General features: G+C 42.7%; 7 protein-coding genes and 1 long non-coding RNA gene across 16 annotated transcripts in view; 7 read left to right on the top strand and 1 right to left on the bottom strand.

Annotated features, from left to right (window-relative positions):
• The first annotated feature begins 26,767 nt into the window (after nt 1-26,767).
• On the top strand, nt 26,768-72,801 carry peak1 (pseudopodium-enriched atypical kinase 1). The gene is made up of 5 exons (XM_076089469.1): nt 26,768-26,843; nt 47,509-50,974; nt 58,487-58,728; nt 64,964-65,787; nt 68,772-72,801. Exons 2-5 carry the CDS (start codon nt 47,631-47,633, stop codon nt 70,098-70,100), a joined length of 5,739 nt encoding a protein of 1,912 aa, XP_075945584.1. The 5' UTR covers nt 26,768-26,843; nt 47,509-47,630; the 3' UTR covers nt 70,101-72,801.
• LOC142947711 (uncharacterized) lies at nt 66,942-93,342 on the bottom strand. 6 transcript variants are annotated; one of them, XR_012953405.1, is made up of 7 exons: nt 92,993-93,339; nt 92,513-92,633; nt 92,103-92,277; nt 86,467-89,945; nt 85,873-86,338; nt 84,834-84,944; nt 66,942-68,960 (listed from the first exon to the last, which is right to left on the bottom strand). It is a non-coding gene; the product is annotated as an uncharacterized LOC142947711 (long non-coding RNA). The 6 variants fall into 6 exon arrangements; XR_012953402.1 differs by having other exon boundaries at nt 84,834-86,338; nt 92,993-93,342; XR_012953403.1 differs by lacking the exon at nt 66,942-68,960 and having other exon boundaries at nt 80,110-84,944; nt 92,993-93,338.
• On the top strand, nt 75,078-95,156 carry syt12 (synaptotagmin XII). 2 transcript variants are annotated; one of them, XM_076089472.1, is made up of 8 exons: nt 75,078-75,156; nt 83,985-84,045; nt 84,796-84,989; nt 85,890-86,294; nt 89,748-89,963; nt 91,510-91,630; nt 92,115-92,248; nt 93,029-95,156. In XM_076089472.1, exons 2-8 carry the CDS (start codon nt 84,000-84,002, stop codon nt 93,200-93,202), a joined length of 1,290 nt encoding a protein of 429 aa, XP_075945587.1. In that variant the 5' UTR covers nt 75,078-75,156; nt 83,985-83,999; the 3' UTR covers nt 93,203-95,156. The 2 variants fall into 2 exon arrangements, with proteins under 2 accessions (XP_075945587.1, XP_075945588.1); XM_076089473.1 differs by lacking the exon at nt 75,078-75,156 and adding an exon at nt 79,135-79,576.
• An 889-nt stretch (nt 95,157-96,045) lies between these two features.
• cat (catalase) lies at nt 96,046-105,745 on the top strand. 2 transcript variants are annotated; one of them, XM_076089471.1, is made up of 13 exons: nt 96,046-96,205; nt 96,953-97,124; nt 97,617-97,727; nt 97,970-98,100; nt 98,354-98,458; nt 98,620-98,745; nt 98,845-99,036; nt 99,403-99,555; nt 99,840-99,978; nt 100,146-100,276; nt 101,548-101,655; nt 102,687-102,770; nt 104,475-105,745. In XM_076089471.1, exons 1-13 carry the CDS (start codon nt 96,140-96,142, stop codon nt 104,538-104,540), a joined length of 1,584 nt encoding a protein of 527 aa, XP_075945586.1. In that variant the 5' UTR covers nt 96,046-96,139; the 3' UTR covers nt 104,541-105,745. The 2 variants fall into 2 exon arrangements, with proteins under 2 accessions (XP_075945586.1, XP_075945585.1); XM_076089470.1 differs by having other exon boundaries at nt 102,687-102,785.
• A 3,992-nt stretch (nt 105,746-109,737) lies between these two features.
• Nucleotides 109,738-112,701, top strand: LOC142947710 (interferon-induced transmembrane protein 3-like). Its single transcript, XM_076089474.1, has 2 exons — nt 109,738-111,538; nt 112,103-112,701. Exons 1-2 carry the CDS (start codon nt 111,137-111,139, stop codon nt 112,298-112,300), a joined length of 600 nt encoding a protein of 199 aa, XP_075945589.1. The 5' UTR covers nt 109,738-111,136; the 3' UTR covers nt 112,301-112,701.
• Nucleotides 112,702-114,661: 1,960 nt separating this feature from the next.
• LOC142948100 (interferon-induced transmembrane protein 1-like) lies at nt 114,662-116,792 on the top strand. The gene is made up of 2 exons (XM_076089983.1): nt 114,662-115,053; nt 115,444-116,792. Exons 1-2 carry the CDS (start codon nt 114,817-114,819, stop codon nt 115,648-115,650), a joined length of 444 nt encoding a protein of 147 aa, XP_075946098.1. The 5' UTR covers nt 114,662-114,816; the 3' UTR covers nt 115,651-116,792.
• A 6,486-nt stretch (nt 116,793-123,278) lies between these two features.
• LOC142947705 (catalase-like) lies at nt 123,279-132,177 on the top strand. 2 transcript variants are annotated; one of them, XM_076089468.1, is made up of 12 exons: nt 123,279-123,345; nt 123,838-123,948; nt 124,191-124,321; nt 124,575-124,679; nt 124,841-124,966; nt 125,066-125,257; nt 125,624-125,776; nt 126,061-126,199; nt 126,367-126,497; nt 127,769-127,876; nt 129,155-129,238; nt 130,916-132,177. In XM_076089468.1, exons 1-12 carry the CDS (start codon nt 123,288-123,290, stop codon nt 130,979-130,981), a joined length of 1,404 nt encoding a protein of 467 aa, XP_075945583.1. In that variant the 5' UTR covers nt 123,279-123,287; the 3' UTR covers nt 130,982-132,177. The 2 variants fall into 2 exon arrangements, with proteins under 2 accessions (XP_075945583.1, XP_075945582.1); XM_076089467.1 differs by having other exon boundaries at nt 129,155-129,253.
• A 9,210-nt stretch (nt 132,178-141,387) lies between these two features.
• LOC142947922 (dispanin subfamily A member 2b-like) overlaps nt 141,388-143,611 on the top strand; it is a 3,011-nt gene continuing 787 nt past the window's right edge. Inside the window, exons 1-2 of the mRNA XM_076089794.1 lie at nt 141,388-141,753; nt 141,862-142,015. Of these exons, the coding sequence (XP_075945909.1) occupies nt 141,698-141,753; nt 141,862-142,015 (210 nt within the window). The 5' untranslated portion in view covers nt 141,388-141,697. The remainder of the gene's footprint in view (nt 141,754-141,861; nt 142,016-143,611) is intronic.

The following is a 143,611-nucleotide window of genomic DNA, read 5'->3' as shown; positions in this document are numbered from 1 at the left end:
GGTGCCGGCAGGCCACCGAGCTTTACAGCTCAGTTTTGTTTTAATTAAGATGATCGAGCAGCTTTCTCTCCAGGGTCCACCGCACCTCCATCTCACTGCCGTTAACCCCGCCACTGCCATCACCCACCACGGTCACCTTTTCTTTCTCCAGGCATGGAATACAGCAGCCTTGTGTCGGTTCCCTCTGCTGCTCACTGATGTGCAGTCTCAGTTGTACTCCCAACGTGGATTTATTTTCGTAACATCTAAACAAGTAGTTGGGACATTTAGTACATACAGTATATGTGAATGATAAATTGTTCTGTGCAACTCTTGATTCATGTGATAATGTAAATTCACAAAAGAGTCAGTTTGTCATTTCTAACAAAAACACCGATCATTTTTAATTAGCCTGTATCTGTGACTTCTCAGGAGCCCACCCGGAGCTCTTGATGGGGACATTAAGCTGACATCTGCCCTCTCGCCTCCCTTCTGCAGGAAAGTTGTCTGCAGCCTTAAGATGCCCCGTGGCTTTGTCTGAGTCGGCGAGTTCTGGTGCTCTCAGGCCCACGACACTCAACACAACAGGGAGCCGCGCAGCGTGGCAGGTAAGCGGAGTAGAACAATTCTGTTTCCTGTTGTTATCTGCTGGAGGGCTGCACAGTTTATCACATCTAAGTTGGTGCTTTAATTCACACCGTCATGCTGTCTTTTTGGACATGGCGTCGTTCTGTCGGTTTTGAGTTTGCAGGGAGATCTGTTGCGTTAAACTGAGCTCTTCTAATTTATCTCTGAGCTACTGCACATCAAAAAGAAATGACAAAGACTGTTTTACACGATGTTTTATGTGCTGTGGGAGTTTCCCCCCTTTCTTCTTCTTTAAGAGTTTGGGTTGGGTTGGGAACCGTTGCTGTTGTGGGCCTGTAAAGCCCACCGAGACGTGAGTAATACTGGTTTGTACAAATAAAGTGCCGCACAAGTATACAACCACCTACAACATCACCACAACAAGGCAAATAACTGGCATTCTTGACTAAAAACTTAAACTTACTTTTCACAGACGGGCTGGTTTTGTCGTGTTAATAATTCTGACTTCCTTTCCATAATATTTGAAGTAGTCTGTTATACACAGGGTAAGTCCTCCTTGTACATGCTGCTTAGTCTGATGTTTGCTACGTCTTTGACTTTCTGTAACCACGCTGTTCTCACGCTTTGGCACAGAGGAACAACTACAAAGCAGTCCAACTTTTCACGCTGCTCAACAACCTCATCCTGTTAACTTGGCTCTTGTGGGGGCGGATGTGTGTCTGTCTGTAACATAGTGTAGGTCAATCCAGAACACATTTGTATATGAGTAAAGTGTCCCTGTTTCAGCTCGTACTGAGACGCCTAGTTCCCACTACACGACTTCAGCCCTGATTGTTCCGCTCGTGGACGGTGTTCAGAGCTCTTAAACAAAAGCACGCCGATGCATCACAGACACATTCCAGCTATCTAGCATGCAAAATATCTGGACCTGTCGGGGAGACTCTCTGGGAGCTTCAGCCAATGACGGTGCAAGACACGGGTTGAGAGGAAACTCTGGAAACTGTTTGCTGTGTGTGCTGTGTGTTGCATTTGGAGGAAAACGGATAAATAGTACGGACGTGTGGAAACTGTTCTGTGAACACGTATGCCGACGACAACACGCATTACTGCGAGCGTGGTGTTGCATCATTTACTGCTTCTCTTTTTAGTAGACGCTCATCCCTCTCATGCTGGGAAGTGATTTCATCCCTTCTGACTTCACGACCAAGGTATTTCAAAATTGTAGTTTCATATCGCCAACAAAGCTCAGCAGCTATTTCTGGCCGTGTTTTGTTTTTGTTCTGTTTTGGCAGTTATTACCACATCTCCTTTGATGGCTGAGACTTCTGCGTTGTCTCTGTAAGTCCCTCTGCGTTTAATGCCAACACGGCTGTGATCGCTGTTCTATTTCACATCGACGATACATATTCCCCATTCCTTTTTGTCCTCCTCCCCCCCTGGCACAATTGATTTGTTGTTGTGTCTTGCAAACATACCGAACTCATGTTGCTACAAGAAGTTTTGGCTGAATTGTTTTTTTTTGGGTACAGAGGATGTTGAGCATACAGTGTGCACTTATAGCACTGAAAGGAGTCCACATTTAGGGTATCGGGATGCTGCGATCCAGCTATTCTGGCCACGTCACATGCACTGTGAGGTCTGTCATGATTCCAAGGCCTAATTAGAGCCTCAGCAAAATCCCACATTTGTATTTCGATGGACTTTGAAAAGGCTTGAGCGTAATTGGACTCGCGAGTTCTTTGGCCGCCACACACGGCTCTGTGTTCACAGGCTCCCACCAACAGACCCCAAGGAGTCTCATGGAGGATCTTTGGGGGTGAGATGATTTGAGCGGGTTGTTTCTTGGCATAATTATCCTCTAAATGCTGATTCACCGATAGTGAGGTCATTAACTTCAATGTGTTCAAGAGGATGCAAGAATGTTGCGTCCACATCTCCTCTGGGGAACTTAATTAGTGAGTTTGGAGACGGGGGGGGGGGGGGGGGGGGGTCTCCTGGGTAATAATTACCCATGAATATGATAGCAGCAGCGGTAAAGTCTGAGCTGTATTACAGTTGTCATTAAAAGCCAACATGTGTTCTGTATTTATTGACACTTTATAGGAGAGATTTCTTGGAAGAATGAATCCTCCATCTAAGGATTAACATGCAAGGAAGACTTCATGAGTTTGTTTTGCATTCAGTCGGTGTATCTTCAACTCTTAATAATAATAATAATAATACATTTTATTTATATAGCGCTTTAAAAGGCACTCAAAGACACTTTACATGTTAAAAACAGAAACAATAGAAGCATTTATAATAAGAACAAAATATACGACATAACAGTAAGAAAAAAATAAATAAAATAAAATAAACATGAAAAGAAAGAAAGAAAACATACATGACTGACTTTAGAGGTTAAAAGCAGATTTGAATAGGTGAGTTTTAAGTGCAGTTTTGAAAGTGGCAAGTGACGAAGAATGTCTGAGGTGTTGGGGCAGGGAGTTCCAGAGGGAGGGGGCAGCAACGGAGAAGGCCCTGTCCCCCCAGGTCCGATGCTTGGACAGAGTAGGGGGGGTAAGGAGGTTGGCGTCAGCAGATCTGAGGTTGCGGTTGGGAATGTGATGGTACAGGAGGTCCGAAAGGTATGAAGGGGCAAGGTTGTGGAGGGCTTTGTAGGTGATGAGGAGGAGCTTGAACTGGATTCTTTGCTGTATGGGGAGCCAGTGGAGGTTTTGAAGGACTGGGGTGATGTGGTCTCTGGTGCGGGAGTGGGTGAGCAGACGGGCAGCTGAGTTCTGGATGTATTGTAGTTTATTGATGATTTTGGTGGGTGAGCCGTACAGGATGCTTCATCAGTATGTGTAGAAATGTAATATGTGTAGATATGTAATATGAATTTGGCTAGTGAAGGGAATGCCAGTGGATTGCTGGTGTCATAGCCCAACCCAATAAGCACATATGTTTGTATATGACCGAATAAGACTGAACCAGTAGGATTGTTGTATTGAACACCTGATGAAGTAGATTCCTTTGACCTTATTTATCCATGATTTTGCAATAATTTAATATCTTTATTTTTGAAAATGTAGATTTTAATGGACATTTGATACCACAAATACCAGATTTTACTCCTTTTTGTCACATCTTTTGATTCATTGATTGGGGTCAGGACAAAATGAGTATTTGAACAAATATAACATCATTTTATTTTACCTTTTAATACAAAGACAGTGTATCAGACTTCTTATGTTCAGTCTAGAGGCCTGTGGCTTTGCTACAGAATCCCAGTGTAGCGCTAAAGTCCCTGTGGAGTTTCTGACCACTCTGTCAGTCTGTGTGTAGACTGGCTGTATATATATATATGTATAGATCCATCAAGATTACACACTGTTGACTCATGGAAGCTCTTTAAGTTACTCTGCTTATTGATCGCTGTGATTGTCCCTGATAAATGGGTTGGGATGTGCCCGGTTCTTTTTGCCTCGAGAGCTAACCACTTCAACAACGCTCACACAAAGTGCCCTCGCTATCTCTCTCCGACAGCAAACAATGTCGAGTTTTCCCATTAGGACCTCATTGATAAGTTTTAAATCAATCTAAGCCATAGAAGGTATCTAACTTCCAGGAAATGTAGAGTGAAAGTGGAATACAAAAGATGGATGTCAGATAGTTGCTCTGTCCTTGAAGCCCATCACGTCAATGGAGCCAAGGTCAGTGGAGATGAATAAAGGAGTGGGTGTGAAACATGTATTCCCATCACACTCGCTCTCTCAAGGCCCCACTAAGTAGACTGTGGAAACCAGCAGCTGTTGCAGTTCCCATCAGAGCACCTCGGAGAGCGAGAGTGGAATCCACTGAGGGAGTCGACCAAGTCTGAAACATCGATATGAAATGATTTATAGGAGGAACCTCTGCGTCACCAGCACAAATCCACATGACATGCATCTACATGATGTAAGTAGTTAATCCATTACAAGTAGATCTGGTTATGAAAAAAACAATATATCACTCACACCAACGGAAAACACATGAAATAAGCAGACACATCTCTTTTCATTTGTTGGCACCTGGTACATTCCTTTAATAAATAAACATTTTATTTTAAAGAAAATATGTCTGTATCCTATATCCCAAGAACGGTGACCACACGTTTAAATGAATCTCTTGCTTTCTCTTTCCATCACCTGCTGACGGATCAAAGGTCGAGTAGTAAAATTACGTCAGATTGACATCCTTAACCTTTCGGGTCCAGTGGGAGCCTCGGTGGATTTAGGTTCCCTATTCAAACTAACTGGTTTGAGAGGGGTGGTCTCCACCAAGCTGTGACCCCCCCGCTCCGCCCACGCTGTTTGCTCTAGTTATCCCGGGCCTGTTTCCACTTAGTTATGGCAGGAATGTGCCTTTGCATGAGAAGAGGTCATCCCTCCTCATGGCTGCCACGGATCTTCCTCAGAGAGATGGACATGCTTTCCCACGCATGCAACCCTCCCATTCATCAATGTGGAGCGTTGATATTCATCATGCAGGGAGCTTCACTTAGCTTTACCCAGACTTTGTAGAGGAAGTCTGTGTTAGCTTGTTCTTCGAAGCTTTACTTAGTCTGGTTTCTAATTTCCTCCATAATGCCACCCAACCACCCCGGGTGTATTGCAATGCAACCACAACAATGCCTTTTAAGCTGCTTTCCCACATGCTTCCTAACCCATGAACGCAGTGGCAATTTTCTGTCTCTCTCCCATCTTGTGGGATTAGAGGCTGGAGTGGCTTTCCTGTGTAAGACGCTCTGAGTAATTAGCCGAAGACATTCAGTGTAAATCTTTCATCATCGGCCCCAGTGGGAACAAAAGCAGCCGCAGTCAGTAAAGCATGCAGCGGTCAATTAAATTTTTGATTGTGTGTGTGTGTGTGTGTGTCAGTTCACATTGATGTTATCCCGATACAGGAATATTCCTCATGATGTATCCAATAATAGCCTCGGGATGGAGCGGGTTAGTCATTTTTCCATGTGCATAAGGAGGCAATTTAGTATTCTCTTTAAAATGTTACCTTGGTTACCCGATGTTTCTGTTTCCAGCGCTGACTAACGCTGCTCGTCTGGAAGAGAACTGAAGTCAAAGTCTATTAATCACTGTAATGATAACAAGCAGCTTCAGCCTGATCTAGTTTCTTCACCCGCTGACACGTGGTCTGTGTCTCAGATCTATCGCTCACCGGTCAACTTGGTCTGAGCCGAGCCCTTCAGTCTGACCACATATTGTTTCACTGTTTAGTCAACCTCATCCTGCCTGGCTCTTCAAAACAAGCTGAAGTTTCAGCTGTTTAGCCCCCCCCCCACTGTGTGCTTTCTGCTTTGAAGATGGAATGAGGAATTAGATTTCTTGCTTTGGAGTTGATTAAAGTTCAAATGCAACATTCCTAGAAGATGACTGTTTTCCTATAGACTGATGCCTCTGGCTTTCCTATGGAGCAGCACTGTGCCTTTGCTTTATGTCAGCGGTGCAGTCACAGCTCTGTCTCTACGCTCACCAGACCACCGAAGCATCAACTTGTTTTGCAGCTGCACAAGCACATTGAGGGTGTCTGATAGAAGAGCATTTGACTATAGTATAATTAGCATATAGCTTTTGTTGATTTAGAACTCATGAAGGCTGCACAATATTTCACTCTGTTTTGAGAATCTTGTAACATGAGGGCTTTTTGTTTCATGTTTTTAAAAAACGGCCTTAATAATGGTCAACTTAAGTTGCAAATCTGATTTCTGCCTTAGCTCATTTCCGACTGTTCAGACGTGTTGAGATATACGCCTGGATAACACAATATGTTGAATTCAAACTATTATTTCTGTCTTATGCCCGGGGGCCCTTTGAAACTCATATTTTTCAATTTGAGTATCGCCAATAAAAGTGTTTAGAAACTTTGAAAAACAACTGTGAAAGTTTTGCCACCCCCAGTTTGCCTTGTGCACTCTTCAAAGTATTCCTTCCGGCCATTCTTTAAAGTTGATGAGCAGACAGATTGGCGGGGTCGTCTCTTTACCTCAGGACACAAACTAATACATGACTGATGTCGATCAGTATTGGAGGTGATGTGATGAAGACGTGGTAGAACATCGCCTGCAAGGCATTTATCATCCTGTCAATTTTGAAGGGATGTAGCTGCTATTAGAATAACTTTATTATGAGTGGAAGTAGAACCTCGGCTCACATTACGCCGCACCAGATTTCTTGACGTCCTATTGAATGCGACGGCTGAAAGTGTCTAATCTTGTTTTACCGGAAGGAGGTTTGGAGGGGCTAGGAGCTCTGTAAAGATTAGTGCACGGCGATATGATGTGAACTACGCATTGGATTGTCAGAAAGAGGGACGGCTCGCTTCAAGAACGGCCTCCTCCTCTTCACAGCCTTCAGATTTATCGTGTCATCCCTCTCTCACAATTTTATTAAACCCTCAGCGTCTGAAAACACCAGTTCAGACCGGTGTCACCACGACCGTCGTTATCTGGGTGGATGTTATGAGAGAGGAGACTTGTGTTTTTCTGCTCCATATGTAATCTTGCCTTGTTGTGACTCCCCCCCCCCCCCCCGCTGCATGTTCCTCCAGCTGTGTTTACACGCCAGCTCTCTGCAACTAGAAGGCCGGGCTGAATGCCTTCCTCTGTACCGGACTGCTGACACCTGACAGGACTTAACATCATTCATGTTTGTCTTTACTCGTTACATAATACACGTTGCATGCTAGTTTTCATAAAAACACTTTAAAATGTTTTTTTATTCTTCTTAATTCTGTTTGTTTGATGCTTATTCCAATCTTAATGTCTTGCTTCCTCATCTTATCTTCTTGAGCTGCATACTAATGCTGCATAGTTTGAACTTCAAAATTCAGAATAATCTTTGAGAAGGTCAGATGGTGAAATCTGTCCGAAAGACCTTACATATTCAAATGAACTTCACTCTCACTAAAAGGTTTAGCTTCTATGGAATTTAAATGAGAAGGAATGGTTACCCAATAATCTTGAAGGGCCAGTCTAATATTTGGTGTCATTAGCTAGACACCAAATATTAGCTGAGATAGATATACCTCATTATTTGGTAAACTCAGCTGGACATTAATATATTACTCTCCTCAGAAATATTCAGATTAGGTCAATTCTGCCCCCAAAATTACGTTTGGTCGGGACAGAAAGATGGGAGCGGCTCTAAAGGAACCTCTTAATGCTGACCCTCTACTTCCCACACAAACCTATTTCCCTCAATGGCAAATAATCCACACCACATGCATTATGGATGAGTAGGAAAATTGAGCCTCTGAGCTAAGAGGTAATCTTTCATCTGTGGTGTACGGGCACATTCGGTACCCTGGATCTATGAGAGTCCACTTCTGGGTCCTAACCCCCGCACTCCTGCTGTGTTATTGATCATTTGCACAATGTGCAATCTGTATGCACGCAGTGCACTCCACCGAGGGCCCGGGAATGAGAGGTTCTGGCTCCCCAGGTGATGTCAGAATAATCACCTTCTTTTACATATTGTTGAGTCTGAAAATATCCCGTGTACAAATACACAACGAGTAAATGTTGTGCTCACTTATATCTACAGTCCTTGATGGCGAAGTCAATCCTTGGATTTGAAAAATGTAAGTTAGACTGAATACAAACAAGTTTATTTCTATTTGCATTTCAGCACTCTGGTTCACTTAATGGAACGTTGGAGTTGCAGCAATCAGTTACTGACGGTGATTAGTTCAAATTAAACTTGACAAAGATTTGTGCACATTTGTAATGCAACAATAGATAACGCATGAATATAGTTCCATAACAATAGTTTAAGTGGTTATTTGGTTACTTTGTACCCACTTGTGTTACAGAGTAGCAGTTGACAGTTAGTGGTGTTTGAATGTTAATGTGATGTACAGTGTATCACTAAATTGGCGCTGCAGCATAGGCGGAGCCAGTTGAACGCAGTATTTGTTTAGTCTGGCTGAAAGAACGGCCACAAAAATATCACCACATGTAAATTCTATTCATCAATCATATTTTCATATTGCCATTTAGTTTGAGCAATCATGACATGACTGCCTATTTTCATAATAAAGATGGACAGCACTGAAAAATGAGTGTGTTTCCAACAAAGGCAGAAACCAGATGGGGAGCTGAAGTGGTAATGTCATCCAGATGTGAACACTGGAGCTGTGTCACCGAGAGAGAAGGAGAGATGATTAAGACGGAGTGACTACCCTGGTGTGCCTTCTTTGTTTCTGTTCTCCTACCACGGGGATGACCTCATACCATCGGGCTCACTAGGTTTAAAGCTCTGGGTGTAAAATAGTGGGATTATATCGGTCACTTAGAAGAGCATTTTCTGCTGCCAAAGAGATCACATACAGAACTTATTGTTAGGCTTAGGCTTAGGCTTAGTCTGCGTAAAAATACAACCTCTTTATTTCCCAACATGTACGATGCAGTGATCATTTGGGTTGAAATGCAAACTGATGGCATGAAGTAAGTTTAAATTTCAGCCACATTTAGTTTAAAATGGAGACCTTTCATTTCAGGGCCAGTAATTGCAGAAGTCTGTGATGTTGGCGTGTTTAAGCGAATAGAAGGCAGACTAAAAATATTTAGGAGAATATGAAATGTATTTTTAACTTGTGTCAGTCGGTGACCACCAACAATGAAAGAGGCTGCAGCACAGAATCACATGTCCCTGAGGAGCCTTGAGAGAAAGGGATGAGGACTGATCTGTGACAAATGTTATGTAAACTGCTATAAAAACTAAGATTAGGTTTGTTTCCTTCCAGCGTCGCAAGACAGCTTTCTGTCCATGGATGGATGGTCTGTCCCTTTTCTTTGGACACATTGTGTGCTACTCGTCTGCCAGGAGGCCCACAGAGCCAAACGTGTCTTCAGAAGCCAAATGGCCAAAATGAATGAGATTTTAAGTCGCTTGGCAGTGGACGAGGAAAAATGGAAACTATTTCAGGAGAGAAAAGTGGGACAGGGTTAGAAAAAATAAATAGAATATTTCTTTCAATACCTCATCAAGGTGAAAAAGAAACTTGGTGAAAAGTTTGATGAATCCCAGATGAATTATTCTATCCACTGCAGAGTGTTTGTTGTTGTGTTAAGGCCGTGCAGAAGAGTGCACATGGTTTTACTAGAAACGTGAGAGCAGATACAAAGCTGTTTAACAAGGAGAATTATTACAATGATCAGCTATGACATACTCTATTTATATTATACAGTTCAAACCAGCCAAGTCCAACATGAACTGCTTTTGATTGAGATAACTAGTGTTCCTGTCCTGTTTACCAAACCTCAGAGAACATGTTTATATCTTCATTATATCTTCTTTCTGATTGGATTTTGGATTATTGCAGAAAATAAGCTCCAGGGCAAACAGACCTTTTTAATACATGTTTTGTTCAGCAACATAATCTTCACAAATAAATAAAAGATAATAAAATTATCTAATTCTGCAATCGGCAAATAAACGAACTACACCACGGTAGCACGACGTCGCCACTGAGCTAAAGACGGACTCGTGTTGATGCGTGTTTACGTTTCAGCCTTTTTTAAGACACGTACTAGCTTCAAAATGAAGGAGGGGGTTATTTACTGATAATGCTACAGTAACACTGTACATTGTCCTGCTCATGGAAGTTCAATCGGTTCAAGGATCATTGGCTGTAGTTTGCAGCAGCAGCCTCCTTGGCAGCCATCTTTATCTACTGTTACACAGAATCACAAAGCATGGCTTGCTAAGAAGACTTTCTTTCCCTTAATTCTGTCGCCATTATTGTGTCGACACTAAACATTCAGTCTATACCTGTAACTCACCTGGCGAGCCATAAAAGCACTCCCAAACTTTAGTCTAATCCCTGTTCTAGAAAGAGGAGCCACATTCCAGATGATGTTGGTCACATGTCACATGGAGCTCATCGTGACATTTCAAAGGGTAGAATTCCCACAAATCCAGAGCCACGATGTTATGAATCCACAAACCCTGTCGGGTCGCAACGTGATACGGCTCTCAGGGCCTCCGTGGCTCTGGCTGCGCTGTGGCGTCCTGTTGCTGCATGTCGCTCACGAGCTCAGCTGTTGATGGAATGCGAGGTTGGTCGAGTCGAAATGCTCCTCGGCAGACTGGCACAGTTGTGCAAGCAGTGGAGTTCACCGCTTCATGCCAGAGCAAAGCAACACAGCGTGTCCGCAGAGGCTCTCACGAGTTCCCCAAAACACGACTCGCACAAAGTTTTGGTAACGGGTCCACGTATAAACTGTTCTGAATCTTGGTGTCATGATTCAACTAACTGCGTTAACTTGGAAGCGTCTTTCCGTCTTCTTCCTGTGTGAGATTAATGTGTAATTAACTGGTTCAATGTGTCTTGAAATTGATAAGAGCATATTGAAAATGTTTTTTTGCTGTCTCAATGCCTGACATTCATGAAGCAAACGCACACATAAAATCATGTAAAAGTATCTGGCAGCATCTTCCTTTGCAAACTCGTCTTTAGCGAGCCCCTTTATACAAAAACACGTTTCATTTTCCACGCTGCCCTTTTTAAAATTGTATATACAGATCAAATCCCGCTTTCATGGAGATCCACAGTGGAGCCGCCAGTGACTCCCCTCATTATTTGGTACTCGGTGAATATTACGAATTACACTTCAAAGGCCTAATTTGGGCCCGGCCTCCTATAAATAGAGGCGAGTGACACGGGGCTGTACAGCGCAGCGGGGATTGCCTTCGCTCTCTGTTCTAATGACTTCATTTCTATGCATCGGGAGCAGCGCTGATGGATTTTTGATGTCTCGCTGCGCTTTTTGGTGACTCAGCCATCCCATCGATAACGCTCACACGAGGGTTTGAAGTGTTCTGCTTGAGGACGGCCATGTGACGTTTAATAACTATTCAGAAAGTGACATAATGACTTTGACATGCGGTCCCACCATTGACGGTCCCGCTCCCACTTATGGAACCAGTATCTCTCACTGTTTTAGTGTCAAAGCAGACCCAGCTGTCTCAGACGTTTTTCAGAAATGTTTTATGTTTTTTATTGAGCTTCAGATTTAGACCTGAGAACTCATCACTTACAACTACATCTATTGTTTTCTATGTAAAGTCATGGTGGCAGGTTGCCATGCATTGGCGCTTCATGATTGTGAAAAAGACGAATTTTCAAACATTTGCCCCCAAAATCCCAGATCAGAGAGAGAGAATCATGCTTGCTTACGGAGCCTGGAAAATGTCTTCATTGCCTGTTTTTTAAATGATGTGTGCACCATACCACTGTACATCAGCACACATCCAGCAGTCTTTAGTGGAAACACATGGCAGAGAGAGCCTATTCTTTCCCACTTTCTTTCATTCTTTTTATTCCCCCAACGTCTTTGTATCTCCACTTTTTGTCTCGGCCTCTTTTCTGTCTCCCTCTTGTGTGTCTCTGTCTCTCAGAGGGTGCTTCACAGGTTCTTATCACGTATTTAGTCTGAGACGGGCCCTCAGAGACCTGCTGCAATCAGCCCGGAGCAGGAAGCCAACATGAGCAGACTATGAAGAGGGCATTATTCTGTACTGCTCTGACAATCACGACCCTCTTCTGTCTCTCCCGTCGGTCCTCCCTTCACCTCTGCCAGTTGTTGTTGATAGGAACTCATAGTGTTTTTGTTCTGGGTATCCATTTCTCTTTAAAATGTGCCCTTGTCATGAAAGTCGATCCAGAGAGAGTATTCAGCTCCAGTGAATGCCGTGCCAGAGATTTCTTTGACATGTTAAAAGCTTGCAGAGGAACAGAGTGTTCAGCTAATGTGCAAAAATGAGAAATTCCGGGGCAAGTGGGAGAGTCTTCAGATAACGGCGGCTGTTATATTGAACATAAGGAGGACGTGGTGCAGAGATTAGACGTTTGGAATGAGGTGATCTCTCAAAGCAAGTATGTGTAGATATGTCTGTGGTGTTGGAAGTTTTACATACTTTAATCGTGTTTTTTTTGTGATTATGATGAAACCATAGTATCTAATATGTCACTGAGAGCTGAATGTATTTTCCTGTAATTTATTTCACTGAAAAGTACCATATACGTCCGGATTATATGGCAAAGGGAAAGCTGTACGTGACATATTCAGATTCACACACTTTACTAATGAAGCTGTATATAAACATGCAGTTTAGTGCTTTTTGCAGAAATGTTGTTGTTTTTTCTCCCAGAAAACCAAAATGTGTATTGTGTGTATAACTGTCTGTGTATGATACTTGATATTATGAAGCACAAACGTGTGATATTCATGTCGTCTCTATAGATTTACAGTGTTTTTTGTTTTGTGGTACAAAGTGCATGAGCCGACACTACACTTCTCTCATATTTCCCCACACTGTCCATAGTGTCATTAACTATTTCTACAAACCCATTGGCATTCAGCGAGTCAAGATCCAATATTTATAATTAGGATACAAAAATAATAATTACCACATAGTGAAAACAATACTGTTGTGACAAACAGTCATAGCAGCTGCAAGTCGAAAAAAAGACGAGATAGTGAGAAATTAAATTATTTATACATAGGAGTTACTTTTAAACCGTGTCTGATGAATTAAGGTGTGAAGTGATGCATTGTGATGTATGACATCAACATTTACTGGTCTGAAGAGGATAACTGCTGACAGGTTATTGGGCCGGTCGACAGTATCGAGCTGTGTTAAATCAGCCTTTACAAGTTGTTAACAGACATCAGAACACATCTGGATGTGTATGCAGGAATCCTAACTGGAGCATGGCAACGACTGATAATGACAGCGCATGGCTGATGCTGCTGTTCTGTGGGTAGAATCCGTTACAATGCTCATGGATTTCTCCTGTATGACCGTAAGTCTGCACATATATTTAGAACGAATCTATAAACTGAGGTTGGTTTTGATCTAACTGAATGATAGCAGATTACTGGTGTCTTGTCATTTCGACGTGTCGAGGTGCCCTCTGACACACTGGAAGAAACATTACCCAGATGCTGTATGAAGCTCTCGATCTCACTGACATCCAATAGATATTACTCACCATGTCTTAGCAGGAAGATCAGCATTTCTTTGTTTGCTTGTTGTGCTTGTAATATGACTGACTGTCTGTCTGCCTCGGCCCCAAGAGGTTTGCTCAGCTGTGTGACGAGGTGACAAAGAAGAAAGCTGGCTGACGAGCACAAACTAAAATACAGCACAGATTTTCATTTTCCCTCAATTGTAGCCTCTAATGAGGCTCAGCTGTTTTCACTATGAAATGTTGATTCTGTTGACGAGCTACAGGTGTGATGCGTCTGATTTACTCTTAATTAGTTCCTGTGGCCCAATGAGGCACGGGTGACATTATGTGTAGCGCATGGTTCCTCAGGTAACTCTTCCTTAGTACTCTCCTACTACTGTTGATGTGCACTTAGCTATATTGCTTGCCGCCTTATCTCCTCATGTTATTTTCGCATCCTAATTTAAATGACGATAAATCAAGAAGATGACGGCCGAACTGTAACTCTTGTCCGTAGTGACATGCTCAAGGACAAGTCATCATTAGACATAAGGGCAAATATAAGATTAACATCACAATTACAAAACATATAACAAGACAAAAAGCAAAAAAACAAATAAACACATTCACGAATACAACTTACTTCCCATAAGTCTTGGTCTTCCTGTATCATAAAATATAATTCCATTACATTAATATAATCTATGTAAAGTCCTGATTTCCTGTTACTTTTCCTCGTAGATTCAATCAAACCTCTAACAGATATAAATACATTTTTTAAAAGCCTTTTATATTTTGCCGCCCTTCTGCAGTTGTAGGGAAGGCGTTCCAAACGGCTTTGAAATCTTTCGATAAGATTTCGTTGCAGCAACCGCTCTCCTGGAGGGTTTATTTTTAGGTTATTCAAATGCATACAGTAGATAAGGAAGAAACAGAAGGCATGAATGGAGGGATGCAAGTCATGAATAATATTTCATCAAATATTGAAAACTTCAATTGAATATTGCAAACTCTTAAAACTCTCCTCCCTCGACCCTGATCTCTTTAAACTTTGCTCCTTCTGTCACAGCGAGCCGTACGATGGTAATTAGTTAACAGGTTTTTGAGTCGTTCCAAACGTGTACATACTTAAACTATGACTCATTATGTTATGGTCACAGAATGACGTTGCACCATTTCATTACTCTCCCAACGTTCTGTTCTCCACTCGGGTGAGGCCGTCAAACATCCCTCTCTCCTGACTATTCCATGCTCTTCCTCTGGGTGAGTGAAATGCATCGCGGCTGATCTAATGCTGGCCTTCACCCTTAAAGTGGGAGAGACTCTGCCATTTTTGTCACAGTAACTCTTTAATAGGATCAAATGGCCCTGTTTGATATTCATTTTAAATCGTGGACATGCTCTTGAGAAGCAAAAAGCACCGTGTCATGTAGAATCTAATTACCTGGTAAATGATGTAATATAATATCAATAATTACATTGATATGATATTGCTTCTCCTTCTAGTTCAGGAGAAGAAAAATGAATCACACTCCCACGTATGTGCCTCATCAGCAGATACTTCCTCGCATGAGACCTGAGTGGTTTTAGATTAGCCGGTTATTGCAGTCGCCATGTTCCAGACAATAAACAGCAGACGCAAATGAGAAACACAATGAGGCTGTGCATTGTAATTCCACTTTACAGCCGATGTTATGATTACATCACGGTCTCAGCTGGAGGCAAAGCCAAGGAGAGACTGGAGACCAACAGGAACGACCTCAGAGTAGTGGGCTGAAGTTACACATCAAACATGTCATCTTGCTGTGCTGTTAGGTGCCAGAATCGATATTCCAGACATTCAAGATCATAAACTCTGATTCTAGGCTCTAGCCAGCTACAGTATTGGCAATGCTTTTCAGAGATTGAGAGAAAATGTTGCTCATAGTTTAGCTAAGCCTTTTGCTTAGAGTACCTCCTCAGCTGTCACACAGAAGGCTAGGCTAGCGGACAGCTGGCTACGTAGCTGGATTGCTAATTCCGCCATGCGTTCATGCAAATGGCATGTATCGTGTATTGCTTTTACACTGCAAGTGAACTTTCTATTCAACAGCGTGAAAGCTGAGTGCCTTGGAGGTGTTTTGCCATCGCCTTAAGGAACGTGAGAGTGTTCACGCTCACCTCTGAAGTCCTTCTGGACAGGCGAACAGAGGCGCAGTCTATCACTGAGTCAAAGCCCGTCCAAGTGTCACTCTAGAATCCTATCCTGGAACGCATTTCATCATTCTCCCCGTCGGCTTTTAAAACAAGTCATCCACTGAGTGAACTGCATCTCGTCACTTTGTCATGCTGATGTACAGTACGCGGGCACTAGACGGTGGGGTTTGCATGGCGACAACCTTTTAGCTTGATTGCAGGACCCTAAGCTCTAAAGCCCATGCTCACCACTCGGAGGACATAAGGTCCGGTGCGCATCTCATTTCTTAACTGTCTAAAAGCGTCCACGCACACTTGTCAAGCACCACATTGTTGTAGCCCAACCCGGCCGGTGGGCTTTAAACCATTGTGCTGTACTTCCACAGCATATATAGGCACATGGAACTGTCCAGCCACTGTGGAGCCTGTGATAGTGGGCAGGGATATACACACTGGTTCATCACAGGGAGCTGGTTACAGATAATAGGGTTGCTATCGGGAGAACATTTCTTCATGATACACTACGGGCCATTATCATTTGTATATTGCTTCTCTAAAATGATATTTCAGGTTTCACTTTGATTGTTCCCTGATTTTGACATAGACATGGGATTCTTCTCAGTCGGAGATGTCAACTGCCTCAAAGTTTCAATACATAAATCTGAGAAAAAAAAGCTTTAATTTCATAAAAGGACCAGCAGAAATCGATTTACCTTGGAACAATTTCCGACAGTTTCTCAGTTCCACCGGCGTTAATTGCGGCGCTCAGATACTCCAGCGCTGCACACAGAGGGTAAACACAATCCAGTGCTTTGCCATTATCACTTTGAGTCACCCGGCTCCCCCGAGCTCAACCTCGCTGACGCTGAAGCCCTTTCATATGCTTTGATCCTTTTAATAATTATTTGCCACGCCGCTGAAGAAGGAGGGCAGATTAAAAATGCTCTGCACTGATAGTCGCATGGAGAAAGAGGGTGACAGTAAGACTGGGAACAGTTTGTGGAGTGGGAGTTTTCCACAACCCCAGACATTTCCACTGAATATATATATTCAAATAAAAAGAGAATATTAACAAGGCTTCATCTGAAACTGTATGTGCCAAAGGACAACATTCCTGCTCTGGATAAACAATATTTTAATTTGAATTGTATTTTTGCCTGCACTCATGAAAATAAAGTGTGTTACTAATATTAGAAATCAACATTCACTGTCACCCTCCACACAATCTATTTTCTTCTATTTCTGACATCTTTTTGATGAATTCTGAGTGTCTTATCTCATCCCTGCCGTCCTTTGCTGTTGGAAAGCGTTTCCTTCCTGGACTGACTCCTTATCTAGAGAGGCTGTGGATGGGCTCAGAACAACATCCCTACTGGTCCGCTGGCAAGGTCGGAACAGGAAAGCATTGGCTGGGGGGGGGAAAGCGAGCCAAAGAGCTCCACTGGGGTCGGAGACGGATTACTATGACATTCTTCCAGTTCTCCATAGATACTGGAGCTCATACTGGCCTCTTGTTGCCCACTGGCTTCGTGATCAGAAAGCTGAAAGGTCTCCACGTTTCCACTTAGAATCAAAAAGTTAGTTGTTTGCAGGAATTGCTCGGAAGAACGTTGAGTATAGCAAAGCGCTTTACCGTCACTCATACTTGAAGGTACTCCTCTCCACTCAGATAGTCAGCATCCCAAAGATCATCCTAACCACCAATGTAGTTTTGACTGACAGGATTACAATGCAGGACACAGCAACGGCATCTTACATCTTTGTTGTGCAATTTCAGCTGAGCTGGGATTCATAACTGTATCTACAAATCAATTTCAGAAATGGACAAAAATACAGACTCAATGAGGATTTGTTGTTGTGTGTCGAGAGGTTATGGTGCAGCTTTAGAGAGAGCCAACGTTGCTGCTATACGGTCTAGTTCTCTCTTAGCTCCTGAGTCACTGACATCTTTGATCGATAGCTTATTTTTAGATGAAGTTGTTAAGATAGACGTTTATGACCCCAGAGCTCAATAAGGAAATTGATTTATTGAGGTTCTTGGTAAATCTGCATTGGGAAAGAACAATGGGTCCAGACTTGCATGCCTCATCCACTCATCCACGACTGGGGCTAAGTTGATAGCAGGGCCGTCCTTCAATCAGAGGGTCGGCGGTTCGATCCCCGGCTCCGGCTCTGCTAGTCGCATGTCGATGTGTCCTTGAGCAAGGCACTTAACCCCAAAATTGCTCCCGTAGCTGTGCCTACGGTGTAGAAATGTGATAGAATCTGAATTGTAAGTCGCTTTGGATAAAAGCGTCTGCTAAAATGACTGTAATGTAATTCATCAAACCAACAAAAAAAACCATTCAAAGAATCCAAACACTATATTTGGGGCGACTGTGGCTAAGTGGATAGCAGGGCCGTCCTTCAATCAGAGGGTCGGCCCCCGGCTCCGGCTCTGCTAGTCGCATGTCGATGTGTCCTTGAGCAAGACACTTAACCCCAAAATTGCCTACGGTGTAGAAATGTGATAGAATCTGAATAGTAAGTCGCTTTGGATAAAAGTGTCTGCTAAATGACTGTAATGTAAATGACTGTAATATCTCTGCAGACACGACATGTAAAAGGAAGTCATTACAGTGACGGAGTCCTCCCGCCTGCAGGTAGGGCAGCCTGATAGTGAAGGACAGAGGGACGGATGATGCTGTGATTGTCCCCGTCGCTCCGAGGTGAGGGATTAAAAACGGGAGCGAGGGATGGTCTCAGACTTCCCGTTAAACGGAGAGATGGATGAGGATGATGATGATAATGGGGGGAGGTGTGTGCGTGTGAATGCACACGTGACAGCGATATTTATGCGAGGAGCAACGCCTCACGTGCAAACACACACACGGCTCACAGATGAAAGGCGGTAAACCTTAATGGCAGGTTGGCCATATGTAATGTCGAACTACAGGCACGCATCCTGGAAGTCATCTGACATTAGTGTGGTCACACACTGTTGGTTACACCTGACTCATGGGAGCTAAACCTGCCCTGATGAAATGGGAATAAATCTGGATGTGAATCACTTCTGGCATCTTTCCATTTTGTTATTGCTTTGCTTAATCTATGAAATCTATAAAACACACAGTAACCTTTAAAAACATTTCCTGTCATGAGCCATTGTAGTATTGTGATCTTTCATAATATAATGCATTGTAGGTCATTGTTAAATGCCCTTAATGAGTATTATGTGTATGTATGAGTGCAACGTCTTGCAGTGTTGAGTATAGAATTCATCCCTGAGCAAAATGCAGTGTCAGCACTGTGTCCCACAGTCCCGTGGATCAGTTGTATGTTTAATCTGATCCCTGAGATGGAGGAGCAAAAAGCCTTTCTGTGTTATTTCATTCCATCTCCCAGGAAACGCCTGCTCGCATCAGCTATCTTTTTTTTTTTTTTGTGAGGCCATTCAGATGGCTAATTACTGTCAACTTTCTGGCTTGACTCCATCCCCCCCCCCCCCCCCCCACGTTATTGTTATTCTACTGGCGTCCGATCCCTGACTTCCTTCTCCCTGTTCTTCACACTATCATCTCAGAAACCAAGGGTCTACGAATCCTCCTTTTCTTCTATATCAGTTTGTCATATTCATTCATTGCATGATGAATCACACGCCGAGTGCATATTTCATTGATAACTTAATCCTCACGCACATGTTAGCCGCTGATAAACAATGCAGTTCTGCTGTTTAAATAACTCCCTCGCAGCATTCTTCTCTCTTTACAGCCAAAGCCCTTGTGGGTCCTTGGACTAATTCCACACCAGGTGCCCTGTTTTCCTCCTGAATCCGGCACCTCACTGTCGAAGACATATGGCCCAGATGTCGGCACAGATGATGGGCCCACGTAGACCTCACCGCATCAGCTGCCAACTGCACTGACATCTGCATGCACAGTACCTTTTGTTGTCGATAGGAAATGACCTCTTAAAGCTGATTTAGTAGCGCTCTGCCACCGAGACTAAACACTGGAAAAAGCTGGTCGTCATCAGCTCTCTCCATCCTCGGCGTGAGACATGCTGCATTGAAGCTTTGAGTGAGAATGCCTTTCGATTTGTTTTGGTTGCTAAACAGTCACTCATAACTCCCTCCCTAATTTTAACAAATGTCTTGAAAGTCGTGCAAGAGTGAGTGGCTGGAAACTAAGCGTCATACATGTGGAAACTCTGATGGGTTTGTTTAGGTTGGGATGTTTTAGGCTCATGATCTGCACGCACGGAGGCGACCATATTGAAGATATCGCGTCCTCTTGAAGATGTTTGAGTTGACAGGAAACACGACAGCAACTGTACTTTATCTGATCTTTTTGTTTAGTTGTCTCGAGGTTTAAAAAAATACAAAGAGAAACATAAGAAATATGTTTTCCTTGCTGAGAAAGCATCTTGTCTTCACTCTCTACTTAGTTGTTGCACCAAAGCTCTCTTAGACCAAAGCAATTGATTTGATAATCACTCTTCTTCTCCTAGAAATTAAGTTTCTAATGAAAGCTTGTGTTTATGACAGCCATGCAGTAAGTGGATCCTGTGACGCGAATGCAAAGAGATAACTTCGATTTGAACTTGAAATAAAAACATGGCTGTCTTGAATCTTTGAACGTTTTTCTCGGTAGAGCACTTAAGCTCTTAGCTTGTCAAAGTAGGAAAAAAACAATTGATGACACAGTCCCAGTATTATTCTTTAATAGTTGTCTGAAACCTTAGACACAGCTGCAGCCCAACCTCTGAGCTGTGAGCATTAACCAAGGACATGTGAACTGATAAATCAAAGGAAGTCTTCTTCTTACTTGTGTTTTTCTCTCTTTATCTCCCAGTGAACAGCCCTAAGAAGCTCTATCTAGTTCTACAGCCAGGTCCAAGGACGCTTTATTTGGCAAACCCCTCCCTTCTGGATATTGACCTGCTTCATGCCTTGTGCTTTAGTAGTTGTTGTTTAGGGAGAGGAGGGCCACTCTCTCTGTCTAGACTCTCACTTTTACAAACCATTAGGCCTCTGAAACATCTACTAGATTTGCACTAAGCAGACCGGAGGTCCTCATCTATGTGAGGCTGACAGCTGCCTGCAGAGTGAACCGTTAAGAGGCATCATGAAACCGATCAGTCTCTCTGGGAATTCAGCTCAAACTCATTCTCTCATTTCTCCCCTTTTTCTCTCACCATGAGAAGTTGTTAATGGGCCGGCATGAGGTTGACTGAACACAATTACTGCAGCTGAGGAGAGGGGGAAAGGCCGGCTCTGTCTCTTTTCTGCTGCTCGTCATCTTTTGTGACTCGAGGTTTTTCTCTTTCCTTTGCCCTCTTTTCTTTAAAAGTAAGAAGCTGAGTATTTCACACTGTTTTTTCCTACCTACTCCTCCCTCCCTCTCTCTCCTGTCTCTCATTCATGCACCAGCTGCATATCGACTACGTTGGTCATGTGCCCCCCCCCCCCCCCCCCCCCATGTCTGCCTGGCCACTGATCGGACACGCACAGTAGCAAGTAGTAAGCCACGTTTCCTCTTTTGTTTCCTCCTCTCCTCCCTCCTCTTCCTGTTCTTTCGAGGCTCCGACAACTGTTGCTGCCTCCTCAGTGTGGCGGAGGCTTTGCTAGCATACGGACGGGCTCAGAGACGCAGATGGACAGGACGACCACACAGGATTTAGGAGATCCACAGAGGAAAGGTTGTGCACGGGGACAGATTAGATGAGAAGCGGAGGAGAGGTAGATGCATTGTTCTTATCATCCCCCCCCGTCTCTTGTGTCAAGTGTTCAGAGACGGGACTGTCAGCGCTGAAGGGACGTCCTCTAATTAAACAGGATGCGTGACTCTGGACAAGCTGGCTCACATGTTAATGAGGCCTCTCTATGCACCGGAGTAGCTGCTGCTTCTCAGTCCCAGTTCAACGATGGGAGTGTGCCACCACTCAGCAACGCTAGTGTCCGTGCTTCTTCACACTTTTTATTTGTTTATGTTGTGTTGCCCTGTTAAGTTGTATACTTGTATACCATATTGTAGCGTGCTGTGCTCCTTTTTTTCCTCGTCCTTGTGAATATTGCATTTGAGCGGAAGCAGCTTAAAAAAAGACGAAAGATACAAACGAGAAGGTTTATCTGCTTACAGGAACCGTTGTTTGCACCCTGCATCTCTTCTCTGCGTTTTCAACCCAATCCTTTTACCGTCTGCGTAGAAACTGCAGCCATAATAAAATGATTTCTGTAATAGTGGAACCTGACAGTGAAAGAGACAGAAAAGCACACTGAGATTGAGATGGGGGATGATTTCTCATTTGCTCGAATGTGAAGGAAAAAAGTCCACGCTCAGCAGTGTTTGAAGTGCAGTCAAGTTATTTCATCCGTGACTATTTTAGCTTCTTGGATAATCCCACCCCTCCTCCAACACGTTTCTTTCTCACCAGCTTTCAGCAGGAAGACACAACACACACGTCTGCGTGGTTGCTGATGCTTTTAGACCAGAGAGGGCGCGTTCGTTGCTTGTTTTCAATCCAGTCCCCGTTTGTCTCGCTGCAGGGTGGAAGTTGCGAGTCAACAGACTCCTGATTTAAATCCATTCATGTGTCACTGGGCTCTGGATTTGCGTCAAGTGTGATTCAACCTGAACTCATTCGGCTGACTCTGCAAGTGAATTAAAAGCACGCTGCTAAACCTAAAAGTCTCCCTTTCAAAGCCACTCCCCCTAGAACACATGAACCTGCACTGTTTGAGGTTGCTGAGAGCTAACTTCTCACTCTAATTAGCACATGCTGCCATGTTGATATTTTACCTGTGTGAGTATGAACTATTCAAATTGATATGTTTTATGGCCCAGCTCTAGCTGTCGGGATGTAATGAGAATTTCAACAAATATAACAATAAATGCTTCTAAAATAAGTTTAACTTTAAGCCAGAGCGAGAGCTTCTTCCAGGTTTGTCTTGCGAGGTGTTGATTGACATGTGTCCACTCCTTCTTATTCAGTTACTTCACCCTCTGACTAAATGAATTGACGAGGTAATGAACCGTTTGTAATCCATCCGCTGCAGAAACTACAGCTGCCACTGAACAGCCGTCTTCATTTGAATCAAAATAAATGCATGATTCATGCTGCAGATTTACTGTAGAATAAATGTGATTCTGCAAATTTGGTTTAATTCTGGTTTCTCACAAGTAGAGTTTTTTTTTTTTACTTGCCCTCTCTACCCTCTACCTCTCCGCTCTATGGTATCTGTCCCTTAAATGAAGAGTCACAGCGGTAGTTGTCACTGTGGAGCCCCTCTCACCTGTCACTGGAAACACGGAGTAGTTTGGAGATTGGATTTTGGAGACAAGGACAAGGTAGAACAGAGTGACAGGAAGCAGTAGTAAAGATGAGGAGCACCGTGAGCACTGATCACAGCTCAGAGTGACATTCTCCTGGTCTGCGCGGCGTCGACTCGGCCACAAAGCTCCGGCTTTAACTGATGTTTGTCTGTGTTCCTCCACTGAGCCCCGTTGTTGTGTAAAAGCTTCCTGTGTGTCTCTGCGCTCAACCACAGACTTATGCGATATCCAACACACCATATTTAAGAAAAACACAGGCCGTGCATCTCAAGACAGACTTGGATTGCAATCCCCTCGAATTCATTGGAGGATGACGCCGAGAACTGGTGAGAAAAATATCACTTTAGTACGTGCTGTTTGGTAAACTGTTCTGAACTAAACAGGAATTGTATTTGCGTTGTATCGTGCGGTACAGCTGAAATGCCATTAAGACAGACGGAACATGTGTCATGATGCTTTGAAGATAACAACACATGCAATCGTTGCTGAGCTTAGTGAGCGTGGTCGCCTGGTGTGTTGTGCTTTGACAGCCTCGCGTGTGATTGATGGAGTCATAATACCTTAATTCTGATGTTATGCACACTATACCTTAAATTACTTAATAGTATGGTGTGCACAAAACACAGATATTCATTTTGATTCCTGTGTTTGTGTTTCTGCTCTGGGTTTATTTTTATTCTACCTGTCCTTTGCTTGTCTGAGTGGCTCCTCTGTAAGCGCTATTAGCTCCGCCTCTCTGCAGCCGGCGTTAATGACAGTAAGTCAGCAAATGATGCTCTCACAATGTGGCCGTGGACCGGGGGAAGGTGAAGGTGATCTGGGAGTGGAATGAAAACCCTTTGTGTGTAGATGCCAGCACATCAGTGCTAATTACTCTCCTATTGGATCAAACAAAGAGCATATGGACATTAGCAGGCACACACACACATGAACAGACATTTAGCTCAAGATAAAGTTAACCGGTATTCCCACAGGGAAATATTCACTAACTTTTTTCATCTGGTTCAAAAATGATTGAACATCTTTTGGCACTTTTAATCAGCAATTTGTCCAAAAGTTCCTGTGATGCTGTGATTCAGCAGCGACACCAAAGACAAGTTAAACAAACACTCGGTCTCAGTCGTAAAAGCAGCAAGAAGGTTGAATCACATAGATATTTAACAAAGCTTACAGACATTTCTTCTTCCTTCACTGAATTCAATTAAAAGCCTGTTTACCGCTGAGTGTGCCAGTCAAACGTTCAGACTGTTATTGAGGTGGCGAAGCAGCAGCACACACCGGTGTGCCCGTAAGTGCACCTCTCAGAGGAGACAAGCGACGACTGTGCTGGAGCCGTGAGCCCTGTGGAGCCTACAGGTAGCAGATGGACTCCTGCAACCAGCTGTTGTTAACCAGGAGGGAGGGGTTGTGGTCAATGAAGTTCACAGAGGCAGGGACAGGCACGTGCAAACGACCACGCTTTGATTTAACGTCTGCTGAAGTGTGCGAGACGAACGGCGTCGGGCTGATACTGCAGCAGCCTCTGAGGAGACATGCCACAAACTAAAAGTTTAAACATCCCGCTTATGACCGCAAGGCTGTCAGCATCAAAGCTTGAAATGTAGGCAGAGGAAATGAACAAACAACAACTGGTATTCAGCGTTTTTTGTATTGTCCACTGAGCCCCTTAATTAGGAACCGCCCCCGCTGACCTGCTTGGGTCAACTGGAGTTGGTTTTATTGGGCAACCTGCAGGTGTGTATCGCTCTTTGAGTGTCTTATATATAATTTAACAGAGCACAGGGTGTATAATCCTGCTCCTAATCTTCAGTTTAAGAAACACTTTTCTGTTGTAAAAATGAGTCCTAACTGTCTATTAGCTGTTTATTACTCAGCCAGCATGATAACTCATGGAGGACCTCCAGCCCCACACTGAGTCCTCCTTGTGTTGTCTCATGCATGACTGTTAAAACATTGTACTCATTAAGTTAATTGCCGTCGTATGGGCCGATCGCTCATATTCTAAACAAACTCCAATTATGCTGGTGAGACAAAAAATAATGATATGATATATGAATGATGGTCAGAGTATAGTATCCGAACTGTGAAGAAAAGTATTTTTCCCTCTCACTGAGAGTTGAGCAGGCTGAACCATTGTTGGCTTGTGGCCTGAAAGTTGTCAGAAATGTTCATTAGATGTCATCAAAGCTCTGGGCCGGGGGCTGTTACGCTCTGCATGTAAATGAAGGTTGCATAAGAGGCTGACGGGATCATCACATCAAGTCGTTATTCCGATGTAATTGGGCCATAATTGTTTGTGCAGGAAGTTAACTGAGCATGGGCAGACTACTGAACCTTTGACTCTGCACGCCAGTTGTTCCTCAAACATACATAAACAACAACCGCACATAAACCATGGAGATTTGAAGCTTATAATGAAAAGCAAAAAGTAGGTGCGTTACTCAGAAATGTCCACAATCAGGAATGTTTTTAAAGCCTTACACGAGAGTGAGTAAAGAGGAAGCTTACTCACAAATGAATAACATGTTTGAAACCCAGATTGCATTTAATCCTAATATCTGTTCCCCAGTGGACAACAACATTTTCATCACTGCAGAACTTCCAAGGATTTTCTCTCCACATTCCCTTTTTTTTTTACAGATAATTTTTCCATTCTAAAGCAAATCAGCAGGCTAATAAAAAAAAAAAAAAAAAAACTCAAGGCTACTGAGATCACTGTGTCTATTTGTATCCCCCATCAAGATGCTCCGTCCTCGGATGAATTAATGCAGAACGCTTTTTAAGATAGAATCCCTGACAGGGTGTGTGTGTGTGTGTGTGTGTGTGTGTGTGTGTGTGTGGGGGGGGGGGGGGGGGTCACGTTAGTTTCTGAAGTTTTCCTCGGTTGCATGGCAACACTCACAGAGCCAGCTATTTTGTCTTCAAACACATCAAATGGTTCCAAAGGAGGATTCAGTAGGGAAGTGAGGGGAATATGTCCTCCCTTCACAGCATTAATCCACCAACTGGATTAGAAGAACCGTTACTGTCCAGTTTATTTTCAGCACACGGGACACCAGGACGAGATGGATGCGGGCATGCCTTTCAGTAGAGCGTTCTGTACATGTTTAAGAATGTAGAACACGACACATGGTGACCAGAGAATTATGCCTGAATGTGTTTTCCTGCATGTTGGTGGAAAACGTGTCTTCGCTGAATAGACGTCTCGGTGTCACTTCAGTTTCTGACGCAACGTCACTCAGCTGCTGACATAGATGCCTTTAAATCGGCATCAAATCAGGTTTATTGTGATTAAACATCGATAAAGCAGTAACGCATGTATAAATGAATATGTGGGAAGTATCTTTTGTCCAGTCGTGTTAGACTAAAAATGAACAAGAGCAATAAACAAATGATATTTAATCCTTCCTGATGACTTTCAGGCACTTTATTATCTTGTTGCATCCATCTCACGTTGTGTACGATGCAGATAAAAAATGACTTCATATGCATCAATTTGTGTCCACTGCTCTATTGGCCTCTAACATGATGAAGAGTTCTCTTTTGCTAAATGTACCAATAAATGTGACGTACCGCCGGGCCAGAACAATGACTTCCTGTAAAAACGAGCCAAGATGTTAAAAGAACTAACCGAGTGCTCTCTCTTCTTCTTCTCTCCCCGTCCCTCCTCGTTCATCTTCATCTCTCTTGTCTGTTTCTGTCTCTCCGGCATCTGTAGCTTCCTGAAGTAGGCGCTCTCTGCTTCACCAACCGGGACTCCATGGCTGCCAGTGCTGCCCCTTGATTCTCTGCACTGTGAGTTCACTCTTCGTGTGTGTGTGTGTGTGTCTGTCTGTCTGTTTGTCCATCTGTGTTTTTCTCAAGTCTTTTCTTGGTCTACGCAGCATGTCGACTTGAATTAATGACACACCAAACCCTTGAATTGCGAAGATACATTTTTTACGACAAAAACAACCTGTTTGCATGAAGCCAGTGTTCTCAACTTGTGTCAATTACAAACACTGCAGTTTTCTTATTTTAAAACACCTTACACAATCCATATTTGATGTAATAAATAATAGAAGTATAACAGCTGGTTCAGTATTTTTTAAATGGATTCTTAATGTCCTGAGTAGCAGATGAGATGCGCTACAGCTGACTCTTGTAGCGGAACATTGGGAGAATATTACATGGTGATATTAAGCGTGGGTATTGGACTGTTGTGCCAGTGCTTCATGGTAGGAGAACACAAAAACAACACAATTACACAAGGATATGTTCTTTTCATTTATTTTGAAAAGACAGTCAAAGACAGACAAAGTCCTCTTGCTGAGGACTGAGATAGCGTTTTGTCCACTAACGACTTTAGTGAACTATTTTCGTGATAACAATGGGTCGGTCCCATTTCAATCACTTAATTAAACAATGGCAACACACTCGTCCTAAACGCGTCTCTCCCTTGTTGCTGTAGCTGACTGTGAATCCTCAGACTGGCCTTTCCACCGCCGGCGTTTCATCTGTGGTCGCCATAGTGTGACTGCCTCGCACGCCAATCCGCTTGTTGTGCTGACCTCGGCATATGTCGCTCGCGGTGTACGGCTCAAGGTTTCTGGGCGGAAATTGCGCGCTTGTGAAATGTGGTTTCACACGACGTTCGTCAGTATCCGGTGTATTCTGCGTGCACCTGACAAACAGGGATACTTGGATTCATGTCGATTAGTTAGAACAATGTTTTGGATAAGTGCACACTGAAGGTCAGAGGTCAGTGAAAAATTGCGTGTTCTAAACATCTACGTATACCTATTAGTGAAGCATGTAATGTGTTTATATATATCTTTATTTTCCATTTTTAAAGCAGTATTAGTTGATTTTTGGGGCATGTTTTTTCATTATGACCAACCCCTTTCACATTACACACAGTCATTTGATCCATTGTCACTATGGAAATATTGATTTCCATTATTTGACATTGTTTCGTTAAATGGTAAAGTACAAACTTTTTTGAACTTGTGAGGGTTGTGTTGACGACTTACCTTCGCTAACATTGCCGTGCACTTATTATCTCGCTAATGATCTCTGTTTCCATACGTCTCAGTGCCAGCTGGGTAAAAAGCAGCCATCTGTGTTGTGTCTCTGCAGGTTTGGGTCCTGCTCTGTGTGCATGTGCTCTGTGTCCACAGATCCCACCACAGATGTTGCTTTGTGTGTGTGTGTGTGTGTGTGCGTGTGTGTGTGAGAGAGATACAGTAAATGCTGCACTTGACCTTTTACAAAGGGACACCAGACAACTATTTTCTTTTTAGTTTTACTGTAACATTTGCTTTTCTTTGCTGCTTTGTATTGAGACCCTGAAGATACGCACACACACACACACACACACACACACACACACACACACACACACACACACACACACACACATAAAGAAATTACATGATATATATATATATTTTTTTTTTGTAATATAAATCCGAGGACTTTATTTGGACCAATGCATAGCACAGGGTTGCCAAATGCTACAAGGGAAATAAAGTCTTTATCGTAGTTTTAAGGAAGTTTTGGTTCTTCCAATTCGGCAATTTTGCAGAAGAAATTGCAAACTTATGATAATTCCTGAGACCGCTTGGAGGATCTGATGATTGCACATGTGTCCATTGCGATGTAGATGCTGAAACAACATATTTTTCATCTCTCCTCCATGTCAAGAAAAAAAAAAAAGAAGTACATGTAGTAAGCAGCAAAACACTGGCTGGCAGCAAAACTCCCCCTCACATCTAGGAAGTGTGTGGAATCATATTTTTGAAATGTCTCTCTTTTTTTTTGTAATGAGACCCGTCAGGCTCGATTTCACACACATGCAGCAGCTTAAATGGTTCGGGGCTGGTTGGAGGAAGCGAGGACGATGAAATGCTTGTTGAGGCATTTCAGAGGCGCTGGACCTGTTAGCGTTCTTTACAACGTCCATGTTGCTCATTCAGAGCTTCTGACCCACAGGCAGCTGCTCGCCTTCTTCTCCTTGTGCATTTCACCTGCAAGTATCGGTGCTGTGGGATGGCATTATCTCTCTCTCTGTCTCCCCCCCCCCGTTGGTTTGCTTTGCACTTGGCAGTGGAGAGCAGGGAGGTGTTGTGTTCAATGTAATTGGATGATGCGGCCGCTGCTTTTCCAAACTGTTGATGCCAGCAGCTGTTTTCTTGGCCCACACCTCTCACCATCTTCCTCAATGCCACTAAGAGAAATCATTTCTCCAAAAGGGAATGTGTCCGTGCAAAACAAAACTAGTTGCTAGAAAACACTGCAAACAACGATGGACTGGTCAGGGATTTGTTGGGATTGCATGGATTTGTTGACTTTGTTTCTCTGGCTACCTGGATGCTACCTCTCCTCTTGTGTGACCCTTCCTAAAATGTCTTCCACGTGTTTGGCAGGAATAAAGCCTGCTCCACACAGCTGTTAATCTCTTTCTGGAGTCCATCATTTCTCAACTTGGAAGCTCTACTGTCAACTTTCAAGACACAATTGATGCCAACTTCTGAAAGTTAATATTTGATATCAAACTGGAACTCATGAAGGAGTACAATGATTTCATTATCTCTTTTGCTGAACTTTTTTTTTCTTTTCTGTATCAAAGATGCATTTTGGAAGAGAACCCCCGATTTCATATAACGCAAAAAGACAGCTGTGAATGTTTTCCAAAGTGGCGCCAGAGTTTTGGATTAGCGTAGCCGTCCTCCGGAGAGCACAGTTAGCAGCCAGAGAAACAGACAAAGCCACGGCTGAAACATCAGAGAAATAATACAGTCAGACTAACAGAAGAAAAGCAAGAGAATTTCTACATTCACAAATACACGGTTTCTTGGTGGTAATTGGTAACTGTTATCAAATGTGACCCCCCCCCCCCCTCTCTCTCTTTGAAGAAAGTAGGACAAGTTTCTCCAGCAGCTTAGGTTTTGTCTTGGGGCTGTTTCTGTCTTTTGTAGTTTCTCATGCATGCACTGCGGAAAGTCGAATTAAGGCCTGGATAGTCAGAGTAATAGGTTTTTTTGTCTGCATTTTGCATTTAAATAAAATCTATTCTCGATCAAGAAGAGGACACTTACTGTCCTAGTTTTCCTGCGATTCAACATGTTCGAGTCATTAAACCATTTTTTACGTCAGCAGACTTGTGAGTTTCTCTCATAAATCTCTTTCTCACTTGTTTTTAGATCTTGAAAAGATGAAAGAGGTTGAGGACGGAGCTAACAAAATGATGGGAAAGCTTTGATACATCAATAAAAGTATACTTGTTGACAGGAAGGAAAGACGGCCTCTGCTAGCACAGGCTAGCGCTCGCAGTCTAAGTGTGTGTAAGTGTGATATTACAGGCCTGAAGCCCAACTTATTTTCTGTGATTCCAGCTGATTGCTGGTTCCCCCCCCCCCCCCCCCCCCACTGGCACGACAGGAATACCCAGCTCTGTACCCTGGATGTTTGATGTTTTTGCTGGTGCCACACAAGCCTCTGCTCTGTGGGAAACAGAGGGGATGGCAGTGGGTCGAAGACCTCTCGTGAGCTCTCCATAGTCGTCTCCTGGCTAATCCCCGCGTCACTTTTTACACCAGAGCCTGGAGAGAGGTGGCTGAAAGTGAGAGAGCGAGAGTGAATGAACGTGTGTATGTGTGTGTGTGTGTGTGTGTGTGTGTGTGTGTGTGTGTGTGGCGGGGCGGGTGAGAGACAGAAAACCGTACGGGAGAGAAACAAATCTCATGGTGACATGCTTGTTATTTATAGCCCCACAGCCGGATCGGGCATTAATATAGAGCTGCTACAGTTGTGCAGCAGCAGCTTCAGCTCCTATGTGTAGATGATATATGTGCATTTCGTCCTTTTTCCCATGACCAGCACATGTTTCCAATGCCTTGTATTCTTCCTTTGGGGATCTACCATAACAAGCACATGACTTTGGACAGTCGAGAAGCTTTCCCTGAACACAAATAGCTTTTTCTTTTTTCTTTTTTTAAGCTAGAAGGATCAGAGGCAGGTCTCCAGGCTGTGACGATATCATGTTGCACATTTTGACTGCTCCAGTGACGAGGACTCTGTCAACACTGAGGCAGCAGGCACTGTGGTGTCCGTGCAGTACAAGGAACACTTTGTTCCTGTTCAGAGTGAATGTGATCAGGTAGAAGTTATGCGCACATAAATGTGTGTAAGCGGGCGGGTAGCTCGACAAAAGCAGCCTTGTGCTTCTTTTCAAAGGAACATCTTTAATGACATAGGTTATTGCCAATAATTTAAATAAATATCTAATCATTTCACATTAAATTGGGATTTTTTTTGGGATGTTGTTAGTCAGGCAAGTAGAAATATCTCTTAACTTGTCCCTTAAAATTACTATCAGTCTTTATACGTATAACAAGGTCTAAAATGATGCTCTGCTCTAAATTGAACTCCAACAGCAGTTTAATGAGGTGGAGTTACTGCCCAATACCTATTGTATTACAAACAGTCATTTGGAATACAGTTACAGTACAGTGTATCGTGTGGGCACCACATAGTATACATGCTGGTCCAGCTTTCCTCAAACTCCCTTTGTCCTTTCTGTTCTAAAAAAAGATGCTACATCTAACACCTTTAAAACACACTGCTAAATGTTCTCAGCAGAGGTGTTATGATACCCAACAACTTTACTAATATTACATAATTCATTTCACTTTGAGAAGGCATCAAACACTCCAAATGGCCGATATTTATTTTGGGAATTCAACTTTTTTTTTTGTGTGTGTGTGTGTGTGTGTGTGTCTACAATGCCCTCCCACACATCTGGCCGTGTCTGCTCTGCCACTTTGCTGCTGTTGGTCTCCCCAGAGACCTGCACTGGCTCTTTCCCAGGCCCGACTGCAGCAACTCTCCCAGAGCGTGCACAACACCAAACTCTGCGCTGGAATGTTGTTGCTTTCGGGTTTTTGTTTTTCTCTCCTTTTAGTTTTGCTCTCCCTCACTCTCTATTTGTCAGTGAGTTTCTTCTACTGACTCTCTCTCTCTCTCTCTCTCTCTCTCTCTCTCTCTCTCTCTCTCTCTCTCTCTCTCTCTCTCTCTCTCTCTCTCTCTCTCTCTGCCTCTCTCCATCTTACCTAATGGACCCAGTTGGTGCTTTGAGCCATGCCTGCCCATCGAGTGTAATTGCAAACCCATCATTTTATATTATATTGCGTTCTTCATGCATCTTCTTTGCATGAAATATGTTCAGAGACTGCATATTGAGTCTTCAAGCTGTAGAGAGGTAGATAACCTCAAAAGATTTTTAGCACAATCGGTCTTACTGGCAATTTTCACCCTGACGGGGAGATGTCAGCTTCTTATTATGAAGCGTTTAGCTTAAAGGTTAAAAATCAATGAGGAAAAGGAGACGTCCTACATTCCAGATACACCTGTTCCTACTCGTACAGCTGCGTTTTGATCGCAAATGCAACTGGAAACTTGATATTTACAGCTAAATAATCACATTTGTCCAAGACAATCAAGAGCTTAAAGTTGAGCTCTCCATCAGCTATCTTAAAAACAAACTGCATCTTACCATCTAGTGGAACAAGCGAGACTGACAGTTGGAACTACCAACGGCTAATGACTGAACCTTACTACTCCAGTGAGGACATTGTTTTGACAGATATCTGCTGTTGCATTGGCTGTCAGGGAGGTGAGCTTATATTGAGGTCGTCTGGTTGTCACATTACTCATCGCCGCCTGCCAGCACTACTACTGAGAGGACTTGTACAGTCCGTGTTTTTAGTTTGTTTACTCTGGCATAACTTGAGGCTTGAAGGAACTGAAGAGCAGGCCTCGTAAATGTGTGCTCTCATCGCTGGCAACTGATTTTGCCCATCCTTATGGATTCATTTGGCAGAGGAAATACAAATAAAGAAACAAAGAAGACTTCACATGACACACTGCAAGTATTCTTTCTGCAGTAGATGGTACATCTTTAGCAGCAATATATTTCACCTGTTTAAGGAATACAGCCAGGCGGCAACCTCTGAGGAGTGAAGTGTTTTTAACTTGCATTCTGTCTGCTGGCCAGCAGGGGGCGACTCCTCTGGTTACAAAAAGAAGTGTGATTGTATAGAAGTCTATGAGAAAATAACCCTTCTTCTCACTTGATTTATTCCCTCAGTAAACATTGTAAACATGAGTTTATGGTCTTAATTGCTAGTTTCAAGTCTTCTTCAATACAGCGTGATGTTCATTTAGTAAATTATGGTCCGAATTAGACTAAAACGGACCATAAAGCGAAGTATACTTTAAGGCGGGCTTACTGTGATTGACAGGTCGCTGCCGCTACCACAGTCCAAATATGGTCGCTTCAGTTCTGTGGTTGCAAAAAGCCAAGATGGCGACGACCAAATCGCCAAAACTCTCGTCTTTAAAACGGCAGTCTACAAACCAATGGGTGGAGTCACGATGACTACGTCCACTTCTTATATACACTCTATGAATACGACCCCAAAACAGCATCGACACCCCCACCATTAGTTTCAAGCTCAAATCTAGCTGTTTACAAGCGAAGACCTCTGACAAGTGAAACAACTTTCTTCTTCTCAAACATAAAATAGATGATGGTGTTTGAGGGTCAGGAAAGGAGCGGGGGCTGTTTGCATCACACATGCGTTCCCTGTTAATATTGTCCGACACCACACAAGTAGGAGAAGCATCACGTGGCTGACGACGATCTACAATGTCTCACTTCTCCCAAGTACAGGAATGACAAGATCAATTTCATTTTAATTTAATGTATTCCATGCTCATTTCACACTTGTCTGTTGATCTGACATTTTCTAAAGGCGTTGTGACTGTCCAGTGAACACACACACACACACACACACACACACACACACACACACACACAACTGCAACGCACATAAAACCAAACATACACAAAGCACACAACCCTCTACCCTTCATTCATGCACACACACACACACACACACACACACACACAGCTTCTGCCGTCTAACCACTTAGTGGATTCAGTCCATTACACTCCGTCCATCTTGTGTGTCATTAATATGGATGAGCCCCTGATGGAGCATGAACAGTGCGAAGGCAAATTTGAAATGAAAACCATTTCTCAAACATTTTTTTTGAGCCCATCATATGTATGATTGCATGGTATCATTTTTTCCATAGCATTAATAGTCACCAAATATAACAGTGGATATAGAACGGTACTATTTGCTACACAATAATGCAAATTTACAAACGCAAACGTGGCCCGACTGTCGACTGTTTCTTCGTTCCATGTGTGTTGAGTTATGCCACAATGTTTCTTTCTGCTAATTATATTCATAAAAGGGGTCCTCCTTTATGTGATGGGTGACGACACACAAATGCTGCTAATACGCCATCTTTTTCCTTCTTCTGGGGGTTTATATCCACCACCCACCATCTGTAGCTAGCTGTGGTAAGATATTTACCACATCATTACCGAGTACGTTAAGTCAGAAATTGGCTCTTAAGAAGTTTCTTCGAGTATTTGGCTGTGCCGGAGCTGAAAGGATGTGGATGAAGTGAGTCCCCCGTGCCTCCTCCTGTCTGGCGTCCTTGGTGGTCTGTGTGTTTAGATTTGTGAAAGTAACTCTCAGGGGGAATTGTGTAGATTAAATACCACGTCTGTCACTGCCGCTCATTTGTTGCTACATAACCCTCTCAGTGAAGTCTGATGTGGGAGCTCACTGCAGCATATTAATGCAGCTCACGTCAACTATAATGGTATGATTTACACATCTATATGCAACCACATTAGTGAACCCAAGACACATGATTCACTTCAGCTTATAAATCCTCCCTACGAACTGGCCGCGTATAATGGTTGGCCATTCATCTGTTCCATGGAACGAATGTCTTTTTAATGGATTCACAACACACTGTGAGAATAAGAGCTTGTTTGTGTTTTCACGCCGAACCGTCGCAGCACCGGGGTCTCGGTTCGGTACACGCGGTATTTAGACGAACATTATGCGGAACCACAGTTCCCAAGAGTAAGTTCCACCTGGACACTGTTTGCCGTGCGCCCTTAGCAACAGGCGCTGAGGTAGCGCAGCAGGCGGATTGGTGTGCGACACCGGGACGAGGAAAAGGACCAACCAGAACGGAAGTCATGGTGGGGTTCACACCCCGGGTTTAGGAATCACGATTCGGAGCAAGTTCGGAAAAATGAATAAATAAATAAACACTTTGAAAGTGTCAAAGACCGACATCATCCTCTTGGGTAGTGAGGTAGCATTTTGTCTGTTGGCAACTTTGGTAAACTATTTTCATTGTAAAAATAAGGAACATTTAAACATTTAACACCTCAGGTCACAATCGGCTATAAAACTATAAAACTGAAAAGCATATATTTTGCTATGAAATTGAAATTACAAAATAACCCTTTCGCATTAGAAAGGATTTTTACAACGTAAATGCCAATTGCTTGTTAATTGTTTTATTCCGTTGACTGACTCAAAGAGAGATGAAACAGAGCGATATCTCGACCTTGCCTGTTTCCCATTGGCTGGCCTCTATCAGGGTTCTTCAGAGGAACAGCCCATTTCACTTCCCTTCACATGGCGGACTAGAATGATACTCTTTGTTTTAGATATCGAGCTCACATGCATTTCTATGTCAGCTTTCATTCCGTCTGTCCTAATTGAGAAATTGTGACTAAGCAGAGAGGACTGTTCACTTATTCTAAAGAGAATTATTTTTGCTTTCAGTCCATTGAGCCTCCACTTTACTCATAAATGAGAGAGCACACTTTCCGCCGGCTGAACAGTTGATTTTACTTTAAACTGAAGTTCAATTGAGCAGCTAATGAGAGTCATACTTGCGGAAAAGCTCCTTGAAACTGGAGTGACGTGCAGTGGAATCACTTTGGCACAATCGCTCTGTGGACGGCAGCGGGAATTTGGTAGAAATTGGAAATCATGTGGAACAAGTCAGCTGTGACCCGGAGTGGCTTTGCTGCTGAAATTGAAAGCTGGTTGGCATGTACCATCACTCCTGTACACACACACATACACACACTTTGTCCTAACCCGTCATTGTCACACATAGGTAATGTCTACGTGTGACTCGTCCTACCGCATTCTGATTTCTTTCTTTTTTTCAACCGAAGACGGTTTATGGTGACAGAGACTCGTTACGCACCGTTCGGCTCCCACGACTAAGTGATGAGATTAGCCAATGGCGGCGCTAACGCTGCTTTCAGGTGGCCATGCTTGAATAGCCGCGGGAGACGTTTGAAGGGCATCGCTTTAAATCCGGGGATGAGCCGAGGAAATCTGAGGAAGAGGAGGCAATAAGTGAAGGCTGCACTCCATCTACTGCTGTCAGACCAGCCTTCAGCAAAGAGCTGCTGCTAACAGCCTGTAGTTGTACTGGATCTTTGTGAAACGCCTGCAATGACCAGGCGGAGTGATTCATAGATACACACAACAGGTTAGGGGAGCATTGGTACAGAATATGAATTTGCGGTGCAGACTAGAGCTAGACATATTAATATCAGGATTGGTGTATATGTCAGACAGTCAGTAAGGAGAAATTGTCCCAGATATATGTTTCAGGTAATTTAGAAGTGGTGTTTCCATTATATAATTTGGAAAAGCAACATATCCTGTATGTATAATACAAGTAAGTTTATCAGATTTTATTAACTCTCAACTTTTGTTATCTATATCACCGTTAACAAATCAGTGTTAGTCGGGCTCGTACAATCATAGTGAAATGTTCTTTGTATGACATTACATTACATTCACTTGACGGATGTTTTGGCCCAAAGCGACTGAAGTTGTTTTTCTCTTTCTCTCTCTCTCACTCACTCACTCACTCACTCATTCACTCTCACACACACAAAGTGAGACAAATGTTGGGTTCATGGTCTGGCTCAACACTGGAGGACACTGGGGATCGAACCACCAACCTTAGGCTAATCTGCACTTGGTTTTAACTTTTTCACTAACATTTTTTGGTCCTGCAAGGAGAGAATGTACTCCAGTGAAATGAAAAAAACAACAACATCATCAATGTTGTTTCATCAATAACGGATGGGACTGAGCAAACGTTAAGGACATGATCATCTGGAATGATCTCTTATAACTCACTCAAACAGCTCTGCATTATTTACACTCAGGTGTGAGCAGCTAAACTAACTGAACATAGATATCATGCATGTTCCATAGCATTAAGCGTGGTAAAAAGTCACACAGTGTGTGTGTGTGTGGTTATTGGCCCATTTTGCTCCTAGCATCTTAAAAGCTTTGATATAATACTGTAACAATAAATGGCTTCTTCTTTAAAGAACTTGCAGTGACGAACACTGGCTTACTTTTGCCTTAACAAACACAGTGCACCTCTCTCTCTCTCTCTCTCTCTCTCTCTCCACCTCTTTCTGCTCCTGTCTGTCCCACTGCCACGGCTGTCTTATCATCCAAGCCCTCTGAAAATCCCATATCCCATCTCCTCCTGGCTTCAGCTTTCAGCCTCAGTTATTCCACTATTATGTACCAGGCTCAGCGAGCTGCACTCCCTCGCCATGAACGTGCTCTGGGTGGGAAACGAGCTCCTGTCCTCAGCACACTGACGTCTCTCGGGGGACAAGCATTGCCTCTCTGTGGAGACGTGAGTGTGGTAGAACCTGATCTGAACGGGAGCTTTCCCGTCTGTGGCTTTGACGCTCCACCTTTTATCCATCTCACTCTCTCCATCTCTCTTTTCTTTTCTTTTCAGTGGTCAGTGTTTTCACAGTCTCTCCGTGATTCACCGGCGCTGCACGTCTGAGCGCGTCATATTCTGCCCAATAGCTTGTCCCCTGTGTGAATGTTGTCCTTTAAATGTCACCAGGAACCAACATGCTTTGTATACGGATGACAAAAACGGTGTGAAGTTCACCTTGTAGAGATTCTGTACATCACAAGAGTGACTGAACAATGAATCCACATTCTTTAGTCAAGTGTATCGTCACCGTTTTATATAGATGCTCCATACACATGACGAGGGAACAAATATCTGTGTGCATGTGATTAACTCCCCGTAATAATCTAAACAGCTGTTAAATACTCAATGAAATGGCACTCGTACTTCAAGCCCAGGAGAGGTGTGTGTGTGTGTGTGTGTGTGGGGGGGGGGTGCTCCAGCCATTAATGCATGACAGAAATTAGGTTGTTTTTTTGCCCTCTAGAGTTGCACATGCTTGTTACAGTTCAGCCGCTAGCGGAGAGTGTTATTTACAATATTTTACTCTGGAAAATCTGTCGAACTAGATAGAAGAAAGTTCTATGGCCTTCATTCCCTTTATGTATTTGTTCATGTTGTACAAAGGGCTTAACCTGAGCCAGGACACAACAATAGTAATCATATCACATCAATACAGGGTAAGTAGTATAAAGTGGTGGAATAATAGCCTATGTTTTTATTTTTAAAACACTGGTATCGGATCAGTACTCGGGAGTTTGGGAAGGATAGAAAAATGGTTTCAGAACATCTCTACTTGAGAGCATGTGTCAAAGAGTAGTAGCAGTAGTAGACTCATACTGCTTCTACTGGGTAATACTATGGGTTTGAATGCATCTTCTGAGTTTGTGAAGTGGGCATGTTCAAGTCAAACACCGGGGGTTGAACTGCTGTTCAAACAGCTCACATCTAGACACTGTTTGCATACATTCTCTCACCGTGTCTCCGGCAGTCACATGCTCCCACCACTCACACACAAGCACACACTGACACACACCTAGAGTCACCGTCATCGATTCCCCTTCTCTCCATCAGCCAGACGGTGTGCCTGAGTCAGGATCAATCTACCCAGGTGGAAATGGTGGGGGGTGGGGGGGGGGGGCAGCAGAGATGAGGTCAGGGTGGTGGACCTCTTATCTGGCTGCTAAATGCACAGTGACATTCTCACAGTCTGTCTCGAGCGCTTTATTTCCCTCAGAGTGAGCACTTCTCTGGCATATCGGCTCACTGAGCTATAACTGATTTGGGAAGTGATGAGGGAGGCCTCAGGTGTGTACGATGAAAGAGTGTTAGAGGTGTGGGAGTTAAAAAAATAGGCCTTTAATATTGAAATACTTCCCTTTGTGTAACAGCTGTGCAACACTGGAAAATAGAGCTAAGACACTTGGTGTTTAAATAACATTACACATATCTGACTACCGTTAAATGGGTTTGGATACAATTAAAAGATTCTGTATCTACTTTATGGTCTGTTTTACTCTAATTCAGACCATCATTTACTAAATGAACATCATGCTGTATTGAAGAAGACTTGGAACTAGCGATTGAGACCATAAACTCATGTTCACAATGTTTACTGGGGGAATAAATCAAGAGAGAAGTAGAGTCATTTTCTCATAGACTTCTATACAATCTGACTTCTTTTTGCAACCAGAGGAGTCGCCCCCTGCTGGCCATTAGAGAGAGTGCAAGTTTAAGACACTTCTACATTGGGTTCACTTACCAGAACCGGAGGTTGCCGCCTGTGTTAAACGGAGAAGAGGTAATCAGACTGAGAGGGTGTCTTCCTCATCTCTTCTCCTATTGCACAGTGATAACGTTCTCCGTATTGCTAAAATCACTGCGGTTCACTGCGTGCTAAATTGATTTCTTGAACTATTTCTGCATTTTTAGTCACGCGCAGAGGGACATGTTTTATGCATTAGTCTCACCGGGGTAGCTTTCAGTGTATAAAGTTCTATCCTCAGAAGTTATTCTCATCCTCGTTCAAGTCCGGGTCTCACTCGGCAGTCCCACGGGGCTCGTGTCTCGGCGGTAGTGGCACCAGGCAGCATCTCATCTGGCCCTTCACCAGACCGCGTTTGCTGCTATCAAACCAGGAGCAGATGGAAAGAAAACGACAAGAGGCCAGTTCTGGATTCCCCATCATATGTGACTGTCTTTGTTTTTAATGAGGCAGATCTTTTGTTGGTCTGTGTGGTGTTTGTCATCCGTGCGACTGGTTTGTTGTTTTCAGATCGCTGTCACTGAGAGAAAGCCACAACTGGCACCACTGGCTTTCCAGCATTTTAGTGGGAATATGGGATTGACTCATGCATGGAGGCAATCTGTGTGAATACGTGTGTGTTGTGTGTGTTTTTGCACGCTCGGCATATGCCAGCAGCCTCAGTTGCCTTCATACAGCCGTGAGATTTTTTTACATCTTCTTGTGGCCGACCCCCACCAATCAGAATCTCTGACAGCACAGATGGGAATGCTCATGGGAACGTTGTTTTTAACATATGGATTAATTAAACCTATAGATGGAATTATTATTCGATTGACAATTATTGATTGACAAGATTTAAAATTTCTTCTGTTTTAGACTGTTGGCCACATAAAATAATCTGAATGTGTCACATTGGGCTCTGAAAGTGTGACGGGCATTAAACACTGAATCGATTCATAAAGAAAGAAATTGTCAGATTGATCAGTAATGAAAATAACCAGTTGGATCCATAATTAAATCAGTAAAAAATTCCTCAATATAGTCAAATCACAGTTGAGATAAGTGTGCTTTAAATGACATCGTTGCTTGTGCATGAAATGCTGGTGCATCAGACCAACTTAATGCATGTTTATGCCAAAGTGGCAATGGGAGCTGTTCGAGCATCATTACAACTTATGGATGGACTGAACTGCATTCATCCAAAGCACTTTGCAATCACAGGAAGCTACCCAGCAACATCCTGTCCTAACCATCGGGAGTAGTTCGGCGTTCAGCGTCTTGCTCGAGTGTGGATAGAAGCAGCTGAGTGCTTACTGAGTGGAAATATGGACAAATATATGATTCACGGTATTTATTTGTATTTGATTTATGTGTGTTTGTCTGGACAGATTTATGTGATATGGTAGTACTGTCGGTGTCCTAATGGACAAACAGGCTGCAGTATTCTTACTCCCATTCATTATTTAAGACTTGATATTATTTTCTGTATTTATTTTGTCAACTACCTGCCATTCTTCATGGAATAGCATACAAAAGTTACAAATCGAGCAATGGATTTTGAAGTCGAGGCATTTTTTTTGTGTTCACAATATGTAAGTGTTTTTCTTTCAGTAACTAGTGCAGTGAAAATGTGTCTCAGAGTGTGTGTTTGCTGGTCAGGGCTCAGTAGAGTTTTATTAATTGTTTGTGTGTGGTCACTTTCCTGTTTGGTGTTTGGTGGTGGTGATTCTCAAAATGTAAGTGTGACAGTCAGTTCTGTTTGAGGCAAAGACGGACAGAAGGGAAGCGGACTTACATATTTCAGGAGAGGGAGAGAGAGAGAGAGAGAGAGAGAGAGAGAGAGAGAGAGAGAGAGAGAGAGAGAGAGAGAGAGAGAGAGAGAGAGAGAGAGAGAGAGAGAGAGAGAGAGAGAGAGAGAGAGAGAGAGAGAGAGAGAGAGAGAGAGAGAGAGAGAGAGAGAGAGAGAGAGAGAGAGAGAGAGAGAGAACAAAGACACATTTTGGAAGAGGGAGAATGGAGTAGGAAGAAAGACAATAGCTTGAGAGGAGAGACAGACTGGAGGTCAGCTGAGTGTAACAGCAGGATAATGAGTGCAGCCTCTGCAGTGAGGCATCTGTGACCTGACCTTTCACCTTTTACAGCTACTCGCTCCAGAAAGTGTTAATGTGCATGTCGGTGTGTCTATCCTGTCAGCAGCTACAAACGTTTTGTCCAATGCTATTCAGGTCAAATGCACACAATAATAACCCTCCAAATGTATCAGAGATCATTGACTTGCTTCTCAACGGGAGAACCTCAGGCTGCCTCGTCCACACTCATTCACACTCAACTCCCTGTGTGGTCCTTGTATTTAGAGCCTCACTGCTCATGTCTGCTGAGTGTTAAAACATAATTATTCCTCCTCTCACTCATGCTGCAGGCGACCTGTTGACACACCACAGGGGACATGACACGGCACACAACAGCTACATGGAAGCACTAGATGTAGAATCAAAACTCCAGCTGTGGACCATCTTAAAATCATCTTTAAAAATGCTGAGCAGGCTTTTCATAATGCCAGTCACAAATTCAACACAGGCAATAGACGACCGAAGTCTACCCGGGCTATCACTTGTGTAATTCAGTGATCGTAAGATTCAGATATGTGAGTAATATTTTAAAACATGTGTTTTAGTCTCTAACAGAAACATGCAGTGTAGACCAAAGTTTGTACAGTAAAATGAAAGTGATTGAAAAAGCTTCCCACTCATTTGTAGGATTTTGGTACGTTAATCATCCACAAGTTTGTCTCAGACACATATCTTCTGAAAGTACATATAAATATTGACCACATTCAGCCATCAGGAGGCAGTAAGTAAGATGCATTTGGGTTCCGCTGGTACAGTTGTGTATTTTTGGGAGCAATTCACCCAATGTCTTTCACCATTATTACATAGAATTATCCCCCAAAAAATGAATTTTCCATGTATTGTACATGGAAAATCGAAATTGGTCATCAGTGTGTCTCTGATCTTCATTGGAACTGGCAGGTGATCTAAACTTCTGGTCCCCAACAGACTTAATACAATTATATGATGGAGGCTGTAGCGTCTGGGTCCAGATGGATTCTGACAGTGTAATCTGCAAAGAAGAGAGCAGTGTCCTGACGCATGAAAATGATCATTTACTAAACAAAATAAGTGTAGCGCAATGGGACGCAGCGCTGAGCAGAGTGAACAAATACACTAGGCTTGAGCTCTTCTTATGATTGGCTCGTGCACACACATACACACACACACACACACACACACACAGTACCGATTCAGGCTCCATGCCCGGGCCTCATCATTATTACTTTATTAAATGGCCCGCAAACGCAACAATGGAAGCGCAACTTAAACACAAACTCACTGCTACCAGCGTGTCCAGTGTCTCGGACTCCTGCTCAGGAAACAGATGGCTCTGCGTTGCGTTGATCGTGTACTTTTTATCTTTCTAAATCTCATTCAACAGAATACAATTACACGTTTGACGGAGAGCAGGCGTTCCTTCAGCTCAGACAGTCATCAGTCTTTATGCCTCAGGGATCCATTTCAATCATCGACACTAATGCCTCGGCCTCATCAAATATGCATGACAGGCACGGCAGTGATAAACAGAAACAAGACTGAGGAGAATAACTAAGCAGACATCAATACCAATGTTTCATCAGTGGAGACGAGTTATAGCCGGCATTTGTTAGTTTTTTGTATTTCTAAACTTTTTAGGAAATAATATGCAATATAGAATCACTTTTTCTGTCCAATATTAGAGGTGGTTAGCTGTAACTCCATAAAATAGGTTTCACTGAGGTTTTGACGGTGAAGTCAGAAAACATCTGGAGGAAAAGAAGAGGCAGAAACCTGCAGGAAGAGAGAAAATATGTCCGACTGCACCGCGTTTTCCAATAATTGTCTGCATCTTAGTGCCGCTTCATATCTCTCCAATCAAATATGTTGCAGAGTCGCACTGTGGACACACGCAAAGACTGGATCAATAACACACCGTCTATTATACAGACCATATTCTAGAACAATCCCACCTAAGGAAGACACAAATTGTGTGTGTGTGTGTGTGTGTGTGTGTGTGTGTGTGTGTGTGTGTGTGTGTGTGTGTGTGTGTGTGTGTTTCTTTGTGTTGTGGAGCGTTTTGTAGTCAAACAGATATGCTGTATTGTAATTCATCCCATTTCTATTGTGTTGCGTAATATCTGTTACATAATGAAGGGAACACAAACATAGCAGTCCATTGTTTGGCTGATGGGCACGAGTAGGAACACTTGAATTGCAACGAGTTTAACGGCGGATAGAATCATTTTCATGTTCAACCAAAGACGGTTACATAAGACGGAGGTTTCCCCACTCTCTCTCTCTCTCTCTGTGTGTGGCATCTGGAGTTATCATATTTTAATGATGTGAGCTGTGTGAACTGAAAATACTGGACTTCATGATTTCGGGAAGGATTGTTGGGCAGATGGGACGGTTGGTGTCCTCGAGGCACAACTGTCACTCTAGATAAAGCGACGGGCGCTCTCGTCAGTAACAACATGGCACTAATATTTGCCTTTCGGCTTAATGATGAACTAAAACAGAAGAATGTTCTTCTGGCTGTTAGAGGGGAGTGTCATATCAGCCCCCGACTGTAGAGGGAAGGAAAAAATGAATTCAAGACAACGACGGAATTTTAATGGTGGCTGAGGGAAAAGTAAAATATGCTGTCACATCCTTTCTACTGAGGGTTTCTGTTGGTGGAAAAGAGGCGATGACGTGACACACATGGGATATTTCTTGATTCTCAGAAACACAAAAGCGTGGAAAACTGAATTATCTTATTAGAACGCAGCAAGGGAGATGCTAGTCATACTTCCATCTAGCCCGTTTGAACAAAGTATCTTTATCTTGCTGTCTGTCAGGGAAGAAATAATGTCTGGTGTCGATCTCCTAAAAGCAAATTCAGCTTTGTCTCAATGTGCAAAAAGATATTGGAATCCATGTTAATTGCACTTGTTTCATGCCTTCTCATGAAAAATACTTGTACAACAGCTGGATTACAGCTGTGCAAAACAAAGTGTGTCCCGTCGTGTTTCAAGGAGGACAAGAGCATGAGAGAAAAGGATTCTGGGTGCTGTTGTAAATGAGCAAAGTACTGCTTTAGTTCCATCCGGGGGAGCAACAAACTTACTGTAATTACACAAAGTAATTCTTTATTTTATTTGTTTTGGGCTGTGCTTTTGAAAGTCTGCCACAGAAACAGTGCATACGTGTCACGTCCATCCGGCAGCTTTTTGGATGATATTGTTTGAATTACAGCCTTTGTTTCCTGTCAGAACGCGGCCTTTGCGGTGTAACAGGATAAATCCCCCCCCCCCCCCCCCCCCCCCCTGCCCATCGCGGCTCGGTCAGCAAAGTTTGATTCAGGAGTTCCTGCTTCATTGTGTCTGGCCCCGGGCAGGTTTGGGGCGTTTTCATGGTAACATCCTTCCGTGCAGGATGTGACACCTATGACCTTGTTAGATGGATGCGAGGAGCCCCCGTCGATATCAGCTCCACAGTGAAGCATTGTCCCAGCTTCATTTGATGAAGTGAAGGTTTGGGTCACCCATGAAACGACACACATTCTTGAATTATAGCAGAATGGAAGAGATGGAGGGCCAGGGTTGTATACGCTTATTGATTTTTTCCAGTTATTGTATGCTCCACTCTTTAAGGATTCATTGGGCAATGTTTGTGCGGCCATTATTTATTTGATTTATCATCATCCAAAGTCAAACAATATCTAAAAGTTCATCTCTCTGAGATATCTCACACTACAGTATGTGCACGGTTTATCTCCTCAGATTCAATACTGTATTCAAGTGCTGCATAATAATCCTTCACATGTCAAACAGAGCTGAATGAGCTATCTCACCCCAGCCAGTAGATGAAATACCGCTTCAGCAAATATCACTTAATCAGGTTTCCTGGCTACAGGAAGGAGCTCTAAACTATTGATATATCTCCATGGAAGAAAAGCCGATTTCTTCCAGCAGCCGGGAGAATAGTCAATAGCAGTTGCAAGCCTGTAATATCTTGCCTGTCCCTTTCCTTTAGGATGAGCTGTGTGTGTTTTCTCTCTTTTGGTTTGTACAGCAGACAACTATAGTCTTGAGGTCTAGAGGGAACGATCAATCGCTCAATACAAATCTTTCATCTTTAAACCTTGTATCTGCAAAATCTAGAGGCCGAAATATATTCAATTTAAATGTCAGCCATGCATTTGAATCTCACCTCATGTTTTGAGTGAGTTTCATGGGCTGTGGTTGAATAACATTTATGAATGAACTGAAACAAATTGAGAACTGAAATGTCAGTTAACTGGTTTCGACTGCATCGGTATGACTGATTGGGCATTAGACCGACAATAGAATCACTGTAATAACACAATTTCAACAAGACAACAGCAACAACCACAGTAAGATGAGACTTTATGATCAGACCAAACTATGCTGCTAATGTTGACGCGCTTCAGGGCAAAGGGGATTATCTCAAAAGAACCAAATTGTGTTTTACTTCTATTCTGTAATGTTTAATGGCTTTTTTATTAGTTTTGTTTCCTGTATGCCATTAACTGACCTCACTTTCTTCCGTGTACTCTCCTTAAACTGCCCAGAGCAGGGCTTCAGTTGTAGAAATAATGTGGAAACAGTACCAGCTTATGTAACATACAGATTCAAGAGTGATATCAAACAGACTTTTGTGTAACAACTTCATTTGAACTGGTTATTTAAGCAACATGGCACTTATTATAAATGGATTGATACAGCAAATAAGTGGTGCACCCAGACATTTCATCCAAAGTGTTGGTAGTCTAATTGAATACTTTTTCACTGTGTAATAACTAAAGGCTGTGGGACGTGGCGGCAGAAGAAAACAGGATGTGTCTGATATGACTGACTGTGCTGGTGCCGATAACCTGATGCCATGCTTGTGCTCAAGTTTTAAAATGTCAGTCTTTGTTATCTTGCAAAGACTGAATGGTGTGAATTTTTAAACCTTTTATTTTAGTTGCCATTTGGAACCATTTTTGAAATATCCACACATGTGATTATTGATGGCTTATTGCCAATATGTAGTACAGTAGAAGGAGAGTGACATATTTGTTTGGTTGTTTTTTAGCAATATACTCGTGCTCTTTAGATTTAATAACTTACTTTGTGCCAACTTTCAGATTCAAGGTTGTTTACATTCACATCTAATGTGAAGGGTGTAGAAATTGAATCCATTTAAATACATAGACCCCCACTTTTAGAGGACCAAGTACCCACAAACACTTCTCCCACTTGTTGAATTTCAAGTCTAGTTTGTTGGAAAACAGAAAACACAGAATATGTAACTAATCTACATTCAGACTTGACTGCCACCTGTCAGACTTCAGTGCATGTGAATTCAGCTGAAGCACTTCTGATTTCCATTTTCCATGTAATTGATCTAGTTCATAGGATTTAGGACATTAAGTGTTTGATTCAATGTGTAGTATCAGCACCTTTATCTCACCTAAGCCCGGCTGAAACGGCCAACAACAACACAGGACAGCGATTCAGAAATAAGCTCTCTTAATCCTCTTCCTGTCTGCCCCTTTGCTTTTTCAATTCTTACCGGTCCAGTTGAGGGTGTAGGGAGAGACAGATGACTGCCCCGCTGGATAGACAGGCTGCTATGTAGAGGAAGTTTGCCACCTAATGGTGAAAATGTAGCACTACCTTCCTAATTCATTCTCTCTCTCACTTAGTTTATGTGCCTCTTTCTGCCCCAATGTATCCTCTTTACTTCAATTCAGCTCTGTGTGTGAAAGTGTATTCATTGTATAGTGGGATCTGGGATAGTTTGGGTCAATCTTTTGGTTAACGTAGTTTCTAACTACTCTGTGCAGTTAGTTTAGATGATGTATTTGTGCCAAATATATATCAAATAAATGTTTAATTGAAGAAAACTTAAATTCATTTATACCTTTTTCTCCTGTTCTCCTTTTCAGGTGCAGTACCCCCCACATTTGAGGCTTGAATAGTGTTCATCATTGTTGCACTACAGTCACTTCCTCTAGCCCGTAGCTTCATGGAGGGGTTTCCTGTCCACTGACTCACCGGACCAGCAGCCATGTCCGCCTGCAGCACCTTCACCGAACACGTGTGGAAACCAGGCGAGTGCAAGAACTGCTTTAAACCCAAGAGTTTGCACTGTCTGGCTCAGAGTAGTAAAGGGAAGCCTCCTTCTGAGCAGAGGTCCCCAACAATTCAGCAACAGAATCCACCCCCTGCCGGGGCGAGAGCAAACACTAATCTTACCATCAACTCCCAGAGGGCCGGCAGTGGGTCTGCCCGCTCAGGACACTTCCGTCCACCTGTGGCTAAGAAGCCAACCATAGCTGTTAAGCCCACTATGATGCTGCCCTGCTCGTCTGCAGGACTGGATTCAGATGGGAACCTGCAACGGCCGCCAAATGTTTTGGAACAGGGCATAACATCAGCCTTCACCGTCTGGAATCGGAATGGACTGAACTGTAAGAGGCTTGGTGGGCCCAGCAACAACAACGAAGGAGAAGATGGCAGTGAGGAGATTAAAGGTTATAGACAACTTAGCCCAAGGACCCCGAGTGGAAATAACAACAGTGGACTTACAGATGTCCTCAAAGAAATTGCAGGGTTAGGCCCTGGCCCTAGCACCACACCCCTTTCCGGGTCCAAGGATTTGTTTTGGGGAAGAATCAGTAGTTCATACCGACGGTCATTGGAAAGAGGCCTTCCAGCGTCAAGCTGTCTTGCCATGGGAAGCATCACTTGTGGTGGCGGCGGTACTACTCAAAAACGTGTATCACTCAGCGATAGCTCTGAGGTCATCAGCACAGAAGGTGGTCGCTTTTGCTACCCCGAGTTTTCCAGTGAAGAGGAGGATGAGGACGAAGACACTGAAAGGGATGATGATGAACATGAAAGCTGGGATGAAAGTGATGAAGAGTTACTAGCCATGGAGATCCGAATGCGAGGCCAGCCACGGTTTTCAAATTTCCGTGCCGCCACAATGTCTCCGGTGCCCTTTGCTGCAGGGAAAAAGTGGAATACCGTGCCACTTCGCAACCGCTCACTGCAGCGGATTTGTGCAGTGGACTATGACGATAGCTATGATGAGATCTTGAATGGATACCCCTCCATGGACTCCAATGGAGCTCTTCTTCCTTATGGACCCCATGACATGCAAGGCAGTGGTTTCCTATCAAATTCAGAGTCCACCACTTCTCCGGAATCCTCGTCATCGCGACCAGAAGATTCTCAAACAACTTCGAGCAGTGGGAGCGGTGCCCCCTTTACTCTTCGAAATGGCTTGCATTCTCCCACATCTTCTAAGGCACCTGTCGTCTGCACTTCCCCCCCCAAAAAGGAGCCCGTCCACAGAGCTCTGAGTCCACTCAAGGTAACTGAAACACACAAGGCTGTCCTGGCCATTAGATTAGAAGAGCAGGATGGCAGAGAAGGCACGCCAATGCCCCAGGCACTTCCAGGTCAACCTGTCACAATCAGTTTTAGTCCCACAGAGGAGCAGGCTAAACCGTACCGTATAGTGAATTTGGAAAAATCCCTGATCTGTAAGCCTTACACCGTGGTGGACGTGTCAGCATCCATGGCCAACAAAGACGAACAGAATCTAGACTCTACTCCAAAACCCAAAATCCTGTCAAAGCCTTGCAGCCCTACATCGTTTTGTAGCTCACCTTTAGGTAAGCCACTGTCTCCAACCTCCCCTCTCTCTCCTTCTTCTCCTGTGATGCCAACATCACCCACATCTGTAGCAATGCCAGGTACCTACCGTAAGAAATCAGGGAACATACGCTACCAAGAGGTGTGGACATCAAGCACAAGTCCTCGCCAAAAGATACCTAAAATGGATCTAGGGGTTGGGAGTAATCCTTGCCCCTCCATCCCTACTCAACACCTCAGCCACAAGTCAGCTCCCACTTCTCCCATTGCTGGGCTGTCTTCCTCCCGAACTGTACCTGTGAAATCTTCCAACTTATCAGAGATCAAGTTTAACAGTTTCAATAATGCAGGCATGCCTCCTTTTCCCATTATAATTCGAGATGAACCAGCCTATGCCCGCAGCTCCAAGAATGCTGTTAAGGTACCTATTGTTATCAATCCAAGTGCATATGACAACCTAGCTGTGTACAAGAGCTTCTTGGGACTCAGTGGGGAACTGCCACAGCCAAAAGGGGTAGGCAGTCGGGTAACAAGCCATACTTATGAAGAGATTGGGTCCTCTGAGAGTGTCCAGTCCTCCTCAACCGAGAAAACCATCTCTGGTAGAGGCACATCAGAGAGAGCCTCTTCTGAAGAGACAAAAGCTCCACCTGAGGCAGTGTCAAGAGCACCAAACTTACATCTTCGAACCACTACAGACTCTAGAACTGTGACCAACACTGTGATGAGCTCTACAGTTGGAGCCCTCTCTCCCACTACATCAATAAATTCCATTCTTGCCATTAATGCAAACCTACCTAAAACCAGCCCTACTGCCAATGCTGTTGCACACACTTGCAAGACAAGTGAAGACGCCACTTGCAGTAAAGATGACAATACAGACTTAGCTTTGTCCTCTGGGACCGTGGCATGCCATAGGGAGGAGGCCAGTGCTGTGCTTTTACAAATTGTTGCCTCCATCCAGCCTCCACAGTCTCCTCCAGAGTCGCCCTCAATACAAGTCAATGATAACAGCTCTGAGGAGCTTTACGCCCTCCCACCTGATGCCATGAAGGAGACTCTCACCCGGCCCAAGTCTCTCTTTTCCGCAACTGACAGCTGTCTTTCCAAACCCAAAAAGGACACGCCCTCCAAAGTTTTGTCGAAATCCCAGAGTGCCTCTGCTGCCGTCCCACTCTCCAGCCCCCGGTCAGAACCCAATGCCCCCTTCCCCCCTCCTAGATCTACATCTTCCCCATACCACGCTTCTAACATCATCCAGAGACATTTTGGCAACTGGACCAAGAGTTCTGCCTCCAGTTCTCCTGTACGACCAAGTGAAGGTGAAGCAAGTCCAGGTGGAGAGGGGAGACGTCTTTCAACGGAAAGCTCTAAACCCAAACGCTGGATCTCCTTTAAGAGCTTTTTCCGTCGGCGGAAAGATGAGGATGAGCAGAGAGAGAGGGCGGAGAGAGAGAAGGACAAAGGCAAGCTTGTTGGGCTTGACGGAACCGTCATTCACATGCTTCCACCGCCACCCATCCAACAGCATCATTGGTTCACCGAGGCCAAGCCAGAGGATCCCACACAGAAACCAACCATCGTCTTCACCTACAAACCAGAAAGCGGCAGCACCCCTGGTGACGGAGAAGGAGAACTAAGAGTAGAGGAGTGCAGAGAAAATGCACTGCTGCCACCTGATGAGAGCAAGGAATCTGGACCTCTGAGCCCCGGGCCAACATCTCTTCATCTCATCAGCAAGGATTTCAGGTACTTGTCCAAGATTGTCCAAAGTTTTAATGTCTGATGCCACTGTATTGAAAGATACCCCATGACCAGAGTAAAGCTTGTAACGGTAGCAATTCAAAGTCCCCAGTTGGTAATATGTTAAACATGAGAATACTGTGAAAAAACACAAAAGATACTAAACTAAACACCTATTGCAGAGGACTCCCAGATAAACCCAAACCAAGAATTAACAAGGGCAAGGTGCATATGTCCCTTTGTATTAGTAAGGGTTAATGAGGATCAAAAATTGGCATCTTATTATTTGCTAGGTACGCACGCACTCGGGCATAAAGTACATAAAGTAGAAAAGACCTGTAGACCGAGACAGTTATGCCTCAACTGACCTTCAAGGGGAAGTTTTTCCACCAGAAAACACTTTAACAGGGATTTGTAAAAGGTAAACGATACTTTGAGCTGATGAATATTGCTTTTACATTCAATATATCTTTGTCTTTAAAGCCTGCAGTGGAATTTTGGGTAATCTGTCAAAGTCCACGCTTGCTCTTCCTTCATCACCTCTCACTGAGCTAATGAATTATTTCACATGCAATGCCCGTATTGCCATCACCCACATGCATTCCCTTCAGAGCACTCATGGCCCCCAGCTTATAATCAAGATGCTCAACCTTTGCTAGCTGCTCCTCCAGAGTGCTATGGATGCTTCTCCCACTGTCATACAGATCGCTCATCACAGATTCTAGAGGTGTTTGATCTTAATTTGGCATGTCTGCTCGCCGACTGCATGGACACGCCTATGTGGTCTCCTCCTTAATGCCATCTATTACCTGAACAGCATGCTCTGTGCTCAGCAGGTCTCCCTTCAGAATGGGACCCCACAGTGTGTTACAAGCCATCCAACAGCAGTTGGATCCACCTTTAGTCTATTAATCACTGCTTTAGATGGCATATTCCCTTTAGCCCCTCAAAGCCTCAGTCTCTCTCTATCACACACACACACAGTAACTCACAGCCATCGGTCTGCTTGGCAGTGCAGTTGCTGTATTCTTGCATAATAAGTTCATTATTTGTCACTGACCTGCTGTTGCCCTTAGTGTTCATTTCTCGGGGTAAGTTTCCTGCGGTGTAACTAATGGTGCCAGATAACCCAGATGTGCCAGAAACACTTTATTTTCTGTCCATAATTATAAGCTTTTTTTTCTGCTGAACGTGACTTGTTTATGCATTAGAAATTAAGCTAAGTGCCGAGATATGCTCAAAGATAGCGATCAGTCAAATGGATGCTGCGATGGCCAAAACAAACCCTCATTCATCAGGAAAGCTGTGGAGTGAAAGTACTGATAATATATGTGCAGTACTAATCACTTAGACAGCAAGTTGGATAATGCACACTCCATCGTTGTTTTAGCACAATATTTACAAGCTTACTGTTTGTTGACCGCAGAAAGATACATTCAAACTTAAGATACCATGTACATGATTGGATCAATGAAGTCTAGTAGGGTTAAAAAAAGATCTGCCTTTTTACTTTAAATTTAGGAAAACTTATCCCAAGTTCTACAGGATGTGATTCAATAATGAATCGTCTGACTCCTCCTAATGTACCTGGCTAATAGTAAATAGTAATTTCCTAATAAATCTCATCAAACCTGTGCTGTGTTTTCAGTGTGTGTAACATTCTGTACATGCATGTGTTCCCCACCCAAAGAAATCCAAATATATGATGCAAACTGACTATTAGTAACTACTAAAAGAAAAGGTTCTTTTGTCACAGGAAAGCATTTACTGTTAGAAAGTCGGCTGCTCTTAACTCAAGCTCTCCAGTATTTCCTTACTATCTGGTCCTGGGGTGTCATGTTATTTTCTGAGTGAGAGAAAGCACACTCCCGTTCACTTTGTAATCGACACAGAAGACTAACTGAAGCCAGACACTGTGCAGCATTTGGACTTTGGTGTATTTTGGGCGATGTAACGGGAGAGTGTCATCTAGCTCCCAGTGTGTTTCACACGATGCATCCCACAGCCACTGATTAGTAGGAATAGCGCTGTGGAATTGTTTGCTCAGCATTCATCACACCTCCATACCGTTTAGCTCATGATCAACTTGTTCAGATGTTCATCTTCTCACCTGATCCGTCACATTTTGACTTCCACCTTCCTCTGTCTACTCTTTGTTTTTCTGCCACCGATATATCATCCATATCTTCTGATTTGTTTTCAAGTCGGTTGTCTTGCCACCATCACTGTCTCCATTTGGTGTGATTTCTGCTCCTCTTCCACGCCACATGTCTCTCCTTTGAGCCCGGAGCACTGTGAACTCTCCAGTATTTCTCTCCTCCATCCTGTCAGCAACTCGTCCCCATTCTGTCTCCTTTACAGCTTCCCTGCTTCTCCTCTGCTCCGAAAGTTTCAGCACAAGTCATCCAGTTCCCGTCTCTTCTCATACTTTATAACAAGTGGCACAAGAATCAAGTCTGCGCTGTCTCGGTAACGCCATGCTGAAACTGGCTCTATGATGGAGTACTGTATGTAGAACTCACTTCACACAGAGGATGATGGCTTACTCATTATTTATTTATTTGTCCCCAGAGTGATGTCAGCAGTGAAGATGAACTAATACAATATTCCTCAAACTAAATACGTCTCCTGTTTATAATAAGCAATTAGGACTGAAAAATACCAAACATCTGTAAAAACATGAATTTACTTATATGCTGCCAACAACGTTGACACTTACTATGATTAGTTTCTGCAGTATTCTACACAACACATTCACATACTGTCTAGCCACAATAATATAAGTCAATGCAAAGTCACACTTACAGCAGACCAGGTGTAATACATCACACTTTACAGCAGCTCAACTTTGGTCTAGTGTGCCTTATCTGAACACCCGTCTCTTCCTTTGTGACCCTGCTGTTTACAGCCTTCACTATCCCATTTAATGATTAACTCATTAAGGTAGCGGTGTTACTTACCTGTCTGTCTGATGTTTAACTCAGGTATTGGCACATGGTTTTGAGTTGACCCATAAACAGAAAATAGCTAAACCTCGCCCGCCGTGCGTGAGCTTGCTGTGTCGGTGTGAAAGAAGATGTGACAAAATCAAAGGCTGTAGAAAGAATGTATTTGTGTCTCACAGGGAAACGTTCTGTAGTAGCTAGTCTGATTGTTATTACCTGCAGTCCCTCCAGTTTTAAAGAAGGTTGTATAGATTTGTTTTGTTTTTTGTGCTTCTGCAAAGTATTGGAGCTTTAAAGTATTTTTGAAAAATGTGTGTGTGCAACCAAAGCCGTTTCTAAAATGAGCTATTTATTAGTTAATCCTTGCTGTTGAAAATATGTCACCATAACACATTTTGAGTCCCACATGCTGGCATTAACCTCCTTTGCAGACATATCGTGGTATTGTACGTCTCCATGTGAAACAAATATGCAAATGTATGTTGTAGAGCAGAAAAGGACTTCTTAAAAACCTGACTTGTCTCTGGGTAAACCGACCGGCAGGTCAGTGATTTCACGTCATGAACAGGTCACACGGGTCATTCTGCAGACCTTTTTGTTTTGATTGGCAGATGAGGAGTTAACAATGTTTTTTTTTTTTTTTTTTGACTAGAAGCCATTTTATTGGCTTAGGGTGGGCGTGCTCTGCAGCACTAAAACACGTTACCGTAGGCAGGTAAAAGCATTGAAAGAGGGAGAACGAGGAAAGAACACATGCAGGGAAATACTTTTTGACTCTTCGCAACCGGCCGTCCTGGAATTCCAGCTCTACCTAGAATGTGAATTCAGCTTTGCCTCGTATTCAAGGGTTCTAGATGGGAAGCTGTGTGAGCCAGTACAGTGGGTAAGACCTGAAACCCTTTGCTTTCATTCACTGCTGTGATTAGCTGTGACCATTTAGGCCATTCAAAGCCCTGTTGACTCAGTAGGGAGGGGAGGCTTTTTGAGATTACCTGGACTGTGTTGTGGATCAGAGATTGTTGATTTGAGGTCTGTGAAACAGTGAAATGCACTGGGGCAGCTTCACACTGTCTGAACAAGTCAGGTCCTGACATTGAAACTTGTAGCAGCCATAAAGGTATTCATTGTGTCAAGGGCCTCTCAAGGTGTGTTGTTCAAACAGGATTATGTTCTGGGAATTGTCCTCTTTGTGGTTTAATGCTCTCTTGTGTAGTTTTGTAGACTGTGATCTATTAATGGTTTGGTTTTCAGTAGGACTTATATTACTTGTACCCTTGTGTACAATATGTTCAGTTAGTTAAAACCAGAACTATGTTCTGACACCTGTTCGTGTAGACAGTATAGGGAAGAATAAAAGAGGAAACATGTACAAGTCAGGCCACTGGCACATTTTTTATGTAAATTTTTCTGCATCTATTATAGTACACTTTATTACAGTATACGCGGTTTTATTTGCAATTTTACTCCTTCTTTACGCCGCCATCTTTTCACAGTTTACTTACTCTTTGTCTTCTAGTCGGATCACAACAGCATGATGGGCCTTTTATATCCACTGTCTGCTGTTGGCAAGTGCAAAAGTAATGCACTGTGGCATCTCAGAGGCTATTGATCGGCCCTCTTTAAAAGAGACACAGAGGACTTTTGGGCTACAAAGGCGGATCATAAACATGTCAGCTGTGGTGTTTTCCTCAGACACAGAGCCCCGGGGTGGAGACAGACACATGGGCAGCTCGGTGTTTTCTTTGAAAATATTGCAAAAACGCTTTCGTATGAAATGCTTGTCTCCAAAACGGCGGTGTAATAGCAATTGTTTTTAGATTAGCTTCCATTGTGTCTGGAGGACATGCTAATGATATTAGATTTTGCCGAGTTTAATCGTGGAACTTAAACCTTAAAAACATCTGTATTCTAAGCCCAACTGTGCCAGCGTCAGTTTCAGCACTTTCACACTCTTTGTAACTGAGTGGAATAACTGGCCAGCTTATTGTTTTTCTTTTGTTCTTCTTACATGTGCTCAAGACGCTGTAAAAATGTTTTCTTGAGGCCCAAAACACTCAGGTGGACGTCATCACCTGAGCTGCATATACTTCTTCTTAGTAGGGACTTTTGCACATGATCACATAAATCATTAATCATATTAACAATAGTCAAAGGAAATGACACATCTGGTTCAGGCTAATACAAACATTACTGGCATCTGCCTCACCCACGACATCACCTGCGGCTGTGGCACCAGCTCTGTGAACTTTTTGTGAACTTTTACCTTTTTGTGTTTTACTTTGAGCTCATTTTTATATATTTCCTTTATTATTTAGCATAAGGACAGAGAAGATAAATAGATAAAGAAGATTAAAACAGCAGTGCCAGAACCGTGAACAATATGCCACCACAACAACATCTGACATTTAGAGCAGGTGGCAGGGGGGCCAGCCACAGGTGCTTTGTGTATTACAATCAGGGTTCAAATACAGTAGTTTAGAATGTCACCCGACCTGGGTGGTCACAACCCAGGTGGCCCGAGGATGTAGTTTCAGGTCACTTTTAAAGGCCACGGCTGATCTGTTATCAGATCACAGGGCAGTAACCAGGTTGCTTTGGGTATCTTATTTACTGTGATCAGAACGACTGATCCCAGGTGGCTCTCCATGAAACACCAGCTGTTGAGGTTCAATCGGCACAGAGCAGCAACACACAGATGCCCAGGTGACTGAAAAAAAACAAATCTGATTGTGACTTGATGTTGTTGTTAACTTTAATTAAAAGCAACGGCTTTGTTGAACAAAATGTGATTTTTAGTTTTTTAGCTTTTCTTATTTTTGTGCAGCTGCACTTGTCCTTCACTCCCTGCTTCATCCAGATGCCGTAATACATTAGTTTGCATTCTGCATAGCACATTGTCGGTGTTATTGCGTGTTAAGTGTTTTGAGATGAACGGCTGTGTAAGAATTTGACATAATGCTGTTGGTTACTTAGCAGCTCTAGAGCAGCCAATGTTTGTGTTAGGACGGGATGAAAGTACATCAGCTAGTTAATTGAATATTGACATTATGATACCAAAAAAACAGATGTAGAAAGTTTCATATAACCATCAGCAATCTCAAAACTTGGGTCTACATTTGACAGACAAGACTTGCTACATTTGAAAGGGCCATTTCTTAATTATTTTAAGAAAGAGTTTTAGTGTTACATGTTACATATAAGATGTGCTCGGTTCAAAAACTTCACATGGCACCGTTACAATTCAAACTGGTTTCCGACCACTTCAGACGTGTCAAACATTTTTACTGGCAGCGCGATGATATGGTGACGCACACAGGCCCACGTGTGCAATTGTGGTCCTGTCACTTCCTGACGACGACACACACCGTATGTGGCGGATCACCCGTTCAACTTGCGTCGCTGGAAGCAACGAGCTACAGTGTAGGACACGTCTCGTCAGAGCATCCCTTAGAGCCTTCACACTGTGATTGGAGTCACTGTGCGATCTCAACACACTCTGAGTAACTGTAAGCCATGACCTAGATTTCTAGTGCTCAGCTAGACCAGTGTCGGTACGTTATAAAGTATATGGCCGCCGTTATCGGGAACATTATCTATTCATCTCTGTGAGAGCAGCGTTAAAACACATAAAACGCAACAGATCATCAAGACGACAGACGTCGTGTTTCCTAACGCCGCACTCCTTACTGCTCACATGAAGTTACAGTTCACATCAATGTCACTGCACTTTAAATATATCAGTCAGCAGACAAGGAGATCAATTTATTTTTATTTTTTAGTCTATCTTGTATGCTGCAGAATGCCTTAATACACTCCTGCAACTTTGTTCTGTATCTGATTTTTCTTTCTTTAAAGACGGCTAATAATCACATTTAAGTCTGTCACCTCATCATCGCACCTTTTGATCAATCTGCCGTGGTAGATGAAATTCATCTCACCTCATCAAACACCTCAAACCATAGACCCCCGCCGTCACAGAGGGATCTTCAAAACACATTCTCACACACCATTGTGACCTGCTTTGTCGCTTTCTTACCCTTTCCCTCAGGCAACGTATGTGTAGTTGCATATAAAGTACACCGGGCTTCAAGAGCCCCACGCTTTACAACTGTAACTCTAATTCATCCCTTGCTGAGAAGAAAGAAATGAGCCGACAAAGAGATGCAGAAAGCTTGGAAAAAACAACTGCCCAGACAAAAAAAAGCATTGTTTTATGTGTTTTCTTCATATCCTGTGATGTTAGATACAGTTATCTGTCATAGACAAAATGAAAGATGACAGACTGAAGCCCTTATCAATAGCAGCTTGTTTATTACTATAAACACTGCCGTCTCAGCAACGGAGCTCGCTATCATCATCATCCGGTTCTTTTTACGACTTGTTTTGCAGAGATTTTCATGCAGAATTGAACACCACCACCACCAACAGAATAATCAACCAACTCAACAATATTACCGTAGATAACAAACAAAAGGGAGAAAAGAAAACAATGCTAATTTAATCAGACTTAATGCAGCCAGTATTTCACATTTTCATAACCGTACGAGCCATGCCTCTCTCTTGTCATCTGCAGCCAGGTACCAGTCAGCGCCAGCAATGCCAGGGATCGGGAGCTGCCCAGTGTCGCCTCCCTGCCTGCCAAAGTGAATCTGGGGCTGGTGTTTGGGGAGGGGGGCCATGCCAGCCAGGTTGCCCCACCAGCCTCGGCAAGCGAGGGCAGCGCCAGCCTCGGAGAGCCAGAGGAGGACGGGAGTCGCTCCCACCGCTCCCACTCTCCCGCCTCCAGCCACTGCAGCGCCACGTACACCAACCTGGGTAAGAACGACGCATGCGAGACGATGTGTTGGCCTTCGACTTTTGTATCATGAAGCTGAAAGCATGTACATGAAACAGAAAGACCAACACGTGGTGATGCCACAAAGTCTGCAAGCTTTCATTGTTCAATGATGTTTCTTTTGCGTAGCATTGGTTTTCTGTTAATCCACTCACCACAAAGTGACAGTACGCTATAACTGCCATTACTTTATGCATTAACTGATTTTCACCTAGATTTTATGTTGTTATGCTTATGTTAAAATATGTCAGTTTCCTTCTGCAAAAGACAGAAGGAAAGTTATTTAATGTTCTCTTTTAGCTCAAAATATACTTCATGAAAATAGGTGAAGAGAAACATGCAAATAAGCTGCTGATGGTGCGCCACAATCCCTCAGAGTAGAAAAAAAGAAGTCTGCAAATGGTGTATTTTTCAAATTTGCATATGTTTTTTTTATAATGAATGGAATTTTATAAAACTTAAAACATATTTTTATTTTTTGAACCAAAAAAAAGCGTCAAATAAGTCTCAGTGTGGAGGTTGTGTTGAGCATTGCTGTAACGGTACCTGGAGTCAGTGGATTGACAGAACCACAATCTGTCAGTCCTCAGTATCTTCAGTTCACAAAGTTTGACTTTCCTTCAGCATCAGCACACCTCCTCACGTGACGAGTCATAATTAATTCCATGTTAAACAGCTGGAGCTCTAACTCTTGACACATCTTGTCACATGAACGCAGCTTGTAACTCTGAATCTAGAATAACTCTAATTATGTTATTTCCGCTTGAGGTAGAAACTTTTTGCCCTGAGGTTGGTTCTCCTGTTTTGTGGGGCTGCTTGTGTCTCTGTTGGGCCCATTCTCATCGGGGCCATTTGCTCTTCTTTTTTTGGGGATGTTTGTAAGTGTACAGAGTGGATCGCTCACTCACATGATTCAACAGAAACCCTCATGTTTCCATCTATCAGCTACTCTTTGTTATCTTCTCTGGCTTATTGCTTTTGTCTCTTTCTATTGTTTTGTTTCTGAAAAACATATTTGAGATGAGATGCGTTTGGGCTGCACTAAGAACCACATTACAATAGTATGAATTGCACGACACAGAGCTGCTATTAGTGTCATAAAAGCTTTTACCTGTATATTATATCTGAGACTAATTATTATGATATCTTTGTTCTCTAATTATCCCTAATTGTCTAATCTGACGTCTCGATGTTCAAGTCCATTTTGAAAAAGGCATGAAAGTCTCTGTGGCACCTCTGCAGCCTGAATTATTCACCAGCAGGCAATTAACTCATTTTCAGATTCCTCCTCTGCTCGTAGTAAACAAATCTAAAAGTTATCTTTAATGAAACAAATATTGTGTAATTTCTTTGCATACATTTCCAAATGAGAAATCTGAACATTGGACAAAGGAGAGTCAAAGGTTTTTACAGAGGGAGTTTCTGGATATTTCTTTTCATTGCTCCTTTATGTGCCATAAATCAGGCTATGAATGAACAAACTCCAAAACCCTTCAGAATATAGATAGGAATGAAACTGAGTGCTAAGTGCTACTGAAGTGGAGATATCTGGCTCACAGTATGAGAAAGAACCTCATTTTGAGAGAACAGCCATACAACTCTTATTTTTTCCTTTATTGCATCTTTATTAACTCTGAAATGGTAATATAAATATGTTTCCTCACATTAGATTAATATTCTTTAGCTTCCTACCTTTCAAAGGAAACCATGAATATGCATGTGAGCCTCATGGTTATGGATCTATCCCTGATTCATTGTGGCTACGTGTCTGTGACCTCATTTGAAGCTAAAGATTGGTGTAGAAATAACGGTTTTATCTGCTGTAAGGTAAAAGCTACAGACTGAGTCTCACTCTCAATGCGTCCCGTATACTACATGGACACGATGAGCTGCTTCAAACACCCTTTTGGTTTTTTGAAGAACAGTGTTTCGAGTGGTTAAAAATAAAGATTTGGAAGAGAGACAGCGGTGCGCAGATATTTTTTTCTTTCTTTTTGAAAGCAATAAATCCAAATGGCAAGAGAGACCATTGTTGTTGCTTAATTCCTGAAGCTTTTTGTCTCAGCGGCTCATGACAACAGACATAGAAAGAAATACATCAAATATCTACATCAAATATCAAGGAGGCCCAAATCCACTCTGTGCTTTGTATTCAACACCACGATGACAAAGTTCCTCTCTGACAGTCCCCGTTTCATCAGTAGATGTTGTCAGCAGATCAGTATTACAGGTGGTGGAGCGATGAGCACATTACGAGCAGGCTGTAAGAGGTAGGCTCAGCTGTCAAACATCGCTGGCCACTTCAACATGAAGCTCTCTGTGTGCGGGGAAAGGATGTTGCTGTGATCAAGTGGTGAGTGAGAGGAAATAGAAGCACAAAGTGGTAGGCAGTGATTGGGAGTGAGGCTTTATTTTGGAGCAGATGCATTGCGGAGGTGCTTCACTGTGTTGTGTTTGCTTATATAATTGTGAGCTTAAAACGGTGTGTGTTTCTTCTTAAGGGATTCATCAGAGACTAAGTGTTTGTTTGTGTTTATATGTCGATGTTGCACTTTTTTTTTTACAAGGGTATGTGCAAACTGTGTGTGTGTGTGTGTGTGTGTGTGTGTGTGTGTGTGTGTGTGTGTGTGTGTGTGTGTGTGTGTGTGTGTGTGTGTGTGTGTGTGTGTGTGTGTGTGTGTGTGTGTGTGTGTGTGTGTGTGTGTGTGTGTGTGTGTGTGAAAAGCTCAGACTGCACACTGGCTCTGTGGACCGATATATTGTGAATGTGTTAAACGCTCCCTGGATGACGCATGATGAGCTGCCCGCAGCCTGATTCTACTCCTCTACATGCTGCTAATGAGCACAGTAACACACAGTACAGTGTGATGTCCGCTTGAGGTTTCCTCTTCTATCTGGGCTACTTTACGTGTCACATTTGAAAAAAAGAGAACAGATTTGCCTCCGCTCTCTGTCTCAGTCTGTCTCTCTCTCTCTCTCTGCCTCTGTCTCTCTCTCTCTCGCTCTCTGTCTCTCTCTCTCTCTCTCTCTGCCTCTGTCTCTCTCTCTCTCACTCTCTGTCTCTCTGTCTCTCTCTCTGTCTCTCTCTCTCTCTCTCTGCCTCTGTCTCTCTCACTCTCTGTCTCTCTGTCTCTCTGTCTCTCTCTCTCTCTCTGCCTCTGTCTCTCTCTCTCTCACTCTCTGTCTCTCTGTCTCTCTCTCTCTCTCTCTGCCTCTGTCTCTCTCTCTCTCACTCTCTGTCTCTCTGTCTCTCTCTCTCTCGCTCTCTGTCTCTCTCTCTCTCTCTCTGCCTCTGTCTCTCTCTCTCTCACTCTCTGTCTCTCTCTCTCTCTCTCTCTGTCTCTCTGTCTCTCTCTCTCTCTGCCTCTGTCTCTCGCTCTCTGTCTCTCTCTCTCTCTGCCTCTGTCTCTCTCTCTCTCGCTCTCTGTCTCTCTGTCTCTCTCTCACTTAGTGTCTCTCTCACCGGCTATATACTCAGTACACTACACACACACTTGTGTTTTAATCAGAGCATCAGGCTGTAGGAGGCAGAGCTCTCAGTGAGAAGTCTCCAGTGTTGGTGGGAGCGCTGAGCCTGCCTGTTGGCACCGGGCACACACTCTCAGGGATGAAGCAGGGGAAAACGTTTCAGTCTGCCTCCCCGCGCTGCTGCTGCACCGCGTTTGCCTAAAAACTTTGAGTCATTAGTGGATTTGAGGTAGGCTTGTTTTTCCTCCTTATCTCTCAGTATTCCTCTCTTTAACCGCCTGTCCCTCGTATTTCTCTCTCTACTACCGTGTCCCTCCTGCTCACCCCCCTTCTGCCCTTTTGCATTTCTTTTCCTCTGTCACTTCTCTCACTTGTACCACCTCTAACCACCCACTCTTCTTCTCTGGCTTCATTCCTCCCCTCTGTTCCTCTTTATTCTACCCACTTCCTCCATCGTTTTATTGGAGCACGATGGCTAAACTGTAATCACTCTGCTACGGCAACAAGTTCCTTCATCTCCTTGCAAAGAAATGTTGGTGAATGCTGCTCTCTGGACTTGTGAATGCATTGCCTTAATGAGGCATTTTCAAAGGTATTTAATATAGATTTTATACATCAATACATTTTTATTTCACTCTATGAGGAGATGACCTAAATAGCTAATTATTCTGTACCATTTGTGAATTGTGCACTTTAAGAGAAATCATGAATCCAATCCTGCCAGATAATGTGTGATGCATGTGTTGGCAGTGGCACCCGGATTAATGTTGAGGAAATAGAAGGCAGTAGCTAAAGAGTTGTTTTGGACACATGAGGCTCAGTGTTCGAGAGGAGAAGAAAATGCAATTATCTATTTTTAATCCGGAACAGATTTTGGAGGGATTGGGACTCTCCGCTGTTTTATCTCCTGGAGATGAACACGGGTCAAACACAGTTTAGTTGAACAGCAGTGTGTTTTGAATCTTTTGGGGGGTTTCACTCTCACCATTCATCGGTCACGCTGTCATCTGTTGCATTGCTTGTTTCTTTGTTTAATTGAATTGCCAGGCGCAGACAGGAAAGCAGGTTCCATTTTAAAATCGTAGGCCATTTTTTCAATTTATTCTGACATTCCGATTTTGCCATTTTTTTTAAACAAGTAATTGATCAACCCAAAAAATAATTGCCACATTAATCAATATTGTAAATGATACTTAGCAGATAATTAGCACTCCTTATTTCATCAAGTTGTTTGTTGTAAGGTGATCTGTTCGCATGAGCCATATGGGGTTTCAACCAGTCCATGCAGGTTGTTTCATCATCGCATTTATCCCTGTGTATTATGATTATGAAACGTATTCTTGATTTTGATAATCACAGACGGAGTTAGTCTTATGTAATGTAGTTAAATCACAGCCACATTGCTGCAATAAAAGACGTCTGCGACTGGACGCGGGAGACTGTTGTTTCTTTGGATGGATTACTGCAGATTGGTGGAGGAACACATTAAATAGAGCCTCCCCGTTCCAGGGAGGATTACCAAGACTCATTTACTTCATCCTGACTCTTTCTTAAGGCTTCTTTTGCTTTCTTAAGATGATGGCAGTGTGTGTCGCACACGTGAGGACTCGCATCACTCATATCGTTTAACAAGAATTTGATCAGTTAGCAGTCGGGGAAATGGTTTCTTCAAGCAGATGCCTTCACCGTGGGGACGGGAAAAGTAATTTGGCAAAAGATGTGACTCTGAAAGACATCATCTTAAAACACTCTGCAGCCTCTCGTCTGCGCAGTAGGGTTGTCTGTGACCTCGTGCACACATTCAGTTAAAACGTACTGAATTCCCATCGTGCACGCTGCACGGCTTTGTCCTCTTCATCTTGTCAGGTACTTGTCTTTGACCCGTCTGCCTTTGTGGTCCTCGACTCCAAAGGACATCGAGGGAGTCCAATCAACCCCTCAACCCCCCCAAATTCCCTCCCACCACAATCCCAGAAAAATAAGGTCACTTGAAGCCAGTGATGAAAGTGCTCTCCATGCTGCCTCTTTTTAAGCCCCAGTGCACAACCGAGCTGCAGATTGAGTCGGGCAGCTGGATGGTTGGTGGGTACGACTTGTGCCCAGCTGTCCTGCTCTCTGGCTCCAATCTTGCTCAGGGCCACCAGATCCCTCACGTGCCGCAGCACACAACCTCGGCCTCCCGTCTTCATGAGGGGCAGCGAGCCAGTGAGCGGCTGGAAACGCCATGTGGGAGGAACAAGAAGCTCGGGGGAGGGAAGAGTCTGGAATTTTTATCCTTTTCAGCTGTTAGGAATTCTGATTTTTGACTTTTGTGAAAGTCACATTCAGTAAATCACATTTGATACTTTTTTTTCTTTATACATATCTTATTCATCCAGTCGTGACCTTTAAAGTCCTGAAACATTTGTTGGCCAACATTTATACAATGAATGATTTTCTGCCCACAGGAAAAAGTTCAATCCAAAACCCTCATTTAAACGGCAACGAGTGGGAAGTCCTTGTAAAAATGACAACACAACTTTAGCATCATAATATATAATTATAAGGTGATTGTGTTTTGAGATCATGTAAAAACTGCAGTGGAGTATAAAGTACAATATTACCTTTTGAAATGTTGTGGAGTAGAAATTATAAAGTATAAATTTAAATTGTACAATAATGAATTCAATGAACTTCGTTACTTTCTACTGTCATATTCTATATTCTTATTATAGCAATACACACTTTGTTGTCTTCCTTTCCCTCCAGGTCAGTCCAGAGCCAACATGATCCCACTGAAACAGCCACGAAACATCAAAGCATCCAACGACACCTTGGCCTCCATCGACCTGGACGGCCTTGCAGACCAGCCAGCCTCTAAGGCCACACCACCACCACTACCTAAGAAGGCTGTACCGCGCTCCACCACCGAACCCAGCCTGGCGGGCAAAGAGCCAGTCCAGGGAGGCCCGAGATCTCGGGCTGAGGCGAGACCTGGGGGCACCAACCTGAGCGTGGCCAACCCGATCTACGACTTGGACTCCACCTGGGAGACGGCGAGTCAAGACTCCTCTCTCAGCTCCGAGCCTCATCGGGTCCACGACCACGAGAGCGGTGACTCCTTGGAGAGGCCAGCAGCTGCCGCGGCTACCACCAAGGGCCGTCCGGCCAACAGCGCGTCCTCTCTGGTAGCTCAAGCTCCGTCCGCTGCAGCCACGGCTGGCAGAGAGAGGAGGGCCTACCCAAGTACAGAGTCTCTGGCTGGAAGGGGCCGGACAACAGGTCGAGGTGCTGCTGCTGCTGCTGCTGCTGCTGGAGGCTCCAAACCCCAGAGACCGGCTTTGTACAGGGGGTTGGACAGCTGGGATGAGGTGGTGGGGAGGATCCGCGGGCTCCACACGGACACGCTGCGCAAACTGGCCACAAAGTGCGAGGACCGCTTCATGGCTGGTCAGAAGGATCACTTGGGATTCGGCACTGACAGCTGGTCCCACTTCAGGCTGACCACTGGGAAGCCCTGCTGTGAGGCGGGGGATGCTGTGTACTACACCGCCTCCTACGCCAAGGACCCTCTGGTCAACTACGCCATCAAGGTGAGATGTCCGGCTCTGCTTATAGATCAGCCTTCAGATTGACTACTTCCATTGTCATGCACAGCACAACACGAGCATAATGTTCCTCTTTAAACATGCTGCCTCTAGCCTCAGGGCCCAGAGAGATGTAAAGTCAGGGCTTCAGCGATACTTTGATAAAACTATTTGTCGATCTGGAGTAAATTAAGACGTTCTCTTACTCCAGCTTGTCCAGTGTGAGGATTTTCTTTTTTCTCTTTTATAAATTTGTGAACTGAATATTTTTGGGTTTCAAAATGTGGGTTGGACAAAGCGAGACATATAAAGATGTCACCTGAGGCTCTGTGGAATTGTATACTTTATAAAAAACTCTTTCTTTTACATTTCATAGGCCTAATCAAAGAAATAATTAGCAGATTAATCAGTAATACAGATAATTGTTAGTTGCAGCCCTAATGCAGATAACCTATACCTGCGATCATGACATCCTCAGACTTTGTATGACCCTGAAACACTTTCCAATCAAAGTATTTCAAGTTTTCAACCATCCAGATGGACTAAAACAAGCAACAAACCCCTGATTTACAGCATCTTATTAGTTTGAATTCATTTGTATTTGTTTGTTTGTTGGGTCCTTGCTTTGCTTTCCCTGCATTGAGATGGAGTCTGGTGGTTGCCGTCCTTGCAGTAGATTTATGAAATCCTTTGAGTTTTTGTGCTCAGGAATCTCCTCCCACTCCTTCAGCTGAAGTGGAGGAAGATGTTTGTGCAGAAATATTGGCACTTAAACTTTGAGCCCTCAGGGCACGGCCTTGTGAAACAAAACCTGTGTGATATTTTTAGTGCGGTGCTAATTATTCACAATCTACCTTGAGCATGTCTGCGTGAATTCTGGACTCTCAGAGGAATTCAGAGTGAGTGAGTGAGTGAGTGAGTGAGTGAGTGTGCTTTAAAGCTTCGTAGTATCTCTGAAATGTCAGCGTTAAGGAATCAAGAGGGAGCAACACATAGAAGTGTCTGTTAACCTGGAGCTTTGTTACAACTAGCAATACTAAACAATATGGATCTTAACAGTGAAAAGTCTACAAACATGTCCTCAAAGAATGACCAGGAGGCAGCTGGAGTCTCAGAGCCAACAGGTCTAAACAGAGATCCAGTGAACACGCACATTCCTAAACAGTTACACGGATCACAATTTATTAAACTGTATGTCAAAGAAACCACCGAGGTTCAAGCCGCCTAACAGAAGTAAAATAGTGAAATGACTGAGGTAGCAATTGTTTTGGCTGATGTAGTACAAATGGTGGAATGCGGTTCATAACGTTAAACTTGAATATGTCGGGAAAAATGTCAAAAACCTTTCAATTAGTTTGGACAAAACTAATGGTACATAGTAAAAATAATATTAATAATTGAATAATGCTGTCATAATTATATTCTTACGTAAACATCTAATTTTTAACGTCAAAATTCAGTTTAGTATGAGAGGAAAAAAGCTAATTAATTATAATATTTTGCATGATTACATTTCCCTACCAGGTGTGCATTAGACAACACTCAGTGCGCTATAGAAACAAATGAAATGCAGTGCCCCTCTGATGAAATCAGACAAATTATGTCGTCCTTAACAATACAGGATACCAGAAATGATACTTCTTAACACTATACCTGCTGTGTTATTGAATTCATTTATTTTTGTCCTCACTTTTTCTAAGTCTTAAGATCAAATTCAATCATTTTATTTATTGAAATGTTTAGATTTTCTCCCATGAATATCTCAATAACATGTCGGGACTTCTCTGCTGGTATTTCAGTGAATGTGAATGTGTGCAGAGAGCGATCCTCTCCGTCACTCGGCTCGTCTCGTCTGTGCTGTGATCAAAGTGTAGCTGCAGAGAGCTGCAGAGGTTTAGGAGACGGAGACTCTCACTCGCTGCTGTCGCTGGCAGCCTGACGTCTGCTCGCTGCTTCTCTCCGCTCTATATGTCATTAACAGAAGTGTTCACGAGAAACACAGCGAGACAGAACACATCTTTGATCTCTGAGTTCTCCTGTGCTCAAACGGATTCTTTTGTTTGTGCTGATGTTGCGTGAGATTGCCGTTTGTTGAAAAGTCTCCTGCGGCAATTTCTGCTTATTTAATTTCATCAAAATGTATAGCAGTCTCTTCATATCATTTTCTACAAGATAAACATTTAAATGAACAAAGGTACAATCATCAGCTTTCATCATTTAAATGTTAATGACATTTCAAGCGTGTTATAGGAGAAGGCTGGCATGATTACGTATTCACTTTGGTCCATGAAAACACCAAAAGCATCAACGTGTCAGGGGGCCAGCTAGCTCTCTTTTCACTCTGCATGCAAACAGCTGAGTGAAACCCTACGAATGTCTCCCGGCAGACACTCTTTTAAAATGTGTGCTGGTATTACATCTCCCCCTATATCCACCCAACCTTTGAGCATGGCTGTTCAGAGCAACTTTAAACACTTTTTACTTCCGACATGGTCGGAAAAGCCGCCATCCGACCTGGCTCTGATAAAGTATTCCCCAGCGGCCCTCAGGTTGGCTCTCGGTGCTCTCAGACTTCACTACTCCGTCTGTGGCCGCAAAACCCATTCATCCTAACTGAGGATGTCAATCTTTAAAACAGCTCTCAAATAAGAGGTAAAAAAACAATGTTTTTAATTAGAATCATGTCCTGAAGCAGCTGGGCTCTGTACTTCTTAACGAACGTTACTCAGAGAGGCTGCATCTCACACCGTCTAGCAGCAGGACGGTGTGAGTTTGACTCAAATTAAAGCACAGTGCCCATGTTCATATTAATATAGATCAATGAAAGTGCATTTTTAATGGTTCTTGTACAACAATGGAGCTCTATGACACAGAGGAAGAAGATATATTGGGCTTTTACACAGCCAATACTTTAGTAGTAGAGTCTATTTTCAATTCGCAAATAGCTTCATCCTAAAAAAGTAATGAAATATTGTCTTTCTTATCTCCAGATCTGTCGGAGCAAAGTGAAGGAGACTCAGCAGCAGTTCTTCCACAGCCTCGCAGTGAGACAGAGCCTGGCCGTGCACTTCAATATTCAGCAAGACTGTGGACACTTCCTGGCGGACGTCCCTGCCCGCCTGCTGCCCTGGGAAGTGGAAGAAGGTGAGGAGGAGGATGAGAAGGAGGACGTAGACGGGCTGAAGGAGAAAGAGAAAGAGATTAAGACTGAAACCCAGGAGACGGCAAATGGTAAATTGGACGAAACCCGAACAGCAGGTCACATGAACACACGCCTGAGGAGCCGAGTGGTGGTCATCACTCGCGAGGTGCCCTTCCAGACGGTGGCCGACTTTGTCCGAGAAGGCGCGGCGCGACACACTCACAACCCGGAGCTGTACGAGCGTCAGGTCTGTCTCCTGCTGCTGCAGCTGTGCTCCGGCCTGGAGCACATGAAACCGTACCACGTGACCCACTGTGACCTGCGACTGGAAAACCTGCTGCTGGTCCACTGCCAACCTGGCAACCTGGACATTCTTGAGCCCAACAACAACAGCAACAGCAGCGGCGGTGGCGGTTCCAGTGCGACCTCCGCCGGCGCTGCCGCCAACGCTACCTGCCCCGCCCGGCTCATCATCAGCAACTTCTCACAGGCGAAACAGAAGAGCACCCTCATGGCCGCCGACCCCGGTACGCTGCGCGACCAGTCGCGCCTGGCGCCCGAGATTGTCACAGCGACGCAGTACCGCAAGTGTGACGAGTTCCAGACGGGGATCCTCATCTACGAGACGCTGCACCGGCCCAACCCCTTCGAGGAGACGCCGGAGCTGAAGGAGCGGGAGTACACCTGGGCGGACCTGCCGCCGCTGCCCGTTAAATCGCTCTATTCGCAGGGCCTGCAGCAGCTGGCCCGGTTGCTGCTCACCGTCAACCCCTCTGAACGGATCCGCATGTCCGAGGCCCGGGCCTGCCTGCAGTGCCTGCTCTGGGGCCCCCGGGAGGACCTGTTCCAGGCGCTGGGCTGCAGCAGCACGGGCCCCATGTCGGGGGCCACCACCAGCCAGCGCGAGGCCACCCTCCAGAACTGGCTGGACCTGAAGCGCACGCTGATGATGATCAAGTTCGCGGAGCGCTCGCTGGACGTGGCCTGCGGCGTGAGCCTGGAGGACTGGCTGTGCTGCCAGTATCTGGCGTTCGCCACCACGGACACCCTGAGCCGGGTGGTGCACATCCTGCAGCAGTCCCAGAACCAGAGCCAGCCACCACCGCACGCAGCACCGAGCCAAACTCAAACGCACCACGCGCACACCCTCCACCTGACTCAGGCACAGCCGCTCTGAGTTCCCTCCGGCCAGCTGTTACTATGGCAACAGATCCAACCCCCCCCCCCGTGCGGTCCCTCTGCTGACGCTAATGTGTGATGTGAGCTAATAGTCAGCTTTGTTGTTGCAGCAGCCACAGGGCTTCACCGAAAACTGAACAGCTGGTTGTGCAAATGTCTGTTTTCTCTTCATGGACAAGACGATCCACAGACTGAGACAAACTGAAGCATTACAGCATGTTCATTGTTCACTTCATCACGCGTTAAAAACACTCCACCAGTTCTACATTGAAGAGATTTTACCAAATTTTAAATGTGTTTTTTTAAGCTAAGTTCTGTAAGAGTGCAGAGTTGTGATCGCTACACATTAGAGATGGTTTGCTGCCAAATGGAATACATTTTAGATTTCTTTTTTTTTTGTGTTACACATTAATATTCTAAAGAAAAGTTAGATTCCCTCCAAGTACTGTAAAAGGAAACGTTAAAAAGAAATGGAGATTTAACTGAACTATTAATTCGTCAAATGACAGATTGAAGGGAGGTCATATGAAATGAAGGGAATCGGAAAGAAGAAGAAAGTTCAAAAGAAACGTGCTATCCATTGATGGATTGGTCTTCAAAATCTAATCACAGTGAGATATTTTGATTTCTTATCTTAGACTGATGCAAAAGTGAAATATGTTTGACCACTGAAGCCAAAGATCTGCCACAAATTGTCCATTTAGGCAGCTAGAGATACTTTTTTTTTTTTACCAGAAATGTGTATTATAGTTTATTACAAAATGCAGTCAGACATGAGTACATGGTTACAGTAACTAGATTTGTTGTTACTCCCAAAACTTGCACAGCAGACACTCTGAAATGTCCGTCTTTATGGTTTAAGCCGGTCTGGAGCTGAAATGAACAAACGTTGACCCTTAAAGCTGTTGTTTCATGCCGTGCTCAACACTTGTGCACGCGGCTTTGGACGAGGTAGGTGATGAACACTGAGGAGTCTTCAGAGCTTTTAGACGCTTTGGAGTTCAAACGGGACACAACTGCCCCGGCTGTTGGTCTGGTTTCTTGTGAGTATGTGCAATGAGTATCGCTGTTTGTCATATCCGTTAGGTAACAGCGTATGAACATGTGTTACGCAGTCTTTACTTTTGTACATTAGTTTTGTGGCACATAAACTGATTCACTTCAGTTCAAATTCTGCAAATTCAGAACCAGTTCGGTGTAGAGAGCTTCTCACAGTGGATGGGAGACGGGGATGTGTTCAGGCACTGCAAAAAGTTCTTTGTCCATAGTGTTGATTTTTGTCAAGTTGTTTTCGAACGGTTCCGCGTTCACGGATGACATTTTGCACATTCGGTCCGACCGTCGGTGCTCCTCGATGGAGGCCGAGAGCACGGTGACGCGGGAGAGACTGAGAACTGGATTTGGTTTGTTTTGCAGCGTGTGGAATGTAAAAGTTTTCCTGGACTGAAACGGACATCTGGACCTGGTCTCGTGCGCTTTTCGGAGACGCACTCATCTTCCAGCTGAACCACTCAGTCTCACGCATGAACTCTTTGGACAATCGACCACAGCCTCCGAGAGAAAGTCAGCCACTGAGACTCGCTCCCATTCCTCCCGCCTCGTTCGCCGTCCGCGTTGTTGTTCTCCGGCCAACAGGACGACAGATCCTGCATTGACGCTCGCCGCTCGTCGCTCAACACATTCATTCTGCTTTAATGAAATGAGCTCTGGGTTATTGATCTGTACCTTTCAGCCTGGAGTCAGTGTCGCATGTACACAAGCCTCTGCTTCCTCGTAGAAATCAATACACATGAGTTTATTTGTTGTTATGATGATCAAACACCCCGAAAAGCATCTCAGCTCAAAAGATAACAGTGCTCTGTTTACTTCTGAGTAAAATCTCCCCTTGATATGCCTCCAGGCGGACGATGCTTTCAGACTGCGTTCTCAAGTTTACGTTATATTTGCTCTGGTTAACTGCAGCAGTTCAGCTTGTCACTGGGGGGGAGGGGGAGGGGGGTCCGTTTGGGATCACGATACTGTGATCCTTTTACTGCAGACGTACAGTACTAGTACGAGACGTTATGGTCCATGGAGCGGAAAGCAAAAAGAGACAAAGCAGGTGTGAGATTGTTGCAGCGTTAAAGGCTTTGTGTGCGAAGGAATGTGTGTGGACAGCACTGGTGGCTGTCCTTGAATCTGGAGATTCAAGCCTTTATATAGTATACATAGTATAAATATATATAACCTTTATCTATTTTAATCCACACACTATTTTGTCGAGTACGGTGCACCTCTATTTCTGTCGTTAGAGAGTTTAAATATCATTCATCCATTTCTAAAGCTTTACTTGACGTTCTTCGTCCTCGGAGTAGCTCTCACTGTCCTGAACAAAGGATACGTGAATCACATCTCATTCTTCAAGCAGCGCGGCGAATACACAGAACAATGTACAGTATTTTTACCCCTCTTGTAAAGGTATCTGCCTAGGAGATGAACCACTTTGAAAAGAGGCTGAAGGAGGACTTTTGAGCGCACCATTAAATTCATCAACTGTGCGGCCGACAGCGAACACTGTTTGTTTGCTCTGTCTCGCTCTTTGCATTGTTAATTGCCACTGAACAGAAAAAGCGAAGCTCTCTAAGGCTTTCTATTAATATGTGTACAGTTTGTCTCCCGGCCTGCCACCATTTATTGTTGATCAAGTTAACCAACAGTAACAGAACAATAAATATATGTTTTTATATATATACTTGGTGCCATTGTGTTATTGCTGTTGTGCTGATTTAACCCTCCAGTAGAGAATAACAAGAGTTTATAATAGCTGGACTGATTGCAAAAAGACAGAAGTGGATGACGGATTTATGGCATTTTATTCATTTTATAGTCTATTTCTCTGCTATGCAAGTCATTTGGTGTGTACTTGGGTAGATTATTAATAGTTTATGCAGTAAAACCTTTTGTTTCCAGTCATTCTGAGCCTGGACTGATGCTACAGATTTCATCAGTCCACTGATTTCACCAAATAGGAACCGTCGACAAGCCCTGTGCTGATAATGAGCCTTTTAATTATTTACAATGACCATACTAGAACGGGAAACATATTAATCTTCTCTGAGGTTTCAACATCAACCAAAGAGCTCGAGAGAAACCTGCAGTCTTGAGTGTTTGAATAGGATTCTGAACTTCTTGTGTTTTTCTGCTGCCTGTGTATCTCAGAGATTGAGAGCAGTGTGGGAGTCCAGAGAGTTATTTAGTTAATCTTAACTCTGATGTCTACGTATATCGATGGGTGTTTTTCATAATGTTAGATTTAATTTTTAAAGAAACTCATATTTAGTTATAGTTCCCAACAGCATCCCCAAAGCACCACATGTCTTCCCTGCACGGTATTGACCAGTAAAGTTAGGGGACTCTAACTGAGCATTTTAACAAAAGTCAGGGTATGTACGTCTAACTAAAACATGTTGTTGACATTTCATCTGTTTTAATACAAAGCTGAGCGGCTGACACTGACAGCCAACATCACTACAGTAGCTCCACCAGCAGAGGGAGACACTCAAAAGGCAACAGAAAACCCAGAATGCACCATTCTCCTGCTGTTATAAACTGTTAGTGTTTACTTTGACTCTCATTTTACAGGACGAATGTGAAAGCAAAAATGTATCCAAGCATCTAGAGAGCCTCATGATGACAAAGTCTAACCATGATGCTGTCTAGACTGTCTTGACTCTATTGCTTTATTTCTGACCTTTCAGATTTAGTGTATTTCATGTTGCACATCAGGGAAATACCTCAAGTGGAGTTTCGGGTCGCAGAGGTTTGTTTGATCAGACTGATCAGCTGTTGGCAAACAAAGATGAAGGTAGAAATGTGAGTTAATGGTTGTCACTAGATGATGGAATGAATGGTCACAGCGGGTTGAGGATGACAGCAAAGTGGAGGGGAGTCACTACTGTTCACCATTCACAATAACAACTTTGATCACGCATCATATGCCGGATAAATAGAAATGATTTCCTTAAAACGTTGGATAAAGTAAAAGAGTCCCATACATTAATAATTAACAGACTTTGACTGTAGTGATACATAAAGGAATAATAAATAATGTATTAACACAAATACATAATTATAAACCCTTGTGGCTTCGCACAGCATGGCAGCAGGCTGAGGAGTGGGCCTGGTTTAAGTTGCCACAATGAGAGGATGACTAAACATGAGTGTATTATCAGAGGTGTCATCGCTGCACCCTGCCCACCTCCAGTATCTAGTTATGTAATTTCACACTGAATCATCCCCAACGGCTGACATGGTGATGAAGAAGAGAAGAGAGGTTTGTTCTTGGGACAGAATCTGGGGTAAGTTAGTTTGTTTGTGGGCGTCAGTTTGAGGAGGGATGATGAGGAAGAAAAGTTTGGGTGTCCCTAAAATACCCCACCCACCTACCCATGCACCCTTTGCGTAATACACATATCCTGATGTGTGTGTGTGTGTGTGTGTGTGTGTGTGTGTGTGTGTGTGTGTGTGTGTGTGTGTGTGTGTGTGTGCGCGCGTGCGTGCAGCCCGCAGGTCTTCTTCGGTGCTGCTGCTGCTGTGGAGCCTTGGAGGAGGAGGAGGCGGTGGTCGTGTTATTGAGCGGCCCGGCGGTGGAAGTTGCGCTGCAGGGGTGGGGACTTTCTTTCTTTCTGCAGTCGGTCGGTCGGGGGGTGAGCTGCGGCTCGTACAGAAATATGCCTCTGGCAGCAGCTCTTCAGACTCTAGCGAGCGGCAGCACAAACAGCCGGTCTACTCCGAGTGGAAGATAAATCCTCCTCCTCTTCTTCATCATCCACCTTTTGCTCATCTTCCTCCTCCAGCTGGCCGGATATGCGTTGAAAACGGGATTGTGAACGCCGTTTTCCCTCCCGTCCACGAGACCTCCGGGACACACAGACCGGACCGGCACCGGTGTCATTGGATGGAGAGAGGCGCCTGAAGAAGGGAGCGCGGTGGAGTTGGTCTACCCCCCCCCCCCCCCCCCCCTCCTCCTCCTCCTCCTGCTCCTTCCTCCCTACTGCACCAAAAGAAAACTCCGGGTAAGAAATGCATGCTCGACCCATCGACCACTTGCCATAAGCCGCTGTGCGCCCGTACTCCTCTGTGCACAACACGCAACATGCATTATGGCGAGACTTCGGACTTGTATGCGTTTTTTTTTTTGGTCGCCTCTGCTTCTTTGTTGACAGTGAAGGGGTTCATTTTCAGCGCGGGGCATTAGCTGTGCGGTGTGAATGCATCTCAGCAGACGGGATGGGGTGGCAGGCTTTTCTCGTTTCCGCGACTCCAAACGGTTCTCTCAGTCGACCCAAATATTAATGCGCATCGCAAGTCGACCTGAACCAGGAGCAGGTTGTGCGTCGGGGTTCAAGGAATGATGACAAATGGCACCCCGGGCAGCGGGAGCTGTCCATTCAGCACCACTCTGCTGAACTCCAACTGAAAACTGTGGCCTTGAAAAACTTAGTGCAGCTTTGATGTGCAGCTTTAGGGATGTGGAATAGTCAGGCTCAGGCAGTCTTTTGTTTGCGTAATAGACTTTACTCAGCTTTTTAGGGCTGCTATTAATCTTTATGCCTTGAATGTTTAGGGAAAACATTTAAGACCGCGTATGCTTCCAATCCAGGGTCTAAGGAGCGAGAGTGTATGTGCTGCACAGAGTGGAGTCAAATTTGTGATAAGGGTTCAATAAATAAAATTGATACTATTATCAAAACAATAATATTTCCAGTACCTACTTTTGCTGAATATTGATGTATTTTGCAAAAAAACCCCTCAATGTTTCATTTGATCCTGAAACAAAGAGCTTTGTAAGAACTGCTCAGAAAGTACTAAGTCCTGATTGTATACCGTCAAGTCAAACAGTGTGTGCTGCTTGTGTGTCACTCACAGATTCCCAACCCAACCCAAAACATCATATTTCTATTTTTTTGCTTTTTGTTGGCATTTGGTGCAATTGGTTGCAGCTCGCAACCTGTAACAAAGGGTCATGAGCAGACATTGCTTTGCTTTAACTGGTCACAGTGATCACAATGTTTGGAATCAGTGTCTCGCTGGGAGAATAAAGCTGCCACATGGGGTTTGAATGTTGCTTTGGACGCATGTTAATCCTATAAAGTGATGCAGATAATGGCACCGGAAGATAACAGAATGTATGCTGGTTGGTCTGTGAGGCTTGCAGAGGTTTTAGATTGAGTGTGTCTGTGGCTTTTGGAGCTGGTTGTGATCCTGTTTGCTGAAACTAAAGTTGACTGATTGTCCCTCTAACTCTTTCTTGGCTTTGTAGACATCCTGTTTCCCGCCACCTGTGCTGATTATACTGTGTATATATATATATATATATATATATGTTCTTGGCTTCCTTTCTGTACTCCATCTCAAAATGTAAAGTGTACTGATTACCAGGAAAGCTTTTTACTTTAATTAACAGTTAAGAGATGTGTGGGAGTCGACTTTCTGCCTCTGAAAGCTGTGATTTAATGATGATGAAGCACTTTCAGAATCCAAAAGAGGAACATACACTTGAAAAAAAACATCCGGTTTCGCTTTTGACATTTCAAACTCCCCCCCTCAAGAAAAAAAATAAAAAAAATATATTTTTAACATGACCTCAACACTTGAGTAACTCGCCAACTCTTCAAGCGTGTTCCCCGCAGCTTTCTAATGATGCTGGATGTCTGTGTGAAGTGGCTTGGCAGTAGAGGTAAAATAGCCGTGTGTGTGTGTGTGCGTGTGTGTGTGTGTGTGTGTCACTGGGACTCTCGCCTCCTCCTCGGGCCGGGCTGAAATACGACCTGCTCAGAATTCAATTCCTCCACCAGCACTCGCAATCATCTCAGCCATTCGTTTAACACCGACTCTTTTTCTCGCTCCCGGTCATGGGCTTCCCCTGCCTCTGCATACACATACACACACACACACACACGCACACACACACACACACACACACAGCCCTAACACCACCTTCCTCATCCATGCGTCCACGCTGAACTCCTTGAAAGAAAAGTGTTATTACATTAAGAGAACTGAGAGCACTTCGATGAAGACATTTAGATGAGACGTGTTGCTCTGTGAGTCTAATGTAACACCTAAAGGCCCTCTGCCGCTATCGAAATGGTTCTTTCCTCAGATGGAGCGGTGGCTTACACCTTAATGTATCACCGCACCAATATTTCCAGAATGGATCATGAAATGGATTGCCTGACTTTATGGTGAATGCGTGTGTGGTCGGAGCAGTCTGCTGCCAAATACAGCTCACTTCTCCCGGCGATGCCTCGAAAACGCAGCGGGCTGGAGAGAGAATCGTAAAAATAAAGTATCACAAGATGAATCACATTTATGCCACTGGGACTCCTAGAGTAGAAGTTATCAGGCATTAAGCAGCGTTGTTTATGTCACTCTCGCATCTGTATTCTAAACAGAGTGGAAGCACAGGGAAACGGCTCCTACATGTTTGAACTCATTTGTTAAATCCGCACAAGGTCCAGAGTGTCATACATGAGTATGAGTATTTCTTATCTGGTTGCAGTTCCAGCCAATAGTGGCATCATTAGTGAGCTTGAGAAGTGCTGGAAGGAATATTTTTTTAAACTCTTGAGTTTCCATTCTTTATGCTAAGCTACAGTAAGCTAACAGGCTGCTAGCTCCAGCTACATACTTACCGTACAGACAGTAGAGAATGGCATCGATCTTCTCATCTAACTCTAAGAAAATCACCCAAATTTCCCCAAATGTCCTTCAACTTATTCAAATGTTTCCAATCACATTGCAGGTTTTTAGCGGCTCCTCTGGTATGGATGAAAATACATCTACAAAAAAACGGTTTCTTTAGCTTTTGTTCCTATTTGGGCAACATTTAACCAAAAAGAAGATTTTATTTCCATAATACATCTCCATTAGTTTTGTCCTGGGGACGTGAGTTTTTACCACCTGACATTGTCTTCTCCAGTAATTTGATTGGTGCGATATCTGTGTGGGCAGGCATTAAAAACAGTTTGAAATATCACTTCAGTTCCAACGGCCACACCAGCCAGCTGGGGCGCCGACGTTGTCCACTGGTATTAAATCCCTTCTGTCCCCTCTGTGAATTGTGTATTTCAAAGTAAGATTTAGCCTCCGATGAAGAGTGGAAGCATAAAAACCTGTGTTACTGCCCAAATACCTTTGGATCGGACTGCTGCTACTTAATAGTTAATCAATAAAGCTGTGACTTGGCTTCAAATCACTGCTCTTCCCCACTTTGGAAGAATTTAGGCTTCCACCCACCTTCACATCACTGAAAGTGAATGAACCTTTTTCTGAAACATTAAATCAGGTCTGACAGACGTCTTTGTGGCACTAAGTGCTCTCCCTGTCCTGTATGATCCTAATTGTCAGGTTGTTAATCTAATAAATCGGAATAATGAAAAATCAGTCGCTTGGAAGAAGTCCATGCAGGTGTGGAAATGAAAGGAAAACACTCAGCAACTTCCTTAATCAGCCTGCTGACTGTGGTTGCAGTGGGACGCATTCCACGTGTGTGAAACGCTGATCCTGCTGATTCTGCAAAATAACATTCATCAGGATAAGACAAGGCAAAAATAATAGTTGTAAGTAATTATTCTGCGGTTAATTCAGCCAAACACGCGTTCTGTCTGGTGTGTCTGGTTTGATTGTGTGGTTGTATCCCCTCTGTAGCCTTTTCAACGTTCAGATGTTTGATGCGGTTCAGAGTGAAGTCAGAGAGCTGTTTTTTCTCTGTCTCTTGCAAAGAAGGAGAGAAAATATTTAAACGTCAGATTTGTTTGGAGACAGATCAAATTCCAGTTGCGAGAGTTGTTTAAGTAGCCCTTGACTGAATAATCAAAGTAGACAGAGGGCACATATTTCTCTGCTTGCTGGTACACTCAAAGACGCCTCTTCCGTTGATTATATTTACAGTTAAACTGATTTGCAAACATCACAGTCAAGTATCTCTGCCAGTTTCATAGTTATGGATAAAAGGTCGACTGGAACTGATTGTAAAATGAAAATCAAAGATATTTTGGTGGTCAATTCTGTTCTTTTGTTTGTTGATCCAAAACCGATCTGTACACAGAATTTGATTTTACCAAATCATATGTTTCAGAGACATCCTGGATTGAAACATCACCCTTAGCTCAAGTAAACATCGTATTAGTGATGGCAAAGTCAGACATTCTGTACGGACATTCATGGTCCCCAGTGGATGAATCACTCCCGGATGAATTTAAATAACTTTGGCGAAACGAATAACATCCACATCAGCCTCACCTGTACTTTGTGTTCAGTGCTAACTGACAAAAGTTATTATCATTGTGAGCATATTAGCATGCTGGCATGAGCATTTACCTCTAAGTACAGAGCTGGCAGCAGGGACTAGAGGAGCCGGGGATCGAACCGCCCATCCTCTGACTGAAGGACGACCCGCTCTACCTCTGAGCCTTGCCATAAGAAGTTTGAGTAAGTTTGAGTAACTCTGACTGGTTGAACTGCAGCGTGCAGGTTCATCCTGTCTCAGCTGGCGCCGCTGCTGACATTTAAAAGCCGGCGCCAGCCGGTGCAAAGCTACTTTTGCCTTGCACCAAATGAGCTGTCTAAACCAGAAAGTCAAAGTGTAGCTGGCATGGAAACAAACAGGCAGATCTGTGAGGAGGTAGGACAGAGAGACAGATTGCTGTGTCGTGTTATATCTGGCCGTTTCACTGATGCAGTTAATTTGATTAGGAGTCATTGGGCGAGATTAAAAGCAAAGTTGATTGATCAGTTGTTGGGAGAGCGAGCTGACAGGCGCGTGATCCCTTCCTTCTTCTTCTTCTTCTTCCCCAGCTGCTCTCTCGTTCTCATTGCTTTTTCAACACAGAAGCTCATCTCCTCTTATTTTTCCCATCACTCTCTATTATCTCATCCTTGTCTCACTTCTCTCTTTATCTAACCTCTCCTTCTTTATTTCTTCTCTTTATTGCGCTGTGTGTGTGTGTGTGGGGGGGGGGGGGTTTCTCTCCTTCTTTGCAGTGTGTTTGTTCCTATTGATCTGACCTGTTTCAACATGCAGCTCCAATGGAGGGAATTTCTTGTTTTCTTTCTTCCCGACTGTTAGCAGCAAACAGCGGCAGATACGGTATAATTATAGCCAGAGTGCAGAATCTGCTGCTTTGTGAGCAGGTGCGTTGGGTTTGCTGTTTGTGTCCAGCTGGAGACACAGAGGAGGCTGACTGTAGTGTCTGTGTCCTCCCTAGTCACAGCGATTTTTGGGGACCCTGCTCCAGACCACAGAGAAACCAAAGAAACAAAGACACTGTGCACATACTGTACATACTGACTCTTAGAACTACGATGGGATTACTGGACAAAAGGAAAATGGAAAGAGGGTTCACAATTTGCCTTTCATCCACCCACTCACATGCACACTCGCCATACAAGGCGCTGGCTTAATCATTGGAAGCAATGTGAGGTTCAGGCTGCGGTCGATAGTGTTTTTTGTTGAGGACGGTTCCTAACTGAGTGAAATGACCTGGAAGTATCTGCTGTCAGTGGCAGCCATGATAAGAGCTGGTTGAACTCTCTAAATGCTCAGAAAAGGTGCTTCCATGCTTCCATCCTTTACAACCTTTCGGTCAAAACTATTGCCAGGAAAGTGTATAAAAGACAGGTCCATTGTTAAAAACTCCACAGGTTGTCAGAGGACTGTTTCTAGGTTCAAGACGGAATTTTTACGTTTAAACCACTAGCTGTTAGAATGACAACATTCAGAGAGACTGAGGTTATTTCATTTTCCACATTGAAACACATGATGCATGATTATTAACTCTGACTTTTCCTTTTTGTTGTTTTTTCTTGACAGCCTCATTACTGATCTGGAAAATATCACAGGCTCCCTTCCATTGCATTACTCACATGCCACTTAAGGCTCATCACAGCCTGTTTCGCACGCTGACATTGTGAACAGATATTCATTTCATGCATATCTCGGTAATTAAAACGTCCCCCCCACACAACGTCTTTCTGTGTGTGCTGGAGGAAGACGGCCGTTTCAGGCTTTATGAGCGATGTTAGAGACAGAATCCCTGCAGCAACGGTGAGATAAATCTAAAGAAGCGTGAGAGTCTAGATCAAGTGGGCATGAAGATGACTCGTCAGTGGGAAAGCATTTATGCAAATGTCCACCTTTCCCTTCACTGCTGTGTGTTAATGAGCTGTCAGCCGAATGGAAAGTCTCAAATCTAAAAGGGAAAATATGACATGTCTGATGATGTCGTGGAAATAAGACACAATGGGTTAGGTTGAGGCCAGTGTACTTCTTGCTCCAGTTCTTCTGGTTTCAGCTGAATCATTGCAATTAAAAAAGATGTGAACATTACAGGTCCATTACTGTTTTCCTTCTCTGATTATGAATGTCCAATCAAAGCTGATGGTAAATGTCGTCCACTGAAGAAATAGATACCCTAGTGCATGCTATAGTGACCTGGAAAGACGTCTGATAAATAAACAAACTCACAAAATGTAACACAAGTGAAGAGAACAAAGGATGTTTTTGAGTAGTTCTTTCTTGCCTCCAACGACGTCACTGTCACGTCACTGGATGCAGGAAGAGCAACAGATTTTCTAGCTGCGCCATGGAGAGGACATCTTCAAGAACAGCAGGCCTTTTTTTTTTACACTAAATCACTAACTCGGATAAATAGAGATAACGAGCAGCAAAGGTCACGAGCTAAATTATGTTCTTCTCTGCCGAAGGCAGCGTGCTGGAGATCCACCTGAAAGCTGGAAACTCTTAACAGTACCTGCTTTTGTGAACTGTAAGTCATCAATTTCAAAATCGATTTCAAGAAACATAACATGGAACATAACGACTGATGTCGATGCAGTGATACTTGAGTTCATCTGACAGGGCTGAGGGGTTATCTCAGACGACTATATTGGGAATAATTGCACCTTTTTAGACAAATGATCAAAAGACGTCCAATTCCTCAAATCCACTGGCACTGTTTTCAAACGTATTTCTATTTCAGGCAAGTTTGACTTCATTGTTTGTATTCTGCCACCTCGAGCCCACTGAGGCGCCGGAGCGCCCACGCTGCCTCATTGTTATTTACTAAATCTGTCTGAAACATTGTCTTGCTTTCTCTCTCTCTTGTTCTTTCCCCTCCCATCCTTGATCCTTCCTCCTCTTCTTCCTTCTCTTGAGCTGCCCCTGGACCAACACTCATACGTTACCTTAAGCCGGGCCGAGCCAAGCTGATCTGAGCAATGCCGGGTTTGGGGGGGGGGGGGGGGTGCTCACACTCTGCTAAGAGATCCCCCACGCTTTGCTAATGGAACATCAGCATCCGTCAGCGTCAGTGGGCCCTGCACTGCGTCAGCCACTTTAATTGGCCTGCATGGCCGTTGCCTGCAAACTGCTCAGCAGAATTGAGTCGCCCCCCCCACCACCCCCCAACCTCCATCCCTTTTCTATATCATTAGTGTAATGCTCCCATTTCCCCCGAGTCACCAAGATATGGGGAGATTCCAACAAGCGGGGGAGCAGGAGGAAGGAGGGGAGGTTGGGTGGAGAAATGACTCACACACCATCGCCCACCGTTTTTTATTTTTATTATTTTGCTGTTTGCAGAGTGAGAGTGGGGCGCAGGAAAATATTGTTCTCTTTCGTCTCATGCAGAAAAAGGATCTGCTGCTGAAAACTGAACTGATTTGACTAAACTAACTTAAAAATCAAAGAACTATTATGCTCCTCTGGTGAATGTACAATCACAGAGTTCTCCCAGAAGCCTTGTACTGTAAGCAGGGTTGGGAAACTGATGACGTTTACTGTTTGTCAAAGCAGTATAATTATAAAACTAATAGTATGTCTTTCCTGTGTACAATACATTTCATCTCTGTTGATATAAAAAGCAAGTCAGTAGTCAGGTGTTTAATTGTTGAATTTCCCGAGGGCCCCTACTATGATGGGCCCCAAAATTCACAGCTCCGTCTGTCATGGTCCTTGCATTTTCAGTGGAATTGCTTAAGTAGGAAAAAAAACAACAACACATTTCTGACAAAGTGCAGTGACTGGAACACAACATAGTTTGAGATTTTACCGATTCATTGTATTGTTTGTGTAGAATATGCTCTCAAACAACAGCATCAGTCATTTGTTCATAGACTTAAAACAACCTCTGTTTTCCTTTAACACATCCTCTATGGTCTTACAAATAACTTGACCTTAACCGAAAGTAGCTTTAATTGCATAAACCTAATCAAACCGTAGCCAGAAAACACTCATTTCTGTAATGATGTAGTATCAACAAACTATGTGCCATTTCGAGCCAAAAAGTCTGCAGGATTTGCTTTGAACCAATCACCTCAGCAGGTTTGTTTCCCCTCTACTTATCAGTGGGTGAAGTCTTTAGTTGGTAAGACAACCTGCAGACCGTTGGCTCTTTGTTGGCCACTCCTGCTCAGGGGGACCCGGGCCAAAATGTAAAAATCCACCCAGAGCCCTGACATCCCCTGTTACGCATGCGTCTCATTGTGAATGCATCTGAAGCAGCAGTGGATGTCAGGTACATTTTGCCCTGTGGCCCAAAGCCGGTCAATTCAGCAATGTTTACTCTGATTAATGTTGAAGCCAAAGGCTTTATAAGGATGATAAGTTTTCAAAAGTGTTATTACTTGTATTAAGTATGAAAAGGTTATTAAATTATACTCTGAAAAACATAATTAATTCCCTCTGCTGAGTGTTTAATACATTATAGATGAAAATCAACCCAAATATTATTCTGGATGATGAACCAGAATTACATTTTTAATTAATTCTATTCTGTAGTTCATTCTAAGACCGGCAACAGCTCTGGTTGTCAGACTTTACTCTGTTTGTTTCCTCCAGGCTGGCTGCAGCACCATGTCCTCCGCTCAAACTGAGGATATATCAGGCTACCATCTGAGTGGTGAGTGGACAGTATTCCTTTTCTGTTTTTTTCTGCATGCGTGTCCTTGTTTGGGTTAATGGATGTGATTGTATCCACACTGTTGTAATTGTATTTGAGTGTGTAGTATGAGAGTATTTGTATTTCCTTGCATTTGTGTTTCTGCTTGCAGGCCATTTGACAGCTACTGTCACCTCCGTGCACAATCTTTACAACTCCTCCGGCCTCGTCTTGAAGGCCATCGATGTTACAAGACATTTTGACTTGCCCTGTAATTGGCTTATCTCTTGTGTAAAAAAAAACCAGTAGGGATAAAGCTGTCAAAGTCCCCCACAGAGGCAATTCATCTTGAGAAAGCCAGCTCGGCACAGGCTCATAATCCATCTCTAAAATGCAACATGAGATGCTTTGATTTTTAAAGAGCGGCATTTCAATTTTGTCCCAAACTATTATTTGATTCACATAAAACTTTATACATCCTGAATGCTCCCAAAGCCATCTCAATGCTCAGTGCTAAATGACAAGGCCTGGAACAGACTGATTGTGCTCAGTGATTGTGAGCTCGTTAAGACTCTCACTGATCTTAAAATAAAATTAAAAAAACTCTAAACTCTCTGTCCTGGGTTTCTCCCAAACTGTGCACTTCCACCAGTGATCAAACTCGTCCATCACATTTAAAATATAGACGGTTATGAGGCCAAACATCATGCTACCTTTGATGAAAGGGAAGTAAGGATAGCTTGAAGCACTTGTTTTGTGTGCCTGTTTCAGTGGTGCGTAACCCACCCGGCTGGGAGGTGGGAATCTACCTGGTGGGCTTCTTGGTGCTACTGGCCGTGGCCGGGCTCAACATCTGGAAGTTGTGGAAATCTGGAACGTTCCCCGCCCCGTCCCCCTTCCCCAACTTTGACTATCGATATCTGCAAGAAAAATATGGAACCTCCTTCTCAGAAGCCAGACAAAAGGTACCTTAACATTGCTTCTCAGAATTCTGAAATATCAGTGTTGTGCGTAAAAATATATATATCTCTAAAAAGCAGGGAGATGAGAGGTTTAGTGAGGTTGAAGTTAGTGGTTAAATCAAGCAGCTTGGAGCAAGTGGTGAGCAATCATGTGGGACGGAGGGTCGAGACGTCTGAGGATTTTCTCTCCAATTGAAGACGGCAGCAGCTGATTTCAAAGAAAGGTTTCCTGTGGCTGAAGCTCTTTTGGTCTTTGAAATGCACTGCTCTTAGTTGCACCTTCAGAGTCTTGGGCCACAATGACACACGGTTGACTCTCTCTACGTCAGAAGATAATTCTGGTTTGTTACAATTTGGGTCTTGTTTTTGAAATTGTGGTCCCCATATCTATCATTTAGGAAAATATGCTTTAACCACCCATCCACCAATTTTCATGAAATTCGGGACAGTAATTTTTCTGTAATCCTGCTGAAAACCAGACAAACCAAACCCCAAAATATAACCTCTTTGGTGGAGTTCATGACAGGAAAATGCAAAACTAGGAAAAATTTGAATTGAAAGGAGTTTAGTGAAAGCAACTCATGTGGAAACTATGTGAAAGGTGTTGTTTGTAGTGATGCACCTAAAACCTAAATGTACACTAGCACCTCAGAAACAAACGGCAGGAAAACACTGGTAGCAACAAGCTGCAAGTGGAGCATTTAGCTGCTTAAGCGCATTTCCCTCAATAGTTGGTAGAGACCAAAAACAGAGCTAAAAGGAGTGACATAACTTCAAGTGAATGCTGATGATTCTCTCAAACTACCGGGTGTGTGAATAGTTTTTCCTGTAGTTGCAAACAGTTCACGGTTAGTTTTCCATGTCAGTACCCTGAAAATGTCCTTACTTAACTCCTCCCTGAAGCGAGTGGCTGCCAACAACCACCGGCGGACCTCCATCACCTCCAGCCGCAAACCCAGCCTGGCCCTCGGCGACACCCCGGACTGTTTCAGAGATCTGGGCCACCTGGAGCTGATGAGCAGGGAGCTGGACCCGACCGGCGTGGCCCAGATCAACCGATCCATCTCCACCGACTCGCTCAGCTCCATCTCCTCCATCGCAAACAACTTCGGCCACGACTACACGGTTGGCCAGCTGGAGGTGACGCTCGAGTTTGAGCCGGCCAGGCATCCGGGCCAGGGGCCGGGACTGCTCCACATCACTCTGCACCAGGGCAAAGACCTGCTGGAGAGGGAGGAGGGAGACTTCCCCCGCTGCTTCATCAGAGTCTCCCTGGGGCCAGAGGAGATCAGTGTGGGAGTCACAAGGGTAAGGAAGCTGTTGTCTTTTTGTGCTTGTACAACTGTGTTTGCCTTCAAATGAAAAAAAGTGGAAACACCACTGAAGTGATACGGTGTGGTTCTCCTCGGTATGAGGAGCTACTTGGCCTTGAGTGTGAAAGACTTTGGAAATAGTAGTCCTACAAAAGACTGTAACTTACCAGCTTAAACTGGAACTTCCAACCACATCTTATGGTCTGATCATGCCATGAGATCATCACCTGGCAGACAAAGTTGTTGCTCTCTGAATAGTAGGATAGAGTTTAAGGAATGAATCACTTAAAGGTACCCTGCAGAGTTTTAAGAGTGGTTTCCTGAGTACACATGTGCATGCTTATGCAGGTTACGCATTGCACAATGGTGTTATATTCTACTAATCTACAGCATGGTAGTAATCAAGAAACAAAGCATTGCTGTAATAAAATAACAGGTTTCAAAAATACATTCAACACATTTGTTATATCTCAAGGATACTCACAATGTATTGTTGTAGATATCTGTTCCAAATGCAATCGTGACAATACATTTAATAGTAATTGAGACATTTCAGTCTGGACCAAAGCGATGGACAGACAAAGCCACGCCACTATAATGGCTAAAAAAATGACCATTAGACTACTAATGGGGCAGAAATTCAGGACTGAAAAGGAAAAATTAAAAATTAAAAAGCTTATCAGATGGTTAATTAGCTGTTAAGCCGTGACGACTGAACTTGTTCAAAGGACTGAAGATAAAAGTGGTTCCTGACGCTCAGGGAGACGAGTGAGTCCGAAGGCTGTCTCGCTCAGGAGGAAGCTTTTGCTCACTTGAACCGTGTTGAAGAGTTGAACCCTGGCTGAATTTTAAACAGAGACAGCTGAGAGGCTTGATCCTGCAGCTCAACAAGCCAATCCTTTCCTGTCTGACGGAAGAGCCCGTTTCATTTACTTGAGGGGCGAGGCCCTCTGGGAGCTGGATCCAGTCAGGAAGGTTGTTTCCACATCCTTTACCTTCATCAGGAGTAGATGTGATTCACTTTCAGCTCACTCAGGCTCTAATTTAACCTGTGTTTACCTGCATTCTAGGTTATGAATATGATGATATGTATTATGCCGTTTTTACGATGATAGGATTTGTAACGGCCCTAACTATGAGTAGTGATTCCTTTCCAGTTCACTCAGTTTAAAATGTTGATGCTTCAAGTCACGATATAATAAATGTGTGTGAAAGTTAGATGACAGGGTTGGATGATGTGAAAATATAGAAAATACCATGAGACAGTATAAAACCATACTATACTGGGTGTAAAAGACCTTCAGGGACAGCGAATCAATGAGCAACACAATGTGATGAGGTACATACATTTTTGGGGGATTTGTTTTTGTGGATAAGTCAAAAACATTTTACATAAGCTGTTCCTCAATTAAAATCCCCCAAAAATGTACGTGGTCATTATTTATATCACAATATGAACTTTAATATATTGTGATTTATTTATACAAAATAAAAAAAGATTGATAATTGTGACGGTATAACGGTATCTGACTCTAACTACTTCTTAATCTTCATTTGAATCTTTCCTTTAAACACACTACATTATATATATTTTTTTTAATTCTGTGCTTCTGTCTTTTGTCTCATAATTTTGAATATAACAATGAGTAGTTATATTCTTAACACCCATATTCTCCACTAAAAACAACTTCATGAAAAGCTTGAATCTAAGGTGAAGGGACAGTTCAGACAGGAAGAGAATGGGGGGGGGGGGGGGGGGGGGCACTCCTCCATCTGCTGCACCTTCTGCTCTTAGAGAGACGCTGCCAGACAATCCATTAATTCCTGCCTGGCTGTGAGTCACCGTCATCTCGCCTCGTGTGAACGTGGTCTAGTTTGTGCAGGCTGACGGGGACGGTGTCTCACCAGGGGTGTCCCCTTACTTGAGCATGTTGTTGTGTTGTATTAATGCGTTCAGGCTGAGTGTTATAGTAATGGAAGCAGCAGCGGCTCCCTCTTTAATGTCGAAGAGTGGTGAAGACCAAAGAAATGCTGACATCTGCTTCTCTCACCCTAATGGTCAAGCCAGCTTCTCTCTCTCGCTTCTCTCTCTCTTCTCTCTCCTCCTCCTCCCTCTCTGTTTTCCTGTGCTTTCTCTCACTCGTTTTCTCCTCTTTGTTGTCACTGTTTTTGTTTTCGCCCATCACCCGTCTATCACTCCCTCTTTCATCAAATTTTGCCCCCTCATCTCTTTTTCTCTCCAATTATTTGCCTTTTCTTGCTTTTGTTTTGCCTGTAATAATGTGCATGCCACTCTTCTCTCATTCTCCCTTTCTTTGTCTTCTGTATTGCACACACGCACACACGCACACACACACACACACACACACACACACACACACACACACACACACACACACACACACACACTTTTATTGCGTAATTTTCACCACACTCATCGCCATTGTTATCCCCCCCTAAGCAATAAGCCTGACAGTGCAGATGGACTCATATTGTGCATGGAGTGCAGGTCTGTGTGCTGGGCTGGCAGAGAGACAATGCCTGCTTTGTTTCTTTATTGCACAGCAGATGTTGGTATTAGATGTAAGATTATAATGCTCTTCATGCTCTTCATGTGTTTGATATGAGGCGTAATCCAAGGACGGCCTCACAGGCTGATCCGCATACCCTGCGCTCTTAATTCACAATTCTTTTATTGTAAAGGGACTTGTCTCTTATGTTTTATTCTGTTTGACTGTATTTGCATTAAAGTATTGTATTTAGCAGATATATTTAACACTTCAAGAAAAAACACTGGTGTGAAAAAGAGCTACTATAAGATCCACTCTACTCTGCACATTCGCTAGTTGCCTGGTAACTTCCAACCGCCTGGTAAACCCTTGTTTCAGCGCGTTCTTTACTATATGAGGGCCTGAGATCAGCATGTGGTCACTGTGGCAGCTGCAGTCTATCACTTCAATCTAAAGTAGTCATGGGGTGCTCTGCTGGCCGGGCCAAACTGCCTTCAGAATCTGCTTTTCATTGTAAAAGCTGCTTTGGCTGCCAATAAAATAAATTGAAGAGTGACTTGTGATCAGAATCTACTTGGTTTTGAGGCTGGACGATGACAAAAAAATAAAAAATGTTGTTTTTATGTCGTGCAGATTGGTTTGCACGTGTTATATACATTTTTTTGTACAGTATGATACTGTAGTGCAAATCTCTATTTGCAGCAGAGTGAAAGGAAAGCCTAACACCACATGTTTTCTTGTAAAGTCAGCCTGATTCTTGTGATTTATCTGACAATCTTTGCAAACAGCTTTTGTGCAGGAGTTTTTATTACCTCTGTGTTTATTTTGCCAAAGTCATCAGTAGCAATCAACCCTTAAGATATATTATCTAAGAGATGAATGTTAGAAATAAAAATATAGATGAATCCCTACATTTCAACTTCTTATGCCTCTCACAGATCCAGACGAATGCATTCACCGTGATTTTTGACCAGCACTTCTCCGTCCCCATGGACTCGTCCTTTTTGGAGGAGTACAGCCTACGTTGTGCAGCTTTTGGTATCGATGCCGACGAGAGAAACATCAGCGCTGGGGTCGCAGATCTCAAGCTGTCAGACCTGGACCTGACCATCCGACCATTCAACGCCTGGCTCTACCTTCAAGATGTCAATAAGGTCAGTTATAATGCAGTAATGTGTTCTCGGGTACAATGAAGCAATGCAATACAGAAAAGAACTAGAAAGGTGCACACAGTATGCAGATCTCCACCAGGTGTATCTACAACCACCACTGCTGTAGTGTGTGATTGAATGAATACAACCCACAATTGGCTAATCCCCAGTCTAGACACTAATGGGCTGTAAGGTTTTGTGAAATTCAAACAAAAAAACAAGCGGTGATGTATGCAGGCAAGCAGCTCAAAGTTGTTGTATATGCTACATGCAATCTTGCCACAAACTAAATTTAACTAAGCAGTATGCCCGATTAGCTGCAGCTGAGTTGCGTCAAGGTACAGCAGTGTGTGTATTGGTAGTTATGTTATCTGTTAACTGTAAGCGGTTAGACAAACACACCGTTCAAAACAATAACAGGTACCCTCAGAGCAGCGGCCGATAGGTACGCAGGAGTGTGTGTACTGGTAGTTCTGTTAGCTGTTAGCGGTTAGCCAAACACACTGTCCAAACCACTCTGGCGCAAAGTAGCAACTGGGGGGCGGAGATGGCGGCCAGACTCAGAGGTGCACACTCCTTCACTCACTCACGGATGCACCCACACACACACACACACACACATGCGAGCGATCGCATGATCCTCTTGGTGGAAATAATAATGCTGTAATAAAATTTGGTTCAGGCACAATTCCAGAATGACATTTCCTGCGGTACATTTAAGTGCTGTCTGAGAACCTCTGCTGGACGGTCAGCAAATCTACATGTCATATTCAATGAATAAGAATCAAAGCTGAGTTGAGTGGATTCCTTGCTAAATGTAATGAGATTACAGATTATTATTTGTATCTGATAAAACAACAATGCTGATGCTCTCTAACACTCTACTAGTGACTCTCACAGGGGAAAATAATCCAACCGTGAGATACAGTGACCACAGACACATGAGCATGATCTTTAAAGTCCTTACCAAGACCAAATTACTCTTACTTACATTATTTATACCAGCAACAGTATCCATGGCCGTGGAGCCTGTAATGTGATAGTGGAATGATTACAGGCTTTGACCATGTTTAATTAAAATAAATTTATTAATTTAGCAGTTTTGAAAAGCTATAACGAATTAATTAATTAAATTTGAATTTCCATTACTTACAATAAAACTCATTAAATCGTTACATTTGTTGATTCTATTTACTTATTGCAAATGAATACTGAAATGGAATTACAACATATTTGTACATTTGAATTTAACTCATTTATTTCCACATTTACAGTTTCCATTTTGTAATTGCTCTAATTCAAACACAGCTGATTTAAAGATGTATAAGCTGTGTACCACCTAAGCATGTAATTAAGTCAGACCCACAGTAGTTGAACAAGCTCTGTTTGGCTCGACTCCTGCCAACACCAAGTAGCAGGCTGCTCACACAGCTACATCTCCAGCTGTGTGAGAAGATATTTGCTTTACTGTTAAAGAGATGATGCTTGTGGAAAGTGCTTTAAAGCGTGTTGTATTCAATGACTGCCACACTCTGGTATGACTCCACAGGCTGTGGATGCAGTTGGGGAGATCCTGTTGTCTCTCAGCTATTTGCCGACAGCAGAGCGCCTCACAGTTGTTGTGGCCAAATGCAAGAACCTGGTGTGGACCAACAGCAAGAACACTGCAGGTCGGGAACATTCGTTTGTCTGCTGTTTGAGTTGTATTCATAAATGTGTGTGAATTGGAGCTGCATGAGTGACTGTTCCTCTTGAACTATAAACCTGTCTGCTTTTGAATCTATACACATTTTTCAAAATCACTCATATGCCGTGACCGAACACGATGCTTACTGACTCACTAATAACAGATTCAGTGTCAACTCCCAGAAGATATGTTTAGTCATATCCAGACAGGCAGATAGGACTTAAATGACATCGCAATAAGTGCCACACTATCATTGTGCCGATAAAGGTCACCCTGTGAAACACTGTCATTATCATCCACAGAGCTAATTGTGCGCGCAGGACTGTGCCTGATTACTATTTAATGAGGAGTTTATTAAATGCATCACTAACTGTCTGTGTGGGGGTGTTTATGTTTGCACACGTGTAGCTTGGGTCTTAGAAGATTTAAACTCGGTCGTAATCTTATTTGCTCACTGTCGTCATCAGATCCATTTGTCAAAGTGTATCTCCTGCAAGACGGCAGGAAGATCAGCAAGAAGAAGACTTCCACCAAAAGGGACGACACGAATCCCATCTTCAATGAAGCCATGATCTTCTCCGTGCCGTCCATCGTCCTGCAGGTGACACTTTGGACTGTGGCAACGAAGTCCTGAACGACAAAATGATGAGATGACACTTTATTAATCCACATGGGGAATTTAGGTCAAAGAATAAGATAAGATAAAATGTGATAATAAAAACAGAATAATAAACCAGCATTGCCAATAGTAACTGAATAGTAACTGAAACAGTTACAAAAAAAACAGGTGTGCAGGTATGTACATGCAGCTAAGTTATTACTATCTAAATGGTTCTTAAATGTGTACTAAATGTCATGGCGATACCTTCAATAGTTGTTGAGGCATTTCACTTGAAACCACAAATGTAGACCTCATGGTGAGTCTACAAGAAAAGTCAGGGGATCACCAAAGTCTTCAGGGTTCGCCATCTGAGGTCGACGAATGTCTGTACAGAATTGCATGTCAATCCATCCGGTAGTTGTTCAAATATTTCATATGTTTATCCATAAATACTAATATAAATATAACTACGATATCATCATTAACATCTTCCTGTAATATAAAATGTGCTTGTTAAATGCATGTATCAGTCCATGCATTTAATCCCAAAGATGTAATTGCTCTTACACCTCTGGCTAGTTACAAAATGAGCCAGACAGTAATAAAATTAATTCAGCATAAAAGGTGATGTTAAAATGCCAAAAACTATATAAAAAAAAAACCTGCTATTACACATGTCCATTAAACTGATTCCATTAAGATCTGGATGAGCATGCTGTTAAGAAGACGCTGAGTCATGCTTACACAGCAGGTTGTGTAACCATGATATGTTGTTTTCAGGAACTCTCCCTGAGGGTGACAGTGGCAGAGTCCACAGACGACGGCCGGGGTGAGAACCTGGGTCATGTGATCATCGGCCCTGAGGCCAGCGGGATGGGGATCACCCACTGGAACCAGATGCTGGCCACTCTGAGGAAGCCCGTGTCCATGTGGCACCCTCTACGCAGGATCTAGCTCTCTCTCCCTCTCGTACAAACCCGACATGTTTCAAGTAAAACATTCGCTTAGTCACGTTCCCTTCACCTCTACCCTTATTTGGTGCCATGCTCTAGTCTGTTAAACTGTTTTAGGGAGATAAGAGTTTTTGGCCCACATGAGGGTACTATGTGGGGGGTGTGTGTCAATCTGCGGGTGGGTAACATATTGGAGTAAACACCTTATCTTCATGGGGGAGGGGGGGGGGATCTAAAAAGCCAGTGTTTGACTCTGAACATGATGTTTTTATTGACCCGTGGATCAATTATACGCTTAAATCCTGTCTTTAGCATTTGGCTTCATTCTCGCTCGGTTGCATTATGGGTGAGGGTGACATTTAGGATGGAGCAGTGCATATCCCAAATTACACACTGAAAGCTGATGAGTTTTCCAATGGTGTGCACCCTACGTATTAACCGTGTCCCCTTGGCTTGAGAATCGGGCTGAATCACGATTCTCAACAAGAACAACAGCAGAGGAGACAAGAATATGTGGATACTTTTTTTCCCCCCTCCCAAAATCTTTCGGTTTGGACTTTTACTAATCTCAATTAACAAAATGAGCCCAGCCTAGGCAGGAGTAACCCCCTCTCTGCATGGTGCCTACTCTGGTTGTAGCCTGTTATAGCTGTCTAGAGAATGACCGACTGGACGGAGGGGTGGAATCGCCTCTCTTTCAGGAAAACACTCATTTGTCTTTTCAAACCAGTCATTGATTGCGCCTACTTGATTGATTTCGTAGCGGTTTCGGAGCCGAGTTGAGTTAGCTCTATTGGATTTGCTTGTGTAATTTGTTAACAGTGAGATTGACAAATAATAGAGGTTTTGGTATGTTCAGTATTTATTGTGCTTTTGAACAAAAAAAAAAAAAATCCAGGTACTCTTATCCAGGTGAAATAATTGTAATTTGTAGCAGTTGTTACAGGGTGGCCAAATCAGATGTAATCAGCATATAAATATCATATTACATTGTTATATTTTAAACATTATTAATGTCATACACATTGCATAAGCATATTTAACAGTGTAAATAGTGTACTAGGACATTCTACTCATTGCCTTTTTTTCCTCTTAATTCTGGGTGCAAATCGTGTTTATCATAGTATTACAACTTTACATCAGTCTCCAAGTTAATCTATACAACACTATATTTAACATCAATATCACTGCTGGACAATTATCAAAACACCTCTGGGAATTTAACTTGTGATGTAAAGTATACTAACCCCTTTAAATGGGTTTACAGTTCATTTTGTCTTAGAGGAAACACCTTGATATTCTGATTTATAGTTGTTCGTCACCCGACACTTGTCACACTCATTTTAGCTTTAGTCATTAAAATACCTGCAAACTTCTCGTTAGCACTGATGGTGTTCCTGGTTAAAACCATTAAGAGCCACTTTGCAGCTTGAAGCCTGAATGGTAATTTTGCTAAACGTTTTTATGATTAAAATGAAGATAATGTGACATGGGTCTTGCAAAAGTCAGAATGTCAAGGTGGCTTTTTATCTGTCCGAGATATTCTCTACAACATTGTGCAATAGTGCTATTTTGTTGTACTTTGAATGTGAATTATCACGTGAAATACTGCTAAATCTAGAAGCATCATCAGCCTTGTGCACTGTTGTGATTTGTGTTATAATCAAGCAGAACATAGGCTACATTTTTGGTCATGTTCTGATTGCATTCCTCACTTCACTTTGAAAATCAATCCAAAAATAACACACCTGTGGTCATACAATAGACAATATTTCCTACTGTGCCAAATAATGAAGCAATATTTTCATTTACAATCAGCATTTGCATTTGATTCAACCAAGCTGTAGCCTTCATTTGACCATGCATGAAGTTATTTAGCACTTGATGTGAATGTGCCTCAAGAATACAGTGTATTGTGTGAATGCTGTTTGAAATAAAAGCAATTCAACAGTAAACGTTTGACTACATGTTTATCTTGTTGGATAGCACGGCAGTAGAGAAAATGTAGGTCTTTGTACTGTATATCTTATGATAAGAGGACTGTAAAGTGAGCTACGGTGTATAACGGAAGTAAGATTAAAACGGATAGATCTGCATAAATCCTGCTAGATATATCTTTGATCCACCACCCACATACCGGGCACTGGATGTGCGGGTCTTTCTTATCGCTCGTACATTAGAAGTAAGTCATACAATAGATGTAGAGCGTAGGAATGGCATATAGGAACTCCAGGGACCTCAAAGACTCAATTCTTTCTATGTGTCAACTGGTTTGTGCTAGTTTAATTGAAAAAAACAAAACACATGTTTGTGAATATGCACCAGTAAAGCACCATGGTGGAAGCACATGTTTTACTGAAGTAAATGTAGTGATAATAAACCACTAATAATATAGAATAATGCAGTAGCTGATCTACATTTCATCATCTAAATCTGCAAAGGAACTAGTAATTAAAGCTATCAAATAAAAGTAGTGGAGTAAAGAGTACACTATTTGCCCATGAGATGTAGTGACTTAGAACTATAGCACAAATAACTGATAAGGTACAAGTACCTTAAAAGTGTACGTTATTTGATTGCATGTATTTAGTTAGACACCACCATTATTGCTAAAGCACAATGTCAGCTAATATGACCAAGGCCTTAAGGTGGGTACGACTTTATTACCTGAACTTGAAATCAGTCCAATTAAATACTTTTGCACATTGAAACTTTATAGTGAAACTCAATAACTTGGTTCTTTCTCCTCACATTGCATCAGCAGAGCCGAAAGTAGGGTCAGGTTCCTCCTTTCAGCCAATCAGAAAGCAGGGGTGCAAGAGGGGGCGGAGCCACATTGAGCAAAGTCGAGGAAGAATTTTGTCAAACATCAAGATATTTCTACAGCATCTACCCAACAGTGAGTGGTGTAAACGTGCTCTGACGCTGACCTGTCGAGATGGCTGACAACAGGGACAAAGCGACCGATCAAATGAAGACGTGGAAGGAGAACAGGGCGCTCCAGGTCCGTGTATACACACTGCATTTAATCAAATGTTGCTTGCTGCCTGACTTGGGATAAATGGGTGAGAGGTCGTTTGAGGTAAACAAACCAACGTTAGCAGCCAAAACCTCAAGCTAGCTTGTCGGGTGAGCTAGCGTTCAAGTCTCCTTAGTTTGGTGCTGCCAGCTGTTTGTGTTGAGGTTGTTTATAATCGTTGTTTTAGCAAAGGGCTCTCTAGAAAACGCTCGTTTGCTAACCTTATATGCTAAACTAGCCCGTATAAAGAATTCAAATAACGTAAAGCAGCGTGAACTGTAATAAAAACGCATAAAAGTCATTTTTTAAGGAGGGCAATTCAGTCTAGATATTAAGTAACTAGGTCATTGTCTAAAGGCATGTTTGTGGTGGAACTTTACCCCTGTGAGTTATATAACCAGAGCAAATAGCTGCTATCACCTTAAGTAACCCGAGTTGTAGTCCACGTCCCCACAACCACTTTACATTAGATTCGATGTTGTACTTGTCTCAGTGTGTGTATATATATATATATCTCGCTATCATTTTTTAAATTTTTTTAAATTAGGCTGTTTTAGCAGCTGTGCAAGTTTTCAGTCTGCATGTTTTAACTGTGAGCAGAGTGCATCTTGGGAAATAATGCAAACAAATGCACTAGGTATGAAGGAATTTCTTCACAGTTGGCCTACGATACGTATCTTGCATATGGTAATGTGTTGTTGTTGTTTTAAAAGCAAATTCTATTTGCAACAGAGGCCAGACACATTGACCACAGGGGCCGGCCATCCCGTTGGAGATAAGCTGAACGTGCAGACTGCGGGACCGAGGGGCCCTCTGCTTGTCCAAGATGTGGTCTTCACAGATGAGATGGCCCACTTTGACCGGGAACGAATCCCAGAGAGGGTGGTGCATGCCAAAGGGGGCGGTGGGTGTTGCATAAGTCTCTTCTGTGTCACCTGTGTGTTGGCTATACAAGAAGTGTTGTCTCCCAATTGTTACTCTTTGCAAAAGGATATTGTTGCCTTTGTCACCTCCTCCTCTTTCAGTACATAGTGAATCAGGGTCAAAGTTCTGTGGCGCTAGTAGAGCTGGATTATTATTGGAATATAAAACCTTATTTCTGACGTAACAAAAGAAAATGTGTGACATGTTACATTGTGTATAAAAACACTGCAGCTGTCCAAGAAAAGTCAAGAGAACTAACTGACAAAAAACGGAAAACTAAATAAATAACGGTCATTCTTGTCTGTGGATTAGCTCCAGGCAAATGCTAATCTTTGCAAGCCTTTGGGCAGATACTGAGCATAATCAGTTTGGAGGGAGCATTCTTTCCAGTGCATGGCGACATAACACTCCACTAATCTGAGTCAACTGCGATATTACATGTTTAAGATGATTGATTCTCTCCATGATGCAGGAGCGTTTGGCTACTTTGAAGTGACTCATGACGTCACTCGCTACTGCAAGGCCAAGGTCTTTGAACATGTCGGCAAGACCACGCCCATCGCTGTCCGCTTCTCCACCGTGGGTAAGAATAACCGTGTTGTGTGTTCATGTCTGATTCAGTCCTTACTGAAATGCACTTTTGTTGGAAAAATGAATAGTTGCCAATTATTTTTCTTTTGGTCGACTCATTGCGTAATCGACTAATAATGTCGTCTTCTACTTTTGAAATGAGAACTATTGGCTCTGACAATGTCTGTGAATTCTGAACTTATCTTGTTCCTTTTTATCAATCGAATGTTCTCTCTTATTTTAATTTTATTTCAGCTGGCGAAACCGGATCAGCAGACACGGTGCGAGACCCCCGAGGCTTTGCAGTCAAGTTTTACTCTGAGGAGGGCAACTGGGACCTGACTGGCAACAACACCCCCATTTTCTTCATCAGGGACGCCATACTGGTGAGTGAGTGGAGGATGGTGTGTGAGCCGTAACTTAAGCCTGGAACTGAACTCTCAAACACCCAAGTAACTACAGGAGCCCGTTGTAGAACTAGTTTCATCAGTCATGAAAAAGTTTAATGCAAAAACACACATGTAAACCAAACCTCTATGTCATACTGAGGCACAAGAAATGATCAAATACACATTTCACAACACTTTTGTTAACATGGATCAAGTGTGAAATGTAACTTGCCCACTTTTCCCTCTGCAGTTCCCGTCCTTCATCCACTCCCAGAAGCGCAATCCCCAAACCCACATGAAAGACCCTGACATGGTGTGGGACTTCTGGAGCCTAAGGCCTGAGAGTCTGCATCAGGTAGCTGATTCTGGTTGAGTGTACAGAGGACTGTTTCAGAAAATGAAGATTGATGGATGCATAATTCCCCTGGTTGTATTTACACCTGCACTAACCTGTTTATGGTTTACACCAACAGAAAACTATGCAGGACTTGTCATTACCTTGTGTCTTCTGTGCAGGTGTCTTTCTTGTTCAGCGATCGAGGTTTGCCTGATGGCTTCCGTCACATGAACGGCTACGGCTCTCACACCTTCAAACTGGTCAACGATGATGGCGAGCGCTTCTACTGCAAGTTCCACTTCAAGGTCTGTTTGAGCCCAGGCTTAACTCAGATTCAACTTCATGGATCCGCATCCTGGGACTTTGGCATTGCTTGTGTGACAGTATGTCATGTTTGTTTTTAGACGGATCAAGGAATAAAGAATCTGTCAGTAGAGGAGGCCGACCGCATGGCATCCACCAACCCAGATTATGCCATTGGAGACCTGTTCAACTCCATTGCCAATGGAAACTACCCATCCTGGACATTCTTCATCCAGGTCATGAGCTTCGAGCAGGCTGAGAAGTTCCAGTTCAACCCCTTCGACGTCACAAAGGTACCACATGCCTCCACAGCAGAGCAAACTGGGGATGCAGTCACATTACAAGATGTTGTAGGATACCTAAAAGACTCTGTTGACATTATCACAGATGTGTTTGTAGGTTGACATCATTGTTAGCAGTTCTTAATAAAACCTGCATCCGGTCAACTGAAGAAAAGTCCACTCAGGAAATCTTTCTGTTAAAGTGAGTCAAGTGACTCAGAAGGAGAACTAACTGTTCCAGCTGTGACCACTTACAGGCTTTGAGTGTCGTACGGTTTAGCTCCATGTTCAATGAGTTTATTCCCTGGGCGTGTTGTTTTCCCCACCCAGCAGTGGGCTACAGTGATTTTTCAGGTAATTTGAGTTTTTCTCATTCAGGTTTGGTCACACAAAGAATACCCGTTGATCCCTGTGGGAAAGATGGTGCTCAACAGGAACCCAGTCAACTACTTTGCGGAGGTGGAGCAGCTGGCCTTTGACCCCAGCAACATGCCACCGGGCATTGAGCCCAGCCCCGACAAGATGCTGCAGGTAACCCCACAAAAAGTCTGTTAATTAAAGCTGCCATTGGTATACCTAAATCTGTTTGTATATGTAGTGGCCAGAGAATGTCTGCATGTCTATGGTGTCCTGTTAAAGGCCATGTTCAGGCTTCCCAAGTCTTAATAGTTTTATTCCCTTCCAGCAGACCTAAAGCTGGACTAAATGCTCGTTAATACATTTCTCAAAGCGTGCTCGGTGTCGACTCTGTCTTTGACAGTATAGAGACCTACAGTGTAACCGTGCTATGTCTTGTGTGTCGTGTCTTTGTCCAGGGTCGCCTCTTCTCCTACCCAGACACACATCGACACCGGCTTGGAGCCAACTACCTGCAGATCCCCGTAAACTGCCCCTTCAGGACCCGCGTGACCAACTACCAGCGCGACGGTCCGATGTGCATGTTTGACAACCAAGGTAAGCCGTAGTCCGCCGTGTACGTTTCTCTGTGCAAACGGTAACAAGGACGGCGATAAATGCTTAACTCTTTTAGGCAGGAGATGTGGCTCCATCATTTCCATCACTGATTTTTTTATTTTTTTGTCCGAGCCGACTCAACCGTGTGTCGTCTGTTTGGCCTCTAGGTGGAGCTCCAAACTACTTTCCCAACAGCTTCAGTGCCCCGGAGACCCAGCCTCGGTTTGTGGAGTCCAAGTTCCAGGTGTCTCCAGATGTGGCACGTTGCAACAGTGCAGATGACGATAATTTTACACAGGTAAAGATAGCGTCACATATTTATAGGCATGTTTAGCTGTGTGCCTCCAAGAGTTAAATAAGTGTTTTTGATTTGTGTATTACATACAATATATTCATTCACACCCTTTGTAAAGTGTACTTTCCAAAGCAAACGCTTGATTCCAAACTATATGAACTCTTCTAAATGATAATCAGACGGTATTCACATCACAAATTTACACACAAGCACCAATTAAATAGAACAGTCTGCCAACTGCCCATTGTTTTTACTAAGTATACAACACTTAACAAGAGCCTTTGGAATTGTCATTTGTAGCATACTTTGAATATAAATGCAATTTGTTTATTCTCAATACGCATGTACAAAATGATCAGACACACTTTCTTTAACCGACTTGCTGTATTGTACTGTAAACAAAATACAATATGTTGCATGAACAGTTCTCTTAACTCTCTCTCCAAAACTGGCCTCCATTGTTATGCAAACCTGTCACTATTTTAACATTGTGACCGTTATTCTTTTTGTAATTCATGTGAAAGTAATTGTTACTGTTGCGTTTATGATTGTTAGAGGATTGATGAATATATTATTACAGTTGTAATACTTACTTTCAATGTTATTTAAAAAGCTGCACTGATGAATATTCTTATGTCAACAGTGGATCATATGACCCACATACGTGCCAAACCTACTGAGAACTATCACCCAACTCTGCAGCTCCTCTCAGCTTCGCACAGACATTCAGCCTCTTTCAACTCATTTCCAGCATTCACCTCAACTGTTTTGGGTTCCTCTTTCTGCTCTCATCAGCGCTTCTTTCTGCGAAAAAAAGAGCTTTTGTAAACCCACTGTACACTTCCTGTCCAATACCAAACAGCAGACAGACAAAGCTGGTGAACATAGTGGAGCGTTTAGCGGCTAATGAGCAGAACTAAAAGAGAGTGAATCAGAAACACGGCTCCAAATAATGTTGCTCCTGTTTAGCTCAATGTGTAAATAAGCTCGTCGTTCATAACTGCTCTATATGGTGATTATATCATAGACGTATAATTCATATCAATTGATAATCAATTACTTATCACCCACAATTAAAATACAATCATGCAAAGGACATCATTTAATGTCCCACCAAGTGGGATTCCTGCTGCTACTTGGCATATTGGCGGGGTGCTCAATGTTCTTTTTAAACTGCAATTTCTTTAAGAAATTCATTTATGAATCTCATTTTGAGTTAATCGACTTTGACCAGGTTGTCAACTCTTTGTTTCTTCTTCTGTGCTTTATTGCAGGTTCGCACCTTCTTCACGCAGGTCCTGAATGAAGACGAGCGCCAGAGACTTTGCCAGAACATGGCAGGGGCCCTGAAGGGAGCCCAGCTCTTCATCCAGAAACGCATGGCGAGTCCACATCACCTCCTATTGTATCCACAAACTCTTTGTCACATTACTGTCTCACATATTCAGATGAGCTTCATGTTGAAACCACAGGAGGTTGCACCAGTGTGCACAGGAAACATTTGGTTACGTGGTTTTAAGGCTTTTTTCAAAGTTTCAAAGAGCTTTAAAAACATTAAAACTTTAAAGGACTTAAAACAAACTTTAAAAGAGCATGTATACAAATGTAGAGATAATCCTGATGTACAAAATAAACACTTTGAAAAGCAGCAGAACATGATCGGCCAATACGCCATTTAGTGAGTTGTTTGTTTTTGGTAGTGGAGTAACACAATTTTTATTTAGTCTCTTTTGGGTTGGAGAAAGTTTTGGGACATTCATACAGTTATTAATCGCGTCAATGCACTGAATCAGTTTTTCAACAGGATGGGTGTTGTCAGGGGAAAGTGATGTTTAACATTTGAGTATCAACTGCATAATTATGATCGAGAAATAAACAAAATACATTCTTGATGCATACGGGACCACAGAAGCACAGTAACCAAACCCAGTCTGGATTTATTGGGCTAGTATTTGTTGTGTTCGTCCCCCATAGTATCATACATAGAACTACCAGAGATGTTTTGAATATCATTTACAGAGTTTATTATCTTCCATGCCTCCCCCACCAGCAACACAACCCCCATGAGGCTTTGTGCGGATGTGGGACCTAAAGATACATATTTTCAATAGTTTAAACTCACTTTACAACAAGACTTAGAAATAAAACGCTATTCTGCTTTGCCTGGACACTGTCAATCCGATCACACCCACCAACGGTCATCACATTTGGTCCACCAAAATACACGACATCCCCTTTTTCCAAAAGAACCCTGCCCAGTTCAAACCAAAAGAAGAAGAAACGGATACAGACTTCTCACGAGAAGTAACCAAATGAACCGTAACTTTGGTAGATTTGAGTTCACTCATGATAAGAAGCTGAAACTGTGTTTTCAGGGCCTTTTTAACATCTGATTGTCTGGCTCTTCATGCAGGTTGAGAACTTGAAGGCTGTCCACCCGGACTATGGAAACCAGGTTCAGACGCTTCTCAACGAGTACAATGGGGAGGCCAAGAAGGTAAACCCATTTCCTGTAAGGTGAAATCCAGTGTGAGTCATAGAACTTGCTCCAGACATTCATGGCCCACAGATGACCAATCCTAATGACTTAAGTGCCATCATGACTCATGCCCTGTCCACACTACTCCGTTTCTCCTTGGATGCAGATTTGTCAAATAGAAACGATCTCTGTCCACACGGGAGTTTCAGCATCATTCTCGAGTTGATCTGTGTCCACACGGCAGCCGTCGAAGGCGGACAGCACGTGACCATTAACTACACTGGGCATGCGCGTGACGGTGTAAACAGGAAGTGAATTGCTTGCTTAGTTAAAAAAAAAAAGAAAATACTCGCTCTGTCTCTCTCTCTCCAAATTTACTTTAACATCAACACTTACACATAAACGTTTACTAGATTATGGGTCCATCAATGTGGTCTCTCACTCGTTTCCTCCGTGTTGTTGATGTCTGTTCTCACTAGTAGCTCTGAACGTCATGTCCGCCTAGCTAGCTTCTAAGTTAATTTTAACATTACCGCCAATGGAGAAATGCTAACCGCGATTAGCATTTAATACAACACAAATGTTATACTAAACACGCGAATAGAATATATCTACGTACATATTTTCATGCTCCATAAATACATACTTACAGACTAAGGTCTCTCAAGGCTACCAAACGGAAGAAGTAAAACATTAGAGCAGCATGTCTTCTCATTAGAATCTAAAAACAACGAGCTGCTCCATAGGGCTGATGCCGGTCACGCCGCTCGCTAATCACTCCAATAACAGCTGCTTCCTCCACAGAAATGCAGACTTTTACTGCATAGCTGCTGCTAGCTGTTGTGCTAGCAGCAACATCATGTAGCTGTTGTGCTAGCAGCAACATCATGTAGCTGTTGTGCTAGCAGCAACGCTTGCAATTAGTTATCCATGTTGAAATGAATCGCTGGTAGCCCAGTTTGTTTTCTTCCGGGTACGGGTCACGTGATAGTTAGTGTGACGAATAAGGGACGGAGACGTCATGGTTGCCAAGAACCAATCCAGTAGCGAACACGGGTGTGGGCGTAATTTTTTCTAAGCACATCCGTATCCGACCGTCCACACGCAAACGCAACCCCGGAGTTCTCAAACACCTCCAACCTCGGCGGAGTTTTCAGATTCCTCCGTTTAGGGTGCTCCAAAACTCCGGCGTAGTGTGGCCGCTCAGTGTAAACGTAGCAAATACGGAGTAAAAACGGAGTAGTGTGGACAGGGCCTTAGACATTTCTGATTTTGGGGTAATTGTCCCTTTTTCGTCTAGCACCACAAGCAGGTCAAAATTCAAATGTGTCGAGTACTTCAATTTATTACCAAATAGTTTCAAAACAAATGACTTTACCATCAGCCTCGGCTCTACTTTGTGTGTAGTTCTAAGCTGCAGATACAGGTTTGAAATACATTCCAGATATGTACCATGAAAGAAGTAGTGTTATTTTCACATGGACCGACTGAACCCTTTAAACACTGAGCGTAAACACTGGGTAAGTGTGACCTCGGTGTGTTTTTAAATGAGGCCATTTAAAATGGATAAGATGTGACTGCATTGATCACCGGAGGAAATTCACCTAAATTTCTTGTCATTTATTTCGTAATGTCACCAGTTTATTGTGGACTATGCTGTTTATACTCTGCACACTTAAGCCATTTTTTTCCTACCTCTTCCTTCTACTTTGTCTTCCTCAGAACACAGCTGTGCATGTTTACAGCCGTCCGGGAGTCTCGGCCATCGCCGCGTCCTCCAAGATGTGAGGACTTCAATTTCCGCCTCTTCCATTTATCTTCTAGCAAATGCACTTTTGTGATTACCAACTGCTACTACCAGTGACAAGATTGGGATTAACTTTCAAACTACCGTCGGTGCCGAGACTGGAATACTAACCTTGTCGTGTCAGGGTTGGGTTGGTTCAGTCAATTCAGTCAATCCAAGCAATTGATTTTCTCTAAAATTCTCAAAGCTAGCAATACTCTATGATGAGATTAATGAATCTCTCTATCATGGCGTCTAATTCTTTTAGTGCTCGACTTTTAGCATTTATTAGCATTTTTGTTTGTCTGCATTAAATCAATTAACCCCAACTGCTGTTGAGTACTATGACAAGTGATAATTGTTTCGTTTAATTACTCAGGTTTTGTGTGTACTACTATGTTATGATGATCCAACTCTTTTCTTTGGCTTAAGTTTAACTTAAAGAAAACAAATCCAGCTATTCAAAATGTCTTCAGTCTTGGATCACATTTATAAAATACCTTGATTTGTTATGCAGGATTGGCTCGTGGCTGTGCTAATGGCAGGGCTTTTGTTCACTATGGGCAATGATCACTGTGTTTTATTTGTATGAGTAGAACTGGCAATGGGAAACCCTCGTCAGTCTTACTGTTGTTTTCTTGTGGGCATCAGCATATTGTTAAAAAGTAAGGTTCAAGATGAGGACTTATTTCCGTTACAGCTAAAACAATAGTGCCTTTTTTAAAAATGACCAAATACAGATCATTTTGCCCTTAAACTAGAAGAATCACTTATGATTTGCTGACAGTTTTTATTTGTTAGTTTTTCACATTTCTTCACATGTAGGAAGAGACTGAGTCAATAGTAACCTAATGATCAAAGATGTGAATCTACATTGACTAATGAGTTCTGATCCAAAATGGTAAAGTGTTTAACGGCATATTACAAAATGTGACACAGTTTGTAGAGGAGCCTCAGAGTTTCAGTTTAAAGATATCATGTCGGTCACTTTCAGACTACAAAGATCCACAACAGCAAACAATCAAAGGTAGCACCGTCCAATGGGAATTGTCTGTCACATGCTTTGTTGTGTATTTGTAAACTCTCAAATGATCATCTCAATGTAACATTTCTGTTTTCATTAATGTTCAAGTGAACCTTTTTCGGATGAGATGTGTGTTCAGTGCCTGTATTAATGAACTTGTAATCAAAGCGTATCAGCAGCTTCCCTTTGTCTCCATTTCTTTCTGTCTTAGCAGGTTTGCATCTTCATGGATCTTTTGACACAGTATGTGATCAAAATGGCAGCAAGACCGATTTAATCTGACAGTGGATTTCTTGTCTGTTTGGTGCGTCACCCAGTAGAGTGGTAAACCACTGGACATGTACGTGCGTGTGGGCTTTTAAATCTACCTCCCAGCAGTTACCTAGTACGCAAGTACAGTGCCTTGCATAAGTATTCACCCCCCTTGGACGTTTTCCCCTTTTGTTGCTTTTATACATGAAATCATGGTCAGTATAATTTGGCTTTTTTGTCAAGAATTTGAAAAAAAAAAAGCTTTCATGTCAAAGTGAAAACAGATTTTTACAAACTAATGTTAATTAATTAAAAATGTATAGTGTAAAATAAGTGTTTGCATAAGTATTCACCCCTTTTAAAGTGACTGACCTAATTCAACAGAAGTCCAGCTAGTTGATGCCAGCAGTGTCACAAGTAGTGAAATGGAGATCACCTGAGTGCAGTTGATGTGTGTCAAGTGAATTTAGTATAAAAACACCTGTCTGGGAGGTCCAGTCTCTGGTTCATCAGTATTCCTGCTACAATTGCAACATGAAGACAAAATAACACTCCAAGCAACTCAGAGAAAAGATCATTGAAAAGCACAAGTCAGGAGATGGCTACAAAAATACTTCCAACTCACTGGACATCCCACAGAGTTCAGTTCAGTCCATCATTAAGAAATAGAAGGAGTATGGCACTTGTTTAAATCTCCTGGAGCTGGCCGTCCTCACAAACTGAGTGACCGGGCAAGAAGAGGACTGATGAGGGAGGCCACCAAGACACCTAGGACCACTCTGAGTATTCAAGACTGCTACCAACAGTCTGGATGAGTACACAGAGGGGGTAATGTCATACATCAGCTTCTGTGAGGACAGCTGTGTTCCATCAAGCACCAGGGTGAGTTACAACAACGACAAACCCTGGTTTACAGCAGAACTCAGAAAGCTAACGCTGCAGAAAGATCAGGCTTTTAGGAGTGGGGACAAGGACTTGTATAAAGAGTCAAAATACAGGTTTAGCAAGGCGGTGAGAGATGCTAAACGACTGTACTCTGAGAAACTGCAATACCAGCTCTCAGCAAATGACTCTGCTTCTGTCTGGAGAGGTCTCAGGCCGATCACCAATTACAAGCCTAAAACCCCCCACTCCATGAACGACCTCTGCCTGGCAGACGAGCTGAACGAGTTCTACTGTCGCTTTGACAGACAATGGGACAGTCCTGCCTCCATCCCCCACAGCTCCACCAACCAGCCCCAGACCACCAGGTCCCCCTCCCCCAGCCCAGCAGGGGCCCATGCCTCTGTACCACCTATCACAGTGTCCCCCCCACCCCCCTCCCCAGTAACGACCCTCTCTATTCAGCTGTCTCCGGTGTTCACAGACATCTTCAACACCTCCCTGGAGACGTGCCACGTACCAGCCTGCTTCAAGGTCTCCACCATCATCCCCGTCCCCAAAAAACCTAGGATCACAGGACTTAACGACTACAGGCCCGTCGCCCTGACCTCTGTGGTCATGAAGTCTTTTGAACGCCTAGTCCTGTCCCACCTAAAAACCCTCACTGGCCCACTCCTGGACCCCCTGCAGTTCGCTTACAGAGCCAACAGGTCTGTAGACGACGCAGTCAACTTGGCCCTTCATTTCATCCTCCAGCATCTGGACTCCAGGAACCTACGCCAGGATCCTGTTTGTGGACTTCAGCTCTGGCTTCAACACCATCATCCCATCTTTGCTGCACGACAAGCTCTCTCAGCTGCACGTGCCCGACTCCACCTGCAAGTGGATCACAGACTTCCTGTCTGACAGGAAGCAGCACGTCAAGCTGGGAAAGCACGTCTCAGCCTCCAGGACCATCAGCACCGGTTCCCCCCAAGGCTCCGTTCTTTCCCCTCTGCTCTTCTCCCTGTACACCAACAGCTGCACCTCCAGTCACCAGTCCGTCAAGCTCCTGAAGTTCGCGGATGACACCACCCTCATTGGACTCATCTCTGGTGGGGATGAGTCCGCTTACAGGTGGGAGATTGACCATCTGGTGACCTGGTGCGGGTTGAACAACTTAGAGCTCAACGCTCTAAAGACAGTGGAGATGGTTGTGGATTTCCGGAAGAATGCAGCCCCACCAGCCCCTATCACTCTGTGTGACTCCCCCGTCTACGTGGTGGAGTCCTTCCGCTTCCTGGGCTCCATCATATCCCAGGACCTCAAGTGGGAGCTTAACATCAGCTTCATCACAAAGAAGGCTCAGCAGAGGATGTACTTCCTGAGGCAGCTGAAGAAATTGAACCTGCCAAAGACAATGTTGGTGCATTTCTACACAGCCATCATTGAATCTATCCTCTGCTCCTCCATCACAGTCTGGTACGCTGCAGCCACAGCCAAGGACAAGGGCAGACTGCAGCGCATCATTCGCTCTGCCGAGAGGGTGATTGGCTGCAATCTGCCGTCCCTCCAGCACTTGTTCACTTTAAGAACCCTGAAGCGAGCAAGAAGGATCGTAGCCGACCCCTCTCACCCTGGACAAAAACTGTTCGTGCCCCTTCCATCTGGCAGGAGGCTGAGGTCCATCAGGACCAAGACCTCACGACACATGAACAGTTTCTTCCCGTCGGCAGTCGGGCCCGTTAACAGAGCCCGGGACCCCCACTGACTGTCATCCCCAGGACAAATTCCTACCGGTCACTCCCCTGCACATCCCTTCTATTACACTTAACACTTTTACACTACACTTACATCTCACTTGTTTATAGTCCTGTTATCTGTTCGTTTGTGCACTTTACTTTATTTTATTTTATATTTCACTTTATTTTATATTTTACTTTATTTTATATTTTCTGTCAATTTCATTTGTTTCTACCTTGCACTGTTGATTGCTGTCGATTGTTAAATGTTATGCACCTCCCGTCATGTCAAATTCCTTGTATGTTCAACATACCATGGCAATAAACGGTTCTGATTCTGATTCTGATTCTGAAGGAATTAAAAGCTTTAGTGACTCAGATGGGAGAGACTGTACATACAGCAACTGTTTCCCGGGTTCTTCACCAGTCGAAGCTGTATGGGAGAGTGGCAAAGAGAAAGCCACTGTAGAAAGAATCCGCCCAAAGGCATGTGGGAGACTCCAAGGTCAATTGGAAGAAGGTTCTTTGGTCTGATGAGACAAAAATTGAGCTTTTTGGCCATCAGACTAGACGCTATGTTTGGTGAACACCAAACACTGCACATCACCACAAATGCACCATCTCCACCGTGAAGCACGGTGGTGGCACCATCATGCTCTGGGGATGCTTCTCAGCAGCAGGCCCTGGAAGGCTTGTAAAGGTAGAGGGGAACATGAATGCAGAAAAATATCGCCAAATCCTGGAGGATAATCTGACTCAGTCTGCAAGAGAACTACGACTTGGGAGAAGATTTATTCTCCAGCAAGACAACGACCCCCCAAGCATACAGCAAAAGCTCCACAGAATGGTTCAAAGACCACAAGGTGAATGTTCTGGAGTGGCCAAGTCAAAGCCCAGACCTCAATTCAATCCAGAATCTGTGGCTGGACTTGAAAAGAGCTGTTCACGCCCGATACCTGAGCAATCTGACAGAGCTTGAGCTGAATTGAAGAAGAATGGAGAAAAATCTTAGTGTCCAGATGTGCCAGCCTGAGTGAGACACATCCACACACACACACACACACACACTCAGTGCTGTAATTGCAGCCAAAGGTGCATTTACTAAATACTGAGCTGAAGGGGATGAATACGTATATGCAATCTTTACTTTACCTTATATATTTTTAAATAATTGACATTATTTTGTAAAAATCTGTTTTCACTTTGATATTAAAGAGGTTTTTTTTGCAAATTCTTGTCAAAAAAAGCCAAATTATATTGACCATGATTTCATGGATAAAAGCAACAAAAGGATGAAACATCCAAGGGGGGTGAATACTTATGCAAGGCGCTGTAAGTATCAGCTGCTGGACTACTGTTTTAGGCTCTTTGGATCCAGGTGTGTCCCACTCCACATAATCACTCCACATAAAAGGCGTTGTCCCAAATCAATACTACATACAAACTCTAAAAAGTAGCTATTGGTAATATACTGTTTTAGCAGTTGGTATACATATCAGCACATTTTACCATTTTATACTCAATGTGTGACGTTGTGACAAAAGGTTTTTACCTCAGATGGGATGCTTATTTTGTGTTTTTTTTATTTCCTTTGTGCATTGCATTGTGATAGATTCGTGTTAGTCAACAGCACATTTAATAATTGACCGAATCAGTATGTATGATGTAGCCTGTAACTTTTCCAGTGAGCCTGTGCACAGGAAGCATTTGGTTATGTGGTTTTAAAGGCTTTTTTCAAAGTTTCAAAGAGCTTTAAAAACATTAAAACTTGAAAGGACTTAAAACAAACTTTAAAAGATCAAATATAAGAGCATGTATATAAATGTAGAGATAATCCTGATGTACAAAATAAACACATTGGAAGGCAGCATAACATGATAGGGTTTTAAGCCTGCTTCTAAAGGCTGAGTCGGGGTAATATTTTTCCACGTGTGTGATGCATTGTAAGTGACTGAATCGTCACTGCTTTTGATCTCACTCTCACGTCCTCTGCAAAAAGTGCTGTGAGCTAAATGTTCAGCAGCATGCCAACATGCCCACAACGTTGGTGATGAATTCTAAAAGCACTATGCGACATAGTATGTCACAAAAAATGTCCTTGTATAGTATGTCAGACAAATGTTCTAAACATGTGATGGATCAGTATGCCAAAAAAATGTCACAGTATAGTATACATCAAAAGTCATTATTGTATGTCATAAAAAGGAACAAAAATGTCACAGTATAGTGTAATAATATAGTCCGTCGAAACAAATCATTAAAAGTCAAAGTATAGAATGTCATAAAAAAGACAATAGCATGGGGAAAAATAGTCATAAAAAGTCTTAAATGTTATAACCTACTAATAATCATAGTATAGTATCCTTTTCAAAAAAGTTATAAAATGTTGTCTGCAGTCAGGTTTGAATGCCAGAATTTGTTTGAGATTTCCTGTCTGTGATGCCTCAACTCAATCAAAAGGATTGTTTAATGGACAAAATGTTGTTGTTTTTTAAAATTAATATGCAAACTCTTCAGGGATTTTTTTTAAGGCTTGTATTGTATGTTCTTTTTCATATCCACAGCCAACCCTTGTGTGTTACGTTTCATTGGAAATTTGGTGAAAAAAAGAAGCCGATAGTTACATTGACAGTTGAGTTCTTGCGCAACTTCAGAAAGGAGTTGAGTTCTTGCCCACCTTCCTGCAACCCACACTCCAAACTGCAGTTGAGCTGACAGCATGAATCCTGTGAGTTACCCGACTGAGAATGTTCCATTGCAGGGGAGCAATGATGGGTACCCTGCACAGCCGGGACACCCTGGACACCCTGGATACCCTGCACAGCCGGGACACCCTGGACACCCTGGATACCCTGGATACCCTGCACAGCCGGGACACCCTGGACACCCTGGACACCCTGGATACCCTGCACAGCCGGGACACCCTGGACACCCTGGGTACCCTGGATACCCTGTACAGCCTGGATACCCTGTACAGCCTGGAGGACCTACAGTGGTTCAGTACACCACTGTGAACATCGCCTCGGAGGCCCCCAGGGACCATGTCATCTGGTCAATCTTCAACTTTTTCCACTTGAATCCCTTCTGCCTCGGACTGGCGGCTCTCATCTTCTCTATCAAGGTGACTTTCATTCATGGGGAATCTTCTACTATTGCCTATCAAAGAATATTTAAAAAAAAATTATTTTTTCAATTTCAAGCAGCACTTTTTTTAAACAAAGGAGAGATAGGGTTCGTGGAAAATAAACGTTTCACCATATTTTTGCAGACAAAACACAGCCCTCACTTAGACCATGACAAGAATCATGCAGAGCACGGGCAGTTAGGAGACAATGTTCATCTCTAAGATTATAGAAATCACTAGGCTTGAAGATGAAAGTTTAAATATTGAAACAAAAAATTACAAATAAGGAAAAATAAAAACATGGAAAATGAAATGAAAGAGCAAAGACAACTTTAAATTTGTTCCAAACTTTGCTGGACATTCTTAAATATGAAGAATCAGAACAGTTATGTAAGGAAAACTATATATGGGAAATGGGAGAAAGCAATCTCATTTCCAAAGTAGAAGTACAGCAAACCTCATCAGACTGAGCTTAGGGTCAGTGTTGGCGGTTTACGGCCCCTTGAGGTCGAGCATTACTATGAATCCACTTCTAAAATCAATGTGCTTTGGTCCTTCCAGGCCAGAGACCGGAAGATGGCTGGAGACATGTCTGGTGCCCGACACTACGGCTCCACTGCCCGCTGCCTCAACATCTGGGCCACAGTCGTGGTTTGCCTCATCGTCCTTATTTGCATCATTGTTGGCATCGTCATAGCCGTACAAGCGAATCGCAGTTACAGTTATTATGGGAGAGATAATTACTACTACCATGGCTAAATTTCAAATGGTGTTCAGAGTTGCCTGCTGCTGTGGTGACTCTTAGTGACTCTTGTGGTTCTGTGCTTTACACTTAACGGTACAATTTGTAACCTGTTGTACCTTTTTTACTTATATCCTCAAGCAAAACAGATACTTTTTTCCATTTGTGTTACAAAAGCCTTAAACTCAGCCATGTTTGTAGTAGTATCTGTACTACACATTTATGCCGGACTGTTATTAGATTGTGACTTCCTGTCTGTAAGGCATTTGTTTTAGCAATGGTTCTGAAAAAAGAATTTAACTTTTTTTTAATTTAACTTTTTAATTTAACTTTTTAATCTGTCAATAAAGACGTCTGTTTAATAACTTTGAAATGTGCTTGTGAGATTTTTAAGGTAAATAAACAGATTGTGGACATACTGGCATGATTTTCATAACTTCCACAAATGATGGTGTTTTGACATTTTCACTGGTGCTGATTTCAAGCCAAAGAACTCCACCCAAAAAGGAAACAGGGGGAGGGGGGGGGGGGGGATATCTCCTTACACACAGAGAAGAGAATTCATATAAACATGGTACGTGTGTGTGTGTGTGTGTTGAGGGGAAATACAGAAAAGTGATCCACAATAAGCTCTCCAGTCTAACAGCACTGCTGGTGAAACATGAGGGACTCCTTTCAGTGTCATATACCAAATCACTAACATGAAACAACATGTGTACGTTCGGCTGAATTCCTTCCTTGCACTTGGTTCTGGATCATTCTTCTTTCTCTGGAAGTAGCAAAGAAGACGCACATGCAGCAGATCAATCCTCGTTTATACTTTGAGTTCTTGTTTGTTTATTACTATTAGGATACGAGATTTAGTGCAGTTTAAAAAAAAAGTCATTTAAATTACTTGACACCAGCATGCTTTGTGCTGCACTAAAGATGTAATACAAGTCAAATTCAGCTGCAACACATCTGTATATATTAAAATAAAAATCACATCTGTTTTCCTGAGGTGTTACTACAAACTGGAAACTACTGGAGACACATGATGAGTAAAAAGTGGTCACTCGTACTTTCTAAACACTGAGTTGTGAAATTTCCTCTTTTGATTTAATTTGACTGACTTTGTTTCGTTATGACAAAACCATATCCCTGGGAAAACTATTTTAATCAATTAAAAGACAAAGAAACTACAACCACCTGTGTTTTTTACTAGAGCAACTTTGTTAGCCAAGCCGCCGATTTCTTAAAAGTATGACCTGCCAATTCTATATATTTCTGTAACTTTAATTGACCGATTTCATTTAATTTTAGATTTTATAGAAAATTAAAATTCAATTGTTTGTTGAAGATAAAACACTGACTATTACACATTTGACATTTTCACCAAAAACTGCACCAAATTACAGGGTTACATTTAAACTGACAGAATAATGGTGCTAGAACTGTGAAAAATAATATTAATAATAGTGTAATATAATAATAATACATATGTTATTAGGGCAGAGCTTTTTTTTAATTTGTATCATCTATTTTAACTAAACTCTTTATTTCTGCAGGAAAGAATCTAAATACAAGACGAGAGGTTTGTATCATAGCTCACTCTCAACCCATTAAATATCAGACCAGGCTCACTTACAAGAGCTTCTGCCCTCTGGTGGCTGGAGGAAGCTATCAACAGGTGGGCGTCGCTCCATCTCCACTTTGGACTTTCTTCAAGTTCAAGTCTTCAAAGTAACAAATGCAGAACAAATGAATAAGTTGAGTTATAAATGAATGGCTGACAAAGCGAGTTTGGTATGATCCTGGTCCAAGCAAGATTTTTTAATTTCAATAAACAGTCATTTTTCACTCTGGTTTAGTTGTGATGAGAGTGCAACAATATAATACAAGACTGAGATTTACCGTTCTTGGTTTGTTTGCAGTAATGTACGCTAGACTCTGATGATGAGATGCACAGTGCAACAATGTAATGTTGGTGTGATTACACACATGCAATGACTTTATTGGATGCTCTCCGAGTTTTCAATGGGTGTGCAGCAGCAGATTATCCAAAATACACAGCTTGCATTTTGGACTGCATGTCAGAGCATGAATGTGAACATAGCTCAACTTTGTACTCCCGTTGTAAGAGGAGCTCTGAGTGTTGCATGATGTAACCTCTGTGAGATGTCTCCTGGCTAAATGAATCTCATGGAGCTGGTCAGGCTTGTGGTAACAGCAGGTTTATTCCACATCTGCATTTATGACAAAGGACAACATAGTAGAATGGTCATCTCTTGTGGACAACAGCGCATGCTCTGTCTAGTAGCGAATTAAAATGGACAAAATGTTCTGATTTTTTTAAGAAGCCAAAAGGCTTGTATTGTATGTTCTTTCCCATATCCACAGCCAACCCTTGTGTGTTTCGTTTCATTGGAAATTTGGTGGGAAAAAGAAACCGATAGTTACGTTGACAGTTGAGTTCTTGCACAACTTCAGGAGGAGTTGAGTTCTTGCCCACCTTCCTGCAACCCACACTCCAAACTGCAGGTGAGCTGACAGCATGAATCCTGTGAGTTACCCGACTGAGAATGTTCCATTGCAGGGGAAGAATGATGGGTTACCTGCACAGCCTGGATACACTGGACAGCCTGGACACCCTGGAGGACCTATGGTTCAGTACACCACTGTGAACATCGACTCGGAGGCCCCCAGGGACCATGTCATCTGGTCAATCTTCAACTTTTTCCACTTGAATCCCTGCTGCCTCGGACTGGCGGCTCTCATCTTCTCTATCAAGGTGACTTTCATTCATGGGGAATCTTCTATGACCATGACAAGAATCATGCAGAACACGGGCAGTTAGGAGACAATGTTCATCTCTAAGATTATAGAAATCACTAGGCTTGAAGATGAAAGTTTAAATATTGAAACAAAAAATTACAAATAAAAACATGAGATAAACTAGATGTGTTGCAAACTTTGCTGGACATTCTTAAATACGAAGAATCAGAACACTTATGTAAGGAAAACTATATATGGGAAATGGGAGAAAATCTCATTTCCAAAGTAGAAGTACAGCAAACCTCATCAGACTGAGCTTGGGGTCAGTGTTGGCGGTTTACGACCCCTTGAGGTCGAGCATTACTATGAATCCACTTCTAAAATCCATGTGCTTTGGTCCTTCCAGGCCAGAGACCGGAAGATGGCTGGAGACATGTCTGGTGCCCGACACTACGGCTCCACTGCCCGCTGCCTCAACATCTGGGCCACAGTCCTGGTTTGCCTCCTCAGCCTTATTATCATCATTCTCGTGGCCGTACGAATGAATCAGGTGGTCAGCGTTTACAGGAATTACGGGACAGATTTGAATAACAGATACACTTACAGTGGCTAAATTTCAAATGGTGTTCAGAGTTGCCTGCTGCTGTGGCTTAGTGACTCTTGTGGTTTTGTGCTTTACACTTACGGCACAATTTGTAACCTGATACCTTTTTTTACTTATATCCTCAAGCAAAACAGATATGTTTTTCCATTTGTGTTACAAAAGCCTTAAAATCAGCCATGTTTCTTTAATGACAATCTGTAGTTCACATCTATGCCGAACTGTTATTAGATTGTGACTTCCTGTCTGTAAGGCATTTGTTTTAGCAATGGTTCTGAAAAAAGACAACTTTTTAATCTGTTAATAAAGACGTCTGTTTTATAACTTTGAAATGTGTTTGTGAGATTTTTAAGGTAAATAAACAGATTGTGGACATACTGGCATGATTTTCATAACTTCCACAAATGATGGTGTTTTGACATTTTCACTGGTGCTGATTTCAAGCCAAAGAACTCCACCCAAAAAGGGGGGGGGGGGGGGGGGGGGGGGATATCTCCTTACACACAGAGAAGAGAATTCATATAAACATGGTACCTGTGTGTGTGTGTGTGTGTGTGTGTGTGTGTTGAGGGGAAATAAAGAAAATTGATCCACAATAAGCTCTCCAGTCTAACAGCACTGCTGGTGAAACATGAGGGACTCCTTTCAGTGTCATATACCAAATCACTAACATGAAACAACATGTGTATGTTCGGCTGAATTCCTTCCATGCACTTGGTTCTGGATCATTCTTCTTTCTCTGGAAGTAGCAAAGAAGACGCACATGCAGCAGATCAATCCTCGTTTATACTTTGAGTTCCTGTTTGTTTATTACTATTAGGATACGAGATTTAGTGCAGTTTAAAAAAAAAGTCATTTAAATTACTTGACACCAGCATGCTTTGTGCTGCACTAAAGATGTAATACAAGTCAAATTCAGCTGCAACACATCTGTATATATTAAAATAAAAATCACATCTGTTTTCCTGAGGTGTTACTACAAACTGGAAACTACTGGAGACACATGATGAGTAAAAAGTGGTCACTCGTACTTTCCAAACACTGAGTTGTGAAATTTCCTCTTTTGATTTAATTTGACTGACTTTGTTTCGTTATGACAAAACCATATCCCTGGGAAAACTATTTTAATCAATTAAAAGACAAAGAAACTACAACCACCTGTGTTTTTTACTAGAGCAACTTTGTTAGCCAAGCCGCCGATTTCTTAAAAGTATGACCTGCCAATTCTATATATTTCTGTAACTTTAATTGACCGATTTAATTTCATTTTGGGTTAGGGTTAGGGTTAGGGTTAGGGTTGAGATGACCAAGAGATGACCATTCTAACCCATAGAATGGTCATCTCTTGTGGACAACAGCGCATGCTCTGTCTAGTAGCGAATCCTCCGTTGCTTTGAGGATTACCCATAATCCTTTGCGTCTACTATTCAGTGCAGGCACAAATTTACAACAGCAGGTGGCATAGCTTTCCCATTTAGCGGGATTTAACCTGAAGCTTTTCAACTATGTTACAATAGCATGCCTAAAAAAAGTCATGAAAAAAATCATATTGTATGTTGAAAAAGGGTCATATTATAGCACGTTGAAAATAACTCATGAAAATTGAAAAAAAGTCATAGTATAATATGTCGAAAAAAGTAATTAAAAAGTCATAAAGATAAAAAAAGTCTTGGTATAGTATGTCGAAGAAATTAACAGAAAAAGTCAGAGTATAGTACAGGGTTCGGCAACCTTTACTATCCAAAGAGCCATTTTGCCCCATTTTCCACCAAATAAAATTAGTCTGGAGCCGTAAAAGCTATTTGATATCACAGCTTATAAAGTTTTATATATAGTTATATTATATATACAAAAACTATAGTTTGTTGTATTTATGAAATTATAGAACAAGAATAAAGACAATTCTTGACATTGTATTGCAATTTTACCTGTTATAACAATATCAAACTCTTATGAAGAGAAAAAAACGTGCTCAGTTTGCTGCAGCAGTTGAGAAATCGCTCTTTTTCGCTCATCTCCAGCGTGATACTTTTCAGAAAATGCTGTGTGCTTGTTCTGGAAGCATACAGGTAAGTCAGCATCATTGGCAGTGAAAGCAAATGAAGACGTCCATGCAGAGTTAAACTCTCTATTTTCCTCCGTGACTTTTCTTTTTTTGGATTAATCCATTGATAGTTTACCGAGGGCGGGGGTCTGCAAATCATGATAAGCCACCTGCAGGGAAAGGCGCTTGGCAGGTGTAATAGGATGTGACGCACATTTTAGTTGACAAAATATTAAAACATTTTTATTTAAGGTCAGGTATTACTGACCTTGTTGTCTTTACTAGCAGCTGTTATTGGAGCGATTAGCGAGCAGCGTGTCCAGCGGCGTTAGCAGACCTACAGAGCGGCCGTCTGAAGTCACATTAGCGGCTTTGAGCAACCAATCTACTTCCTGTTTACACCGGCACCCACCCGCATGCCCAGTGTACGTGAATAGTCACGTGATATTCGATTTCTGGACGGAGATCATTTAGAAAACGATGCTGAAACACCATGTGGACAGAGATCGTTTAAAAGAAAAACGTATTAGTGTGGATGTGGACTCAGGGAGCCGCAACAGAGGGAGTGAGGAGCCGCAGGTTGCCGACCCCTGGTATAGTACATCAAAAAAGGCATATTATAATATGTAAAAAAAACGTTATAAAAAGTATAGCATGTCGACAAAAGTCTTGATTGAAGCTGAGCGCTGACTTTCAATCGTTCGTCCTTGGTACCAAAAACAATTACTTCTGTTTTATCTTTGTTTAATTGAAGAAAATTCTGGCACATCCAGTTGTTGATTTGTTCAATGCATTTACCCAGCCCTTGTATGGGATTATAATCCCCTGGTGATATAGTTATGTAGATTTGTGTGTCGTCTGCATAATTATGATAACAGATGTTGTATAATGTCTTCTAGGCTTCTAAGGTCGATTGAAAGAAATTGTGTCATGATATTTGAATGGATGTTATTCAGAGATGGGGACAACACATATCCTGTGGTTGGTGTGGAGGCACTGACTGCTTGTCTAATTTTCTGAATTTTGTCAGTAAAAAAGGAGGCAAATAGATTGCATGCCCAGGTGGATTGGAGCTCAGCAGCTACTGACACTGGAGGGTTTGTTAGCCTGTCGACGGTAGCAAATAAGACGAGTGTATTGTTATTGTTTTTGGTTATAATGTCAGAGAAGAAGGACTGCCTTGCATTTCTAAGTTCCAAATTATAATTGCGAAGTCTGTCTTTATAGATGTCACAGTGAACCTGGAGATTTGTTTTTCGCCACCTGCGCTCAGCTTTCCGACACTCGTTTCTACGGTAGTATGCCATATAAAATGATTAAAAGGCATAGTATTTCATAAAAGTAACAGTATAGTATGCCATAAAATGAATCATGAAGCGTCATATTATAGCATGTCATAAAAATAATCATCAAAAACTATGGTATGATATGTTTTATTTATGTGTCAGTTGGGGGGGGGGGGGGGGGGAATTAAAATGGACAAAATGTTCTGATTTTTTTAAGAAGCCAAAAGGCTTGTATTGCATGTTCTTTCCCATATCCACAGCCAACCCTTGTGTGTTTCGTTTCATTGGAAATTTGGTGGGAAAAAGAAACCGATAGTTACATTGACAGTTGAGTTCTTGCACAACTTCAGGAGGAGTTAAGTTCTGGCACACCTTCCTGCAACCCACACTCCAAACTGCAGTTGAGCTGACAGCATGAATCCTGTGAGTTACCCGTATGAGAATGTTGCATTGCAGGGGAAGAATGATGGGTTACCTGCACAGCCTGGATACCCTGGACCGCCTGGATACCCTGGACAGCCTGGATACCCTGGACAGCCTGGATACCCTGGACAGCCTGGACAGCCTGGACAGCCTGGACAACCTGTACAGCCTGGACAACCTGGACAGCCTGGATACCCTGGAGGACCTATGGTTCAGTACACCACTGTGAACATCGCCTCGGAGGCCCCCAGGGACCATGTCATCTGGTCAATCTTCAACTTTTCCCACTTGAATCCCTGCTGCCTCGGACTGGCGGCTCTCATCTTCTCTATCAAGGTGACTTTCATTCATGGGGAATCTTCTACTATTGCCTATCAAAGAATATAAAAAAAAAATATATATTTTTTCAATTTCAAGCAGCACTTTTTTTAAACAAAGGAGAGATAGGGTTCGTGGAAAATAAACGTTTCACCATATTTTTGCAGACAAAACACAGCCCTCACTTAGACCATGACAAGAATCATGCAGAACACGGGCAGTTAGGAGACAATGTTCATCTCTAAGATTATAGAAATCACTAGGCTTGAAGATGAAAGTTTAAATATTGAAACAAAAAATTAAAAATAAGGAAAAATAAAAACATGGAAAAATGAGATAAAAGAACAAAGACAACTTTAAATGTGTTGTAAACTTTGCTGGACATTCTTAAATATGAAGAATCAGAACACTTATGTAAGGAAAACTATATATGGGAAATGGGAGAAAATCTCATTTCCAAAGTAAAAGTACAGCAAACCTCATCAGACTGAGCTTAGGGTCAGTGTTGGCGGTTTACGACCCCTTGAGGTCGAGCATTACTATGAATCCACTTCTAAAATCAATGTGCTTTGGTCCTTCCAGGCCAGAGACCGGAAGATGGCTGGAGACATGTCTGGTGCCCGACACTACGGCTCCACTGCCCGCTGCCTCAACATCTGGGCCACAGTCCTGGTTTGCCTCCTCAGCCTTATTATCATCATTCTCGTGGCCGTACGAATGAATCAGGTGGTCAGCGTTTACAGGAATTACGGGACAGGTTTGAATAACAGATACACTTACCATGGCTAAATTTCAAATGGTGTTCAGAGTTGCCTGCTGCTGTGGCTTAGTGACTCTTGTGGTTTTGTGCTTTACACTTACGGCACAATTTGTAACCTGATACCTTTTTTTACTTATATCCTCAAGCAAAACAGATATGTTTTTCCATTTGTGATACAAAAGCCTTAAACTCAGCCATGTTTCTTTAATGACAATCTGTAGTTCACATTTATGCCGGACTGTTATTAGATTGTGACTTCCTGTCTGTAAGGCATTTGTTTTAGCAATGGTTCTGAAAAAAGATAACTTTTTAATCTGTCAATAAAGACGTCTGTTTTATAACTTTGAAATGTGCTTGTGAAATTTTTAAGGTAAATAAACAGATTGTGGACATACTGGCATGATTTTCATAACTTCCATGATGGTGTTTTGACATTTTCACTGGTGCTGATTTCAAGCCAAAGAACTCCACCCAAAAAGGAAACGGGGGGGGGGGGGGTGTAGTATTTCCTTATTCTAACTCTGAACAGATATTTATTAACGGAGCTTGATCCAGTGTTACAGACGACGCCAAGACTAAACAGTGTGTCCTAAATCTGTATGAATAAATGCAGGACTAATTCTGATGAGCTGATCAAAAAGATACGTGTTCAACAAGAGCAGAGTATTGAGCCGACCACACCCAGAAATCAATACACATGCATGCTAAAACACAATAATACGATTTCAAGATAATTAAGAAGTGAGAAGTACGATGACCTTAAATAAATATCAGGAAAACATGGCAAATGTTTTACATCACATGTGTTACACCTCACACAACGCCTTCAGATGAATGTTAAGACAACTTAAGTTTGTTAACAAGAAAACTCCACAGGACATCGTTACTTCAAAAATGTCACCATAGTTTATATCTTCTTAGACACAGATGTGTGTGTGTGTGTGTGTGTGTGTGTGTGGGTCTGAGTGTTGCATGATGTAACCTCTGTGAGATGTCTCCTGGCTAAATTAATCTCATGGAGCTGGTCAGGCTTGTGGTAACAGCAGGTTTATTCCACATCTGCATTCATGACAAAGGACAACATAGTAGAATGGTCATCTCTTGTGGACAACAGCGCATGCTCTGTCTAGTAGCGAATCCTCCGTTGCTTTGAGGATTACCCATAATCCTTTGCGTCTACTATTCAGTGCAGGCACAAATTTACAACAGCAGGTGGCATAGCTTTCCCATTTAGCGGGATTTAACCTGAAGCTTTTCAACTATGTTACAATAGCATGCCTAAAAAAGTCATGAAAAAAATCATATTGTATGTTGAAAAAGGGTCATATATAGCACGTTGAAAATAACTCATGAAAATTGAAAAAAAGTCATAGTATAGTGTGTCGAAAAAAGTAATTAAAAAGTCATAAAGATAAAAAAAGTCTTGGTATAGAATGTTGAAGAAATTAGAGAGACAGCGAGATCCTTCTTGTGGCACTGGCACTCTATGGCACTCTGTGGCACTCAGCGGCTCTCTGTGGCACTTCAGCGGCAAGCGTCAGCTGTGGCAGGCGAGCGGTACGAGTTCGGCACCCGTCAAGAAGCTGCGGAGCTGAGGGGGCGGAGCCACATTTCCTGAGACATTTCCTGAGAACACACATTGTTGTTACAACAGGTCAGTTTCCGTAAATCAGTTGTATGATTTTAGTTGAGTCACCGGAGCCACCCGTTCTCTGTATGCATCCTTAGAGTAATTACGTTGTACTTTTTTTTGTTTCTCATTCATTTTATTTTAGTATGATTTTGCTGGTTTTGCAACAAAAGGGAACATAATGCACTCTTTCCAAATTATTACTTTTATAGTCATTTATAACAATCGGCTAAAATAATGAAAATAAATCATCCGTTTTATTATCATTTAAAAGTATATATATAAAAAATTTAAATTTTGAGTGCCACAGAGAGTGCCGCTGAGTGCCACAGAGTGCCACAGATTGCTAGTGCCACAAGAAGGATCTCGGCCCTTCACAGAAATTAACAGAAAAAGTCAGAGTATAGTACAGGGGTTGGCAACCTTTACTATCCAAAGAGCCATTTTGCCCTATTTTCCACCAAAAAAAATTAGTCTGGAGCCGCAAAGGGTATTTGATATCATAGCTTATAAAGTTTTATATATAGTTATATTATACATACAAAAACTATAGTTTGTTGTATTTATGAAATTATAGAACAAGAATAAAGACAATTCTTGACATTGTATTGCAATTTTACCTGTTATAACAATATCAAACTCTTATGAAGAGAAAAAAACGTGCTCAGTTTGCTGCAGCAGTTGAGAAATCGCTCTTTTTCGCTCATCTCCAGCGTGATACTTTTCAGCAAATGCTGTGTGCTTGTTCTGGAAGCATACAGGTAAGTCAGCATCATTGGCAGTGAAAGCAAATGAAGACGTCCACGCAGAGTTAAGTAACCCGAGTTGTAGTCCACGTCCCCACAACCACTTCACATTAGATTAGATGTTGTACTTGTCTCAGTATATATATATATATACATATATATATATATTTTTTTTTTTTTTTTAATTAGGCTGTTTTAGCAGCTGTGCAAGTTTTCAGTCTGCATGTTTTAACTGTGAGCAGAGTGCATCTTGGGAAATAATGCAAACAAATGCACTAGGTATGAAGGAATTTCTTCACAGTTGGCCTACGATACGTATCTTGCATAAGGTAATGTGTTGTTGTTTTTTAAAAGCAAATTCTATTTGCAACAGAGGCCAGACACACTGACCACAGGGGCCGGCCATCCCGTTGGAGATAAGCTGAACGTCTTCACAGATGAGATGGCCCACTTTGACCGGGAAGGAATCCCAGAGAGGGTGGTGCATGCCAAAGGGGGCGGTGGGTGTTGCATAAGTCTCTTCTGTGTCACCTGTGTGTTGGCTATACAAGAAGTGTTGTCTCCCAATTGTTACTCTTTGCAAAAGGATATTGTTGCCTTTGTCACCTCCTCCTCTTTCAGTACATAGTGAATCAGGGTCAAAGTTCTGTGGCGCTAGTAGAGCTGGATTATTATTGGAATATAAAACCTTATTTCTGACGTAACAAAAGAAAATGTGTGACATGTTACATTGTGTATAAAAACACTGCAGCTGTCCAAGAAAAGTCAAGAGAACTAACTGACAAAAAACGGAAAACTAAATAAATAACAGTCATTCTTGTCTGTGGATTAGCTCCAGGCAAATGCTAATCTTTGCAAGCCTTTGGGCAGATACTGAGCATAATCAGTTTGGAGGGAGCATTCTTTCCAGTGCATGGCGACATAACACTCCACTAATCTGAGTCAACTGCGATATTACATGTTTAAGATGATTAATTCTCTCCATGATGCAGGAGCGTTTGGCTACTTTGAAGTGACTCATGACATCACTCGCTACTGCAAGGCCAAGGTCTTTGAACATGTCGGCAAGACCACGCCCATCGCTGTCCGCTTCTCCACCGTGGGTAAGAATAACCGTGTCGTGTGTTTATGTCTGATTCAGTCCTTACTGAAATGCACTTTTGTTGGAAAAATGAATAGTTGCCAATTATTTTTCTTTTGGTCGACTCATTGCGTAATCGACTAATAATGTCGTCTTCTACTTTTGAAATGAGAACTATTGGCTCTGACAATGTCTGTGAATTCTGAACTTATCTTGTTCCTGTTTATCAATCAAATGTTCTCTCTTATTTTAATTTTATTTCAGCTGGCGAAACCGGATCAGCAGACACGGTGCGAGACCCCCGAGGCTTTGTAGTCAAGTTTTACTCTGAGGAGAGCAACTGGGACCTGACTGGCAACAACACCCCCATTTTCTTCATCAGGGACGCCATACTGGTGAGTGAGTGGAGGATGGTGTGTGAGCCGTAACTTAAGCCTGGAACTGAACTCTCAAACACCCAAGTAACTACAGGAGCCCGTTGTAGAACTAGTTTCATCAGTCATGAAAAAGTTTAATGCAAAAACACACATGTAAACCAAACCTCTATGTCATACTGAGGCACAAGAAATGATCAAATACACATTTCACAACACTTTTGTTAACATGGATCAAGTGTGAAATGTAACTTGCCCACTTTTCCCTCTGCAGTTCCCGTCCTTCATCCACTCCCAGAAGCGCAATCCCCAAACCCACATGAAAGACCCTGACATGGTGTGGGACTTCTGGAGCCTAAGGCCTGAGAGTCTGCATCAGGTAGCTGATTCTGGTTGAGTGTACAGAGGACTGTTTCAGAAAATGAAGATTGATGGATGCATAATTCCCCTGGTTGTATTTACACCTGCACTAACCTGTTTATGGTTTACACCAACAGAAAACTATGCAGGACTTGTCATTACCTTGTGTCTTCTGTGCAGGTGTCTTTCTTGTTCAGCGATCGAGGTTTGCCTGATGGCTTCCGTCACATGAACGGCTACGGCTCTCACACCTTCAAACTGGTCAACGATGATGGCGAGCGCTTCTACTGCAAGTTCCACTTCAAGGTCTGTTTGAGCCCAGGCTTAACTCAGATTCAACTTCATGGATCCGCATCCTGGGACTTTGGCATTGCTTGTGTGACAGTATGTCATGTTTGTTTTTAGACGGATCAAGGAATAAAGAATCTGTCAGTAGAGGAGGCCGACCGCATGGCATCCACCAACCCAGATTATGCCATTGGAGACCTGTTCAACTCCATTGCCAATGGAAACTACCCATCCTGGACATTCTTCATCCAGGTCATGAGCTTCGAGCAGGCTGAGAAGTTCCAGTTCAACCCCTTCGACGTCACAAAGGTACCACATGCCTCCACAGCAGAGCAAACTGGGGATGCAGTCACATTACAAGATGTTGTAGGATACCTAAAAGACTCTGTTGACATTATCACAGATGTGTTTGTAGGTTGACATCATTGTTAGCAGTTCTTAATAAAACCTGCATCCGGTCGACTGAAGAAAAGTCCACTCAGGAAATCTTTCTGTTAAAGTGAGTCAAGTGACTCAGAAGGAGAACTAACTGTTCCAGCTGTGACCACTTACAGGCTTTGAGTGTCGTACGGTTTAGCTCCATGTTCAATGAGTTTATTCCCTGGGTGTGTTGTTTTCCCCACCCAGCAGTGGGCTACAGTGATTTTTCAGCTAATTTGAGTTTTTCTCATTCAGGTTTGGTCACACAAAGAATACCCGTTGATCCCTGTGGGAAAGATGGTGCTCAACAGGAACCCAGTCAACTACTTTGCAGAGGTGGAGCAGCTGGCCTTTGACCCCAGCAACATGCCACCGGGCATTGAGCCCAGCCCCGACAAGATGCTGCAGGTAACCCCACAAAAAGTCTGTTAATTAAAGCTGCCATTGGTATACCTAAATCTGTTTGTATATGTAGTGGCCAGAGAATGTCTGCATGTCTATGGTGTCCTGTTAAAGGCCATGTTCAGGCTTCCCAAGTCTTAATAGTTTTATTCCCTTCCAGCAGACCTAAAGCTGGACTAAATGCTCGTTAATACATTTCTCAAAGCGTGCTCGGTGTCGACTCTGTCTTTGACAGTATAGAGACCTACAGTGTAACCGTGCTATGTCTTGTGTGTCGTGTCTTTGTCCAGGGTCGCCTCTTCTCCTACCCAGACACACATCGACACCGGCTTGGAGCCAACTACCTGCAGATCCCCGTAAACTGCCCCTTCAGGACCCGCGTGACCAACTACCAGCGCGACGGTCCGATGTGCATGTTTGACAACCAAGGTAAGCCGTAGTCCGCCGTGTACGTTTCTCTGTGCAAACGGTAACAAGGACGGCGATAAATGCTTAACTCTTTTAGGCAGGAGATGTGGCTCCATCATTTCCATCACTGATTTTTTTATTTTTTTGTCCGAGCCGACTCAACCGTGTGTCGTCTGTTTGGCCTCTAGGTGGAGCTCCAAACTACTTTCCCAACAGCTTCAGTGCCCCGGAGACCCAGCCTCGGTTTGTGGAGTCCAAGTTCCAGGTGTCTCCAGATGTGGCACGTTGCAACAGTGCAGATGACGATAATTTTACACAGGTAAAGATAGCGTCACATATTTATAGGCATGTTTAGCTGTGTGCCTCCAAGAGTTAAATAAGTGTTTTTGATTTGTGTATTACATACAATATATTCATTCACACCCTTTGTAAAGTGTACTTTCCAAAGCAAACGCTTGATTCCAAACTATATGAACTCTTCTAAATGATAATCAGACGGTATTCACATCACAAATTTACACACAAGCACCAATTAAATAGAACAGTCTGCCAACTGCCCATTGTTTTTACTAAGTATACAACACTTAACAAGAGCCTTTGGAATTGTCATTTGTAGCATACTTTGAATATAAATGCAATTTGTTTATTCTCAATACGCATGTACAAAATGATCAGACACACTTTCTTTAACCGACTTGCTGTATTGTACTGTAAACAAAATACAATATGTTGCATGAACAGTTCTCTTAACTCTCTCTCCAAAACTGGCCTCCATTGTTATGCAAACCTGTCACTATTTCAACATTGTGACCGTTATTCTTTTTGTAATTCATGTGAAAGTAATTGTTACTGTTGCGTTTATGATTGTTAGAGGATTGATGAATATATTATTACAGTTGTAATACTTACTTTCAATGTTATTTAAAAAGCTGCACTGATGAATATTCTTATGTCAACAGTGGATCATATGACCCACATACGTGCCAAACCTACTGAGAACTATCACCCAACTCTGCAGCTCCTCTCAGCTTCGCACAGACATTCAGCCTCTTTCAACTCATTTCCAGCATTCACCTCAACTGTTTTGGGTTCCTCTTTCTGCTCTCATCAGCGCTTCTTTCTGCGAAAAAAAGAGCTTTTGTAAACCCACTGTACACTTCCTGTCCAATACCAAACAGCAGACAGACAAAGCTGGTGAACATAGTGGAGCGTTTAGCGGCTAATGAGCAGAACTAAAAGAGAGTGAATCAGAAACACGGCTCCAAATAATGTTGCTCCTGTTTAGCTCAATGTGTAAATAAGCTCGTCGTTCATAACTGCTCTATATGGTGATTATATCATAGACGTATAATTCATATCAATTGATAATCAATTACTTATCACCCACAATTAAAATACAATCATGCAAAGGACATCATTTAATGTCCCACCAAGTGGGATTCCTGCTGCTACTTGGCATATTGGCGGGGTGCTCAATGTTCTTTTTAAACTGCAATTTCTTTAAGAAATTCATTTATGAATCTCATTTTGAGTTAATCGACTTTGACCAGGTTGTCAACTCTTTGTTTCTTCTTCTGTGCTTTATTGCAGGTTCGCACCTTCTTCACGCAGGTCCTGAATGAAGACGAGCGCCAGAGACTTTGCCAGAACATGGCAGGGGCCCTGAAGGGAGCCCAGCTCTTCATCCAGAAACGCATGGCGAGTCCACATCACCTCCTATTGTATCCACAAACTCTTTGTCACATTACTGTCTCACATATTCAGATGAGCTTCATGTTGAAACCACAGGATGTTGCACCAGTGTGCACAGGAAACATTTGGTTATGTGGTTTTAAGGCTTTTTTCAAAGTTTCAAAGAGCTTTAAAAACATTAAAACTTTAAAGGACTTAAAACAAACTTTAAAAGAGCATGTATACAAATGTAGAGATAATCCTGATGTACAAAATAAACACTTTGAAAAGCAGCAGAACATGATCGGCCAATACGCCATTTAGTGAGTTGTTTGTTTTTGGTAGTGGAGTAACACAATTTTTATTTAGTCTCTTTTGGGTTGGAGAAAGTTTTGGGACATTCATACAGTTATTAATCGCGTCAATGCACTGAATCAGTTTTTCAACAGGATGGGTGTTGTCAGGGGAAAGTGATGTTTAACATTTGAGTATCAACTGCATAATTATGATCGAGAAATAAACAAAATACATTCTTGATGCATACGGGACCACAGAAGCACAGTAACCAAACCCAGTCTGGATTTATTGGGCTAGTATTTGTTGTGTTCGTCCCCCATAGTATCATACATAGAACTACCAGAGATGTTTTGAATATCATTTACAGAGTTTATTATCTTCCATGCCTCCCTCACCAGCAACACAACCCCCATGAGGCTTTGTGCGGATGTGGGTAAAAGTTTCAGTTCAGGGTTTCTGTTTTATTTTTGAACTGTGGTCATACTGTATAACAGTTTTTCAGTTAGCAAGAAATAATCCACCAAATTTAGGAAACTGTATGTTAACTGTGTGTTAACTATAAGAAACTCTGTAATTAGATATTGAGAAACTTTTTAAAGTCCCTGAAAACATGGCTTCAGTTCTTAAGTATTTCTCTACAACAATAACAGCTAAAAATGCAATCATCAGCTAATAAGTGATACCTAAAGATACATATTTTCAATAGTTTAAACTCACTTTACAACAAGACTTAGAAATAAAACGCTATTCTGCTTTGCCTGGACACTGTCAATCCGATCACACCCACCAACGGTCATCACATTTGGTCCACCAAAATACACGACATCCCCTTTTTCCAAAAGAACCCTGCCCAGTTCAAACCAAAAGAAGAAGAAACGGATACAGACTTCTCACGAGAAGTAACCAAATGAACCGTAACTTTGGTAGATTTGAGTTCACTCATGATAAGAAGCTGAAACTGTGTTTTCAGGGCCTTTTTAACATCTGATTGTCTGGCTCTTCATGCAGGTTGAGAACTTGAAGGCTGTCCACCCGGACTATGGAAACCAGGTTCAGACGCTTCTCAACGAGTACAATGGGGAGGCCAAGAAGGTAAACCCATTTCCTGTAAGGTGAAATCCAGTGTTGAGTCATAGAACTTGCTCCAGACATTCATGGCCCACAGATGACCAATCCTAATGACTTAAGTGCCATCATGACTCATGCCCTGTCCACACTACTCCGTTTCTCCTTGGATGCAGATTTGTCAAATAGAAACGATCTCTGTCCACACGGGAGTTTCAGCATCATTCTCGAGTTGATCTGTGTCCACACGGCAGCCGTCGAAGGCGGACAGCACGTGACCATTAACTACACTGGGCATGCGCGTGACGGTGTAAACAGGAAGTGAATTGCTTGCTTAGTTAAAAAAAAAAAGAAAATACTCGCTCTGTCTCTCTCTCTCCAAATTTACTTTAACATCAACACTTACACATAAACGTTTACTAGATTATGGGTCCATCAATGTGGTCTCTCACTCGTTTCCTCCGTGTTGTTGATGTCTGTTCTCACTAGTAGCTCTGAACGTCATGTCCGCCTAGCTAGCTTCTAAGTTAATTTTAACATTACCGCCAATGGAGAAATGCTAACCGCGATTAGCATTTAATACAACACAAATGTTATACTAAACACGCGAATAGAATATATCTACGTACATATTTTCATGCTCTATCAATACATACTTACAGACTAAGGTCTCTCAAGGCTACCAAATGGAAGAAGTAAAACATTAGAGCAGCATGTCTTCTCATTAGAATCTAAAAACAACGAGCTGCTCCATAGGGCTGATGCCGGTCACGCCGCTCGCTAATCACTCCAATAACAGCTGCTTCCTCCACAGAAATGCAGACTTTTACTGCATAGCTGCTGCTAGCTGTTGTGCTAGCAGCAACATCATGTAGCTGTTGTGCTAGCAGCAACGCTTGCAATTAGTTATCCATGTTGAAATGAATCGCTGGTAGCCCAGTTTGTTTTCTTCCGGGTACGGGTCACGTGATAGTTAGTGTGACGAATAAGGGACGGAGACGTCATGGTTGCCAAGAACCAATCCAGTAGCGAACACGGGTGTGGGCGTAATTTTTTCTAAGCACATCCGTATCCGACCGTCCACACGCAAACGCAACCCCGGAGTTCTCAAACACCTCCAACCTCGGCGGAGTTTTCAGATTCCTCCGTTTAGGGTGCTCCAAAACTCCGGCGTAGTGTGGCCGCTCAGTGTAAACGTAGCAAATACGGAGTAAAAACGGAGTAGTGTGGACATGGCCTTAGACATTTCTGATTTTGGGGTAATTGTCCCTTTTTCATCTAGCACCACAAGCAGGTCAAAATTCAAATGTGTCGAGTACTTCAATTTATTACCAAATAGTTTCAAAACAAATGACTTTACCATCAGCCTCGGCTCTACTTTGTGTGTAGTTCTAAGCTGCAGATACAGGTTTGAAATACATTCCAGATATGTACCATGAAAGAAGTAGTGTTATTTTCACATGGACCGACTGAACCCTTTAAACACTGAGCGTAAACACTGGGTAAGTGTGACCTCGGTGTGTTTTTAAATGAGGCCATTTAAAATGGATAAGATGTGACTGCATTGATCACCGGAGGAAATTCACCTAAATTTCTTGTCATTTATTTCGTAATGTCACCAGTTTATTGTGGACTATGCTGTTTATACTCTGCACACTTAAGCCATTTGTTTCCTACCTCTTCCTTCTACTTTGTCTTCCTCAGAACACAGCTGTGCATGTTTACAGCCGTCCGGGAGTCTCGGCCATCGCCGCGTCCTCCAAGATGTGAGGACTTCAATTTCCGCCTCTTCCATTTATCTTCTAGCAAATGCACTTTTGTGATTACCAACTGCTACTACCAGTGACAAGATTGGGATTAACTTTCAAACTACCGTCGGTGCCGAGACTGGAATACTAACCTTGTAGTGTCAGGGTTGGGTTGGTTCAGTCAATTCAGTCAATCCAAGCAATTGATTTTCTCTAAAATTCTCAAAGCTAGCAATACTCTATGATGAGATTAATGAATCTCTCTATCATGGCGTCTAATTCTTTTAGTGCTCGACTTTTAGCATTTATTAGCATTTTTGTTTGTCTGCATTAAATCAATTAACCCCAACTGCTGTTGAGTACTATGACAAGTGATAATTGTTTCGTTTAATTACTCAGGTTTTGTGTGTACTACTATGTTATGATGATCCAACTCTTTTCTTTGGCTTAAGTTTAACTTAAAGAAAACAAATCCAGCTATTCAAAATGTCTTCAGTCTTGGATCACATTTATAAAATACCTTGATTTGTTATGCAGGATTGGCTCGTGGCTGTGCTAATGGCAGGGCTTTTGTTCACTATGGGCAATGATCACTGTGTTTTATTTGTATGAGTAGAACTGGCAATGGGAAACCCTCGTCAGTCTTACTGTTGTTTTCTTGTGGGCATCAGCATATTGTTAAAAAGTAAGGTTCAAGATGAGGACTTATTTCCGTTACAGCTAAAACAATAGTGCCTTTTTTTTAAATGACCAAATACAGATCATTTTGCCCTTAAACTAGAAGAATCACTTATGATTTGCTGACAGTTTTTATTTGTTAGTTTTCCACATTTCTTCACATGTAGGAAGAGACTGAGTCAATAGTAACCTAATGATCAAAGATGTGAATCTACATTGACTAATGAGTTCTGATCCAAAATGGTAAAGTGTTTAACGGCATATTACAAAATGTGACACAGTTTGTAGAGGAGCCTCAGAGTTTCAGTTTAAAGATATGTCGGTCACTTTCAGACTACAAAGATCCACAACAGCAAACAATCAAAGGTAGCACCGTCCAATGGGAATTGTCTGTCACGTGCTTTGTTGTGTAAACTCTCAAATGATCATCTCAATGTAACATTTCTGTTTTCATTAATGTTCAAGTGAACCTTTTTCGGATGAGATGTGTGTTCAGTGCCTGTATTAATGAACTTGTAATCAAAGCGTATCAGCAGCTTCCCTTTGTCTCCATTTCTTTCTGTCTTAGCAGGTTTGCATCTTCATGGATCTTTTGACACAGTATGTGATCAAAATGGCAGCAAGACTGATTTAATCTGACATTAGTGGGTTTCTTGTCTGTTTGGTGCGTCACCCAGTAGAGTAGTAAACCACTGGACATGTACGTGCGTGTGGTCTTTTAAATCTACCTCCCAGCAGTTACCTAGTACGCAAGTACAGTGCCTTGCATAAGTATTCACCCCCCTTGGACGTTTTCCCCTTTTGTTGCTTTTATACATGAAATCATGGTCAGTATAATTTGGCTTTTTTGTCAAGAATTTGAAAAAAAAAAAGCTTTCATGTCAAAGTGAAAACAGATTTTTACAAACTAATGTTAATTAATTAAAAATGTATAGTGTAAAATAAGTGTTTGCATAAGTATTCACCCCCTTTAAAGTGACTGACCTAATTCAACAGAAGTCCAGCTAGTTGATGCCAGCAGTGTCACAAGTAGTGAAATGGAGATCACCTGAGTGCAGTTGATGTGTGTCAAGTGAATTTAGTATAAAAACACCTGTCTGGGAGGTCCAGTCTCTGGTTCATCAGTATTCCTGCTACAATTGCAACATGAAGACAAAAGAACACTCCAAGCAACTCAGAGAAAAGATCATTGAAAAGCACAAGTCAGGAGATGGCTACAAAAATACTTCCAACTCACTGGACATCCCACAGAGTTCAGTTCAGTCCATCATTAAGAAATAGAAGGAGTATGGCACTTGTTTAAATCTCCTGGAGCTGGCCGTCCTCACAAACTGAGTGACCGGGCAAGAAGAGGACTGATGAGGGAGGCCACCAAGACACCTAGGACCACTCTGAGTATTCAAGACTGCTACCAACAGTCTGGATGAGTACACAGAGGGGGTAACGTCATACATCAGCTTCTGTGAGGACAGCTGTGTTCCATCAAGCACCAGGGTGAGTTACAACAACGACAAACCCTGGTTTACAGCAGAACTCAGAAAGCTAAGGCTGCAAAAAGATCAGGCTTTTAGGAGTGGGGACAAGGACTTGTATAAAGAGTCAAAATACAGGTTTAGCAAGGCGGTGAGAGATGCTAAACGACTGTACTCTGAGAAACTGCAATACCAGCTCTCAGCAAATGACTCTGCTTCTGTCTGGAGAGGTCTCAGGCAGATCACCAATTACAAGCCTAAAACCCCCCACTCCATGAACGACCTCCGCCTGGCAGACGAGCTGAACGAGTTCTACTGTCGCTTTGACAGACAATGGGACAGTCCTGCCTCCATCCCCCACAGCTCCATCAACCAGCCCCAGACCACCAGGTCCCCCTCCCCCAGCCCAGCAGGGGCCCATGCCTCTGTACCACCCATCACAATGTCCCCCCCACCCCCCTCCCCAGTAACGACCCTCTCTATTCGGGAGAGTGACTTCAACAGGCTCTTTAAAAAACAGAACCCCCGCAAAGCAGCCGGTCCAGACTCTGTGTCCCCCTCCACCCTGAAGCATTGTGCTGATCAGCTGTCTCCGTTGTTTACAGACATCTTCAACACCTCCCTGGAGACATGCCACATACCAGCCTGGTTCAAGGTCTCCACCATCATCCCCGTCCCCAAAAAACCAAGGATCACAGGACTTAACGACTACAGGCCCGTCGCCCTGACCTCTGTGGTCATGAAGTCTTTTGAACGCCTAGTCCTGTCCCACCTAAAAACCCTCACTGACCCACTCCTGGACCCCCTGCAGTTCGCTTACAGAGCCAACAGGTCTGTAGACGACGCAGTCAACTTGGCCCTTCATTTCATCCTCCAGCATCTGGACTCCAGGAACCTACGCCAGGATCCTGTTTGTGGACTTCAGCTCTGGCTTCAACACCATCATCCCGTCTTTGCTGCACGACAAGCTCTCTCAGCTGCACGTGCCCGACTCTACCTGCAAGTGGATCACAGACTTCCTGTCTGACAGGAAGCAGCACGTCAAGCTGGGAAAGCACGTCTCAGCCTCCAGGACCATCAGCACCGGTTCCCCCCAAGGCTCCGTTCTTTCCCCTCTGCTCTTCTCCCTGTACACCAACAGCTGCACCTCCAGTCACCAGTCCGTCAAGCTCCTGAAGTTCGCGGATGACACCACCTTCATTGGACTCATCTCTGGTGGGGATGAGTCCGCTTACAGGTGGGAGATTGACCATCTGGTGACCTGGTGCGGGTTGAACAACTTAGAGCTCAACGCTCTAAAGACAGTGGAGATGGTTGTGGATTTCCGGAAGAATGCAGCCCCACCAGCCCCTATCACTCTGTGTGACTCCCCCGTCTACGTGGTGGAGTCCTTCCGCTTCCTGGGCTCCATCATATCCCAGGACCTCAAGTGGGAGCTTAACATCAGCTTCATCACAAAGAAGGCTCAGCAGAGGATGTACTTCCTGAGGCAGCTGAAGAAATTTAACCTGCCAAAGACAATGTTGGTGCATTTCTACACAGCCATCATTGAGTCTATCCTCTGCTCCTCCATCACAGTCTGGTACGCTGCAGCCACAGCCAAGGACAAGGGCAGACTGCAGCGCATCATTCGCTCTGCCGAGAGGGTGATTGGCTGCAATCTGCCGTCCCTCCAGGACTTGTTCACTTTAAGAACCCTGAAGCGAGCAAGAAGGATCGTAGCCGACCCCTCTCACCCTGGACAAAAACTGTTCGTGCCCCTTCCATCTGGCAGGAGGCTGAGGTCCATCAGGACCAAGACCTCACGACACATGAACAGTTTCTTCCCGTCGGCAGTCGGGCCCGTTAACAGAGCCCGGGACCCCCACTGACTGTCATCCCCAGGACAAATTCCTACCGGTCACTCCCCTGCACATCCCTTCTATTACACTTAACACTTTTACACTACACTTACATCTCACTTGTTTATAGTCCTGTTATCTGTTCGTTTGTGCACTTTACTTTATTTTATTTTATATTTCACTTTATTTTATATTTTACTTTATTTTATATTTTCTGTCAATTTCATTTGTTTCTACCTTGCACTGTTGATTGCTGTCGATTGTTAAATGTTATGCACCTCCCGTCATGTCAAATTCCTTGTATGTTCAACATACCATGGCAATAAACGGTTCTGATTCTGATTCTGATTCTGAAGGAGTTAAAAGCTTTAGTGACTCAGATGGGAGAGACTGTACATACAGCAACTGTTTCCCGGGTTCTTCACCAGTCGAAGCTGTATGGGAGAGTGGCAAAGAGAAAGCCACTGTAGAAAGAATCCGCCCAAAGGCATGTGGGAGACTCCAAGGTCAATTGGAAGAAGGTTCTTTGGTCTGATGAGACAAAAATTGAGCTTTTTGGCCATCAGACTAGACGCTATGTTTGGTGAACACCAAACACTGCACATCACCACAAACACACCATCTCCACCGTGAAGCACGGTGGTGGCAGCATCATGCTCTGGGGATGCTTCTCAGCAGCAGGCCCTGGAAGGCTTGTAAAGGTAGAGGGGAACATGAATGCAGAAAAATATCGCCAAATCCTGGAGGATAATCTGACTCAGTCTGCAAGAGAACTACGACTTGGGAGAAGATTTATTCTCCAGCAAGACAACGACCCCAAGCATACAGCAAAAGCTCCACAGAATGGTTCAAAGACCACAAGGTGAATGTTCTGGAGTGGCCAAGTCAAAGCCCAGACCTCAATTCAATCCAGAATCTGTGGCTGGACTTGAAAAGAGCTGTTCACGCCCGATACCTGAGCAACCTGACAGAGCTTGAGCTGATTTGAAGAAGAATGGAGAAAAATGAGCTGAAGGGGATGAATACGTATATGCAATCTTTACTTTACCTTATATATTTTTAAATAATTGACATTATTTTGTAAAAATCTGTTTTCACTTTGATATTAAAGAGGTTTTTTTTGCAAATTCTTGTCAAAAAAGCCAAATTATATTGACCATGATTTCATGGATAAAAGCAACAAAAGGATGAAACATCCAAGGGGGGTGAATACTTATGCAAGGCGCTGTAAGTATCAGCTGCTGGACTACTGTTTTAGGCTCTTTGGATCCAGGTGTGTCCCACTCCACATAATCACTCCACATAAAAGGCGTTGTCCCAAATCAATACTACATACAAACTCTAAAAAGTAGCTATTGGTAATATACTGTTTTAGCAGTTGGTATACATATCAGCACATTTTACCATTTTATACTCAATGTGTGACGTTGTGACAAAAGGTTTTTACCTCAGATGGGATGCTTATTTTGTGTTTTTTTTATTTCCTTTGTGCATTGCATTGTGATAGATTCGTGTTAGTCAACAGCACATTTAATAATTGACCGAATCAGTATGTATGATGTAGCCTGTAACTTTTCCAGTGAGCCTGTGCACAGGAAGCATTTGGTTATGTGGTTTTAAAGGCTTTTTTCAAAGTTTCAAAGAGCTTTAAAAACATTAAAACTTGAAAGGACTTAAAACAAACTTTAAAAGATCAAATATAAGAGCATGTATATAAATGTAGAGATAATCCTGATGTACAAAATAAACACATTGGAAGGCAGCATAACATGATAGGGTTTTAAGCCTGCTTCTAAAGGCTGAGTCGGGGTAATATTTTTGCCCACAACATGCCCACAACGTTGGTGATGAATTCTAAAAGCACTATGCGACATAGTATGTCACAAAAAATGTCCTTGTATAGTATGTCAGACAAATGTTCTAAACATGTGATGTCAAAAAAATGTCACAGTATAGTATACATCAAAAGTCATTATTGTATGTCATAAAAAGGAACAAAAATGTCACAGTATAGTGTAATAATATAGTCCGTCGAAACAAATCATTAAAAGTCAAAGTATAGAATGTCATAAAAAAGACAATAGCATGGGGAAAAATAGTCATAAAAAGTCTTAAATATTATAACCTACTAATAATCATAGTATAGTATCCTTTTCAAAAAAGTTATAAAATGTTGTCTGCAGTCAGGTTTGAATGCCAGAATTTGTTTGAGATTTCCTGTCTGTGATGCCTCAACTCAATCAAAAGGATTGTTTAATGGACAAAATGTTTTTGACAGTTGAGTTCTTGCGCAACTTCAGGAGGAGTTGAGGTCTTGCACACCTTCCTGCAACCCACACTCCAAACTGCAGTTGAGCTGACAGCATGAATCCTGTGAGTTACCCGACTGAAAATGTTCCATTGCAGGGGAGCAATGATGGGTACCCTGGACAGCCTGGATACCCTGGGCACCCTGGATACCCTGTACAGCCGGGACACCCTGGACAGCCCGGAGGAACTACAGTGGTTCAGTACACCACTGTGAACATCGCCTCGGAGACCCCCAGGGACCATGTCATCTGGTCAATCTTCAACTTTTTCCACTTGAATCCCTGCTGCCTCGGACTGGCGGCTCTCATCTTCTCTATCAAGGTGACTTTCATTCATGGGGAATCTTCTATGACCATGACAAGAATCATGCAGAGCACGGGCAGTTAGGAGACAATGTTCATCTCTAAGATTATAGAAATCACTAGGCTTGAAAATGAAAGTTTAAATATTGAAACAAAAAATTACAAATAAAAACATGAGATAAACTAGATGTGTTGCAAACTTTGCTGGACATTCTTAAATACGAAGAATCAGAACACTTATGTAAGGAAAACTATATATGGGAAATGGGAGAAAATCTCATTTCCAAAGTAGAAGTACAGCAAACCTCATCAGACTGAGCTTGGGGTCAGTGTTGGCGGTTTACGACCCCTTGAGGTCGAGCATTACTATGAATCCACTTCTAAAATCAATGTGCTTTGGTCCTTCCAGGCCAGAGACCGGAAGATGGCTGGAGACATGTCTGGTGCCCGACACTATGGCTCCACTGCCCGCTGCCTCAACATCTGGGCCACAGTCCTGGTTTGCCTCCTCAGCCTTATTATCATCATTCTCGTGGCCGTACGAATGAATCAGGTGGTCAGCGTTTATGGGAATTACGGGACAGATTTGAATAACAGATACACTTACCATGGCTAAATTTCAAATGGTGTTCAGAGTTGCCTGCTGCTGTGGCTTAGTGACTCTTGTGGTTTTGTGCTTTACACTTACGGCACAATTTGTAACCTGATACCTTTTTTTACTTATATCCTCAAGCAAAACAGATATGTTTTTCCATTTGTGTTACAAAAGCCTTAAAATCAGCCATGTTTCTTTAATGACAATCTGTAGTTCACATCTATGCCGAACTGTTATTCGATTGTGACTTCCTGTCTGTAAGGCATTTGTTTTAGCAATGGTTCTGAAAAAAGATAACTTTTTAATCTGTTAATAAAGACGTCTGTTTTATAACTTTGAAATGTGTTTGTGAGATTTTTAAGGTAAATAAACAGATTGTGGACATACTGGCATGATTTTCATAATTTCCACAAATGATGGTGTTTTGACATTTTCACTGGTGCTGATTTCAAGCCAAAGAACTCCACCCAAAAAGGAAACGGGGGGGGGGGGTGTAGTATTTCCTTATTCTAACTCTGAACAGATATTTATTAACGGAGCTTGATCCAGTGTTACAGACGACGCCAAGACTAAACAGTGTGTCCTAAATCTGTATGAATAAATGCAGGACTAATTCTGATGAGCTGATCAAAAAGATACGTGTTCAACAAGAGCAGAGTATTGAGCCGACCACACCCAGAAATCAATACACATGCATGCTAAAACACAATAATACGATTTCAAGATAATTAAGAAGTGAGAAGTACGATGACCTTAAATAAATATCAGGAAAACATGGCAAATGTTTTACATCACATGTGTTACACCTCACACAACGCCTTCAGATGAATGTTAAGACAACTTAAGTCTGTTAACAAGAAAACTCCACAGGACATCGTTACTTCAAAAATGTCACCATAGTGTATATGTCCTTACACACAGATGTGTGTGTGTGTGTGTGTGTGTGTGTGGCTCTGAGTGTTGCATGATGTAACCTCTGTGAGATGTCTCCTGGCTAAATGAATCTCATGGAGCTGGTCAGGCTTGTGATAACAGCAGGTTTATTCCACATCTGCATTCATGACAAAGGACAACATAGTAGAATGGTCATCTCTTGTGGACAACAGCGCATGCTCTGTCTAGTAGCGAATCCTCCGTTGCTTTGAGGATTACCCATAATCCTTTGCGTCTACTATTCAGTGCAGGCACAAATTTACAACAGCAGGTGGCATAGCTTTCCCATTTAGCGGGATTTAACCTGAAGCTTTTCAACTATGTTACAATAGCATGCCTAAAAAAGTCATGAAAAAAAATCATATTGTATGTTGAAAAAGGGTCATATTATAGCACGCCGAAAATAACTCATGAAAATTGAAAAAAAGTCATAGTATGTCGAAAAAAGCAATTAAAAAGTCATAAAGATAAAAAAAAGTCTTGGTATAGTATGTCGAAGAAATGAACAGAAAAAGTCAGAGTATAGTACAGGGGTCGGCAACCTTTACTATCCAAAGAGCCATTTTGCCCTATTTTCCACCAAATAAAATTAGTCTGGAGCCGCAAAAGCTATTTGATATCACAGCTTATAAAGTTTTATATATAGTTATATTATATATACAAAAACTATAGTTTGTTGTATTTATGAAATTATAGAACAAGAATAAAGACAATTCTTGACATTGTATTGCAATTTTACCTGTTATAACAATATCAAACTCTTATGAAGAGGAGAAAAAAACGTGCTCAGTTTGCTGCAGCAGTTGAGAAATCGCTCTTTTTCGCTCATCTCCAGCGTGATACTTTTCAGCAAATGCTGTGTGCTTGTTCTGGAAGCATACAGGTAAGTCAGCATCATTGGCAGTGAAAGCAAATGAAGACGTCCACGCAGAGTTAAACTCTCTATTTTCCTCCGTGACTTTTCTTTTTTTGGATTAATCCATTGATAGTTTACCGAGGGCGGGGGTCTGCAAATCATGATAAGCCACCTGCAGGGAAAGGCGCTTGATAGGTGTAATAGGATGTGACGCACATTTTAGTTGACAAAATATTAAAACATTTTTATTTAAGGTCAGGTATTACTGACCTTGTTGTCTTTACTAGCAGCTGTTATTGGAGCGATTAGCGAGCAGCGTGTCCAGCGGCGTTAGCAGACCTACGGAGCGGCCGTCTGAAGTCACATTAGCGGCTTTGAGCAACCAATCTACTTCCTGTTTACACCGGCACCCACCCGCATGCCCAGTGTACGTGAATAGTCACGTGATATTCGATTTCAGGCGTTTAAGTCTGGACGGAGATCATTTAGAAAACGATGCTGAAACACCGTGTGGACAGAGATCGTTTAAAACGAAAACGTATTAGTGTGGATGTGGACTCAGGGAGCCGCAACAGAGGGAGTGAGGAGCCGCAGGTTGCCGACCCCTGGTATAGTACATCAAAAAAGGCATATTATAATATGTAAAAAAACGTTATAAAAAGTATAGCATGTCGACAAAAGTCCTAAAACAGTCATAGTATGAAAAAGTATGAGTATGTTGAAAAGAGTCGTAATATAGTATGTCGAAGAAAATAAAAAAAAATCAGTATAGTATGTTGAAAAAAACATAAAAAGTCATAATATAGCATGTTGAAAAGAATTTATAAAAAATAGTCATAGTATATAGTATGTTGAAAAAAGTCATAATCTAGTCCAACGAAAACTTATATAAAAGTCATTGTATGGTATGTCAAAAAAAGTCATCGTATAGCATGTTGAAAAGAGTCATATTACAGTTTGTCGAAACAAGTCATACAAAATCATAGTACAGTATGTCATAAAAAAGACAATTGCATGGTGAAAAATTGTCATAAAAAGTCTTAAAAATAATAAACTACTAATAATCATAGTATAGTATCCTTTTCAAAAAAGTTATAAAATGTTGTCTGCAGTCAAGTTTGAATGCCAGAATTTGTTTGAGATTTCCTGTCTGTGATGATTGTGTCTCGACTTTCTTTTAATGACAAATGAAATCAAAACAATTGCTTTTATTTGTCAATAAACAGAAGTTTAGTTTGTCAGTTGGATCACTTTTTGAAATTGAGATTTTGATGTTAAAAAAAAAGAAAGTCATACGTATGTCATATAAAATGATTAAAAGGCATAGTATTTCATAAAAGTAATAGTATAGTATGACATAAAATAAATCATGAAGCGTCATATTATAGAATGTCATAAAAAAAAATCATAAAAAACTATGATATAATATGTTTTATTTATGTGTCAGTTGGGGGGGAATTCAAAAGGATTGTTTAATGGACAAAATGTTGTTTTTTTAAATTAATCTGCAAACTCTTCGTGGATTTTTTTAAGAAGCCAAAAGGCTTGTATTGTATGTTCTTTGCCATAACCACAGCCAACCCTTGTGTTTTATTGGACATTTGGTGTGAAGAAGAAACCGATAGTTACGTTGACAGTTGAGTTCTTGTGTAACTTCAGGTGGAGTTGAGTTCTTGCGCAACTTCAGGAGGAGTTGAGTTCTTACACACCTTCCTGCAACCCACACTCCAAACTGCAGGTGAGCTGACAGCATGAATCCTGTGAGTTACCCGACTGAGAATGTTCCATTGCAGGGGAGCAATGATGGGTACCCTGGACTGCCTGGATACCCTGGGCTGCCTGGATACCCTGGACCGCCTGGATACCCTGGACAGCCTGGATACCCTGGACAGCCTGGATACCCTGGACAGCCTAGATACCCTGGATACCCTGGAGGACCTATGGTTCAGTACACCACTGTGAACATCGCCTCGGAGACCCCCAGGGACCATGTCATCTGGTCAATCTTCAACGTTGTCCACTGGAATCCCTTCTGCCTCGGACTGGCGGCTCTCATCTTCTCTATCAAGGTGACTTTCATTCATGGGGAATCTTCTACTATTGCCTATCAAAGAATATTGAAAAAAAAAATAGTTTTTCAATTTCAAGCAGCACTTTTTTTAAACAAAGGAGAGATAGGGTTCGTGGAAAATAAACGTTTCACCATATTTTTGCAGACAAAACACAGCCCTCACTTAGACCATGACAAGAATCATGCAGAGCACGGGCAGTTAGGAGACAATGTTCATCTCTAAGATTATAGAAATCACTAGGCTTGAAGACGAAAGTTTAAATATTGAAACAAAAAATTACAAATAAGGAAAAATAAAAACATGGAAAATGAGATAAAAGAACAAAGACAACTTTAAATTTGTTCCAAACTTTGCTGGACATTCTTAAATATGAAGAATCAGAACACTTATGTAAGGAAAACGACAGGTGCTGGTCATATAATTAGAATATCATCAAAAAGTTGATTTATTTCACTAATTCCATTCAAAAAGTGAATCTTGTCTATTATATTCATTCATTACACACAGACTGATATATTTCAAATGTTTATTTATTTTAATTTTGATGATTATAACTGACAACTAAGGAAAATCCCAAATTCAGTATCTCAGAAAATTAGAATATTGTGAAAAGGTTCAATATTGAAGACACCTGGTGCCACACTCTAATCAGCTAATTAACTCAAAACACCTGCAAAGGCCTTTAAATGGTCTCTCAGTCTAGTTCTGTAGGCTACACAATCATGGGGAAGACTGCTGACTTGACAGTTGTCCAAAAGACGACCATTGACACCTTGCACAAGGAGGGCAAGACACAAAAGGTCATTGCAAAAGAGGCTGGCTGTTCACAGAGCTCTGTGTCCAAGCACATTAATAGAGAGGCGAAGGGAAGGAAAAGATGTGGTAGAAAAAAGTGTACAAGCAATAGGGATAACCGCACCCTGGAGAGGATTGTGAAACAAAACCGATTAAAAAATGTGGGGGAGATTCAGAAAGAGTGGACTGCAGCTGGAGTCAGTGCTTCAAGAACCACTACGCACAGACGTATGCAAGACATGGGTTTCAGCTGTCGCATTCCTTGTGTCAAGCCACTCTTGAACAACAGACAGCGTCAGAAGCGTCTCGCCTGGGCTAAAGACAAAAAGGACTGGACTGCTGCTGAGTGGTCCAAAGTTATGTTCTCTGATGAAAGTAAATTTTGCATTTCCTTTGGAAATCAGGGTCCCAGAGTCTGGGGGAAGAGAGGAGAGACACACAATCCACGTTGCTTGAGGTCCAGTGTAAAGTTTCCACAGTCAGTGATGGTTTGGGGTGCCATGTCATCTGCTGGTGTTGGTCCACTGTGTTTTCTGAGGTCCAAGGTCAACGCAGCCGTATACCAGGAAGTTTTAGAGCACTTCATGCTTCCTGCTGCTGACCAACTTTATGGAGATGCAGATTTCATTTTCCAACAGGACTTGGCACCTGCACACAGTGCCAAAGCAACCAGTACCTGGTTTAAGGACCATGGTATCCCTGTTCTTAATTGGCCAGCAAACTCGCCTGACCTTAACCCCATAGAAAATCTATGGGGTATTGTGAAGAGGATGATGCGAAATGCCAGACCCAACAATG

This window comes from Anarhichas minor, unplaced genomic scaffold (assembly GCF_050575085.1).
Source record: "Anarhichas minor isolate MPS153535 unplaced genomic scaffold, ASM5057508v1 ptg000011l, whole genome shotgun sequence".
NCBI lineage: Eukaryota > Metazoa > Chordata > Actinopteri > Perciformes > Anarhichadidae > Anarhichas > Anarhichas minor.
This window is presented reverse-complemented; position numbering and strand designations above follow the sequence as displayed.

Bases quoted from the DNA above. Each gene is read 5' to 3' on its own strand.
- peak1 (XM_076089469.1), top strand. From the start codon at position 47,631: ATGTCCGCCTGCAGCACCTTCACCGAACACGTGTGGAAACCAGGCGAG. The intron at 50,975-58,486 runs GTACTTGTCCAA...TGTCATCTGCAG, and splicing joins CTCATCAGCAAGGATTTCAG to CCAGGTACCAGTCAGCGCCA. The intron at 65,788-68,771 runs GTGAGATGTCCG...TCTTATCTCCAG, and splicing joins TGGTCAACTACGCCATCAAG to ATCTGTCGGAGCAAAGTGAA.
- syt12 (XM_076089472.1), top strand. From the start codon at position 84,000: ATGTCCTCCGCTCAAACTGAGGATATATCAGGCTACCATCTGAGTG. The intron at 84,046-84,795 runs GTGAGTGGACAG...TGCCTGTTTCAG, and splicing joins ATCAGGCTACCATCTGAGTG to TGGTGCGTAACCCACCCGGC. The intron at 84,990-85,889 runs GTACCTTAACAT...TCCTCCCTGAAG, and splicing joins TCTCAGAAGCCAGACAAAAG to CGAGTGGCTGCCAACAACCA.
- cat (XM_076089470.1), top strand. From the start codon at position 96,140: ATGGCTGACAACAGGGACAAAGCGACCGATCAAATGAAGACGTGGAAG. The intron at 99,037-99,402 runs GTACCACATGCC...TTTCTCATTCAG, and splicing joins ACCCCTTCGACGTCACAAAG to GTTTGGTCACACAAAGAATA. The intron at 99,556-99,839 runs GTAACCCCACAA...GTCTTTGTCCAG, and splicing joins GCCCCGACAAGATGCTGCAG to GGTCGCCTCTTCTCCTACCC.
- LOC142947710 (XM_076089474.1), top strand. From the start codon at position 111,137: ATGAATCCTGTGAGTTACCCGACTGAGAATGTTCCATTGCAGGGGAGC. The intron at 111,539-112,102 runs GTGACTTTCATT...TGGTCCTTCCAG, and splicing joins CTCTCATCTTCTCTATCAAG to GCCAGAGACCGGAAGATGGC.
- LOC142948100 (XM_076089983.1), top strand. From the start codon at position 114,817: ATGAATCCTGTGAGTTACCCGACTGAGAATGTTCCATTGCAGGGGAAG. The intron at 115,054-115,443 runs GTGACTTTCATT...TGGTCCTTCCAG, and splicing joins CTCTCATCTTCTCTATCAAG to GCCAGAGACCGGAAGATGGC.
- LOC142947705 (XM_076089467.1), top strand. From the start codon at position 123,288: ATGGCCCACTTTGACCGGGAAGGAATCCCAGAGAGGGTGGTGCATGCC. The intron at 125,777-126,060 runs GTAACCCCACAA...GTCTTTGTCCAG, and splicing joins GCCCCGACAAGATGCTGCAG to GGTCGCCTCTTCTCCTACCC. The intron at 126,200-126,366 runs GTAAGCCGTAGT...TTTGGCCTCTAG, and splicing joins GTGCATGTTTGACAACCAAG to GTGGAGCTCCAAACTACTTT.